The 121,327-nt window shown below is 42.2% G+C and overlaps 2 protein-coding genes across 4 annotated transcripts in view; both read left to right on the forward strand.

Annotated features, from left to right (window-relative positions):
* Adgrg2 (adhesion G protein-coupled receptor G2) overlaps positions 1 to 26,430 on the forward strand; it is a 72,233-nt gene extending 45,803 nt beyond the window's left edge. The window contains 17 exon segments of the mRNA XM_055615724.1: positions 214 to 280; positions 5,104 to 5,495; positions 5,661 to 5,672; positions 7,803 to 7,965; positions 9,226 to 9,382; positions 10,435 to 10,578; positions 11,185 to 11,307; positions 12,078 to 12,123; positions 12,235 to 12,338; positions 13,136 to 13,257; positions 14,789 to 15,057; positions 17,040 to 17,139; positions 18,097 to 18,380; positions 20,855 to 20,956; positions 21,879 to 22,031; positions 26,138 to 26,230; positions 26,233 to 26,430. Coding sequence (XP_055471699.1) covers positions 214 to 280; positions 5,104 to 5,495; positions 5,661 to 5,672; positions 7,803 to 7,965; positions 9,226 to 9,382; positions 10,435 to 10,578; positions 11,185 to 11,307; positions 12,078 to 12,123; positions 12,235 to 12,338; positions 13,136 to 13,257; positions 14,789 to 15,057; positions 17,040 to 17,139; positions 18,097 to 18,380; positions 20,855 to 20,956; positions 21,879 to 22,031; positions 26,138 to 26,230; positions 26,233 to 26,297 — 2,396 coding nt within the window. The 3' untranslated portion in view covers positions 26,298 to 26,430.
* Positions 26,431 to 37,937: 11,507 nt separating this feature from the next.
* Phka2 (phosphorylase kinase regulatory subunit alpha 2) lies at positions 37,938 to 115,503 on the forward strand. 3 transcript variants are annotated; one of them, XM_055615727.1, is made up of 34 exons: positions 37,938 to 37,992; positions 38,414 to 38,625; positions 59,362 to 59,520; positions 62,751 to 62,798; positions 63,864 to 64,032; positions 65,451 to 65,533; positions 67,296 to 67,376; positions 68,698 to 68,796; positions 71,147 to 71,293; positions 73,573 to 73,626; positions 74,230 to 74,352; positions 80,293 to 80,388; positions 84,196 to 84,303; positions 85,828 to 85,906; positions 90,266 to 90,400; positions 91,075 to 91,184; positions 92,387 to 92,531; positions 92,746 to 92,824; positions 93,187 to 93,356; positions 94,561 to 94,734; positions 97,320 to 97,408; positions 99,402 to 99,535; positions 100,269 to 100,425; positions 101,203 to 101,282; positions 101,482 to 101,560; positions 101,667 to 101,796; positions 102,364 to 102,465; positions 105,435 to 105,553; positions 106,483 to 106,512; positions 107,919 to 107,972; positions 110,286 to 110,456; positions 113,795 to 113,848; positions 114,539 to 114,739; positions 115,313 to 115,503. In XM_055615727.1, exons 2-34 carry the CDS (start codon positions 38,548 to 38,550, stop codon positions 115,481 to 115,483), a joined length of 3,708 nt encoding a protein of 1,235 aa, XP_055471702.1. In that variant the 5' UTR covers positions 37,938 to 37,992; positions 38,414 to 38,547; the 3' UTR covers positions 115,484 to 115,503. The 3 variants fall into 3 exon arrangements, with proteins under 3 accessions (XP_055471702.1, XP_055471703.1, XP_055471704.1); XM_055615728.1 differs by lacking the exons at positions 37,938 to 37,992; positions 106,483 to 106,512; positions 107,919 to 107,972 and having other exon boundaries at positions 38,202 to 38,625; XM_055615729.1 differs by lacking the exons at positions 37,938 to 37,992; positions 110,286 to 110,456; positions 113,795 to 113,848; positions 114,539 to 114,739; positions 115,313 to 115,503 and adding an exon at positions 108,543 to 109,070 and having other exon boundaries at positions 38,202 to 38,625.
* Positions 115,504 to 121,327: the final 5,824 nt, after the last annotated feature.

Here is a 121,327-nt window from a genome sequence, read left to right on the forward strand (position 1 = left end):
CTTTCTTTCTTTCTTTCTTTCTTTCTTTCTTTCTTTCTTTCTTTCTTCCTTCCTTCCTTCCTTCCTTCCTTCCTTCCTTTCTTTCTTTTTTCTTTCTTCCTTCCTTCCTTCTTTCCTTCCTTCCTTCTTTTCTTCCTTCCTTTCTTCCCTCCTTTCTTTCTTTCTTTCTTTCTTTCTTTCTTTCTCTTTCTCTTTCTTTTTTGTCTCCTTTAGAACAGTGTTGCTGTTCCTTCAGTACTCCCTGCCTTTCCTCACCAGAAGAGTTAGAAAAACTTCAGTGGTATGTAACAAATTTGCTGAGCTTCTCATCACTCAATCAATCAATCAATAGATAAATAGAAAAACAAACAAATAAATAACAAAAACAAATTAATAAACCCAATCAAAAGTGAAAATAAAATTGTACAAATGTATAACTTTTAATTAATAATGCTAGCCAAGAAGGGTAGTCAGAATTTTCAGACTGAAGAGAGGAGTCCAGTTTTAAAGAAAGTGGTTTTCTATTTTGAGGAGCTTCTATTTGGACCACTGTCTTAAAACAGTGTTACTCAATCTTGGCCACACAATGGAATCACTGGGTAAGCCTTACAGAATTTTTTTTAAGTTGGGTATGGTATATGTTTGTCATGTGCTAAATGTTGATAGGCATGTGAGTCTCATTTTGGATCTCAGAAGTGAACATTGGAAAATGCTGGATAAAAGGCATGTGGAACTCTGTTGTTTTGCCATCTTTCTATAAGCTATAAATTAGCTCAAAGTTTAGTTTTTAGAAATGGTGATTCCCAGTCATCACCCTCAGAGATTCTGGAGCAGAATCACCTGAGATATACCCTAGGTATTTCAGGTTTTAAAGCCCTTCTCTCGAAAGGCTGAGGCAAGAGGCTCGCCTTGAGAGTGAGTCCCTTCTAAGCTACGTAGTAAGTTTGAATTTCAGCCTGGACTGCATAAAGTAAGACTGTCTCAAAAACTCAAAGTAAAGGTGGTAAAGACACTTTGGGTAATTTTAACAACTAAAATTGAGAATCACAGGCTGGGTGGTGGTGGTGCACACTTTTAATCCCAGCACTCAGGAAGCAGAGGCTGGAGGATTCCTGTGAGTTTGAGGCCAGCTTGGTCTATAGAGAGAGTTCCAGTTCAGCTAAAGCTACACAGAAAATTCTGTCTCAAAATCCATCTCCCAAAAATGAGACTATCTTCCATAAACTCCTTTCTTCATGGAGGGAAACTGGGAAGAAGTCTGTGAAAGTCACATAGAAAAAAAAAATGAGTGAACCAGTGAAAATGTTCACACAGCTATCCATGATCAACCTGCTGGGATATTTTGTCATCTCCATTTCCTCCCTCTCCTTTTCCTCTTCTCTGCCTCTGCCTTCTTTTACTTAGCAGAATTTCCTATTTTTTTTCTATAGTCAGTAAACAATAGTCAGGGCATTTTTAAAAAATCCATACAGGTCCTTTGCGTATACATTATGACTTCTGGGTTTGTATTTTTCTGAGATTTGTATATGTGCAAATGTGTGTGTGTCTGCATCTATGTTTCTCATGATTTTTTTTCACTCTTTTTTCTCTGATTGTTTGTTTGTTTGTTTGTTTTGTTCTATTCCAATTTGTTTCTTTTTCTTTAATCTTATTATATTTTATCATTATACCTTAGATGCCTTCAGAAAGAGAGAAGTTGGGGAGAAACTGAGAGGAGCTGAAGGAGGGGAAATTGCAATCAGATTATATTGTATGAAAAATCTATTTTCAATAAAAAGACATACATAATTTAATATGAGAAGCTTCTCATATGGGAACAGAAGGCCAACTGTACTCAGCCCAATAAGGGTCATATTTCTGAGGTTACGTTAAAACACTGGACTCAAGGAACAGTTAAAAGTCTCTGAATATCTGCAACATTTAGAGGCACCTTATTAAGCTTAACATCTTCCATTAAGCTAAAGGTTGAGAACTATTTAGGGAGCAGGATGTCTGGAAGTGTCCGAATTAGAGCAAAAGGCTATCATTCTATTTATCACAATTTAATCACTTTGTATCCCAATTCTAGCAAACTCCCAGGGGAGGCCAGTGCTGCTGGTCCCTGAACCCCACTTTGACATAGATGTTTTGTTTGTTTTGTTTAAGACAAGGTCTCATCATGGAACTCTGACTATTCTAGAACTCGCTCTGTAGACCAGGCTAGCCTCAAACTCACAGAGATCCATCTAGCTGTCTCCCCAGTGTTGGGATTAAAAAGGCATGTACTCCCACGCTCAGATCCTGAATTGCACTTTGAAGACTAAGGAAACAGACAATAGAGCAATGGAATGATTTTCAACCATGGCCTTATGACCAAATCATTGATGGATTAAAAAGAAAAAGAAAAGAAAAAAAAATCCAAACAGTTCCTGCCTCCTACCTTCAGAGATTGGTCTGGTTTAGAACAAGATGAGTTTTACAGACCCCCGAGGCAGATGATTCTAATGTGAAGCCAAATGTGATAAGTACTGAGCAAGAACTGTAAGATCATTGGGTCTTTCAAATATATTGGTTCTTAGGATTGGTAGACACATAGGACACTTTGAAAAAATACTGATATGTCAGAATAGCTTTCAGGGGTTCCAGGATTGCTCTGTGTCTAGACTTGGGTGGTGATGACCCAGGTCTATATATACACGCATAGCATTCATCAGGTGCCAACTGCAAGGCAAATACACTTAGCTGCATGTAGTCTGCACCTCGGCTAGGAACAACAGTCAGAAGAACACTGATGCTCGCACTCGGTCCCAGAAATTTGAGACCACCTGTATGGGAGGGGCATCTAGACACTAACATTGAAGAGTTATGTCATCTTCAACTGTTCTGTTTACTTGGGTGCTTCACTTAGGGGCCGGAGGGCCAAGACTAGCTGAGTCCTCTAATGGGAGCCTGTGGTGAATGTCTGGCTCCTGTAGGCTCCACATAGTCTGAAGATAATCTCCTGTACGTTTTGCATGCCATCCTTGCTACAGCTTAGCCAGATGGGTTGCTATAGTATATGATGTAGCGAATGGCATCTTACAGGTATAGAATAAATTATCCAGAGGGCTTTCTTTGGTGTGTATGTCTTTCTGTCTCTTGGGCTCTGTCTCACTTTCTTGCTCCCTCTGAGACAGGGACTCATGTTTTAAACCCAATAATTTTATAATCACTATGCAGACAATGATCTTGAACTCCAGATCCTCCTGTCTCTACTTCCCAAGTGCCAGGATCACCAGTTTCTGTGATGCTTGGGACCAAACCCGGGGCTTCATACTTGCTAAGCATAAGCAAGCACCCCGCCAGCTGAGCTACATCTCCAATCCACTGACACTTCTCTTTAAAGCTATGCTTCTCTAATGCACCACAATATAATCATCCACCTTTCTTTTGTCTAAGAGAAGCTCTAAGAATATATTCACATTGGTTTTCTGTCTCATCTAAATCTGGGTTTATCAGAGACAGCCCTAGGTTTTTATTTGTACACTTTAGTTGCTCTTCCGTAATATATTCTAAGACAGAGTGATCACATGCAGAGAGCAGGTGAATTCTTTTTTTAAATATATTTTAATTTGAATATTTTTTCAAATGCATTTATTATTATTTTTATTTTTTGTTTTAAGCTTATTTATTTATTTTTCTTTTTTTTTTCTTTTTTTCTTTATTAATTACACTTTATTCACTTTGTATCCCCCCTGTGGTTCCATCCCTCCTCCAGTCCCAATCCCTCCCTTCCTCCACCCTCTGCATGCATGCCCCTCCCCAAGTCCACTGATAGGGGAGGTCTTCTTTTCCTTCCTTCTGATCCTAGTCAATTAGGTCTCATCAAGAGTGGCTGTAAATGCATTTTTTTATTAATTACACTTTATTGATTTTGTATCCCCCCATAAACCCCTCCCTCCTCCCTTCCTAATCCTACCTTTCCTCCCCCTTCTTCACACATGCCCCTCCCCAAGTCCACTGATAAGGGAGGTACCCTCAGCAGGTGAATTTTTAACCTTTGATGTAACCAGAAAAGTCACCCAAGAGTTTAAAAAATGCACATGCTTGAGACCCTTTATACTCCATCCCAAGACCAACTGAATGAGACATGAGTGTAAGCCACAGAAATCTATCTTTCCTCTACCTCTTCCTCTATCTACCTATCTTAGTTTTCTCATTGCTGTCACAAAATCCCTGACAGTGGCAACTTAAAGAGAGAAGTGATATGTTTTTGTTTTGCAGCTTAACAAGGGATACTGTCTGTCATAGCAGGGAAAGCATGGCAGCACGAGTGTGAGGGGGCTGGTCACACTGCACCCACAATCTCAAAACTGAGAGAGATGAATGCTGGCGCTCAGCTTGCTTGCTTTATTTCTTTAGGACCCCCCCCCGGCCCAGGTTTGATGAGATCTACATGCAAAATGGATTTTCCCTCCCAAGTTAAACCTCTCTGGAAACATCCTTACAGACATAGGGTGTCTCCTAGCTGACTTTAAATCCAGTCAAGTTGCAATACAGTTTGTCTGTTTGTCCATGTGGGTATGTTTTTCAAAGTTCTCTAATAGAGCTCATATAGTATAGGCAAGGTTGAGGAGCACTGCACTAAAGTAACACTGAAAAGTAGTTGACTTACATGCCAGACATTATCTCTTTGGCCCCAGCTCGATTCATATGTTATCCAACCAATATTTTTTGATCACTTACCATGGTCTAGTGACCACGACACCTTGCTATAATTATATGAAATTTGTTAAGATAGACTTCTAGTGTAATGAAACCAGCTAAGTTATGGAACAGTTAGTATGTCTTTCCTTCAGGAACACAGAGACTGTTGCAAGACCCTCTCAACTGAGGGACAGTATGGCATAGAGCTCTAGAGCAGTGGTAAATCAGCGAATCAGAACTGGGGTTTGTAAAATAATACTAATATCTCTCCCTCCCCCCGAAGTCTGAAGGAGGCAGGGGCAGAAACCGGTGCCAGAGGCACGTAGAATGTAAAGTGACCAGTCTTTTAGAGCGAAACCCTGTTGAGGTGGTGAAACCCTAGACAGCTGCTGGGGCTGAGGACCTGACCCTCTTTACCTTGTTTGTGTCTCATATGTATCTCTCTGATTTTTCCTTTAGTGATCTGGAGGATCCCATTGTCTGTCTTGCTGATCAACCCCAGGACCCACCATTATCTTCTTCCAGCAAGCACGTGGCAGACATACCTCAGGCTACCATTTTTTCCCACACCGATAGTGACTTCTCTTTTACTGAACCCTTTGATCATACCCTTATAACCCCAAGCACAACCCCTCTGGTACAAAAGATTCGCCTGCCATATCGCAAGCCTGCAGCCTCCTTGGCTTCCAGTCCTGCCATTGACTCGCCTGTTCAAACTGTACAGGCCTCTTCCTTTGTGCCCCAAACTGATCTTTCCCACACCTTGTCACCTGTAGAGTCCTCTGTTCCCCCTCCTACCCCACCAGCCCCACCTGTCCCTGAAGATGTGGTCACCGTCAGCGTACCTCCTGGTGAGACAGGTAAATATGAGAAGCCAAGCTGATCATGGGTGCTGCTGGAATTGGGGCTTTCTAAAAAGCTTGCAAATCAAAACGCACAATAAAACCTCATTAAGCCATTTTTTTTTTCTGAACCATTTTGAAGATACAGGCTTAAGAGCTCACATGCAGCAAAAGCTAAAACCAACAGTTTGGCACTTCCTGACCTGTTCCGTGCGGGGATGGTTAAGTCACACGGGGTGCACTTGGCTAGGAATAGTGCATGTGGAGAAGCCATGAAAACTGCAAAGGGTTCCCAGGAGCCACGTGGGCTTAGGGGTATAGGAATAAAGGGAAGAGGGACAGGAACCAAGAGCATTCCAGACTCTGGAACTTTTAGTTCTGTGAGTAGGAAGTGGCTTTCCTTTAGAAATCAGAGGATGGGAGACAAAGCCAAGCTTGGTGTAGTACTAGCTTGGAGCTCAGGTTATGGTTTCTGCTTCCTCTAGCATCATGCCAGCATCCTTAAGAAGACTTGGAGCTTCTTCCAAGTGATTTACTATTTCTCCTAATAAGCACTGCTCTCAAATCATCTTAAAATAAATAGAGAAATTTTAGGCAAAATTGTGGAATCGGAATTTAAAAGAAGGTTTAATGGCTGGATAATAAAGTAAAGTTAGAATTCATTGCCCTGGATCTACATTGATTATTTTTCCATAGCTATTCCCATTGACTCTTTCAAGCAATCTAACAGGCTACCCCAAAAGCCATCAAGAAGGCCCTCAACCTACTCTTTGGGCAACAGAAGTGAAACAACATAGCCATACAAGATGCACATCAGAGCATAACTTAGTAGCTAAAACGTATATAAACCTTAATGGCTCCATCAGAGTGGTGTGATTGTATAAAGCATGCTGCCTCAACACAATGACTTTTGTGCGAAGAAGTGGGCCATTAGAGTAGCTATACAAAAATGTGGGCACACCTTCACATCTTGATATGAACACATAAAGGCCCGAAAGAGCTAGTTACAAACATTCCATCTTCAAAATCGTCTAGATACATAGATAGACCAGGAAAGGAATATGCAAAATAAGAAATAAGATATTAGTAATAAAATTAAGAGACATTTTAATAGACACACACATCAGTTTTTGCTTTCGTGTGTGTGTGTTTTCATTGTTTTGTTTTGGTTTTTATTGTATGTGTGTGTTTGTTGTTTTGTTTTGTTTTGTTTTGTTTTGTTTTGTTTTGTTTTGTTTTGTTCTGTTTTGAGACAGGGTTTCTCTGTCTAACCTTGGCCCGTCCTGGTCTCACTTTGTAGACCAGGCTGGCTTCAAACTCACAGAGATTCACCTGCCTCTGCTTCCCCAACTGCTGGGATTAAAGGTGTGCGCCCCCTTTAAAATGGGGGTGGTGCGATTCTAGCACTGAGAGGGTCGAGGTGGGATGATCAGGGATCAGAAGTTCAAGAAGAAGGAAGTTAGATACCTAGTACCACAAAAGCGGAGAAAGAGACAGAAATATTTTTTGTTAAAACAAGTTTATATTGTTGATATTCAATGTTTTAATTGAAAACTGTAAAAATCCTTATTGTGGATAGTCTGACTATGGGCTTTATAATTTCATGTTCATAAAATAGCTCCTGGTAATCCATATAAAATTTTGTCCAAATGATATAAATTAAACACTAGTGAATTATTTGTATGTATATCACTCCTCTATTTATAGCACCATATAAATATTCTGATGTTTTATATTTTTATCTTACTGAAAACAATTTACATATAATAAATTTTTTCAGTTATATGGATAAATACAAGTTTTACAGTTGTATGCAATTAGATAAGCACTTGTGGCTATGTAATCATCATCACAATTAAGAAACATAAGTTTCCCACAACGGTTCCTTTGTGTCTCTTTGAAGTCAGCACTTAACCCTAGACCTTGGCCACCACTGTGTTGCCCTGTAGTTTCAACATTTCTAAAATGTCATACGAAGAGACTCGTATAGGATTTTGCCATTTGGATATTATTTTCATTTAACATAATAAATTGGACAGCTGGAGAGCCATCCATGTTGTGGAATATATTGGTAGCTAAATTCTTTTTTTTTTTTTTGGTCACTAAAAAATGTTCATGGACATTTGGATTATTTCTCGTTTAGAACTATTCTGGAAAAAGCTACTATGAAAATCACAACTAAGTCTTCTAAACATATATACCTTCTTCTTTTGGATGAATACCTAGGAATGAATTGACCACATCATGGGGTCTGTTTATCTTTGGAAGTGCTTTTTGCATCATGCATGCATAACATGACTTGTTTTTTTGATACAGTTGTTAACACTACCAGTGTTCCTGATCTGGAAGCCCAAGTATCCCAGATGGAGAAAGCATTGTCGTTGGGCAGCTTAGAGCCTAGCCTTGCAGGCGAAATGGTAAACCAAGTCAGCAAACTCCTTTACTCTCCACCTGCTTTGCTAGCTCCTCTAGCTCAAAGGTATGACTTAGCAAACAGAAAGGATGTACTCTGTGTGGGTCAGAGAATGAGATATGCTAGCTGAGCTTTCTGTTTGAATGACTGAGTTTATTAAGTATATAACAAGCAGAAGTAAGAATAAATATTGAGTAGAAGATGGAGAGAAGCAACAGATAGTAAAACATCATTAAATTGGGGGCTTAAAACTTCCAGCAGAGACAATTGACTAAGTAGTTCAATTAAGAAAGCAAAACAAACAAACAAACAAAAATCCTGAGCCCAGGGGGTCCTGCAGAGACCATACATGGAGAGGACTTAGACCCCCTGCTCAGATGTAGCCCATGGCAGCTCAGTCTCCATGTGGGTTCCCTAGTAAGAGGAGCAGGGGCTGCCTCTATCATGAACTCAGTTGCCTGCTCTTTGATCACTTGCCCTTGGTGATGCATCCTTACCAGGCCACAGAGGAAGAGGATCCAGGCAGTCCTGATAAGACTTGATAAGCTATAGGCAGATGGCAGACAGAGGAGGAGAACTCACCCTTTCAGTGGACTTGGGGGAGAGGATGGGAGGGGAAGAGGGAATGAGGATGCGACTGGGAGGATTTGAGGAGGGGGTTTCAATCAGGTTATATAATGAATAAATTGTAAAAAATAAAAATTTAAAAAAAGAAAGTAAGCAAAAGGTGACATTTTCAAAGTGAGGGCTTTACAAACATCTAGCGGAAACCAACTAAAGCAGCCAAGTAGATTTCTTAGTTGAGAGGGTCAGGGAAGATGGTCCTCTTTGTCCTCTTCATTGATAAGCGTCCAGCTCGCAGTTCTCACTGTAGACATTTTTATGTTGTGAGGCAGGCAATAGTAACCTGGATTGGAAATAATTCCCCTTCTAGCTCTTCTCAAGGACACAATGTGTTCCTTGCTTTTTCCTTTCTCCCAGTTACAGCATTAGAGTGGCAGCCTGCCCCAGGAAAATGTGCTTTAAATAACAGTTTGGAGAACACTTGAAATAAACAAGCTGGAGTCTCAAACAGGAGGGCCCTCTTAGTCCAGGGGTTCTCTTTCAACAGTGTTTAACAACCTGTGGCAATTTACCTATGCAATGTACATTACAGGGTGATAGGAGGATTCCCTCTAATGGTAAAGATACTTGCTTACTTGATAAGTGATGGCCCAGTATTCGCCCTAAGAGCCAGGCTCATAGTGGCATCCAGTTGCTATTTTATATTAGGATGGAGACGGCAGAAACATAGAAGTAAATTTAAACTGCTAACTGTCTTTTCAGGTTGCTAAAAGTGGTAGATGACATTGGCTTACAGCTGAATTTTCCAAATACAACTATCAGTCTAACTTCCCCTTCTTTGGCTCTTGCCGTGATCAGAGTGAATGCCAGTAATTTCAATACAATGACCTTTGCAGCCCAAGACCCTGCAAATCTCCAGGTACAATCTAATTTCTTATAGAAAGAAAACATTTTCTTGTGCATGATTGGAGCCCCTGCTGTGCTTCCTGATGGAGGCAATTACTGTTGATTCTCAGGAGAGATATTCAATATTCAAAAGATTTAATATCTGACCCCTTCAATCTAGCACTCAGGAGGTGATGGCAGGTGGAGCTCTTTGAGTTCAAGGCCGGCCTGGTATACAGCGCAGCCGGTGAAGCACCACAGAGTAAAAATTGACATCGTTTTCAGGAGCAGGGATGTGTGTGTGTGAGAGAGGAAGAGAGAGAGAGAGAGAGAGCATTTCGTATATGGAGAGACAGCAAGGAATAGTGTCTTCATTGAAGGAATACTAGGCAGTTGGGGTCCTAGGCATGAAGATGAATTTCAACATTTTTTAAAAGTTTTACACTATTATACTGTGTATACATTCTGTGTATAGTAGTGCTGAAAATCAATCCCGCTTCTAATGCTTTCTATCCATTCTTTAGCAATGACTCTCAACCTTCCTAATGCTGTGACCTTTTAATGGAGTTACTCATGTTATGGTGACTCCCAACAATAAACTTATTTTGTTACTACATCATAACTGTTCTTTTGCTATTGTTATGAATCATAATGTAAATATCTGATAAGCAGGATATCAGAAATGTGACTCCTAAGGGGTTGAGACCCACAGGTTAAAAACAATGCTTTAGAGGGAGTGGGGGCTAGAACCGTTAAAGTCAAGCCAAGTCTTGCTTTTTACGTAGTCTTCGTTGTATAAGCACAGGGAAGTGACTCTCATGACAACTGCCCTTGTGCTTGCTTAGTTAGTGTGTGATGCTGTGGTCTACTGTACCCCACAAGCATTTCAGTCTTTGACAATTTCTATGTGTCCTTAAAATGTTTCCTTTCCTGCTTGGAGGCCTCATCCAACCAGAGAGACAGGGGCAGAGCCATTTTCTAGATCACAGATCAAGGCCCTTCAGGCCCCTCCATATTGAGTTGTGGTTTTAATCACCTCATTTGTATCAGCTCAGATACTTTTCTCATCTCTTACTTGATCTCCAGGTTTCTCTGGAAACCCAAGCTCCTGAGAATAGTATTGGTGCCATTACTCTGCCTTCATCACTGATGAGTAATCTGCCAGCTAGTGAGGTAAAACTGGCTTCCAGGGTTCAGTTCAGTTTCTTTGAAACATCTGCCCTGTTTCAGGTAAAGATGCTACTTACTAGTTTTGATTTGGGTTGGGTTTGGGGGGTGAGTGATTTAATTTCATTTAATCATTACGTGTTCCTAAGCCTGCCGCAGATCAGATGGAGGGTTGAAACTCTGTAGTTCACTTTTATTCACACCCTACTCCTCCTGAGGATAGTAACTAGCAGTTACCAACACATTCAGAGTGCTCACAAAGAGCAGGCTCTACGGTAAGAACCCACAAGTGCTGGCTCTAAAACTTATCCTGGGAGGAAGGAACCTATTGCCACCCCATTTTACAGATTAGGTAATAGAGGCACAGGGAGATCCAGGAGCTTTCTCAAGGACCCAGGATTTAAATGATTAATGTCGTGCCCCCCTTGAAAAATTCATGAGGTCCTCTTGTGTCCACTGTGCACTTCAACTTAGGATTTAGAGCCCTAAGGTGGGATAAACCCTGCTTCTAATTGTCGTGTCTTGGAGAAGTTACTTTACCCAGTCACAGTTTCTGACCTACATTGTAAGGAATGGGAATTCAAAGTGTCCTTAGTGCCCTGTTAGCCCTAACACAGATTCAACATAGTTCACCTCCATTTTCATCTTGCTGATTCTCTGCTGTGCTAGGACTCCTCCCTGGAGAACCTCTCTATGATTAGCTATGTCATATCATCAAGCGTTGCAAACATGACCATCAAGAACTTGACGAGAAATGTGACAGTCACACTGAAGCACATCAACCCAAGTCAGGTGAGGAGGGGCCTTGTCTGGTTTGTTCCTTGACGAAGGAGACACCTTGTACAGACTGTGCCTCTGGGGCATGGCTGGAGACAGGAGATGTGTGTAAGACCACAATTGCTTACTGCTCAAGGGAATCTCGACTTCCGTAGCCACGTAGTTTCTGAGGCAGACAAATGCAAAAGAGAGTTCTTAGCCACAGCTGAATTTCCCTGTGGGGAGGGCACTGGCTGCAGATCTGACTCCCACTTCCAGAGACCTCATCTCATATGGAGCTTCAACTACAACTTCACTTCTAAGAATATGCTCTTCAGACTTGCAGCATCAGTGTCACCTGAGAGTTGACTAGACTTGCCAAGGCTCAGGTCCCACCCCAGACCCACTGAACCAGAATGTATTCCCTGTCCCCTGGGCTGGGAATTGAACTCATGCCCTCACCCTCTATGCAATGACTCTATCATCAAGTCGAGTGTGTATTTTTAAACAAACCCCTAAGGTGATGTCTATGCAGGAATTGAACTCATGCCCTCACCCTCTATGCAAGGACTCTTATCATCAAGTGGAGTGTGTATTTTTAAACAAACCCCTAAGGTGATGTCTATGCATGATTGATATTTTAAGAAGCACTGACCTATATATGGGGCTCATTTGCCTCCAAGAATCACATAAAATAAGTCTCCAAATCTCAAGCATTAGATTATGAAATTAAAAATATCCCTGATTTTCCCAGTTGCTTTTCAGTTCAATAAACTAATTAGCTATGACTTGTCTTTCCACTACAGGATGACTTAACTGTGAAATGTGTGTTCTGGGACTTGGGCAGAAATGGTAGGTTCCAGTTTCAACCCTTTTAAGGTTGTGAGTGAGTGAGTGAGGAAGTTGGTAAGCCACTGTGCTATGACTGGCTGATGGGACAGATGCTGCTCTTGATGCCAACAGGTGGCAGAGGAGGTTGGTCATCGGATGGCTGCTCCATCAAAGACAAGACGATAAATGAAACCATCTGTACCTGCAGCCACCTCACAAGTTTTGGCATCCTATTGGTAACATATTTATGCTCAATGGCCTTAGATTTTGAGTCTGAGAGCTAGATTGTCATTATATCAGACTATCTACTCCACTTGATGACCTTACAGATAAGCAGAAAGCATAATGTTGTGACATAGCCATACCACAATGAAACCACAGTAACCAATATTTGACTGTAGTGTACAAGTATTTCTTTACATTCTATTTTCACATGCACATTTTTCTCCTTTAAATAGCTAGAGATTCTTATTAGAATGGGCAACACAAGTTATTTACCTTTCAGTGCACTTAAAATGTTTATTAAACACTTTGACCTGGTTATTACTGTTGTTATAATTTTGCACATGCTAAGCAAGTGCTTTACCACTCAGCCACACCCCCATTCTTAAATAATCTCATTTAACCTTCCCAGCATTTCTTTAACAATTAGAATTAAGACTTGTGGTAATTGTTCATAGTCATAGGACTAAGAAATATAAGAACCAGGAGCCAAATGTCAATCTTACGGCTTCTAATCCAGGATTCCCCCAGTGCACTATGATTCCGTGACCAAGTAAGTAAATGAGCTCTGGAATCAGGCAGGCCTGATTTCTGAATTTGAATTCTGACTCCTCCACTTCCTAGCTAGGACTTCAAACAGGTTACTGGAACTCTTTATTTTTACCAGGTGATGGTGATTGTGCCAATCTCATAAATTGGTTAAACAGAGTATGGGACTACTAATGCATACTTAGTATATTCAACAAACATAATAATGATTCTTATGTATTTAAAATGGTTTGATTACTGAAAACAAGATTTTATTCCCCAGGACCTATCTCGGACTTCCTTACCACCAAATCAAATGATGGCTCTGACATTTATCACATATATTGGCTGTGGGTTTTCATCGATTTTTCTGTCAGTTACTCTTGTAACCTACATAGCATTTGAGTGAGTATCTACAACTAGAAATTTGGTTTATAAAAGGGAGATCTCACCTTCATCACTAAAATGTATTATTTAAAAACCCTTTCTTCAATCTGATCTGTCCTTTACACCAACTTGACAGAATGTCCGGTGTGAAATGTTATGAGAATTTCGGGTTTATATGCTTCTGCCTTCCATTATTTTGTGAGGTCATGAGGGGCTGTGTCATGATCATCATTGTATCCCAAATGGGGGCCTGGTATGCCATCAGCAATCAGTGGAGGAAAACAGGGGGAGTGACTGAAATCCAAAAGGTTACAGTTTGAAAAGATCATAGCACCATGTGCAGCAAAAAGATTCATAAATCAAATTTACAAATAACACTGAGGAAATGTAAAAGATTAAGTATATTAACTAATATAGGAACGAAGATGAATGTTTAGTTTTTATGGGGAAATCCTAACAGATAAATTAGCTGCATTTCCCTGTGTCACTACATTTATCAGTGGTTTAAACTCTTCTTTCCGTGGTCTCAGTTTAAGCAATAACTTAAGATGGTATAGTAATCTGGTCATATTTTGAAGCTCTGAATGTAGCAGCCTATCATGTGAGAAGAACTAGCAATACTTCTAGAGGTACTTCAGGAGAAACAAGGTGGCTTCTCAGTAGTATGTATTGAATAAACACTATTTAAAAGTGTGTGTCTACAGTCAGCATGTAAAAGATCCTACAGAAATTGAGACACTTGTTTTCTCTCCCGAAGGATCACCTTATTAGTTGCTCCTCGTGTTGCTGCGATTGAACATGTGACAAAGAAAACTTAAGGAAGGAAAGGTTGATTTGGGCTTACAGCTTGAAGGGTCTGTCCATCATGACAGGGACAGGGGGATGTCACAGCAGCAGGAACTGAGAGGGCGAATGTGGGTGCTCAGACCACTTTATCCTTTTCATTGAGTCTAAGACCCAACTCGTGGAATTGTATCACCCAAACTTAAGGTGCATATTCCTGCCTTAGTCAACCTACTCCCACCCTCCCGGGTGTGCCCGGAAGCTTGTCTCTATGTGATTCTGGGTTTTGTTGTTGTTGTTTTCGTTTTTTGTTTGTTTGTTTGTTTGTTTGTTTGCTGTTTTCTTCTAATGTTGACAATCAATATTAATTCTCACAAATCTTCAGTTAAGTTTTTTTTCCTCTATGTTGGTTTTAATGTCCCCTGTACACACCCACTCCGAGAGGAAATCTATGCATATCAGCATATACCAACAAATAAATCATTTAAACTGCTGAGACAAAGGGCTGGAGAGATGGCTCAGTGGTTAAAAGTACCTACTGCTCTTTCAGAGTTCCCAGCACCCACATCAGTCAGTTCACAGCTGCCTGTAATTCCAGCTCCAGGGGATCCAACACCCACTTCTGGATTTCACTCATCTACACACACCTGAAAATTAAATAAATCTTTAAAAGAAAAAAAAAAAACCCTCTGGCACAGCCTGAGGAATATTCTTATACAAAGTTTGACAAACTCTAATGTGAATTTTTCTCGTCGTTTCATTTTAGAAAGATTCGGAGGGATTACCCTTCCAAAATCCTCATCCAGCTGTGTGCTGCCCTGCTCCTGCTCAACCTGGTCTTCCTCCTAGACTGCTGGATTGCTCTGCATAATACCCGAAGTTTCTGCATCTCCGTGGCTGTGTTTCTTCACTATTTCCTCTTGGTCTCATTCACATGGATGGGCTTAGAAGCCTTCCACATGTACCTGGCACTTGTCAAGGTGTTTAACATTTACTTCCAGAAGTACATCCTTAAAATCTGCATTGTTGGCTGGGGTATGTATAAACTTGCTTGAATGTTACCTGGACCTTTTCCCCCCAGTGTTTTGACTTTTAATCATGTGGAGACTTGAATCCCACTTGGAAAATTTCTAAAAGATATTTGGACTCCTCACAGGCTACATACACTGTTTCCAGAACAATCTTATTGAGTCAGCAACCAGATTATTTCCAAGACACCACATTTGACTTTCCATTAAGTTCATAGTTCTTGGTGGCACTTACCACTGAGCTTAGTTCTGGTCTTTTCAGCTGATTGATACCTCTTCCTCTTAAGAGTCCTATAGATGGGTCTGGAGAGGTGGCTCAGTGGTTAAGAGTCTGCTCTTCCAAATGGCCCTGGGTTCAATTCCCAGCACCCACATGGCAGTTCACAACTGTCTGTAATGCCAATTTCAAGGGATCTGACACCTTCACGCTAAATGCACAGAAAATAAAAAATTAAATGTTATAAAAAAAACAAAAAAGTCATTTAAAAAGTTTAAAAAAAAAAAGAATCCTGTAGATAATCCACAAGCATGTAGTGCCCTCTTTTGATTTTTTGATGTAGTTTCACACTTCACTGAAGACAGGCCAATGAGGTTAGCAGCACGCAAGTGAAGACCCTGGCTCTACGTGATGGTGTAGCATGCCCCCATTTTGCAAGGCTAGAAAACAGCCCAGGCTGGCTTTCTCACCCCTTATGGCTATCCCTTTCAGTGGATTCCAACCATCAACACTCCCAAATTCCCTCTACTTCTTCAGTCTAAACAGTCCCTCCTGCACCACAGAACTGCAAGCCTTTCGTTATTTGTCACCCTACCTGTCATTGCATCTTTGTGAAGAACAACAAAACACACAATCGCCCTCACTCGTTCCAGAAAGAAAGCCATAGCTCCAGGTATTTGCACAGGGATTTGATCTCTTTTAGAGAAAGCTGAAATGCCAGGTACCCTTGTCAAAAAACAAGCTCCTGCACCTCTACTGCTTATATATGTCTTTGACACTGAGGATTTAGTACAGAGCCATGAGCATGCTGGATAAGCACTCCAACAGTGATCTACAGCTTCAGCCTTCAGTTTTCTACTCTTTTTTTTTTTAAGTCTTACTTAAGAAACCATTGTGTCGGTATTGTTAGTAGTTCAAATGAATTAGAACAAAGAATACATTTGACTCTTTCAGGCACCCCAGCCCATCCTTGTTGTTGTAGTCGTTGTCGTTATTGTTGTTTTATTTACCAGAGCGGTGAAACTGACTGACTGGTCTGTGTGTAGTGTGGGGTGGCTAGTGAGTGGTGGCACGGAGGTCTGCAAAAGCCCTTTCCTTAGCTGAAAGCCATTTAAAACTGTCAGGAGCCCTCATGATGTGCCTCCTTTTAGCAGAAGTACTCATGGGCCCCTGAGAAAGCCAACATAGCAACAGTCACTAGGCCTAAGTCAGTGAAAAATTGGTTTTTCCATTCATCATTGGGTTCCAAATAATCAGGTGAGGAATTTTAGTTGTTTAAGGAAAGAGCCACGGGGAGTTGCTTACTCTTAAACTTACAGTCCAGACGTGAGTTCATGGTGGCACTAGCTGCTACAAGAGACCTCACCAGATCATTTCTCACTCCCTTGCATCCCAGCTGAACGGAAGGAAGGCACCTCAATGGTTATTTATGAACCCCAGTTGATGAAGACTCTGCCTCAAGATGGAGATTCTAAGATGGTTCTTGGTTTCAGGGGAAAGAGAGCGGAGGGCCTTGCAGCTAGTTTCTAGGGGTTAGGACCACAGTGGAGCAAATCACCTCTGCTTAAAGCCTATTAGCCAAAATTTAGTGCTGGACGCCAGTGAGGGTAGGAGCATCCATCCAGATGCCAAAATGAATGGAAACTGATCTGGTGAATAGTTGTTAACCAGTCCCTGCCATACCACAGGAAGGAAAAGAAAATGATCTCCAGTTTTTCTTTCTCACCTCCTTCATTATCAGAACTGTGTGACTGATGTTTCCCATGTTACAGGGATACCAGCTGTGATTGTGGCCATTGTCCTGACTATATCCCTAGATAATTATGGGATTGGATCTTATGGGAAATTCCCCAACGGCAAACCAGTTGACTTGTGAGTACAAATTCATCTTAGGAAGTGTCCAGGGATCTAAAAAATTAAATTCTTTAAGAAAGTGGAGGATGTGATTAGTCTGTTGGCCATGTCTATTATCTTAATACAATTTAAAATTATTTTAAAACAAGAACCTTCATCATGATGTGAAATCAGATTAACTAGTTGTAAATGCCAAGCTATTATTTAAGTAACAAATTAGGAGGAATTATTCCGAGAAGTCTACAGATTAGGAAAAGGTATATTAAGACTCTTAACCTCCAATAAAGATGAAATGCTCGTGACATTATATTAATAAAGACATACAGACTAGGGTAACTATAATTTACATAGGTGAACGTCTGAATGTATTTAAAATGGTTTTAAGCAGGGTGGTGGTGGTGACACACAAGTTTAGTCCCAGCACTCAGTCAGTTAGGTGGATCTCTTTGAGTTCTAGGATAGCCAGGATTGTTACACAGAGAAACTGTCTAGAAAAAAAACAAAAAGAACTTTTAAAATATTTTTTAAAGATTTCTTTTTATGTATGTATTTGTATGTGTACACATGTATGTATGTGCCACATGTGTGTGCCTGTGGAGGCCAGAAGAGGGTTTCAGATCCCTTGGAGCTGAATTTTCAGATAATTGTGAGATGCCTGGCATGGGTGCTGGGAAAGGATCTTGGGTGCTCTGAACCACTGAGTCATCTCTCCAGCTTCTAAAATATTCTTATTTACTGAGATAAATGCCTAGATTCTGTTCCCCAGAGGTAAAAATGATTGTGGAGAAAAGCAGTTTGTTTATTTATTTATTTATTTATTTATTTATTTATTTATTTATTTATTTATTTATTTTTACTTGAAGGGGGGAAAAAAGAAACACGTTTGCATCAAAACATTATAGATTCAGTGCATCACTTGGAGCAAGCATATTTTCATAATGATAATGTTTTCCTCCTCTCCTCTCCCCCATCCAGTTGCTGGATCAACAGCAATGCGGTGTTCTATATCACAGTTGTGGGATATTTCTGTGTGATATTTTTAATGAACATCAGCATGTTCATTGTCGTCTTGGTTCAGCTCTGCCGAATTAAGAAGAAGAAGCAACAGGGAGCCCAGCGCAAAACTAGTATTCAAGACCTCAGGAGTGTTGCTGGCCTTACATTTTTACTGGGAATTGTTTGGGGCTTTGCCTTCTTTGCCTGGGGACCAGTTAATGTCACCTTCATGTATATTTTTGCCATCTTTAACACCTTACAAGGTAAGCACAAAGAGCCCAGTGGGAAGATGAAAATATCACTACTAAGAGTGCCTGCAAAGTGTCCTTTTCGGTGGCTGAAGAGGTACTCCTTTCAAATCCAACTTACTGCAAGAACAGGAGCTTTGAGACCCTTAGAAGAAAGGCATTTTTCTAATTTTGAGAATTGCTTGATTATTTTTCTTTTTATCCATTCTCATCTCCTTAGGGAAACTGTATTGAGGGAATCTGCCAGGAAATCTTTCTGAGAGAGACAATTACTCAGCCTTTTCTTGCTTCCTTTCTTTTTATTCTAAACTAATTATTCTAAACTAATTTATGAAAGCAGAACTTACACAAAGAAAAAAATGCAAATACCATGTCACTATGAGAGTTTACTACTTGGACCTAGGGATTAGGTTTTGGGGTTTGGTTTGGAAACACAAAATGATAAATGAGAAAATAATAATAATAATAATAATAATAATAATAATAATACCTAACTGGCAGTAATATTGGCCATGGGCTAACCCTTAGAAATTGCCAACCTGCCCTGAGCAGGCCTGGGATGGGCTTGAAGGGTCCCGTTTGACTTTGGAGTTTCCCATAAGGTAAGAAAGCCCATACACTCTCATTTTGGGACCCTAGCAGTCGTATTTTTTAGAAAAGTGAATGACTAATTCCTTTTGGAACAGTGTTACAAAAATCTTGTCAGCTGTTAATTTTTAATGGAAGTACTTTAGCATTAAAAGCCCAGCAGGCTAATAGGTTTACATTACAGAAACAATAAAGAATTGTCCTCTGGATTCCTCTTATTCCAACTCCTTTTCATTACATTCTGTGCTTATTTTCACATTGCTTTGGCTCCCATACTGCCCTCCTGTGGTCTCATCAGGAAATAGATAATTTTGCTAGTTTTCAATGAAATCCCTCCCAGAAGTGTTGGCCATGGGTTCTTATTTGATTTGAACACACACATGCACACAAACACACACATACACACACACACAGAAAGAGAGAGAGAGATGGCTAGTATTTTTTTTTTAATCTACAACATACAAGTCCCTAAATTGGTACATCCAGGTGTTGAGCTATGTAGTATTAAATATAATACAAAAAGGGGAAATTATTTCAAAGTTTTTTGTTTGTTTTGTTTTGTGGTTGTTTTTTGTTTGTTTGTTTGTTTGTTTTTTGAGGGAGTTGCTTTTCAGGCAGAGTGTAGTCTGTGTAAACATATGTAGCCCTGGCTGAGCTGGAAGTCACCGGCTTAGCCTCAGACACACAGTGATCTGCTATCTCTGCTTCTCCAGTACTGGGATGATATAGGCATGTGCCACAACATTTGGCTTGAGAAAGGTTTTTCTCTCCTAATGATGGGATGTTACAAGTAATAGTTACTTTAAGAGAAAAAATAAATATGCTATGCAAATTCACATCAATCACTAACATGACAGCTATGCACCTCTCTCTTCGTGTGGTTTAAGAAGCTAGCAAACCTGCCTCCTCCATTTTTCCAGAATATCTTATTAGAACACAAATGACTAGAAATAATTTGCTGCTTCTGTAAAAGGGAGCTAAGGCCTAGTTTTACAATACCTTTGGCATTGATTAAAGATGAGCTATGTGTATGCTTTTTTTTTTTTTTTTTTTTTTTTTTTGGCTGGTGCATATCCTCATCCTTCCCTCCCTCACACGTGTTGTTTCTCCCTTCATGCAACCATGCAACCAAGGGAGCCTCCCAGGGTGGCACCGGGCAAAGGTGTACAATGGCCACCACCCCTTGAGGCTCCCATTAGAAATAATCTGGTTTTTTAAATGAATATTTTAAAAGTAGGTAGGTGTTGGTGAGAGAGAGGTGGTTTGGATTTCATCCATGCAGCCCACAAATACTTACCGGCAAAAGCTGTAGGGTCTTGGCAGAGACAGTGCTCAGTAAGGATCCCTGGCCCACAATGCTAGAGACAGAGGTAGGCAGGAAGCAATTCCAAACAACTGTTCAAACCTGTAGCTAGCTTTCTATGCTCAAACATCAGGGGGAAAGTTCCTTGAGCCTTGAAGGGAGGCAGGGAGATTGTAGATAAGTCAATACAAACACTCTGCAGACTTGATGCTCAGAGCAGAAGGCCCAGAAGACCCAAGAAAGGGATCTGGCAGAAGGAAGAGGCACCTGAGACCGAGGAGGAGGTTACATTGGGCAGGACTTGGAACTAGATTGCACATCCAGAGGATTTAAGAAGTGGGATCCCGTGCACATGGCTTTTGCTACCTGGACAGGGAAAGATAAGAGCTGTGAAAATGCAGTTCCTTTTATAAGCACCTTGTCTTAAAAAGATCTTTGTTTATAGTTTTGGATTGTAGAAATTTTATCAATTTATAAAATTTCACTTTTTGTCCACAAATGCAAAAGATTTCTTCTTTTGTACAAAATAAGTTGCCAAGAATCAGGTTCTATTTGGAATTCACTGTATAATGGTTTGGATTTTTTTCTCTCCCTTTAGGGTTTTTCATATTCATCTTCTACTGTGCAGCAAAAGAGAATGTCAGAAAACAGTGGAGGCAGTATCTTTGTTGTGGAAAATTACGGCTGCCTAAAAAGTCTGGTAAAGATTTGCTTTCATTTTTTTTTTCCTCTTAAATCTCAAGAAAATAAATGTGAACATTAAGATGAAAGCAATCATTGTCAAGGCATTGTCAGATCTGGAAAGCGGGGACACAACAGAAAACACTGTTGAACATTCCGGGGCGGGGGGTGGGGGCGGAGATGGAGAAGCATTCTTCCTACCTGGGAATTCTGTGAGCAATCGAGTTAGTGGACTGACTGCTTCTTGAGTGAAGCAACAGTGAAATATTGAGTTTCTTTCCTATTGAGCTCATGTTTTTCAGTTCCCAAAGTAATTTTTAATATTTTCCTTCATAACATTGTAAGGTTTGACTCACCCCTTTCTCCACAGGTCCAGGATGTCAGTGGCTTTATTTATTAGCCAGCCAGACTTTATATATAAGCTTTGGCATGTATTTGGTTACATTGAAGTTCTTTTCCCATAGTCCTGGTTGGCTAACAGAGCAAAGAGCCCATTTCTTTTTCTTTCTTTGTTTGTTTAAAGAACAATAAAGTCCTGTTTGAAAAGCTAGCTTTCCTTCTGCATGAATACTACCTTTCAGTACCTGATAGGTACCGGGGTCAGTACTTAGAAAATGTCTGCGTGTGGATCAGTCATTTGTATGGGTTCAAGACCAATTGCCACAGCAGAGCTGACTTGCGTCCTTGTGAGGGAAGAGAGAGAGAGGCTCTGGGTTCCTTCCTAATTCAGTGGATAACTCCAGGCAATCCAATCAACTCAGCCTTTAGTTCCAGGAGGACATGGGTGAAGGTACCTTGCATGATGCTAGCTTGTAAAATGTGTGAGTTCCCTATAAGGCTTTGTGAGAATTCAATGGCTAGGACTTGTTACCCTGTGACCTGCCTCTTGCGTTTAAGCTTCAACACACCGCCATTTTTCTGCCATGCTTATTCCGCTGTAGACTGGAGGAAAACTGCTACTAATGTTTTAAAGAAGCAGACTGGAAACCAAGGAGTATCCAGCTCTTCAAATTCCTTCCAGTCAAGCTGTAATTTCACTAACTCCACCACACTACTAGTGAATAATGATTGCTCAGTGCACGCAAGCGGGAATGGTATGTATGCATGTCTCAATAGAGTGTCTCTCAAGCCAGAGTTTATTTTTTTGAAGTAGTTCATTTTGAAAAGCAAACTGAAAGATAACACCTATGACTAGTGGCTCAAAACAGAGTTTTCCATATGAACCAGGACATTTATAAATCCAAATTTATTCACTTTAGAGAAAATAACAAAACAACTTTAAAAAAAATCGTTTTCCATAACAGAAACTGACCATAACCTAAAAGTTTTTTTAATGTTCAAAATCTAATTTAAATATTGTCCAAAGGCTTCAATAGTGTACTATTCTGCGAGAGCAGTACCTAAGTGATCAAGCAATATGAATTCTGAAAATCACATCTATTACCCATGCATATCTTTGGCACTTTGAAACCTTCCTGTTTTTGGCTTTTCATGATTGTTAATCCTTTCCCACAGCGTGGCTGCCTTGTGACAGCAGCCAAGTCCCCCTGAATATAGCAAATGCTGGAAGGTGGATTGTGAGCAATATTGGTCACTATCTGTGTCATTCATATGAACAGATTACTGCAGCTTCTTTCACTCACTCAGTCTAAAATCTCCAGCTAAAACTTGATTACGTTTTCTTTTTCTCTCCAAGACTTGGCTGTTCATTATTCATAAAGCTTACCTTACTTATATTTGCCCTCTGCTTCTTAATATATCTTTTGCATTTTATTAAAAACGTATGCTATGCCAGTATATTTCTTCCAATGTACAGTTGGCCTTTATCCATTGTTTTCAGATACTAGTTCTTTCCATTACTAATTCAAATCAGCTTGCGAGAAGATTCATGTCTCTACCAACTAGTCCTTTAGTCTCATAACGATGAGGTCTTCTGAGAGGTTGATTTTAAAATGTACAGTTGGGGGTTGGCTGGGGAAGATGACTCAGCGAGTGCTGCGCAAGGGTGAGGACCAATTCCCCAGAACACACTTAAAAGCCTGATGGGTGTGGTGGTCCTGCTATAATCCTAGCACACAAGGGGCAGATGGAGACAGGGAAACACCCAAGCAAACTGGCTAGCCAGACCAACCGAAATGGTGCGCTCCCAGATTCAGTGAGAAACCCTGCCTCAACGCAGAGTGAAGAGCAGTCCAGGAAGACGCCTTCCATCAACCTCAGGCCTTCACATGCATGCACACAAATCCTGCCTGTGTATTTGTGCACTCACATGAGCGCACATACATGCTAGCATGCACATGTATACCTACCACATATGTTTATTTTATTTTATTTTATTTTTTTTGGTTTTTTGAGACAAGGTTTCTCTGTGCAGCCATGACTGTCCTGGAATTTGCTCTGTAGACCAGGCTGGCCTCAAACTCACAGAGATCCACCTGCCTCTGCCTCCCATGTTCTAGGATTAAAGGCGTGTGTGCCACCACAGCCCAGGAACTTTAACACAAAGAAAAAACAACAGATTCATTGACATTCAAGACCTCTCAATCTTAGGCACAGGTGACATTTGGGGCTAAGAAATGCTTTTTAGAAAATTACAAGATATTGAACTTAGCCTCTCTACTCAGCAGAAACAGCAGTGCCCTCCCCAGGTTGCAGCAAGCAGAAAATGCCCTAAACACTGTCCCCTGAGGGGACAAGTAATGAATTTTTAAGAAATTGCTGCCTGGGGCTGGAAAAAAAGTGGATCAGCAGTCAAGAGCACTGACTCTTCCAGAGGAACTAGGTTCAAATCTTGGCACCCACATGGCAGCTTACAACTGTCTGTAATGCCAAGATTTGGCATCCTCTTATAGACATACATGCAGGCAAAACACCAATACACATAAAATGAAAAAAAAATAATTAACATTTAAAAAAAGAAATTGCTGCCATGTGGCCTTATAGCATCACCGTTAATACCAAGAATATAGTTCTGGATACTCGCCAATTTGCCATCTCAGGAATGATTCATTGTAAGTCCCTGGAGTGAAGACAGGGAGATGAAGGCTGATTAATAAGAGTGAGAGAGCAAGTTGGAAGGAGTGAAATTACAGGATTGAGCTAGATCCCCCAGAAGCCTTAGATTCTCATAGGGGTGGGGGGCTCTTGGTCCATAACTAGAGTTTTCCATTTTAAGAAAGAAGGTTCAGAGATAATGCTTCACCTGCCAAGCGCTACAAAAAAAAAAAAAAAAATGCTGTCATTCTTCAGGAAGTCAGATTTTATAGAAGCAGGTCCATTTTGACACCGGTGTTTGACACAGTGAGTTTTGGTACTTGCAGTAAGGGGAGATCACTTTATAGTCAACAGAATGGCTAAGTGTTTTATAAAACGATGATATGCCTCTCTGATGAACATCTCTAACTTGTCAGCCCTCACACCAGACAAGAGGAGTGGCACTGGGATTTTCAGAAAAAGAAACCAGCGGCTGAGTGCTTTATTACGCTGGGACAAATTGTTCCTGCAACCAAAATGTGCCCAAACCAAAATGCCTAAGTCAGAACAGCTGCCTCAAACAATTCACATGCCCTGTTTGAACTGTGGCACAGATGGAGCTGTGTTAGCCATATCCACCGCATTTTCATGAGTGTGACACATATTTCAGTTCTTAGCTGTCTTACAGCCATATAATTTAGTACACAGGGCTATAAGCTGACACTTTGGAAACAAACTGAAGTATTCCATCCATCACTTTTGAGCCATAGAAGGTCAAGCAGAGCATGTAATTTCTACAACCTTTATCTTATCATCTGAGAAATGGGGATAATAGGTAGCACCAATCCCTTAGCACTAGCTATAAGTGAGGCAATATGTCGGATGCATTCAGTGCTATTCTCATCTGTATTATGACTGTGCCACAAAATAACCAGTGGGCTTATTATTCAGTTTTGCATATGGCCTTTCAATGCTACGATGATCAGAAGGATGATGCTAAGTAGCTACTTAGGCACTGTGTCCTGAGGATCTGAGGCCACCAGTGGTAGGAAGGTCTAGGTCTAATTCCAGGTACCACTGAATAAATTCCCTGGTATTCTCTGGCTAGACTCTTAGGTTAGAATCAGTGGCTTCTTCTCGGGAAATTGTGCTATTAGGATAGTCAGAAGACAGATTTAGAAATGGCTATAGAGAGATAATTTGCTCTTGCCATGACTGTAGATGATTGCTTTCGGCTTGTCTTCTAATACAAAATTTTATGAATTTATGAATCATAGGGAACCAGGAGCAATTGAGAGTGTCTATAATATCTCTGGTAATTTTGAATAGCTCATCTTATACACAGTTTAATTCAATATGTTCAATTGGAGTTAGGAAATTGGAATTTGAAAAATTTTTAAAAAAATACTTGCTTTGCTCCCTGTTTTGACTGTTTCAGGTTTTAAAAAATTCCATAGAAATCATATTTCTGATCAACTTCAATAAAAGTTGTTGCCAATAAAAATGATGTTAGGCTATATAATGCTTAATTCTTATTTCTATAATTATTGTGACAGTATTATTTAACCCACTATCACAATCAAATAAAAAAACACAGACACCTGTTAGATTTTATAATTGCCTTAAAACGCCTTGGGCTGGGCAGATATTTCACCTACACTGTCTCAATAACCTCACCCTCCATCCCCCAGACCCATCCAATGCCATCCTCCTTAACCATCCTTATCTTGGCTACCTTCCAGCCATACTCTTACAAATACTTGCTAGTGTTCTTCATCTGGTCCTTTCCACGCCATTATTGGAGTCCTTCCTCCTAGCCCATGTGGTTTCTTCTCCATGCTAACCTATGGCAGGGTCCTCCTTCCTCCTCTCTTCCTGTCAGTCTTTTTCCAGGGATTCTTTTGAACCCAAAGCCCAGGAACCTTAGCCACACCTATCCCATTCTGCCCTGCCCAGGTTTTAGGCCTTTAATCAACCAATCAGGTATAATGTCTTAGGCAGGTTTACACAACAAGGATGGGTTTATCCAGGCAGTCACCAGATCAGGAGGGCGAGTAATTAGCATGAAAATACAAGCATCAGACCAACCCCCAACAAAAAGTGATCAATACAAAAATTTAGAATGGGTATTTTTAAAAGATTCATTTCCAGGGAAGGCGAAGCTTGGTAGGACTTGAGTGCTCTCTGTGGACACTTCATGACACCGACTTTGATATTCTTTATCTAGGCAATGCATCTACAGAGATGAATGGGGTTTCTTTCAGTGTTCAGAATGGAGATGTGTACCTTCACAATCTCACTGACAAACAGCACATGTTTAGTGACAAGATTCCTGAAATGGTAAAAGCTGGATGGCATTCAGAAGGACTTCAAAGCGGGAAGTTTAAACTTTTTTGAGCAAATGTGATTCTTTTCTTCTAAAATCAAAGCATGATGTTGATATTGTGATGTGTCCAGTTTTCCTTTTACACAATGTAAGATGTATGAAAATCAGCTTGTTTTCTTCTCAGCAACCTCTGAACGAACACAAGCTAAGTGAGGGTAATGGTTACTAATGGAAGAAGAAACCATGACATTATTATGGTCTCTTGACAGTTGCAATTTGGTTTCTCAGCTTTTATTTGAAAGAAGATGGATGTTAAAAACCACAGAATAAGATTTAGGAAAAGAGAAATGAAAGTTCTTTCCAGTTCCATTTTAAAGAGGCTGTTATCCTTGATAACATTTTAGGGGGGAAATGTTTATTTCAGTCTGTTGGTGAGTTTAGTTGTGCATGCCTTTGTTGTATATAAGCTAAATGTTAGTGATCCACACGTCAAAAATCTTATCTTTACCTTTTCATATTTATTTTCTACTGTGTAAATTTATTCTTTTTATAGAATCATGGTTGCTTCCTTTTTTCTAATGTTGATAACTTACCAGTGAATTCTAACCCTCCTTTTAGAAAACATATAGGATATGAAATTCAAAAACTTCGCTGAAATCAAGAAACAATGATAAAGGCAGCCTGAACAATTATAAACAGACAGTGCCACAATTAGTTAGGTCTTTCACTAAGGCACCCTTGCATATATTTTAAGTAAATGTTGTATCCCAGACTAACCATAGTAGTAATATCTGTTTCTGTGTGTGCTCATTTATCTTTGCAAAATTTCTTCTCCAAATTATTTAATTATTTTGTATTTATATGTTACAATTGACAAAAAAAAATGTTAAAATCAATAAATTTGCTGTTACGTCCTGTAAGCTTGGTTTGCATTCTCTTCCCACCCCCCGGCAGCATGGCATATAGTAAAATACACATTCTGAAGACTGGAAGTGTGAAATTGGAAAATGGCTTGTCCTGCTTCATAATAGTGGTTTCCAGGGACTGTTTAATATTTTATCTTACTCTTCAAAAAGCTTCTCTTTAACATGTGTTGTCATTGACCTGTAGGAAATGTATGAAACTCAGTTCAGATCCCATTTAAATATCAGGTTCCTCAGCCTCAAACAGTGGGACTAGTGAAAACAAGATTGAAGAGGCTTGGAGTTGCTAGTTGGTATCTGGTGTCCACAAATGGGGAAAGCTGGCTTCACCTAGACAGGCGCCATCTGAGCAATCTGTCTTTCCAAGCTCCTCAGTGCCCACAAAGAAGCCATGGATTGGGAAGGTTATAAGCCACTCTAGATTTGAGAATGGGGGTAAGGGAGATGAGACCTCAGAAATCAGTCTCCCAAAGTAATCTACATACCAGAGTGCACCTAAAAAGCACAATGTCAAATGTCCTTCAGTTCACACCATCCTTATTTTTTGTATTCTGTTTCATGGCTAGTCCTTAAGCTGAATTATCTTGGGTTTTTGTTTCTTTGCTTGTAAGTTCAGAGAAATAACATGATAAGTGTTAGGACTGTGCATCAAAGTTACACGGCAGGTTCATAAATCATACCATGCGACTGGTTCCACATCAGAGGTTTTTTTTTTTTAAGGGAAGGGGGAGGGGGTCACATAGACTGTCTCTGGGCAAGGTAGGAGGGAAAGAGAGAGGGAGAGGGACAGAGAGGGAGAGACAGGTGGGAGAGAGTGAGAAGGTCGTGCAAGGTGACACAGAGCATGTGCAGGTGGCTTTAGGTGGTCTAGGGGTGGTACGTGGGTGGCCTCACAGATGTCTGATATTCCATTTGTCAGGTCCCTTGGGGCTGGCCTTTGAGATGCCTGCTTAGGGATCCCAACAATAAGTTAAAGACAAAATGTTTCTGGGAAGTATCTTCCTCTGGTTTCAAAATTGGTCCTGAACACTGAGACTGTTTTAAGGGAGACAAAGGAGCTACTATTATTCAGGGAATGTCAAAGCAGTGCCCACCATCAGAAGTGTTTCCTCAGTGCACTGGAGAAATTTCCCCCAGAATATGCTGTAATCATTAATAGTACCTAGAAACTAGGTACTCTACTTGTTCTCATCAGAAGAGCTATTGGCCATAAACTCTTTATTACAACCAATCAGCAGTGAAACAACACATGATAGGTCTCTTAGCTTGCCTCTAGGCATCGAGGGCTGTCTGACCTTCAAGTATCTGAGCGGGCATGGAAGGACAAGTCATTTACAAATATATAGCCAGCAACGGGCCATAGAAATGAAAATACCAAAATCCAGCCAGCACTTAGCTATCTGCCAGTACAGAATTAACACTGAAAAGACAGAGACACATCTTCACAAAATGTGAAGTATAGTCACCCCAACAGAAAAGCAAAATGATTCCAGGTCAACTTAACTAAATTGTTATAGAAATAACTTAATTTGGTTAATTGGTTAGTTTCAGCAAGTTGGTTAAGAATGGACCCTGTCTAGTCAGAGATGGAGTACATTACTTTAGGGTCAAAAGACATGATGTCTTCACTTTGGTGCTGCCCTCCAAGATGGCTTCTTAAGAAGCTTCCAATGAGAACACAAACCATCTTAAAAATAAGCAATGATACCAAGCTTTTATATTCAGAAAAATATAGGAAATCTCCAGTAAAGATACATACAAAGATTACTAAAGGGGTTCAATTATGATAATTTAATGTTTAATCTTATTTACTCCCAAATCCTACATGGAAGTACACCATATGCTGCTTTACAACTCAAGAACCATTATTAAAACAAATTTAAAAAGGTTTGAGAAAAGGGATGGTAGTAGGTGTTAGTACTTATATTAAAATGCCATGCACACAAACAATCTTAAAACCAATGAGGTTTATGTGTTATACCCAGATTACGAGATCCAAAAAGACCACCAGCAGTCCATTGCAAAACATATGAGGATCTTTTTATTAAAAGCTCAAGCCCAAGTTGCAGCGACCTCCCTGGTAAAGAGGAGGAATGTGGCCTGGTGGTCTAGGGGAACAAGATTTTTAAAGGGAAAAACTACAAGCAGGGGGGGTTACATGTCTCAGCATTACATGATTGGGTAAGGGAAATTGACTTTTGAAATGATTGGTTTACTTTAGGCGGCAAGTCCATAACCAGTCCTGGCCTGGCTATATGGGTGGGTTGCCAGGGGATGATATCTCTTTAAGTGGTTCCAGCCATCTGGGCTGGTTTCCTAGCAACTGTATCTCTAGTGTGCAGGATAAGAATGCAGTAAAGCTAGTTCCTCCCTGCAGGTGGCTGGACATGTCTCCATCTGTCTAGCCTTTGCCCAGGCTTATGCTTTAAACTTTAAACCAATACCCCCCCCAAAAAAAACCCTAATATTTATTTCTTTGGTTTCTCAGATGGAGATGGAGAGAGGGAAGGAAAGAGAAAGAGATGACAGGGGAGGGGCACCCCCACAGAGAGAGAAGAGAGAGCAGGAGAAGAGGAGAGATCTAGAGCAAGAGAGTAAGAGAGAGTGAGAAAGTGGCAGGTTGGTCCTTTTATGGAGCAAATGAACCATGCCTGTCAGTGCAACTACCTGGCACCTGGCAGGTGACACATGATGACATCATAGGTTGCCAGGCACCCCAGAAGTAGGCTGCCTAAATACATTCCTCTCTTTTTTAAATACATATATTTTTTTAATTTATTACAGTTTATTCACTTTGTATCCCAGCTGTAGCCCCACCCTCATCCCCTCTTAATCCTACCCTCTTTCCCTCCCTCATCTCCTCCCATGCCCCTTCCCAAGTCCACTGATAGTGGAAGACCTCCTCCCCTTCCATCTGACGCTAGCCTATCAGGTCTCATCAGGACTGTTTGCATTGTCTTCCTCTGTGGCCTGGTCAGGTTGCTCCCCACTCAAGGGGAGGTAATCAAAGAGCCAGCCATTGAGTTCATGTCAGAGACAGTCCCTGTTCCCCTTACTAGGGAACCCGCTTGGAGACTGAGCTGCCACAGGCTACCTCTATGCAGGGGGTCTAGGTTATCTCCATGAATGGTCCTTGCTTGGGGTGTCAGTCTCAGAAAAAAACCCTCTGCTCAAATATTTTGGTTCTGTTGCTCTCCTTATGGAGCTCCTGTCTTCTCCAGATCCCAATATCTCTCCTTCTTTCATAGGATTCCCTGCACACTGCCCAAAGTTTGGCTATGAGTCTCAGCATCCGCTTTAATACCCTGCTGGGTAGAGTCTTTCAGAGGCCCTCTGTGGTAGGCTCCTGTCCTGTTGTCTGTTTTCTCCATCTTCCAATATCTATCCCATTTGCATTTCTGAATAAAGATTGAGTATCTTACCCAAGGTTCTCCTTCTTGCTTAGCTTCTTTAGGTGTACAGATTTTAGTACGATTATCTTATATTATATCTCTAATATTGATTTATAAGTGAGTATATACCATGTGTGTCTTTCTGCTTCTCAGGATAATCTTTTCTAGTTACCACCATTTGCCTGAAAATTTCATGATTTCCTTGTTTTTAATAGCTGAGTAGTATTCAGTTGTGCAAATGTACCACAATTTCTGTAACCATTCCTCAGCTGAGGGACAGCTGGGTTGTTTGCAGATTCTGGCTATTATGTATTCTGTTGTGTAAAAGTACCACAATTTATGTATCCGTTCCTCAGTTGAGGGGCATCTGGGTTGTTTCCAGGTTCTGGCTATTATGAATAAAGCTGCTACAAACATGGTTGAGCAAATGTCCTTGTTCTACACTTGAGCATATTTTGGATATATGCCTTGGAGTGGTATAGCTGGATCTTGAGGAAGCACTATTCCTAATTGTCTGAGAAAGTGCCAGATTGATTTCCCAAGTGGTTGTACAAGTTTACATTCCCACCAGCAGTGGAGGAGGGTTCTCCTTTCTCCACATCCTCTCCAGCATGTGTTGTCACTTGCGTTTTTGATCTTAGCCATTCTGATGGATAATCTAAAATTATTTAGAAGGCATCTCAGAGAGAGCCTGGGTGTATAGTGGATGCAATTTCCATGGGTGAAGAGAGAAAAGTCAGTTCTGCCAGTATTTGGGGCAAATCTCAGGGTCGTTTTGATTTGCATTTCCCTGATGACTAAGGATGTTGAGCATGTCTTTAAGTGTTTATATGCCATTTAATATTTCTCTATTGAGAATTCTCTGTTTAGCTCTGTTCCCCATTGGATTGCTTGATTTGTTGCTGTTTAACCTATTGAATTCTTTATATATTTTGAATATTAGCCCTCTGTCATTCTTCCCTTTTTGTTTAATTAAAACAAAGGAGGAGCTTGGACTGCTTCTCATGTAAGGAAAGTTAACGTATATAAATGTAGGTTAACTGGAAGCAGCTCTTGGTCATCATGCAAGGGAAGAAGAAAGAGAGAGGAAAAAAGTAAGAGCTCCAAAATGTTCACATTACATGGAGAGGAGGAGAGGAAGTCCCGGCCCTGAAAAGTAGAGGGTAGAGTTGCCAGCCATGTGCAGCAGCTGATAGGGACTGAGGAATGCTGGGAGAACCTGGAGCTGCTTGTCCTGGGCCTTTTGTTGATAATAAGTGGATCACTGGCAAAGAAATCAATCATCTTTAGCTACTTCCTGCTGACACTAGGGTAGTGATAGAAAAGTCAAAAGGCTGAAATGTTGGCCAAGCCCAGGAAGAGTAGGCTGTTTTGATGCCGTCCAGGGTCTGTGAGAATATCAGTGGCTGAGGGTGACACTGCAGGTCTGACTTGACACAGTCTGTGAAGTTAAACTGGAGCACCTGTGGTTGCTGTTTTGGCACTGTCATGGATGTAGGAAATACCTGGGTCCAGCAGGATACTGGAATATATATATATATATTCCAGTATATATATTCCAATATATATATATATGCAGAAGACAAAATTAAGTAGGTTACTGAGAAAATTTCTTTAGGTGTACATTACATTTAGGTGTATGTTTGAAACTTTTTGGGAGAAGGAACAGAGAGGGAGGAAGAGTCTTGAACATAGGAACCTCCATTTACCTGGGGGAACCTCTATTTATCCAATCTCTGACAGTAATTTAAAAGATTTTGCTTTGGAATTGTCATCTAAGAAAATGGAGGCCAAGTTTTGTTGCAGAAATGTGTAACCCGAGAGGCCCTTACAGTGGGTAAGGGCCACTGTAAGGAATATTAGATTCCTACATGGAGGAATCTAAAATTATTTAGAAGGCATCTCAGAGGAGAGCCTGGGTGTATGGTGAAAGATGCGATTTCCATGTGTGAAGAGAGAAAAGTCAGTTTGCCAGTATTTGGGGCATCCCCCCAAAGTACAGGAGAACCAGAGGTACGGGGGGCACAAGCTGGCAAAGAAGGTCGTCACAAGCAGGGCCAGGCACCACAGGGAAGACTCTCGGGAGACATGGCTCACTTACTGCTAAGATTTTCCAACAATAGCTCCAGCACATGAGAGGAAAGAAAAAACAAAGAGACCATGTCAGTAAAAAGAAAAAAAAAGATTATCCACCCAAGGGAAGGCGTCTGTGTGAGGGTTGGTGAGAACGGAGTGGGCCTCCATTCCCCAGTGAGATGGAGAGGTACCAGTCAGTCTCTTAGACAAAGGGGAACATTTACTCCAAACATGAAAGAAAACTCATCAATCTGCCGGTGTTGGATGTATGGATATAGTGATTGAGTAGCGAGGAAAGAGGAGTCTCAAAGCCAGGGAAAGTGGGGAAGGAACCCCACCTTTTGAGATAGACAATAGGTACACTACTTATCTGGAGCCCAATTAACCTGAAAAATGGATTTGAGTGGATTTTCTGCAGCTTACAAGAAACCTTTTAAGTTTTACAAAGGAGATAAAACTTTAGACATGTTAGCATCACCATTGTAATATGCTCTGAAATACACATCGTAAAAAAGGCAGGAGACATACACCTTTGTATTACATAAACACTCTCTAAGGTGAGCTCTGGAAAGACAGAAACCTTTCGTGAAGTAGAAGGGACCAAAGCTCACTTGATCTTAACTTTTAGTATGATTTCACAATATGGAAGGGAAGCGTAACAAATTTTTAAGTTTGCATTTACCAACTGTAAAACACTTTCTTAGACCCTCAAACATTTTCCTAGAAACTTTATAACTTAAACTTCTGTTCCTTAGGCCTTTGTATCTAGTTATTTACCATGAGACATAGGTGAGACTGCTGTGAGCATTTATTGTCCTTTAGTTAAAGGGATGGTAAAAGGTTACATCTGAGGCCTGTTTTTTGAGTCTGATAGCAAACTAGACTGTCTAGTCCTAACAATAGCAACTCTCAGAGTGAGGCTTAAGGCCTGTCTCCTGCCTATGAAGAGAATTGAGAAGGCATCTGAAGTCTCCCAACACAGAAATTGGCAATATGACCGTGGGACCTGAGTGTGGGGTTAAAACAGATCTATAATGTTATCTGGACTTGGCAAGGCTGGTGGAGGTCACGGAATCTAGGAGCAATTTGCCCTCTGCCAGGCCAAGGAGCTGGAAGGTTGGAAACATCTGTGGCTCTTGTGCTGGTTGAGCCTCCATGGCTGGGCATAGAGGACAAGCCCGCATGAAAGCATTTTGACTCCAAAAGCCAGTCAGCCAGCAGGCAGCCATGGCTTGTTGAGGCAGCTGCAGGACCAGTGTCCTTTCCTGGCTGCATTTGAAACAGTTACCTGGAAGAGTTGACTTTTGGCTATACCCCAGTGGGATGGGGCATTACAGACCTCTTGGTTTTCTGTGGGGGAATGCCAACAGCCTCAGAGCAGCAGTCAAGGTCTGGAGCATAGTTTTTGCTGAGGCTGAGCCTATTGGGAACGCTCCTCTCTTATTTTTACCAGCTCCTGTAAGGTGACTCAGGAACCATCCTCAACTGTTTAATTCATATAGCAATGAGACCATGCCTGCATCTTGTAGGACTATAAATATACTTTTGGACACGTTAGAGGTCTTGATCATCTATGAAATGACTATTAACTTGTATTCATTAACCATTAAATACTAGGACTTTAGGTTTTGTCCCTGTTAAGTTGGAATCTTAAAAGTCATAAACATAGTTCATTAAAGCAAGAGCATAACAGTCCATAGCTTATAAAAGTCTAAGGCTATATTATAGATTAATAATATTATCATATTCAGAAAATAAAACCAAGCATGTTTTAACTTTTTAATAGTGAAGATATAGCATAATGACCAAGTTTTAACATAAATAAATAAATGCCTTTAAAATTAAATTAGATACTAATTTAGAGTATTGGTAAAAACTTGTATGTAGTAACCCCTGAGTTTTGAGTTTTAAAACCAATAATATAGTGGAACAGTATAAAGCAATTTTAAAATTACATTTGAATTTATTATACCAAAACTTTTAGCCAGAAAGCCTAGTGGTGAATCTGGAACATAGGCAACTCATGGCAGGACAAAGAGCATTTATTTCTTAATTTAGGAATTAATAAAGGCATAGGCAGTTAGACACACATTTCAAGCTTAATTTGAATAGACCTTTATAACCTTGAAATTTCAGCATCATATAAAAATTATGCTGAACCAGGGTTGAATCATATATATTGTAAAATGTAACTTTGAATTTTTATAAAAATCCATACCAATTTAAAATGAGACTTATTGCTGTCTTAGTCTAAAAGGAGATAAAATAAACAGAAAATTATGATTAAAATTGTTCACCTTAAAATGTGGTCACCTTAAGGTTTACAGTTTAATCTTAAGATTTTTTTTTTGATAGAGTGTAAAAAGAAACCAAAGAATATTTTTTATTCAGTGGGATAGCAGGCAGAGAAACAGACAGGACTTTAAGAAAAGAGAACTAGGGAATTCTTTTTATTTCATGGATCATTCTTAGTGTTACCGGATATTACTGGATATTAGACATTTGAGTAGGGCAAATATAGGTGTAGAAGTGAGAGTTTTCCCAAAGGGGAGAGAATATGAAGAAGCCATTCCTGAGAATGAGAAAGGGAAAATGGAAATGAACCATGGGACTAGTGGTTCATCAACCAAATAGCATGGCAGGTCAGGGGCTTAGAAGAACCAGGGCTTTATCAGCAGTAAGTCCAAGTTCTTGTAGAGGGACTCTCATCCTCGGGAAAGGATAGGAGCAGATAGGCAGATTTAGAATGGAGGTAGGAAGGGGCACAGTGCCCTTTTAGGGTCTACAAGAGACTGCAGTTTTGCAGCTCCAAAAACAGTGGGACAGAAACAAAGTAGTAAAAGCAGCTGGCAGTGGGGGAAACCACAGCATTTTTTTTGTTGTTGTTGTTTTTCACAACCAAGATGGCTGCCAATCATGCGACTGCCCTTGATTGCCCTAACTTAAGATGGCAGTGAAACCATGCGCTTACCCTTAGTGGAGATGGCAGGGAAGCAGTGGCTCCACCCTCTTTAACCCAAAATCAACATGTTCTGTGCAGCCACAGGGGCATGGCAGAACCAGGGTTGTAGGACTCCTGGCCTTGCTGATGGCATGGCAGTCCCTGCCTGGACACAGTTCTAAACTATCATGGGTGACATGGGTGAGCAGGTGTCGGCACAACTCAAAAACCCTGCTCCACACATAAGCACACAAGCGAGGAGGAAAATTTAAAATCCGATTTCTTGGAGCCTGAGGCAGTTGCAAAATTTAAAACCATTGAGGGCAGTTTTAAAACCCTCCATGCTGTGCGGGCGGGTCCCAAGGCCTGCCTGGCTTACCTAATAGTGAAGTCCAGCACTATTAGGTAATGTGATGAGGGTGTCAGTGCGAGAAAAAGTTCTGTTGTGGGCCATATCTGAGCAGCCACCAGAAGCAGGACAGACGGGTGTGGCAGCTGCAGTGGCAGTTTAAAGGATCATGAGAGGAGCAGGAGATGAAGGTGTGAGAGAAAGATTTGTTGTGGGAGGGCATATGAAGTGGGCTTCTACTAGAAGAGCCCTCCGGGGTTTCAGCACCAAATGTTAGTATTTATATAAAAATGCCATGCACACAACCAATCTTAAATCCAAAGAGGTTTTTGGATGGAGATGGAGAGAGTCATGTTGGTGGAAGGGTGCCCCGACAGAGAGAGGGGAGAGAGCAGGAGAAGGGGAGAGATCAAGAGAAAAAAAGGTAAGGGAGTGACAGAGTGCCAGGTTGGTCCTTTTCTGGAACAACTGAACCATGCCTGCCAGGTGGGACACATTATGACATCACAGGTTGCTCACACATTATGACCTCATAGGTTGCTAGACACCCCGGAAGCGGGCTGCCTAAACACTCACAGTAGGCATGAGGGGAACAGCCTCCTGTCCACACACGTGCTGAGGCTTGGAAACCATCTTTAAAGGGATGTGAACTGGGTGAGGCAGCACATGGTTACCACTTTGGATGCTGAGGGAAGAAGTATTGCTATGAGTTTGAGGTGAGTCTCGGATACAGAATGTACCTAAGATCAGCCTGGGCTGCATGGCAAAACTACTACAAGACTCTGTTTCAGGGGAAAAAAAAAAAAAAAAATATGTGAACTGACAGGGGGTTGAGCGCTTTTGTTAAGGACCAATGAGAAGGACACTCAAATAAGCAGGGCTAATTTACATTCAATCAACATTGATCCCTAAATACGTGTTTAATCAACACTGTGCCAGGCATAATGGGAGATACCAAGCTATTTTAGTAAGCAATTTTGAATCCTGAGGAAAATATGCCTCATTTAAAAATGTAAATAACACATTATTTTCAAATGGTGATGAAAATACCTATATGTAAGTGCTATTCTGTGAGCCAAGCGTGTGCTAAATGTTCTTGACCTAGTTTACTCTACATGGTACAAGGTTTATCCCAACAAATAAAAACACTAAAAGTCAAACAACTAAAGCAAAAAGACAAATGTCTACATAAACTAGAAGCAGAAAAAAAGTGCAGTTTGAACGGACTCATTGTCCGATCTTTACTAAAGAAATTACTATAGGAATCCAGGCGACAGGAAAAGCTAATAAGGCTGACCTTAAGCAAAGTCCTTTAGGCAAAGACAGGTTTCAGACAATGCAATGAGTCAAAGTGGAGATTAGCGAAGTGTTTTCGAAAGTGGTTACGTTAGGCTAGCTGTCCAGTTGAACTTACATGTGGGCCAGATTTTGGTGGACAATGATGACTAGATCAAAGAATGTGGCCTATATTTAATTAGCGACCTCAACAGCTAAAGGATGTTGTAGGACTCAAATCCTACTACTCTAAGTGAGCTGCAGGACTCTCCCAGGGGCTAAGGCCAGAGGCCACGGGTACCAGGAGTGTATGTGGGCGACACTATTCAGGCTTCCCTTTTTGCTTTCAGTGCTGGGCTTCACTTAGGGGATTCTGTATCCAGGTGAGGCCCAGTACAGGGTGGAGCCATGACGGCGGGTCATCGGAAAGGATGCCCAGGCGGCCATGGCGGACTAGCCTCTCTCATGCCTCTTGTGGGTTTGGCGGCCCGATCTGAGACTTTGTCACTGTCGACCCAGAAACAAGCCAGCTTGTTTTCTGCCCGGGTCCATGTTCTTTATGCTGTCCCAGTTTCCTCCCCATCAAGTTGCTACCTGGAGGTATCCGCTTGGTGGCGGGGGCGGACCAGGGGCGGGGCTGTGAGCAGAGGGTGCCGCCTCCTAATGCTGGCCTTTTGCTGGGGACTCCAAGGGTTCAGCTTTGGGGCAGGAGCTGGCCTGAGGGGTGGCTCCGCATCCAGGTAGCCACGACCTAAGGCCTCTGTTCCCTCAACCACAGCTGGGGTTGGAGGCCGGTTGAGGTAGGAGAAAGCTCAATGAGAGAACTTAATTCCAGTGGAGAGCACAGCTCCCCGCCGCTCCTGCGGGCCTTCCCCTTTATATTCCCACCCCCGCCCAAGGCGGATACTTGGGGAGTTCCAGTCCAAGCGGGGGGGGGGGGGGGCGGAGTCAAGAATAGCTGCGGCAGGCTCGCCGGCAACCTGGAGCCGCCTCCAAAAGCCCCCAAAAACAAAGGATATAGCAAAAGGCTTTTCTTTAGCCGAGAGGGACCCGGGTTTGTCTTGAGTGCCCTTGGGCCTAGAAACCCTCGGGGCACCTGAGGGCTCGGTAGAGGCAGGGCCACGATAGCGCCACCCCCGGTTTCCTCTCCCCGCCCCAGCGGTGTGGAACTCTGGTTGGCTTGCCTTGCACGTCACACTTTGGTTGTATCATTTTGAAAAGTCCTGACCTCCTCCCGCCCGGCCCGATTTGGATAACTCACTGAAGCTGTTTGAGGAGCAAGACAGCTTGGAAGCTGCAGCTTTAGCGGACACCACCAGACTGGTCCGGCGCTGTGGATCCTGTGCTTGGGCGAGATGCGGAGCAGGAGCAATTCTGGGGTCCGCCTGGATGGGTACGCGAGATTGGTGCAGCAAACCATCCTGTGTTACCAGGTAATCAGAGAACGCTCTGAACTCCCTCCGATATGATCCATTTTCCCCCAGACGTCCGTCCACTCTTGAGACTTGAGAACTTGCAGTTAGTTAAAAGGGTTTCTACTTTAATCCAGCCTTTGCTTATTACCCTCCTCCCTCATTGCTATCCTGTTCACTTTACCCACAAGTCAGGCTTTCTGATCTTTGAACAGCTGCCTAGGCTGCTTTTCCAAATGCTAGAATCTTTTGTCTGTTTTTTTTTTGTTGTTTTGTTTGTTTGTTTTTGTTTTTGTTTTCATCAGAACGGGCCCCCATGAAGTCCCTCCTGACTGCTTCTTTTGGACGAAAGACTTAGGTTTGGTTGAACAAAGCACCCTGAATGGGTATAGTGAACCCTACCCTGGGGACAGGAGATGGGAGTGAAAAACTCCCAAGGTTTACATCTGACTGGAGTATGGGCCATTGCTCCTGTCCCTTCCATGAGTTATCTTGTCAGAAGGCTACCCGAGAGGGCCCTTTGACCCACTCTAGTTGCTCCTTTACTGCTAACAAAACTTATGAGCACATAATATTAGCATCAAGGGGTCCTGTGAAGCTGTGCATAGGATCTCAGGTATGAATATGCCTGCTGTACTTTGCACTTGGCAAAAGTTATGTGTGAGTCCCCAATGTAAGACCACTGAGCTATTTTTGTTCCCAGTGAAGACAGGAGCTATAATGCTTGCCTTCCATCAACAGTAGCTATTTTTAGGGCTTTCAGAGTCAAAGAAGGAAGTAGCAGTTGGTGGCTTGAGGCTTGACCTACACATTGGGGACCCATGGTCATTTCCAAACCATCAACCTTTTTTTTTCTTCTTCTTAGCTATTTTCTCAAGGTTGGCCCCTCACCTAGCAAGTATTTATTGTGGATCTTTTCTATGTAAGACACAGTGCAGTGCCCACATAAAATGAATAAATGGTGTTGCTGGTAGTGTGGCTTTGTGGTCGTTTACCTGGCATTCTCAGTGCCCTGGATTGGATTGCCAGAACTACAAAAGGAAAAACAAAAATGTTCATATCACAGTGAATTTTATGAATAAGGTGTAAGTTCAATGTACCTTATTTGAAACACTCTGGGGCCAAATGTGGCTTGCAAGCCAAAAATGTCTGGGTTTTAAAAAGTCATATGCATACATGTACTGTACTAGCCATAGTAATACGGGCAGTATCCTTTATTTATATCCACTATTATTTCTGCATTGCAACATGAATATTCACACTAAGTGCAAAAAGTAAAGACTACAACAGAGTTTCACATTGGGCAAGCTTACCTTTTGTCACCAAAAGAACATTCTGAGAATGTAGGAGGAACATTTCCAGATCTTAGTGGCTTTGAGGATTGCTCATGAAGGACCATAGTGTTTATTTGAAGACCTTTAGAAGAAGACATCCCCCACCCCATCCTCCACCCCCACCCCACCAAGCCATATTTAGCAAGGAAGGAATACTGCAAGAAATGACATTCCAGTTGAGAGTTGAAGAGGGAGTAAGCAGTTAGGGAAGTTCCTTCTTACTTGTATTCTCAGGTTGCAATTACAACTATAAAACATTTTAGAAATGCCAGTTGAGAACTTTCTATGGTTACTGTGGTAGAAAGAGCTGTAAAGAGAACTGATAAAACTTTTTTTGTGTGTCAGACCAGGGTTTAAATAACCGAATGCCTTGAGCAACTTGTGTAACCTTTGTTCATCCTTTTTTTTTTTTCTGGACAGGGTCTCACAATGGAGTGAGTCCTGGCTAGCCTGGAACTCATTATGTAGACCAGGCTGTCCTCAAACTGACAGATATCTACCTGCCTTTGCCTCCTGAGTGCTGTGATTAGAGCCCAGCTCTCTGTTTATCCTTTCTGAGTTAATACCTTCATCTGTAAAATGGGAATATGGTTATTATTTCTTTAAATGAATGTCTAGTGTACTTCCAGGCACATTGTGTGTAATCAGTAGTCAGTGGTAATTTTCATATAAGCCACATGTTGTTATGCAGTCCTCGCATGACCATTCTGGCCTAGGATGCTTCGTTTCCTGGAAGGGTTGATGTTGTTACTGATTGTTTTCTAGTCTTTGGCCATAATTATGTGTTCCACTGATGAAGTCAGATCCTAAGTACAGAGAGCTTGGTGTCTCCTTCCTATTCATGAAGCAATGTTTCAGGCACATTATAGTATCCTTTAATCCTTGTTGGCAAAAAGTATTTCTTGTGGGTTCTGTGCTACCTTAATGGCACAGCTCTTGGTCCAGGCTTGCCTTTTGCTCAGGAGCAAAACAACTATCAAAGCTGTAGGGTTGGACTTTCCTCCCCAACATTTTAATGATTAAAAAGCAGTTGTCTAAGCTTTTAGTTGTATTTATTTTGGGGGTAGTCAGCAAGAGATTTTTATTGTTTCTCTTTTCCTCTGGATAACCAAAATACTCCAGACAATTCTAATGGGAAAGTATATGAATCTGCAAGTAGACAATTGCATGCCTCCTCATCCAGTGCTCCCCTAACCATCCTACTGCATCAGCTATTCACAGCTGTAGAGGCCTAACATATTTAGGGCCTTGTCATCTTTTCTGAGTGATATTAGGTAGGTTGTCTGTGTTCTGTATTTTTTATCACAATAAAAAGAATGAATAAAATGGGTTCTGTAGTTTCTGCTATATTGTGGTCTTCTGTAGGTATGTGCATGTTCCTGGCACATTTTTTTTTAAGTTAGTTCTTATAAGCTCCGAACTCTGTTTTTTTATCTGATCCTTAAATTGAGACCAGTTTATATTGGTTTCACTGTTTAGAAATTATTTCATAAGTAGGTCAAGCTGATCATTATTCTTACTTTTGAATCAGTGGTTTATTCATATCATGTAGCATGTCCACTAATTCTGTTTCTGTATCTGTAAAAGAGAAGAACTTTTTCAATTTGTCATTTAATATAAAATACTTGGCTATTATATGGTATTTGAATCTTTAAGGCAAAAAAGAAGAAAACATATCAATAAAAGAATCATTTAGCAAGTTTCATTTTGAGGAATCTATTCAGTAGTATAGACTTTTAGAAAGAAATTTCTAAATTTATTTTAGCATAGATAAAAATGTTGATTTTTAATATTTCTTCAGTAATGGCTCTATTTGAGGCTCATTAATTATGTGTGAAGTATGAAGCAGTAGTAAAAGAATATGAACCAGAAAATAATAATCAAATCTGTGTTCACTATGGTTAGAAATTACTGAGTTTGATAATTCAGAAAAGAGACTAGGGGGAAAACTACATTGTGTTTAATAACATAAAGAGAACATGGTATACGGAATAAATAACTAGTAACAACTAGCTGTACAAGAGTTTAATATATAATCAAGTCTAGGAAGCAGTATGACAGAAGGCTGAGACTAGTGTTAATGTGTTCTAAGTCCCCTATTGCCTTAGAACGAAGGGTAAAGGAATTGTAATAACTTTTAAGTCAAAAGTTTAAGAATCACCATTTAAATGATATAAATGGAGGGCTGAGAACATAGCTCAGTTGGTAAAGTGCTTGCTGTGGAATCAGGAGGGGCCCAGTTCTGTCACTAGTGCCCCTGTAAAAGCCAGGTGTTACATTTAATCCCAACATTGGGAAGATGGAAATAGGCAGATCACGGGAGCATCTTGGTCAGCTACCCCAGCTGAACCAGAAAGCTTCAGGTCCCAGTGGGAGATCTTGTCTTAAAAAACAAGGGAACAGTTTTTTCCCTTAAAAAACAAGGGAACAGTGGGAAGATGCTCAGAGTTGACCTCTGGCCTCCACCTACATACGCTCTTACACGCGTCAATGCATATACACCTAAACACAAACAATAATAACATGGATGGACAGTAAGCCTGTGTATGTTCGTCTACCCTGTATCTTTTTCCATTTATTTTTTGAGATTATAATGTTTCCCCCTCCAAACCCTCTCATATACCCCTACCAAAGAATAGAAGGAAAAAGGAAATCCATTCACTCAAGAAGAAGAATGCCAGAGTGTTAGGGCGGCTAGGAAATAAGACAAAGCATGATAAATATTATGAAGGGTAATAGAAGCAACAAGAAAGTCTATATGTTAGTAAGTACAATAAATTAATCGCCTAAACCAGTCAGATAATGGCAATTGTCTAAACTGTTTTAAAAGGTTCGTACATGTTTATAAACAAAGTCCGAAACAACACTGAAAGGTTGAGGTTAATGAAGTGAGAGACCATCTAATACAGAACAGATTTAAAAATTGATGTCATTAAGCTAATATCAGACAAAGCAGACTTTACAATTCTTTCAAAGATATATTATTAAGGATAAAGATATAATTACTAAATGACAAAAAATTCGCAGAAGAGCATTGGAAGTTACCACAGGATACTAACAACATAGCTTCACACTGCAGAGTTTGCCTAATTATAGGAGCAGTTGACAGATCAACCAGGGAGGTAGATAACAAAAGATTTGAACACCGGAAAAACAAACTCAGTATGTAGAACTCTACTCCCAACCAATAGAAAAGTATTTTTTTTTTTTTTATGAAAGTGATGACAATTACAATGTAAGGAAGTCACTTAAAAGACTGAAAATCAGCCAGGCACAGTGGCACAGGCCTGTAATCCCAGCATTCTGGGAGGCAGAGGTATGCAGATATCTGTGAGTTCAAGGACAGCCTGGTCTACAAAATAAGTCCAGGACAGCCAAGGCTACACAGAGAAAACCTGTTTTCAAAGGGGGAGGGGGCTTAAAGTCAACTATATGCATAATATACTTTAATCAAAATTAAGAAAATTAGAGAACTGCCTTTCAACTCATAGGAACTCAATAGAACTGCCTGAACAGAACTCAAGAGATATGCACGTCTCTGTCTCCTAGGTGCTGGGATTAAAGGCGTATACCACCACGCCTGGACCTAAGCTTTTTTTTTTTTTTACCTTAAACTTGCTTTATACCAGGCTGGCCTTCAATTTAGAGATCTGCTTGCTAGGATTAAAAGCTGTATTCCAGCTGGATCACACAGGTCTAGAAGGTGTTTGGATGTGGTCTTTTGCCAGAGCAGCCATGTTCTGAATTAAAATTTCTCTACAGCTGAAACCTCTCAGCTCTGCCTCCTGATTGGTTCCCTGCTCCTTCTCTTGGCCTCTTGCTCAGAGCAGTGAGAGATCTTCCACTGGCACTAAACTTCATTGCTTTTTGTTTACTTCCTCCATCTAGCCATCATCATACCTAAGCTGGGTTCTTCCTGTGGCCTACCAAGGCACTGGCTACCCCTCATGCTACTGTCCCCTTGTTCACTATCAGTGGCATCCTAGTAAATGCTTAACAGCAGGCTCCACTGACTTGTATACTTTGCATCTATGTCAAGAGTGGTTAAAGTGCTTGGTGCACGGGTATGAGAACCAGACTTCGAATCCCCAGAACAAATGTAGTGGGCATAGCAGTCTGTTTGTAATGTGTTGTGTTGTGTTTTGTTTTGTTTTAAGACATAGTTTCTTTTTATAGCCCTGGCTGTCCTGGAACTGCTCTGTAGAACAGTCTGGCTCAAACTCAGAAATCTGCCTGCCTCTGCCTCCCAAGTGCTGGGATTAAAGGTGGACGCCACCACTGCCCGTAATTCTTTACATGCAAAAGATGGAGTTGGAACCAGGTGGTGTTGGCACATGCCTTTCATCCCAGCACTCTGAGGGCAAAGGCAGAGGATCTCTGTGAGTTCCAGAGGCCAGCTTGATCTACAGAGAGACTTCTAAGACAGCCAAGGTTCCGCAGAGAAACCCTGTCTTGAAAAAACAAAAACAAAAACAAAAAGATGGAGTTGAGATCCCTGAAGTAAGATGGCTAGTCAGATTAGCCCAAATAGTAAGCTCTGGGTTCAAATGAGACACCCTGCCTCCCAAAATAAAGTGGAAATTGATCAAAGATGACTCTGAACATTTGCCCAGGTCTTCGACACACATACACATAGGCATATTATGCCTACACACATGCCAAGTTTTTCAAAGTTATATCAGGCTAGGGATAGTGGCACTCGCATGCAATCCTAGCACCCAGGAAGCTGAGGGAGGAGGATGATCAGTTCCATGCCAGTCTGGACTATATAGTGAGACTTAACAAAAGAGTGAAGGAAGCGAAAAGGCATCACCACTTTCTCATTCTTTCTAGCAAGCATTTCCCTATAAGTCAGTGTCCCATTACCCATTCGGGCACCCAATTTAACAGTGTAAGAGCCTTTTTGAGATTCTACTTGCTCCTCTCATGACTGCATTCCTTTCACTGTAAAGTTGCTAATTTCACCCCCTAAACATCTCTCAAATCTTCCCACTTTTCATATTATCACCACCCTTTTTCTATGACACGTGTTGTCTTTCTCCAGCTCCTATAGTAGTTTCCCCACCTCTCTCCTCCCCGCATCCTCAGCCCCCTTCCTGAATTTCTCCCCAGTGTGACTAAAGCAAGCTTCTCCCAGGACCGTCATCATCATTCTGGCTTCAGGGTCCTGGAGAGGTAGCTTATTTGGTAATGTGCTTGCTGTGTAAGCATGAGGACCTGGGATTGAGCCCAAGCACTCACAAAAAGCAGAGTGTGACATCACACACCACTTCCTCTCTCTCTCTCTCTCTCTCTCTCTCTCTCTCTCTCTCTTTCTCTCTGTCTGTCTGTCTGTCTTACTTGTAATCCTAGCACTTGGGAAGCTAAGACAGTAGTGTCCCTAGGGCTTGCTGACCAGCTACCCTAAACTAATCAGTGAGATCCAGGTCCCAGTGAAAGGGCCTGTCTGAAAAAATAAGGTGGATGACTCCTAAGGGATGCCATCTGATGCTGACCTCTGACCTCCACATGCATGCACACAGGTGTCTATACACACACACACACGCACACACACACAGGGGTCCGGAGAGCTGGATCACCGTTAAAAGCACCTTTGCTCTTGTAGAGGATCTGAGTTTGTGTCCCAGCTCCCATGTCAGGTGACTCACAACCACCTGTAACATAAGCTCCAAAGGAGCCAATGCCCTCTCGAAGATCCCATAGGCACCTGCACTCAAGTATGCAGACGTATACACATATACACAATAAAATCGTTTTCTAAAAAGACATTAGATTCAATAAAAGGCAGAAAGGATGTGTTAGCCCCTGGTTATGCAGGGACCATGTGAAAGACGGTTGTCTTATCTGTATATTGTCTCAAGAAAGGAGATACTCCACAGAAAACATTTTTTTTTTCCTCCTGGTATAATTCAGGGCCTATAATTCAGGCCTTTTTTTGGGGGGTGCAAAAAAAAAAGGAGGGCTTTTGCTATGCCCTTTTCAGAGTAGCCTCAATTTAGTGCCAGATGAAAAACATTTAAGTAATTCAGTAACAGAAACATCCTTGACTCCTCCACACGTAAATAGAGGGCTGTAATAACCTGAGTGGGGAAGAGATCTGAAGTTTTTTTAAAGCCTTGAGGATCCAATAGCATCTAGTCAGATCTCTCCTCTCACAGTGAAAGAGCCACCGCTGATCCAGTCGGCGCCATCCTTCTTGTGAGCTGACAGCCATGCTAGGCCCTCTTTTCCGAGGGCCAAAGCTGAGGCTGTGCGGATGAATACTTTAAATACACCAGATTGCTGTGGGTGACAAAGGAAAGCTGTGTTCCCTTGGGGTGTTCAAATGAGAACCTCGAATCGGCTGTTTCTTCAAATTATTCACTAAGTTTACTTCTGCCATGTTGCCCTTGTCATTTGTGCCTATATTTTAAAAGGAACTGTAAGACTCAGGGTGTCATTGTGTCACCTAGGCTGCTCTGAAACTAAGCTCACTAAGGCCTTAGCTTTCCCAGTAGCTGGGGTTCTGTGGCTGCGCACCAGTATTCCTAGCTTGTCATTTATGTTTAGATAGGGCTATTAATTAATAGAAATATGACATTACAATTAATGTTCCTAAGAGACATGCAAAATAGAGGGGGGGGAGGGAGGATGGAGGGGAATGAGAGAAGGGCCTAAGACAGAGACTTAAATTGGATAAACAAATTAATTAATAAAAAAGACATGCAAAGAAGTGGATGTAGACCCACTTGAATATTCTGTGAAGGAAAAATATCTGTCCTCTTTTGAGAAAAACTCACAGAAAAAAATTTCAGGAGTCTCATGACCTTTGTGTTTCTATCTTCCCCAACAAAGTCCATTGTGAACTCCTGGAAGATCCTGTGGAGACATCAAATCAATAGTCCACAGATGCTATAGAGGCAGAGGAGGGGGATCATGAGTTCTAGACCAACCTCAGCTACTTATCAACATCCTGTCTGGAAAGAACAGATAAAAACAAATATAAAGTGATGTACAGTGTCTCTGTCCTTTGAACTCAAACCTGAACTTTAAGACATAAAAGTCAGTATTGCAAATGCAAGGATCAAATAATGTCATCTACATTGTTTCTGTTCTGGTGAAAGTTTGCTGGCTTTATATCCAGTAATCCATGGATACCTCGCGAGCTAATATCTCCCTTGAATTTGAATGTGTTCCATAAGTTAACACAACACCAAACTGAATATTGGCATCTTAGTACCCCCCCTTCTTATTACAGTGACTGATGAGAGAGTAGCAAAACATTAAAATCTCCTAGGAGAGTGATTAAAGTCAATTGATGGAAGTTAAGTGACCTGGAACAGTTCCTGAAGGCTTGGAGACATCTAGGATGAGTAATGGGATCTGGAATGAAGCAGCTGCCTGAAGCATGTGGCTCCTGACTCATGTTTGTAAAACTAGGCAGGAGGAGCTAAATAAGCACCAAAGAATAGAGTGGAGATGGCGTGCATGCCTCTTTTAGGTAGATGAAGAGGCAGCTACATGTTACAGTTCTGTCTCTTTTTCTCTCCCTTTCTCTCATACACACACACACACACGCACACACACGCACGCACGCACGCACACACGCACACACGCACAAGCACGAATAAAAACCAACCAGAAAAACCCTAGTTTATTTTTAATGGATATGAGTGTTTTCCTTGCACGTTTGTCAGTGCACCACATTCATGCCTGATACCTGAGGAGGCCAGAAAAGGGTGTCCAATCTGTTGCTCTTGTGTCTTCTAGAAGAATAGCCAGTGAGTGCTCTTAATTGCTGGCTTCTCTTTCCGGCCCCAAGAATTCATATTTTCAGTGATACTCTCTGAACCACTTGAGGTTTACCTATTAAATTTTACAAAAGCTGGTCGTCTTAATTACAGGGGAAATTATTTCAAAGTAAGTGCCGAAGTTGTCACTTTAAAATATATCTAGGGGCTGGCAAGATGGCTCAATGGGTCAAGGTTTCTTGACACCAAGCCTAACAACATGAATTAGATTTCTCCGACCCAAATTGTCCTCTGTCCTCCATGAGCATGCTAGGGTACATGCAAACCCAAGCATGCACATATACACATAATAAATACACTTTCAGTCCAAAACATTGTTCTTCACCACTCCCTTTTAATATTTGGTTTTGGGGTTTTTGGTTATTTTTTGTTTTTTTTTTCCACTTTTTAAAATTTTTTTTATGTTTTTATAAATTGCAGTTTATTTACTTTGTACCCCAGCTATAGCCCCGTACCTCATCCCCTACCAATCCCACCCTCCCTCCCTCATCTCCTCCAATGCTCCTCCCCCAGTCCACTGATAGGGGTGGTCCTCCTCCCCTTCCATCTGACCCTAGCCTATCAGGTCTCATCAGGACTGGCTGCATTGTCTTCCTCTGTGGCCTGGTAAGGCTGTTCCCCCATCAGGGGGAGGTTGTTTTTTTGTTTGTTTGTTTGTTTGTTTGTTTGTTTGTTTGTTTTTGAGATAGGGTTTCTCTCTGTAGCCTTGGCATTTCTGGACTAGCTTTTTAGATCAGGCTGGCCTCAAACTTGCAGTGATCCAACTACCTCTGCCTCCCTGAGTGCTGGGATTACAGGCGTGTGCCACTGCACCCTTTTAATATTTTTAAAGGTGGTCACTGGAATAAATTTCCAGCACAGTGAATGCATTTAATGAGGGCTGAGAATTTTTGTGATTAGGATTTTTCACTTTTATGTGTTTACTTTTACCAGCATGTATAATAGTGATAGATTGTCATGTATTTTCAGCATTTATTCTAGTTCCTTCTTACTATTTCAACTATACTTTCTCAGAACTGTACAAGACAGTCAAACACACATGCTCACAGTGATTCCTAAGCCAAAGGTGGAGGGGACCACCCAAGGTAGTTTTTATTGAAGCCTCCAACCTCTATGGGGAAAGGGAATTGATAATTTTGCAGTCAAGGAAGGCTCCACAGAGAAGAGAGCATAAACATGTGTACAGGCCCAAAAGTGCAAGGAATGCACAGTAGGTGCTTAGGGAGCTAAAGAGTGAATGTCAAGCGCTTAAAAGTGCTAATACCTGAGTTTGAAGTGGCAATGTCAGTGATTTCAGCTGTCTGTAGACACTGGAGAGTTCTTAGCAGGGTAGCAAGTCAAGATTTAGGTCTTTCTGTGACTACATTTTGTGGAGGTTGGATCATATATTTCCTTCTTTCTTCCCTTTTCTTTCTTTCTTTCTTTCTTTCTTTCTTTCTTTCTTTCTTTCTTTCTTTCTTTCTTTCTTTCTTTTTTTTTTTTTTGGTTTTTCAAAACAGGGTTTCTCTGTGTAGCCTTGGTTGCCCTGGACTTACTTTGTAGACCAGGCTGGCCATGGACTCACAGAGATCCATCTGCCTCTGCTCCCCCCCTTCCACCCCCCAGTGCTGGGATTGCCACCAAGCCCAGCTAATTTCTCTATTCTTAAAAACAGCTCAGGATTCCCTGCCTAAGGAATGGTGCCACCGACAGTGGGCTGGATCTTCTCACATCAATTAAGACAGTCCCCTCAAAGATACACCCACAGGCTATACCAATGAAGACAATCCTTTATTGAGAGTCTCTTCCCAGATAATTCTAGATTGTGGCAACTTGATGAGGCTTACCATCACAATTGGGAACTGAGCATGCCAGTATGACTCTTTCTCCTAATTCTGGAAGCTGCTTTGGATGCGGAGGTGAATGGGAGCCATAGGGAATCTAACCCAGGGCCTTAGTATGCCAAGGCGGTATTCTACCACTGTGCTACACATCCTGCCCTTCTAATGTCAATACAACATTAGCTTTGTGGTATTTGTACTCACACAAGTAGTCGGTGGCTGTTAAAAGCTAACAGTGTTTAACAGTTAAGTTTTCTTGCACGTAAGTATGAGAGCAGGCCACGTCTCTGGGTCACAGGGTAGCTGCTAGAGTAGGGAGCAATTTGGAAGAGAAGGGAGGCTTTACGTAAAGATTTGTTGGGATCCCAAGGGTGGGAGTATGGGTGTAAAGGGAGCTGAGTCATTTCAAATGTGGGAGTAATGGCTAATAAAATTAATTCAGCAAGCTTTATTAAACACGGGAGCCCAATAAATAAATCCTTGTTGAATTCCATCTAGTTTGGTTTGGTCTTTTGTCCAAGTTTGTAAGCGTTTTGCACTTCTAACGTTAGCTCAGCATCCATGCTACGGACCTTTCCTATCCCTCCCTTTACTGGCATACCCTTTGAGGAGCGGAGTATGTCACTATTTCAGCATCTCCGCTCTCTCACTCACGTTGTTAAACTCTCTTCCGTCCCCGACTTTTGAGAATCAACCCTGGTAGCGCCGCTAGCCAAGAAGGATTGTGTAAGCATTGTTTACTTGGAAAGCAAAACCGAAATTCCCCACTTGAGTCATTTCCGAAGTTGACGGTACACATTTCCGATTGGCTTCCTCGGAGTTTCTTGGAGACTTAACAGAAGAGCATGCCTACAAATGAAGCGGGCTCTAATAAATGGTAAACTTCTAGTGTTAGCTGGGCATAGGACGGGCATCTGTGCAGAGAGATAGACAGTATCTGTACTTTAGGTCTCTCTGAAAACTACTTCATTCTATGTAAGTCAGTAAAGCCAGTACTTGATCTGGCTGTTCATTATCTACCTAGGCCAGGGCCTCACTAGAGCAGCAAACTTTATCTTTTTAGGATGCTTCTAGTATGGGAATGATGTCTATTGTTGTATCACAAAGCTAATTGGTGCGCATGGTCAGGATATTCACTGTAGTTGAGAAGGCAGACTGATCTGCAGGTATGAGATTTAGATTGAGGTTCTTTTTTTTTTTTTTTTTTTTTTTTTTTGCCTGTGTGTCTAACGCTGTTGTTTATCCCATAGACTATCTTTAGGTGTTTCTCAGGACCCAGTTTGCCATATTCCCGGAGTCCCATTTCTCAGGTCTAATCTGTTCCATGATATACCTGAGTTGACAAAGAAACAAAAGCTTCCATTACATGAGTGAAGAGTGAACACAAGTGCCTGTAATCACAGGGCTTTGGAGACTGAAGTAAGATGATGCTGAGTTCTAGACTGGCCTCAGTTACAAGTGAGACTCTGTCTCAATTGCTTTTCATTAGCATTTCAGTAATGATAGAAGAGAGAAACTCTAGACTTACCTTCTTTTTTTTTTCCTTTTTAAAAATTTATTTATTTATTATAGTTTATTCACTTTGTATCCCAGCTGTAGCCCCCTCCCTCATCCATCCCTCCCAATCCTATCCTCCCACCCTCTTCTCCTCCCATGCCCCTCCCCCAGTCCACTGAGAGGGGAGGTCCTCCTCCCCTTACATCTGACCCTAGCCTATCAGGTCGCATCAGGGCTAGCTGCATTACCAGACCTTCTTTTAAAAATTACAATAATGGCTGCTTGGTACTCACTGTGAATACTTCTGGCAATGTATCTTTATATATAGTTTATAATATGTATATTATAAATATATATTATATAAAAATATATATTGTATATTTATATATTATAAATTATGAGTACATTAAAAAAAGAAATAACATGAATAGAGGCTATTTCATTCTTTAACATTAAACATACAGTTTTGTTCACATATATCAGAAATATTCCAAAGTGCTTAATACATACTAATTCAGTTAATCCTCACAAACTGTCTCATGAGGTGGAGGTACTGGTACAATCCCCACTTTACAGAGAGATAATGAAGTCACTTATTTGAAGTCACATCTGTTTGGGGGTAGAATTTTGAACAGACTGAGTCTGGAGCCTCTTCTCTGACTCAGGCTGTTCAAAACTCTACCTAAAAACAGATGTGACTTCAAACAAGCGCCTTCAGCATCTCTCTGTAAAGTGGAGAGTTATGTTAACAGTGCCCCCTTGAAAAGAAACTGGAAGTTAGCTGACAGGAGAGCAAATCCAGTGGCTCCTTCCCCAAATACAGAGAAATCAAATGAGCTTAACAGTGGCAGTGCGGGGCCACTTTACACCCATTAAACTGACAAAAAGAAATTGAAAATGTTAAAAAGTTATTTATAGGAAGGAAGAATCTTTATTTTAAAAGCACATATACAGAAAATCTGTCAGCCTAGAAATTCTGTGTTGGAAATTCCACTCTATACCAAAAAAGCCCACTGTAAAATAGCTGTTGCTCATGGTGTATATGAAGTACTTGAAGCTGTGAATGCCCTGTGTTCCAGGAATGATAGGCATTGAACTCTCAGAGTTACTTGCAAATATTATTGATACTGAATGTTGAGATACAGAGCTGAAATGGCCGATTTTAAAGATGTTAGTATGCTAGTTGTGAATTGAATTGATGACGAAACAACCATTATTCTGAACATCAAGCAAAAGCCCATGTTATTGATAAGAATTGTGCCCTTCACTCTCTAAATGTTAAATGAAGGCTTAACCCCCAAAGTATCTTTATACGTCAGTATAGAGAGTCTTTAAGAAGGTGATGCAAGTTAAATTATGCCACAGTGGTGGATCCTGATTATCTATTTGATCTGGAAAGTTACCTGCAAATTCATGCATGAAGGCTTTTGGAAGCACTGTTTTGTGGCTAACTTTGGATCCCCGAGAGGTGGCTTTTTGAAGTCCCTTCACTTTTGTTGTTGTTGTTGTTGTTTTTCTCTGGCTGTGAGGTGATCTATAACGCTGAAGCTGTTATCCCCATGGTGAGGGTACTGGGGTGAAAACCTTTGGAATGTCATCAAATTGTGAGAAGGAGGCCCTCTTGAATAAAATTCATTCCTATTTAAAAGAAAAAAAAAACTGTTGAGAACAGCGTATGTTATAAGGCCATTTATTGCTTTACTTTTGTAGTGGTAATACAAGCCCTGAACTGTAAATGGCTACCAGGAAGAGTATCCCTGGGTGCGTTATATTATGCAGCTCCAAGCTCTTAGATTTGAGTTATTGCAGATGCCTTGGGGAATCTCATCAGGTTCTACTGAATGAGAAAGGCCAGGTGAGCAGTGATCCTATGATTCCTGTGTCATGAAAAACTGACATCCTCTAAAACAGTTTTCTGTGTGAGAAAGCATTCATACCAAAGCATATGCATACTTATCGCTTTATTGTAATATTTAATATGAGCTAGCCAGTTTTCTTTTCTTTTCTTTAGGTTTTTCGAGACAGGGTTTCTCTGTGCAGCCTTGACTGTCCTGGGCTACATTTGCAGGCCAGGCTGGTCTCAACCTCACAGAGATCCATCTGCCTCTGCCTGCTTGAGTGTTGGGATTACAGGCCTGTGCCACCGCACCGGTCAACAGCCAGTTTTAATAGCTCAAAGAAAAGAGGAAAAATATATACAAGGCTGTTACATGAACTGGTTTTATCAGATTGCTCATAGGAGCAGGAAGCAGCACACCAAAAAGAGAAGGGGAAAAGCTGAAATAGAATATATGACTCTCTCTCTCTATGTATATATTTTTGATTATACATATGATCCCTATATAATTGTATGTAGCCACATATTTCTACATTGTTATATGAGGGTTTACTTATAATAGTTTTTATTGAAGATATTTTTTCATAAATATATTCTGATTCTGCTTGCTCCTCCCCCAGCTCCCCTCAGGCCCTCCCTACATACCCACACACTCTGCTTTAACTTGAGAGCAACATGTACTTAAAAGTGACCGTATCAGAAATGTAAGCCTGGCCTAGACAAATCCGTGCCCCTCCTCCTTGTGATGTGCATTTGTCTGTCTTGTTTAGCCGGTAGATTGGTATTAGATCCACCCATTTGCATACCAGTGTCGGACAAAGGCCCCAGACCTCTGAAGACTGGACCTGTTTGGGTGGCTCACAGGACCCAGTGGGTGGAAATGCCGGCAATCCGGGGCAGACCATTACCAAGCAGGGGAGAATGCAAAGATAAGACTCCTAGAACATTTTTATTAGAAAGGACAGCAGAACCTGGTGCAACAGAGTATCTGCAAGTCTGTGGACGTCTCTCCGTTTTTATGAGTCACGCTGAATGGAAATTGCCACATCTTCGTGTTGCATAGTGCATCATGTTTTCTAGATTTGAAGAAGTGAGCAGATCACAAAGTATTTTTTTGTTGTTGTTGAGTGCATAGCACCCCAGTTTTCCATGGATTCTTTGTGGTTTTGAGTGTGAGGGTCCCCTGAAAACATCCATCCTGTTTCTCTGTAGTTAAATGAGGGGCACAGACAGTCTAGTCTTAGATGAAGATGAACTAAGGTGAGGATTAACTATGTAGCATAAAAGACATGTTCAGTTAACAGGACAGTGACATTTGATCATCTAAACCACACTTGACACTGCGTAAGCTGCCACTCCTGTGTCACTGGAAAGCTGTTTTAGACTCAAGGTTAGTGGGGCATGCCAGGAAAGGGTTGATTTTTTTTTTTTAACTTAGCATGTCCTGATGTTTTTTCTTTGTTTGTTTGTTTGTTTGTGTTTGTCACAAGCTTACCCAAACAGGCCCCATAAAACTGCCTGTGATGTGCATATAATGTTGGTGAATAGTGATTCTTTTAGACTCAGTAACCCACTATTGCAAAAAGACTTGTACTTTTAGCTCTTTGAGACCGTAGCCATGACTTTAAAACCACTATGTTGGCTGGAGGACTGTTTCAATACACTGAATGTTGTTGTTCCTGCAGGTAGTGTATGCCAAGTTTTAGATAGATTTTGACATAGGGTATACATTAGTTAAATGAGAAAGCCAAATACTTAATTTCTTGGTGGGACCACGTGAAGCACCATCAACATATTTCACCTAATAGCTTTGGCGGTACCCTCTTGAAATGACCCAGTGGAGTTTTTCATAACCCTTCCTACAAATGATACAGTACCCTCTGAATAATGGTTGTTTTGTTTTGTGATTGGAATGAACCCAGGGCTCCATGTACATGCTAGGCAAGTACTGTACTTCTGAGCTGTCCATTTTGTTTAGCTTGCCAGAACTCCTCCATTTGCATACTGTACTGGCTGGATTTGTTTGTCAACTTGACACAAGCTAGAGACATCAGAGAGGAAGGAGCCTCAGTTGAGGAGATGCCTCCATGAGATGCAGCTGTAAGGCATTTTCTCAATTAGTGCTCACTGGGGGAGGGCCCAGCCCATTGTGGGTGATGCCAGGGTTCTATAAGAAAGCAGACAGGCCAAGCCATGGGGAGCAGGGCAGTAAGCAGCATCCTCCATGGCCTCTCCATCAGCTTTTGCTTCCAGGTTCCATCCCTACTTGAGTTCCTGCACTAATTTCCTCCAACAATGGGCTATGATCTGGAAGTATAAGCTGAATAAATCCTTTTCTCCCCAGCTTGCTTTTTGATCATGGTGTTTTTGTCATAGCAGTAGAAACCCTAACAAGACACATAACCAGTGTCAAGCAAAGACCACAGAGCGTTAAAGACAAAGACCCGTTTGGGTGACTCACAAAACCCAGTGTGTGAGAGTACAGGTAATATATTAAGCTGACAAATAAGTTTTTTTTTTTTAACGTGGCAAGGTTCTAATTATAAAAGTATATTTTATAGCATACCTAGTTCTTTGTATAATTTCAGAAGTTAGTTGACTATGTGACTCTTATTTTTTATTTTTATTTTTATTAATTATACTTTATTCACTTTGTATCCCCATAAGCCCTTCCCTCCTCCCCTCCCAATCCCACCCTCCCACCCCCTTCTTCACGCATGCCCCTCCCCAAGTCCACTGATAGGGAAGGTCCTCCTCTCCTTCCCTCTGATCCTAGTCTCTCAGGTCTCACCAGGAGTGGCTGCATTGTCATCTTCTGTGGCCTGGTAAGGCTGCTCCCCCCTCAGGGGGAGGTGATCAAAGGGCAGGCCAATCAGTTCATGTCAGAGACAGTCCTGTTCCCATTACTATGGAACCCACTTGGACACTGAACTGCCATGGGCTACATCTGTGCAGGGGTTCTAGGTTATCTCCATGCATGGTACTTGGTTGGAATGAGTCTCTAGGAAGACCCCTATGTTCAAATTTCTGGTTCTGTTGCTCTCCTTGTGGAGTTCCTGTCCTCTCCCGATCTTACTATTTCCCACTTCTTACATAATATTCCATGCACTCTGCCCAACAGTTGGCCATAAGTCTCAGCATCTCCTTTGATAGAATGCAGGGCAGAGCCTTTCAGAGGCCCTCCGTGGCAGGTTTCTAGTTGTTTCCTGTTTTCTTCTTCTTCTGATGTCCTTCCTCTTTGCCTTTTGGGATGGGGATTGAGCATTTTAGTCAGGGTCCTCTCTCTTGAATAGTTTCTTTAGATGTACAGATTTTAGTAGGTTTATCCTATATTACATTTCTATATGAGTGAGTATATACCATGTATGTCTTTCTGCTTCTAGGACACCTCATTCAAGATGATCCTTTCCAGTTCCCACCATTTACCTGCAAATTTCATTATTTCCTTATTTTTCATTGCTGAGTAATATTCCATTGTGTAGATGGACCACAATTTCTGCATCGATTCTTCAGTTGAGGGGCATCTAGGCTGTTTCCAGCTTCTGGCTGTCACAAATGAAGCTGCTATAAACATGGTTGAGCCGATGTCCTTATTGTGTACTTGAGCCTCTTTTGGATATATGCCCAGGAGTGGTATGGATGGATCTTGAGAAGTGCTATTCCTAGTTGTCTGAGAAAGCGCCAGATTGATTTCCAGAGTGGTTGTACAAGTTTACATTCCCACTAGCAGTGGAGAAGGGTTCCCCTTTCTCCACAGCCTCTCCAGCATGTGTTGTCACTCGAGTTTTTCATCTTGGCCATTCTGATGGGTGTAAGGTGAAATCTCAGGGTTGTTTTGGTTTGCATTTCCCTGATGGCTAATGAGGTTGAGCATTTCTTTAAGTGTTTCTCTGCCATTCGATATTCCTCTGTCGAGAATTCTCTGTTTAGCTCTGTTCCCCATTTTTTAAGTGGATTACTTGGTTTGCTGCTTTTCAGCTTCTTTAGTTCTTTATATATACTGGATATTAGCCCTCTGTCAGAAAAATGGTTGGTGAAGATGCTTTCCCAATCTGTAGGCAGTTGTTTTGTTTTGATGACAGTGTCCTTTGTTTTACAGAAGCTTTTCAGTTTCATGAGGTCCCATTTATTGATTGCTGCTCTTAGAGCCTGTGCTGTTGGTGTTCTGTTCAGGAAGTTGTCTCCTGTACCAATGAGTTCTAGGGTTTTCCCCACTTTTTCTTCTAACCGATTTAATGTGTCTGGTTTTATGTTGAGGTATTTGATCCACTTGGACTTTAGTTTTGTGCAGAGTGATAATATGGATCTATTTTCATTTTTCTACATGTAGACATCATGTTTAAAGTTTTGGAGAGATCAGGGATACAAGGCACATATCTAAACATAGTAAAGGCAATATACAGCATGCCTATAGCCAACATCAAACTAAACGGAGAGAAACTTAAAGAAATCCCACTGAAATCAGGGACAAGGCAAGGCTGCCCACTTTCTCCATATCTCCTCAACATAGTTCTAGAAGTCCTTGCTAGAGCAATAGGACAATTGAAGGAGATCAAGGGAATACAAATTGGAAAGGGAGAAGTCAAATTATCACTATTTGCAGATGATATGATAGTATACTTGAGTGACCACAAAAATTCTACCAGGGAACTCCTACAGCTGATAAACACCTTCAGCAAAGTGGCCAGATACAAAATTAACTCAGAAAAATCAGTAGCCCTCCTGAACGCAAAAGACAAAAGGGCTGAGAAAGAAATTAGGGAAACAACACCCTTCAGAATAGCCACAAATGACATAAAGTACCTTGGTGTAACCCTAACCAAGCAAGTCAAAGACTTGTATGAAAAAAAATTCAAGTCTTTGTAGAAAGAATTAGAAGATATCAGAAGATGGAAAGATCTCCCATGCTCATGGCCTGGCAGGATTTACATAGTAAAAATGGCTATCTTACCAAAAGCAATCTACAAATTCAATGCAATTCCCATCAAATTACCAACACAATTCTTTACAGACCTTGAAAGAAAAATTCTCAACTTCATATGGAATAACAAGAAACCCAGAATTGCTAATACAGTCCTCTACAATAAAAGCTCTTCTGGAGGTATCTCCATCCCTGATCTTAAGCTGTACTATAGAGCAACAGTAATAAAAACTGCATGGTACTGGCATAGAAACAGAATGGTGGATCAATGAAACCGAACAGAACACCCAGAAATAAACCCACACACTTACAGACACCTGATCTTTGACAAAGATGCCAAAACCATACAATGGAAAAAAGATAGCATTTTCAACAAATGGCGACTCTTAACCAGTTTATTTGTGGGATCAGATTTTTTTTGGGGGGGGGGGTTGGCTTTATATAGCTCAGTGGTAGAATGTTTGCCTAACATGTCTGATGCTCCAGATTCAATCCCCAGTACTCCCAATTATACCTAGCTTTATTGACATACTATTTAGTTACTGTTTAATTTGTTTATTTAAAGTGCACAACTGGTTTTTAGTATATTCGTGGAGTTGTACATCTCTCACCACAATTAATTTTGATCCCTTTTATAAAGCAAAGAGAAAACCAGGCTGGAGAGATGGCTTGGTGGTTAAGAACACTTGTTCTTTTGTAGAGGACCCTGGTTCAGTTCTTGCACCTGCATGATTAACAACCATTTATAACGGGTTTTAGGGGATTTAACATTCTCCTCTGACCTGCGTGGGTGCCAGACATGCAAATGCACAGGTGTACATACATACACACAGGCAAAGTACATATACACATAAAATAAATTTTAACAAAGGGAAATGTTTTTCATTCATCAGTTGATAAATACACGCTGTTTCTAGTTTTTACCATTTATGAACAATGCTGCTATGAACATTTATGTATAACTTTCCATTACAACGTCTAAACCTTTTGCTGACCTTACTGCTTTTGTAGAACACACCAATGCTATCACAGCTATTGAAGGCTACCATACGCCTTCCTGCATAGCATCTTCTGTTCAGATGAATGAAGTATCTGTATTGCAGACATGGTAGCTGAGGTCCAGATAGGACTGGTAACTTTTCTGGACACACAGAGTTAGGAGGTGGATCAGGACCCCGAATGCAAGTATGTTGCTCCCAAGTTCAGGGCTCTACCAACTGATATGGAAACATGAAGGCCAAACAGACCAATTTTGTAATCACAGATTGGTAAAGCCTGGTAGACTTTTTCTGTTGGCATTTCTTCTCTTTTATCCATTGCAACAGTGTGGTCTGGTCTGGAGGTTTAAAAACGAACATAAGAATTAAAAAGTTACTTAAAGATTTTCTAGTCTTGTCTCCTAATTATATGAATGAGGCATCTGAGATACAGAGAAAAGGAAGTCAGGTTTCCCTGCTTTGCTCTTGAGCCCTTATCCACCTCCATGGTGAACATTAATTCCATTATGAGAGCTTTACGAAGGATGATACTAAGCATCTTTTTTTCTCTACTCTAATAGAGCCCAGTCACTGGCCTGTTATCAGCGAGCCATGATCAGAAGGATGCCTGGGTACGAGACAACATCTATAGCATATTGGCTGTTTGGGGCCTGGGCATGGCCTACCGCAAAAATGCTGACCGCGATGAGGATAAAGCCAAGGCCTATGAGTTGGAACAGGTAATAGTGACTGATATCAGGGTCTTGTCTGCTCAGTACCTTTTCTTGAACTGGAAATTATTGTGTTTGCAGAACAGTTAGGATGCAGACCTGTCTTTCATTTGTGCTACAGAATATTTTCTGAAAGCATTCAGATGGTTGAAACCACACATTTATCTTTGAGATAAAAAAATAACATCACAAATCCCATTAAATAGGAAACAAAAAACATCCAAATTTCTATCCCTAATATGTTACTATGCCTAACTAGTTATATCTTTCTCATATATGTAAAAAAAAATGTCATTTTGATTTATTTTTTTCTTCTTTTTTTCCTTTTTCTATTTTTGTAAGGATTTACTTGTTTTTTGTTTTTTTTATATACAGTGCTCTGCCTGCATGTACGCCTGCAGGCCACAAGAGGGCACCAGATCTCATTATATGATGGTTGGGAGCCACCATGTGGTTGCTGGGAATTGAACTCAGGACCTTTGGAAGAACAGCCAGCGCTCTTAACCTCTGAGCCATCTCTCCAGCCCTCATTTTGATTTCATATGATTGCTTATGAAAAGTTGATGCATGGTGATCTACCACATTACCATCTGTTCCTGTTGGGCACCAAATGGAAAAAAGAAAGAAAAAGTTGATGCATCAGAGCTAGATATCCCAAAGCACGTGCTATTCAAAATGGTTACGTTGCAAAGAATATTTATCTAAATGCAGTTGCCACTGCTTAACAGAATTTTAAAACGTCCCTTGAAAATGCCTTTCTAGTTTGCATCATTCCAGGACATCAGTCTTATTAACTCATAGTCACCTTTTAGATTTGAGCCAAATTGATATTATTTAAGTTTTGTGCCTGTATTATTTGTCATGTAACTCAATGAAGGCATTTTATTAAGGTTTCCAAAGTCAGAGAATAAATGTCACTTAGCATACTAGAGCCCCAGGCTCAGTCCTCGGTACTGGAAAAAAATATTTTTCAAAATCAGAAATCAAGATACCTAGTAAGACAAAGATTTACTATTGTAAATATTATACCTTGAGCACAGGAGATATTTTTCGAATGTTTTGAGTGCTAGTGTTTGGGTAAGGAACATAGAAATCTAAAAGTATAATCGTCTTGGCATGAGAACATTTGAGCTTAATCCTTATAAAGATGGAATTCAGGGGATAAGAATTGAATGCAGGACCTCACACAAGATCAACACACAGTATACCAGTTGAGCACCCTGGTCCTGGGCTTTATCTTTAATTCATACATTCCTGGATAGCCTTCCTAGCTAGTGGATGATTGGGCCCAGGAAAAGTTCTATTAGCCCAGTTGTTGGTTGTTTATAGTAACCAGAATGAGCATGCGTGATAAGCAGCATGGAGGAAATTTGACAACTGTGGGGAAAGCTAAGAAAGGAAGCTGATCTGTGGGAGCAAAGTTTGGATTTGACCAAGGCTTGCTCGGTGTGAGGTGATGAAATCACTTATGTTTTGAGGAATAGAAAGTTTTTTAAATTGCAAGTAAAAAAAAAAAAATCACTGGTGGCTCCTTTAGAAAGATAAGTGGATAAATGAATCATAATAATTTGATATCAGGTGTCTTGTGGATCTTCTCTCTCTTTCTCTCTCTCTCTCTCATAAACATACACACACACACCCAAAGGCTGATTAAATTTTATTAAATTTATTAAATTTCAGTTTGTTTACTGAAGCCCAAACAGACCACATTTCATATGTAATGTCTTTTATTATCTGATGTGTAGTTAATAAAGTAAAAGATGGAACCAGGCATAGGCTTCTTAATCATACTACTTAGGTGGCAGAGGCAGATCTATCTCTGTGAGTTCAAAGCAAATCTGGTTTACATAGTGAGTTCTAGACCATCCAGGGCTGCATAGTGATTCTCTGTCTCAATAAATAAATACTAATAGCAACATTACCCTTGATTATGGAAAATAATGATGACTGGGCATCTTCAAGTACTATTCAGTTAGAGGTACTTGGGGCTTAATAACACAGTCTTTCATTTTATGAGATTATCTCATGCATTTGAGGACATTTAGGGACTCTGGTCCTGATTATTATGTTCCAATAATTCTTGCCACTGTCATTGTTATGATTAGAGTACTCCTACCCCACATTTCCAGTAGTGGGAAAGCCACTACTGGGGATTGGCCATGTCACCTCAAGTTGGAAAGCACTGTATTTCTTCTCCTTGGAAATAGCTGTTTGTTGTCCAAGGGGAAGTCAGTTGACAAATGTTTATGTAATCTACACTATAAGAATTACAACAGTATATTTGAGGTCACATTTTCTGCCCCAACAGAGTTTATAATAAAAATTGGAATTATATTTTAGAATCCTAGGATTTTAGTGTGGGAAGTGTCTGTCTTCCAGACCATGAACTTTCAGGCCATTTTACTCTGCTGTCCCCTGGAAGGTATGGTGTATGCCCTCATACACCCATGCTTGTAAGTAGAAAGTTTCAGTTCATGACGTCTAATTATCTACATTCTGTTTTTCTCTTCCCCTTGTCATCACAGGAGAGTTAAGAAATGTTATTTCATCTCCCTCAGGCACAGATTCCTAGAGACTGGGGTAAAAATACTACCCACCTTTTAAAGCTGGTGCTGGAATTCAAAATAATAAAAAAATTTTAAAGTGTTTTTCACAGTGTCTGAATGGGGTAGCTAATTAATTAATTAACCATTACTATGATTGATGATGATAATATTCAGTTGCCATGTTATTAATAATCACATTATTAAAAAACCTTGGATACCACTTGTATTTTGTAAGAATTTTGCTCAATGGTCCAATAATGGTGTCACAAGTGGCACTTTTAGCAAAATATCATTACTTTTGGACAGGCATGGTAGGCTTAATTCATCCTTAATATAACAAAAATAAATTACTAAGAAATGTAATGTAGAGTTCTTGACTACTAAGCTTATAAGAATGTTAGTTGAAAAAAAAAAAAAAAGAATGTTAGTAGGGAGTGACTGAATTCCAGATCCCAAAGATACATCTGAGCTAACCCTTTTATTTGAGATAAATCACTTTGTCAAAAATAATTATTTTGGGCGGAGCAGAAAACTCTCAGTAATGTGAACAACCAGAAGACTTCTCTATTGTTGGGGTCTGTCTTTTGCGGAACATTGCCAGACAACACCGGGTTATTGACCAAGTAGGGAGTCACTGGTTTTCTTGAAGCAGGAAACCTAAGCCTTGTTACTACTGCCCTTTTATTTCCACAGAATGTAGTGAAGCTGATGCGAGGTCTCCTCCAGTGCATGATGAGACAGGTAGGTGGAATATGATAGGCTAGTACCTACAGATCATTGGAGAGTCCATCTGGGTCATTTGAATTGATATGGCATGCTTATTACATTTAGAACTTTCTAAAGAAGAAAAACCGGAAATATATTTTTTTTTAATTTCTCTTTTTAAAATTAGCCTCAATAATTTTCTTATGCTATAGAGCCATAGTCTCAGAGGACAGTTTTGAAGACCCTCAAAAATTTTGTTTTTATAAAAGAACATGCCTTTTTTTTTAATTAAGAAAATAAATATCAAAACCACTCAGAGAAAGCCATGAACAACTTCTTGATTATTCTGTGTGTTTTCACTTCGGATCAAGTGCTTGAGTTTTTAGAAATGGTCATTATTGGGGATGAGTCATTGGGTCAAGGTACCCATCACCAAGCCTGAAGACTGGAGTTCAGTGCTTGGACCCACATGCTCGATGGAGAGAAACAGCCCCCACAAGTTGTCCTTTAACCTCCAAGTGTGTCCACGCGTACACTTATGCACAAAAAGATAAATGACTGTAATTGTCCTTTTAGATTGGCATTCTTGGTTACTGATACCTTCAGGGTAGAGGAAACAGTCCATTGCGGTACTATGTAGAGAACCTTATACATGTGCTTCAGTGGCGCAGGGATGGGGGTGATACTACCGCACCCTTAGTCGGAATATCCAAAGACATCATATTCTTTTCTTTGCGTGCTAAGGAAAGAGAGGTTGACATTTAAGCATGTTCTTTTCCTTCCTTCCCTATGTTCTTGAGAACCTACCGTGCTCCCCTTCTGGGAAGTCTGTAGACAAGGACCCCTTTTTGACCTGAGCCTTACCTATGTACAGCTGTCTAAAAATCTGTGGGCGGAGGTATTCCCATTGAATGAATGGAGAAAAAAAATAATCTCCATCATAGCCCATGTGTAGTGCTCATAAGCAGGTACTTGCCATCCTCTTGGCTCCCAGAGATAGCAAATAAGAGGTCTAGTATCTTGAGTGATTATCCCTAGATAAGACTTCTGCCAGCTGTGAACCTGTAGTGCTAGGTGGAGCCAGTTTGCTCTCTTCCTCAGGTGGACAAAGTGGAGAAGTTCAAGCACACCCAGAGTACCAAGGACAGTCTCCATGCCAAGTACAACACTGCCACCTGCAGCGTCGTGGTGGGTGATGACCAGTGGGGCCACCTCCAGATGGATGCCACCTCCCTCTTCATCCTCTTCCTGGCCCAGATGACTGCCTCAGGTGAACCAGGGCCATTCGAGTGACAAATGAGAAAGTGAAAGGGCAATGTCTGTTTGGACTATGATAACAAAATACCCCAAACTTGGAAATTGAAACGGTGTGGAGGTTTATTTTCTCACAATTCTAGAGGCTGAAAAACCTAAGATTAAGATCCTGACAAGTTCAGCTGTCTGCTCAGAGCTGCCTCCTCTGAAGAAGTAGAAAGCTGTGTCTTCACATGGCACATGAATTAAGAACCGGATGTTGTGTGAAGTCCTTTTCACCAGGCTTCTAATCCATCCACGAGGGAGGATGCTAATGGCCTAAACTCGTATAAGCCCCCACAACTTAGTACTGTCACATTATCAATACTGAATTGCAAAGAGACACACTGAGAACATAAGTTAGTACTCCTGGTACTAGAATTGGTAGTAGGTTATGCAGAAGAAAAGCATGCTTCCCTGTGGTGCCATGTGCATCTGTGTCTGTGTTAGGGCAGGAAATGCAGGGGCCCAGTCTGAGACCCGTAGGCAATGAAATTAGCCTCTACCTGAGCATGTGCAGGTTTATGCTTTGGTTCACTCAAGGCTAGGGACAATGCTGCTGAAATTTCTGGCCTAAAATCTTTCCCTGTTAGCATCTTCTCTGCACAAATATAACGTGCTCCAGACAACCCATGCCTTCCTTATCTCTGATTCTTCCCATAGGCACACCTGCAGGGGTGGAGCTAGCCCTCCAACCCATGCTTCCTCTTTCCTTTTACTTCCCTTCTTCTTTCGGAGATTAGACACCGCCATTAGGGCTTTCTTCAAGGTTAACTGTTGGTGCCCAATACATGCAGGGAATCTTATGAAAGAAGGGGGAGATAGAAAGACCTGGAGGGGGACTGGAGCTCCACAAGGAGAGCAACAGAACCAAAAGACTTAGCCCTGGGGCCCCTGAAGAGAATGGTACCCCAACGGAGGACCATGCATGGAGAGGGCCTAAAACCCCGGCTCAGATGTAACCCATAGATAGACTCAGTCTCCAAGTGGGTTCTCTAATAAGGGGAACAGGAACTGTCTCTGACATGAACTCAATGACAGGCTCTCTGATCACCTCCCCCTGGGGGGTAAAGCCTTACCAGGCCACAGAGGAAGACAATGCAATCAGTCCTGATAAGACCTGATAGACTAGGGTCAGATGGAAGGGGAGGTGGACCTCCCCTATCAGTAGACTGGGGGAGGGGCATTAGGGGAGAAGAGGGAGGGTGGGATTGGGAGGAGATGAGGGAGGGGGTCACAGCAGACATACAAATTGAATAAATTGTAGTAAATGATACTAATGAAAACAATAAACATGGGATAAAAAGAACTTGTGTTTTGCAAAATATTTATTGTGTGTAATTGGCACCCCTCTTCACAGTATCACTTCATAACAACATTGCTTTTCTTTGTTAGGCTTACGTATTATTTTCACCCTTGATGAAGTGGCCTTCATACAGAATCTTGTGTTTTACATTGAAGCTGCATATAAAGTTGCTGTAAGTATCCATGCTGAAGACTGATATTTTGGCATCAACCCTCTTCTTTTTGTAATAAGTTTTTTGAGATTATATTATAATTAGATCATTTCCTCCTTCGCTTTCCTCCTTCTAAATCTTCCCAGATACCCCCTTGCTTTCTTTATATTCATGGCCTCTTTCTTTAATTGTACGAACACATACATATATATTCCTAAAAATCTAAATATAGCCTGCTCAGTCTGTTACTTGTATATATGTTTTCAGGGCCGACCATTTGGTATTGGATAAACAATTGGTGTGCTCTTCCCTATGGAAGACTATTTCTTCCACTGTCAATATTCCTTAGTTGTCTGTGGTTGAGGCTCCATGAGCCTTTTCCCTTCCATGTTTGCATGTCTGCTGGTGTCATACTTACTCGGGTCATGTTTAGGCAGCCATACTGGTTCTTGTTAGGACTTGCTCTTTCGGTAGGGTATGTAGCATTTTGAAACATTTCCCCCTGAGAGGGAAGCAGCATTACCAGGCTACAGAGGAAGGCAATGCAGCCACTCCTGATGAGACCTAATTGACTAGGATCAGAAGGAAGGAGAAGAAGACCTCCCTTATCAGAGTACTTGGGGAGGGGCATACATGCAGAGGGTGGAGGATGGGAGGGATTGGGACAGGAAGAGGGAGGGAACCACAGGGGGGATACAAAGTGAATAAAGTGTAATTAATAAAGAATTTTTAAAAAATATATATGTTTTTAAATAAACATTTTTATATTTAAATATTCATATTTAAATATAAAAATATTTATATAGTAATATTTAACTGTATGAATATTTAAATTAGTATATAAATATATGAATATTTTATATTTTATTTAAATATTCATATTTTAAATAAAATATGAATCACCAAAAGTTAGGTATATGAGTATTTGAGTTTTCTGTATGACAGTATTCTGAATTAATTCATATTAATGTCTTTAATACTATGCGTGTTCAGTGAGTCACTTTTGACCTTGGCCTCAATTACTTGCTAAACATTTTTTTTTTTTTTACAGAAAAGGTAATGCTAAAGACAGTTTTAGGAATTATTTTAAATAAATTCAAAGACATTGGTCAAATAGAGGGGCAGGACTTTGATTTTAAAATAAGTAAATAAGTGTTTTCCCTAGTAAAGGGAACAGGGACTGTCTCTGACATGAACTCAGTGGCAGGCTCTCTGATCACCTCCCCCTGGGGGGGTGCAGCCTTGCCAGGCCACAGAGGAAGACAGTGCAGTCAGCCTTGATAAGGCCTGATAGGCTAGGGTCAAATGGAAGAGGAGGAGGACCTCCCCTATCAGTGGACTAGGGGAGGGGCAGAGGGGGAAAAGAGGGAGGGAGGGTGGGACTGGAAGGAGAAGAGAAGAGGGAGCCACAGCCGGTATACAAAGTAAATAAATCATAATAAATATAAATAGATAGATAGATAGATAGATAGATAGATAGATAGATAGATAGATAGATCTGATAGATGATAAGTAAAATGTTTTGTTCACTGCAAATTTAGTTTGTTACAAATTAATGCCTTTTAGAAATAAGTCTTTAGAGTTTTTGTGTATTTGTTCCACTTGAGTATTTTCTTCTGAAATTCTGTACAGAGGCCACCTAAGCTGAAATTGAGCAAGAACAGAATATGAGTATGTAAACCACATCATTGAGAGCCTTTGAGAAGCCACACTCATGTTTCATTATGTAACATAAACAGATTGCTTTTCCTTAGTATTTTTCCACTGCCTTTTCCCCCTCCAGGATTATGGAATGTGGGAACGTGGAGATAAGACTAATCAGGGCATTCCAGAACTAAATGCAAGCTCTGTGGGAATGGCCAAGGTAACAGTCCTGTTTGTTCTCCTTCTCTGTGTGTTTACGCTTTGCCTGCTTCTCTTCGTTAGGAATTTGGATTTATTATGAATAGTACTTCTTTTTCTCAAAAGTCAGCAGCCAGTATATGAAATCCAAGTGGCACCTGTACCCCAAGCCAAGTAAATTATAGGTCAAGAAAATAGGTTTCCAACACTGAAATCTGCATGTGACAGAAAAATAAGTGTTCCGCCCTAGCTATTTGGTGTGTTACCCATAGATCCAAGCTCTTGCAGTTAATCTGTGCTAGTGATAGACAGTCTCCTCTTTAGGTTATAGTGAATGAGAAATGAGAATTTTGTAGGTGAGACACACATCTTCAAGTCTACAAGATCAGAAAAGTAACAATAATCAGTGAAGCTAGCCAGATAGAAAGATAGCAGGAAATGAGGGAGATTCTGGGAACACTGGGAACTTTCTCTGAAAGTATTTCAACTCAAAATCATTTACAAAAATGCTTTTCAAGGCAGCACTGTAATGCGTGTCTCTAATCCCAGCTTCCAGAGTGCTGAGGCAGGATGGTGACTTGAACCCAGGAGTTTGGGGCCAACCTGGGCAGCACAGTGAAGCCCTATTCCAAAAAGGAAAAAAAAAAGAGAGAGAGAGAGAGAGAGGAGATGAGACAAGGCGAGGCAGGGATGAAGACAGGAAGAATGGAAACAGAATTAAAAAAGAAGGGGAGGGAAAGGAAAGGCTGCTTAAAGCCAGAGTGCACCCAAGGGGCCCATCCAGCCTGGAAGCTGTTGGTACGAATCTGTTGCTATGGGCATTTGGTGTACCTCATTCACACCCCTTCACAACACATGGGTGAACTGCTTAGATAGCATGAAGGCCCCAGAGCCACAGTTTGAAAAGCAACAACTAATATCCTCTGTTACAGCAAACTGATAGAATGTGTACTTTTTACAGAAAACCAAATGAACTTTCTCAGTGGACCATGAGATAGGTTAATCGCTAAAGTAGGTAAAAGAAATCCAATCCTAAATTCATTTTTAGTGCCCCACACGTGATGTTGTAAGCTTGTTAATATTCCATCTGTTGACAGAACTGTAATTTCATAACAAGGAAAAGTTTCCGTATGTTTTCTTTCTTCTTCATAGAATGAGTGGTGTCATACTGGAAAGCTCTGAGCTACTAAAAATGAAGACAGATCATGACAGTGAGACTCTAGCTAGATTTTTAAAGACCTTCACTGCCATTAGGAGAAACATATATGTTAGATTGCTTAATGAAGAAGGAGTGCCACACTGTGTTTATTTAAAATGAAAGTAATTCTTACCTGTTTTTGTAGGCAGCACTTGAGGCAATTGATGAACTAGATCTTTTTGGAGCCCACGGGGGACGCAAATCGGTGATCCATGTCCTACCTGATGAAGTGGAACACTGCCAGGTAACAGAGCTCCAGGAAGTAAGGAAGGGAAAGCCTGGCCAGGAGAGCTCCATTTCTGGGTACTGGGTTGACTTCTTTGTGATTTAGCTTCCTCACCCATAAAGTGCCATATATCTAAGTACTTTCCTCCTGTATCATAGAGTAACTGTAAGGATCAGAGTAAAAGGACCTGGGCAACTTGCTCAACTAGTTTGTAGCCAGAAAGTATGATGCAGACATAAGCCAGAAGGATTCTGTGTGTGTAGAGCTAACAGCCAAGCATCTTGGTTTTGCTAGAAGTAAAATCTGCTGTCTGTTTTTTTGTTTGTTTGTTTGTTTGTTTGGTTTGGTTTTGGTTTGTTTGTTTGTTTGTTTGTTTGTTTCTGAGTACATAGTGGTTTTCTCAAGTACTCCCAAGTGGAGTGGCTCACAAGTGGTATTTCACTTGAGGTGAGGAGCCTTGGTGTGCAGAATGAGTGAGAGGAGAGGCAAAATGAGAGGGATGGCAAATTCATAGAATTTCTTTGGAATACAAATCAGAGAGGGGAATAATTGGTACAGTGTAGGGGGCACCATTAAACAGACAGTCCTTGGCTGGTAGCAAATGATCAAACTCAGTGTAGACCTACTGTGTGCTGGAACTAAAGTGAGTCATATACGGAACTTGTAAATAACAAACAAACCATGTGTGATCGAGCCTGGCTGTAACCCCAGGAGGGAGAGAAACTAAACCTAATACACTTATAGTTTCAAGTGAGAGGTTGTGTTTCCAGGCAGAGAAACCCTGAAAAGGAGTGATTATAGCTGCATACTTTATACTTGCATTTTGGTCAATGAGGAATAGCATATACTGCTTGTGTCAGAGCGTATGTTATCTCTCATTGACCAAAATGTATCGTACAGCCTATGTGTGTAGTAGGCTATCAATATTTGTAAGTATACTCTTTGATATTTATACAATGTGAAATCACCTGATATTTTATTTCTCAGATTATACCACTCATTATTAAGTGATTCATGACTATAGTTAAAAGAATTGAGCCAAGAATTGGTTGACTCCAAAAAACGTTTTATTCTGAAGCTGAGGGTTTCACTCAGCTTAACTTCACCTTCCAGCCCATTCCATTTCCCCCATTAAGCATAGTCCTTAATGAAGTTTCTTATTTTCTTAGAGTAAACATTACTAAAGGAATACTGATATGTGTCTTAAAGATATATAGTCTAATGGAAAAGTATAAGTTGAGTTAGAATTCTAGCTTGATCACTTACTGGCTGTATGACCTTGGACATGAATCCTGTGTTGCAGAGTCCTTATGTATTAATCTGACATAATACCTTATCTCTTATCGTCATATGGACTATTTAATGACCTTGTTTGCAGATGTCTAGCCTATGCTTAAACATGCTGGATCTCAACATTAGCTCCTTTCCCCAATGTAGCCCTATAATTCTAACCTCCTAAATTTATAGTTCGTAATCTAGCTATTGTTGAAGCTGTATTGTAGTACCCCCCACAATCTTAAAAAGATTCTGGAACTAAATGAATTCTTACCATTTTGTCTGACCACTCATGGAATCTTTTTAATTTTATTCTTCCTTAAGCAGTTTCTAACTTACCTAATTCATCTGTTACCATTTCTTTCTGCTGGGGCTGTATGAGTATTCTTGTCTAGGTTCTGTTTTTCTAGCCAGAACACCTTGACTGCGGACACAAACAGCCTGTAGTTCCTCCCCATCAGCGGACATGGAAAGAAGGGAGACAATCAGTCTTTAGTGAGACTATATCATGCTCTCTTCAACTCCCCCTCGTCTTTTGTGTGTGTGTGTGTTAAAGGGTATTTTTTTAATTTTTTTAATTATAGTTTATTCACTTTGTATCCCACCTGTGGCTTTTCCCTCTTCCCCTCCCAACCCCTCCTTCACTTCCTCTTCTCCACCCCATGCCCCTCCCCCAGTCCACTGATAGGGGAGATCTTCCTCCCCTTCCATCTGATCCTAGCCTATCAGGTCTCATCAGGACTGGCTGCATTATCTTCCTCTGTGGCCTGGGAAGGCTGCACCCCCCTGAGGGGGAGGTGATCAAAGAGCAGGCCACAGAGTTCATGTCAGAGACAGTTCAGTGTCCAAGTGAATTCCCTAGTAATGGGAACAGGGACTGTCCCCTTCCTCTTCAAAAGAAAGAGAACCCATTGTCTAGGTAGCTGGGTAAGCTAGGGTGAACAGCAGGTGCCATGATGGTAAGACCAAGTCCTTCTCCAAATAGACAAACTCATTTGAATGTTTTCTTGAGGCTAAGGTGATGATCCCTAGATACTGTATCTAAGTAGTCATTCCTCTCTAGCTTAAACCACCTCTTTTGTTTTTTATTCAGTCAATCCTTTTCTCCATGTTGCCAAGAGCATCAACATCGAAAGAAATTGACGCTGGACTTCTTTCTATCATTTCTTTTCCGGCCTTTGCAGTGGAAGATGTGAACCTTGTGAATGTGACCAAAAATGAAATTATTTCCAAGCTTCAGGTAAGCGTTGGCCACATTAGTGCCCTCTGTTCAGCATTAAATGCCACATTCATGTGTTGATGTGGAGCAGCTCATCCTTGCAGCTCATTGTGCGGATTTTCTAGATGGACTGACAGCGTGTCCAAAGTAGAGTCTGTAGGCAAGAAAAAAAAAAGTGTGAGTGATTAAGCAACTTGGTTTTCTTCTAAAATGGCAGGACTTGCAACCAAGCAGCTTCCTTGAACCCCAGGCCTTATCCTTGCTATACTTCTAAGACAGGGCTGCACTTGCATCATTAACCCTTTAGAGGTTATAGGAGACTCTTTGAGAATCTCCAGAAAGCTCTGTAGACCCTGCCAGAACAGTAGCACTCATCCCCGTGCTTGCCATGCAAGGATGAGGACCTGAGTTCAGATTCTCAGCACCCATTTAAAAACCCGGACCCAGCAGGACACATACATAATCTCTGAACTGGAAAGGAGGAAATGGGTGGATCCCTAATGTTTGCTGCCTAGCCTGTCAAGCCAAATCGGTCAGCTCTAGGGTCACTGAGAGACCCTATGTCAAAAAATAAGGTGAAGGGGGATTGAGGAAAACAGCTGACATCAACCTCTAGTCTACATACACACAGGTGCACATGCACATACTTAAACACACATACATAGACACACACAGAAAATAATACTGAAATCCTTATATATGCTCACACACACACAACAGAGTTTTATATTCATCTATAAGAAAAGTATGTCATTTTCAGGGACATGCGTAGAGCTGAAGATAATTGTGTTAGAAAAAAACAAGCCAGAGACCACCAAGTTTTACATGTTTTCACTTATATGTTTATATGTAGAATCTAGAATTAATTATATATATATTACATACATATAATCTAGAATATATATACATATATATATACATGAATGAATGAATGAAAATAGAAAGGGGATGGGTAGCAGAGGAGGGTGACAAAGGGAGAGAAGAATAAGTTAATAGGGAGAAAAAAGATAAATATTGCGTGTGTTTTGATAACATGGAATACATACATCACATAAAAGGAGAAAAATTGACTTAAGGAAAAGAAGCCAATGGACAAAAGAAGTGAGACAAAATAATATGAGGTACATGAGAATAAAATACAGTGAAAATGTCATAAAATATTAAATATTTCTATTATGAAATATCATAATGAAAATCACATTTTTGTATGCTAATAAAAATTTGAATGATGAAAATCCATTACCATATTTAGTCAAATACAGTAACAGATCACTAAGCTGAAACGTTACATTCTCAGCAAACAGAAGTCCATAAAATTGTCCAAGATATAAGTTTCCCAAGTCAAAGCTTACATGTTGATTATCCCACCTATATTCAGTAAGAAATGCCTTTGTCTCTTGGAAACTAAACAATTGAAGAGTCTCCAGTGATAGTCCCAAAAGAAAGCAACTGGGAGAGTCAGGCTTTCATGGCTTAGATGACTACAGTTGAAAGGGCAGTTAATGTGTTACAGGACAAATGGCTTCCACACTGTGCCCCCTGAGATGATTCCCAGAACCACACAGAACTTGGACAAGTCCCCAGGACAAGTTCAAGTTTTAGCCGAGCCTGCCAGGAAAGCAACACCTCCAGAAGAAACTGGGAAATAGGCATCCAAAACTGCCATCCAAAGATTAGGGACATCAACTAAGACAACATTGCACCCAGCCTCCTTTCTTGACACCCGGAAAGCTAGAGAGGAGCCCTGGCCTCGATCGACAGCCATTGAACCGGCTGCCACATAATGAATGCAGGAAGCCCTTCTTCCGCACCTCCACCTCATAAACCCCCTCCTCCTCTAAGCCTTGCCAGGCCTCTGAAACAGACCTTCTTTTACATGCACAGCTCAAGTGCAAGGAGTCTTCAGAGTATCCTTTTAGCCTCCCAGAGATGCACACAGGAGTCAGCCATTCCAAATCTCAGTGGCTTTACCTCGTGAGGATACCTTTGCGTCTATGTGTGTGATACCGTAAACCACACGGAAAGAATGGTCGTTTGCTGAATTCTTGATAATCGTCTTTGTAGCCCCACCCCCGGCTCTGATGGAATGTTCCTTTATACTCATCAAGTCTGAATTTGCTTTGCTTAGCATTTAAAATAAGAACTCTTTATACTAAAGCGAAGAACACTGCTGCATACTTCCTCACTGAAAGACTCACGGGAAAGGGGATGAAAGACCGACTTGAGTTGAAATAAAAAGGCAAAAAAAAAATTTCTTTTGATTTCATCACCTCTACTTTTTTTTTTCTTCACCTTACCAGGGGCGTTACGGATGCTGTCGCTTCCTTCGAGATGGTTATAAAACACCAAGAGAGGTTGTATTTAAATACTGTTTCTTATGTTCCTTAAACTGCTCTATAACTGCTTGCCACAGTGCCGCCTCCTTCTACTGATTATAATTATATGTTGATTATTGGGAAGGGAAGTATTAATTTTAGAGTCAGAAAGCCTGAAATTATATAGAAAAGAATGATCATCAGGTCAGGCAGTAATGTGAAACCAGCTTGTAAATCAAGGATGAGTAAGTCCGTAGCTTAACAAATACTTTTTTTTTTTAAGATCACCTATAGCTTTCTACTTGTTTTTTGTTTGTTTGCTGTTTTTTTTGCCACCGTGGTAACATAATGATATAAACTAAAACAGATTATCTGCCAAGCTTTGTGATAGGCAAATTGCTATTTCTTAGCGAGATAGAGTGCTTAAATTTAATAAACTACTGACGAATCCTGTGTGTATTTCTGATTTAGTTCCTAAAAATTTTGCACAAACTAGCATTTCCCCATTTTATTAGATTCTTGATCATACCAGCCTCTAAACTGTATTGACTGAGAAAGGCAAAGGAAACCCAGTGAGGCCCGGTGGCATTGTATATGAAATCTAACATTCTTTTCTAAAAGTGTTGATGCATTTGTTTCTAGGACCCACACCGATTGCACTATGACCCTGCTGAACTTAAGCTCTTTGAAAACATTGAATGTGAATGGCCTTTGTTCTGGACTTACTTAATCATAGATGGAATCTTCAATGGCGATGCTGTTCAGGTGAGAAAATGCTGGGCATTGTGCTTATAAGCCTTTTTAATCTCACTGATGGGCTGATCACTGTTAGCGTAGAGTCATTCAAGAATTCATTTCATTGTTTCTTCTGTTATTTGTTGCTATTTTTAAAGCTATTCCAAAGCCTCGTGAATTAAAGCAACAGCTGTTTTATTGATTTGTTCATAATCTGCTATTTGGGCAGAGCTGTTAGGGACAGATGGTCTCTGCTTCTCCTCACGTCACCTGGGATAGTTCATAGGACTAGAGGACCTACTCTTAAGATAGCCCGACTCAAGTGGCTGGTGAGTGAACTCTGGTTCCCAGCTAAAGCTGCAAGCTCGGCTGCTCTTCTCCCTCCTCACTTGGGCTTTTCTTTCACAGCAGCAGAATCTCTGAGTTCTTAGACTTCTCTTAGACTTTTCCCCACGAATTTAAAAGCACAAGCTGCCAAGCTTTCTTAAGTCTTATTACAGAACTGGCAAAGGGCCTCCATCACATGGTCAGCTAAATGGCTGTCACATATTCAAGAGTGGGGGTGGGGGAACTAGACAAGGAAATGAGTGCTAGGAGACATAGTTCCTATCTATCTCAGAGGGATGCTTCTTTTATTTCTTTCAAGTCAGTCATTGTGCTGCTGTTAGGTCTAGTTCAGAGGTGCTTTGGTTTAGTGATACTCTCAGATAACATCTTGTTTAGTGGATCAACCTCCTAACTGTCTCCCAAGCTCCCAAGCTCCCTAGCTCCCTGTTCTTTCTCCTGTCTACACCTGAGCCAGAGTGGTTTTATTAGAAGGTTTTGTTAAAAGTCCTGTCGTGTTAGTCACATTTCTATCGCTGTGACAAAATATCTGAGATAAACCAGTTAAAAGGAGAAAAAAAAAATTCTTTTGGGCTCACTGTTTCAGAGGTTTCGGCTCCTGGTTGTTTTTGGCCTCTTTGCTTTTGGTCCTTTAGTGTGGTGGTGCATTGTGGTAGGGAGCCTATACCAGAAGGAAACTGTTTACATTATGTCAGCCAAGAAACAGATGGTGTGCTGGGGAAGAAGCTAGGGTCCCAGTGCACTCTCCCAAGAATATAACCCCAGTGACTTAACTTTCTCCAGAGATGTCCTAGCTGCTGCTTTCCACTACCACTCAGTAGTGTCTTTGTTACCAGGGTTTCAGTCTGGCTTCTCAGAGACCATTCTGATCACAGTTTGGACAGTAGATGGTGTCTCCTGCACTTTGGCTTTAAAAGCCCAGCGCTCAGGAACAGAGACAATAAGTTTAAAATGTTAAAGTCCTTTCTTTCTTCTTAAGGTATACTTAGAGTTTACCATGGGCCTTCCTGTTTTTTATACTTAATAGTGAAAACTCTCTGAATGACTGACTTTGAATTTCAGTACAAACAGATTTAACAGTGATCAAGGGGACAGGAAGTAGTTAAGGAGAGAAGAATGCCTATGCATCATCTTATTTTTTTTCCTTCCCGAGGCAGGGTTTCTCTCTGTAGCCTTGTCTGTCCTGGAACTCTCTCTGTAGACTCACAAACATATGCCTGTCTCTGCCTCCCCAGTGCTGGGATTGAAGGCAGGTATCACCTTGCCTGTTTTTTGTTTTTTTTTTTTTAAGTAAATAAGAGATGATTTATTTTGTAACCATTTTAAGTGCCCATGACCCAAGAACACAGATTTAGGTTACTCCAAGCTCTTAAGTTCTTCCAACATAAAAGCAGTTTCATTAAGATTTTATAGTTTTACAGAAGAATTCCGTCAGAAACCAAGGCAAGTTTAAAATACATTGACAGGATGAGTACACCAGAGAGCCAGGTGCTGAGAGATAGGGGAAGCTTTTCGATAGAGCACAGATTGCTGTTTGAGCTTTTGGGTTGGTAGAAGCTAGTAGTCAAGTTAAAAGATTCCAAAAGGTTTTTATTATTAGTCACAGGGTATTAGCTCTAACAGAGAAGTGAGCAAGGAATGGCTGTTCCGTAGGGCTAGAGCCAGTTTAAGATATGGTCACTAGCCTTTGGATCTGCAACTTTCCTGTCTCTCCACAGTACTGAAATTCAGATCAGCTTAATCGGGATCTGCAGACACAGCTTCTTTTCAAGAGCTTTTCATTCATAGCTCCCCCTGTTAGCCAAGCATTGCATTTTGTGCATTATTGGGCCACATGTTACATATCAAATATTGTAAGGTCCCATATGGCTAGGAATGCTCTTTTTGAGGATCTCATACAGATGAGGCAGAAGGAAATCTTCAGGAGAGAAGAGCAGCTGGTAAAGGACATTAAGAAACTCCTGGATGAGAAAGGCAAATGGGAGGGTCATCAGAAGAGGGAAAAACAGGGAATAGGACAGGAGCCTACCACAGAGGGCCTCTGAAAGACTCTACCCAGCAGGGTATCAAAGCAGATGCTGAGACTCATAGCCAAACTTTGGGCAGAGTGCAGGGAATCTTATGAAAGAAGGGGGAGATAGAAAGACCTGGAGAGGGCAGGAGCCCCACAAGGACAGCAACAGAACCAAAAAATCTGGGCACAGGGGTCTTTTCTGAGACTGATACTTCAACCAAGGATCATGCATGGAGATAATCTAGAACCCCTGCACAGATGTAGCCCATAGCAGCTCAGTATCCAAGTGGGTTCCCTAGTAAGGGGAACAGGGGCAGTCTCTGACATGAACTCAGTGTCTGGCTCTTTGCTCACTTCCCCCTGAGGGGGGAGCAGCTATACCAGACCACAGAGGAAGACAATGCAGCCACTCCTGATGAGACCTGATAGACTAGGATCAGATGGAAGGGGAGGAGGACCTCCCCTATCAGTGGACTGGGGAAGGGGTATGGGAGGAGGGGAGGAAGGGGATAGAGTTGGAAGAGGACTACGGAGAGGGCTACAGCTCAGATACAAAGTGAATAAACTGTAATTAATGAAACAATACATAAATTTTATAAAAAAGAGGTTAAGAATACTCGCTGTTCTTCCAAAGGTCCTGAGTTCAATTCCCAGCAACCACATGATGGCTCATAGCCATCTGTAGTAAGATCTGGTGTGCAGGCAAAATATTGTATAAATAATAAATAAATCTTTTTTTTTAAGTCTAAAGAACACTGGTAGTTCCTAAAACTGAACCTGCTGAAAAGACTTGTCAGTATTGATGAAGAGAACCGATATCATATTGCTTACCAGTTTGATGCCATGGCTTTTATAATTTCAATGTGTCATATTTCTAAAAGCAAATGGCTTTATATTTAGAATGGCTAACATACAGAGCAAGTGAATTTTTCAGTATGTAAAATCTTAGATCAATCTATAACTCTATAAACAAGAACATTTTCTTGAATCATTAGCACCTATAGAATCTTCTAAAAGTAGAAACACGTTCCAGACCTGCTAGTCTTTTGCAGCAAAGAAACAATCAGTAAATCCCCAACCCTACCAGTTTTGTACTATCAATCAGGGAAGACCCCACACCATGTTCACAGCATGAGGACTTCCATGAAGAGACTCCCATTCTTCATTTTTTTTTTTTTCTGATTAAGGAACTATGTTGTTTCTGGAGAGAAGATGTCTGCCTCTGTCTTTTATTTTCAAGACATATTCCATCAGTCCCCAAAGGATATTTGGGTCTGAACCTGGCAGTGGTTTTTGAAGTATCCAATGCCAGCAGGCTACTCTGAACAACCTTTACTCTCTCCCATGGCCATCTCCATTTTTTTTTTCACAGACAAATACAATCAAGAACATGGTGCCTGAGTGAGCTCATACGGCTTTACAGCCTACAGTTATGACTTGACTCCTCTGGCATTTTGTTGTTCTATGTAAAATCTGTGATTCTCTCCTCATCTGTGTTTCTCTTTTTCTTGATCTCTAAATATTCTTTACCCACACTGAAGAAAGCAGATTACACATGGACCTGGAATTTCCTGATGGAATATGCATTTGCTTTACCATGGGCAGACTTTATGTAGAACAGGAAACAACTATGTAATTGGCTATATGCTTCACTTGGGGCTACTCATCGAGATGGAAGCAACCATTTATTTAACTTGGCTGTCATCTTGAATAATGATATCATAAAGACGACATATGCCATGTGACTTCACTATAATCTTGGGACAGTATTATCACATGGAATAATAAAATGGTGGTCACAACTTCATTTCATGGTCCCACTGAGCCCAATGGGATCCCCACACCACCTTCATATTAGACAAGGTGCCTCTAAGGTTCTTACTTGTAATTTTAGTGTTTTATTTTGTTTTGATTATGAGAGCTTTTACATAATAACATTTGATGGCTTTTCAAGAGAACATTTTCCCAGCCCTGTGTCTCCAAATCTGGTGTATTGACAGATATCCATAGCTGTTATATATTCACAGATCCCTTCAGAGATCAAAGGATAAAATCTCAAGCAATAGACAGGCTACTGCCAGCAAAGAACAGCTTTGGTAGGCTCTGCTCTGTCTCACAGTCGGGTACTTCTACCTGATAAGCTAAGCGACATTCAAACAGTACAATTTCATTGTCCTCGAAATGGGCAGCATTATGTCTACCCTGGAAGATAATTCATCTTCCTGTGTATTTTAACACTAGCCCTGTGACATACTGAGGCTTTGTAAAAGCTCTCAATATACTATTGTACTTTGAGACAGATTTTACCAAAAAGGACATAACAGACTATATGTAGAGGAGTCTAAACTTCATAACGCATACATGTGTCATTTTCCATGATGAATGGGTGGCAGTAACAAGAATTAAATGTGGTTATGTCAATATCTATTCTGTGTTACAAATAACCAATGAATTTTCTCAATGTAAAAATTCTCAATTTGAAAACCAATCATCTCTAAGTGTATTTCAGAACAGAAGTAGGAGAACTAGATCCTACATTGGCAAATGCTACTAGACCTTTAAGGGCTAAATAATAAAACAATGGCTATGTTATGCGTCGTCTGACCATTTTATTACACTTTGGGAATCAACACAAAACTTTACAAACTGAATTTTGAGTATTTTTCCTGAAATGATTGGATTTGGCTAGTGGAAATTTGTCTCAATCAACATTCCTTAATTTAATCTGTTTCTTATTCCTGTGTGTGTGTGTGTGTGTGTGTGTGTGTGTGTGTGTGTGTTTATGATTTCTTTTGACACTGACTGCCAGTCTAGAAACATTATGGTAGTATCTACAGCCGTACCACCCTGAACACGCCCGGTCTTGTCTGATAGTGTCATTTTGGGCCATTCCCCATAATAATCAGTAATAGCTTCCTGTAGTTTGCATATCCCATCAGAGATTAAAGTAAGTGGGGAGTTTCTTCATCGGATTCTGTTGAACTTCTCTGGCAATAAGTCTGTCATAAGAGTCTGTTAAAAAAAAAATGAATCCTATGAAAACTGGATCATATGAAAACTATTCACATCATGATGTAGATCTGAATTGTTTTTTACACCCTTTGAATATGACATAAATTATTATACCTAAAACATAAGTAATCAAGAACACAATTTGACCTAATGGAGTGAATATTATAGATGAAACAAACACGTCTAAAATAACCAGAATTGAAGTATTTTTCATGAGATTGAGTATATATATATATATATATATATATATATATATATATAACCAGAATTGAAGTATTTTTCATGAGATTGAGTATATATATATATATATATAGAGAGAGAGAGAGAGAGAGTATATATATATATATATATACACTTCCCCCTGCATTTACAGTTATTTGTTTTTTATTACACTTTATTCACTTTGTATCCCAGCTGTAGCCCCTCCTTCATCCCCTCCTATCCCACCCTCCCTCCCTCTTCTCTTCCCATGCCCCTCCCCCAGTCCACTGATAAGGGAGGTCCTCCTCCCCTTGCTGTTGTTTTCTAAGTTATATTGCCATTGCATCATTTACTGTCAGAACTCTGTCACACTAAAGGTGCTGGGACTTTCTTTCCAGGTCCAAGAATACCGAGAAGCCCTGGAGGGAATATTAATCAGAGGCAAAGATGGAATCCACTTGGTACCGGAACTCTATGCCATCCCACCAGACAAGGTAACCAGGTCTTACTAAGCTCCTCATGCTGCTCATCTAGATTAAGTGATTTAGGGCTTGGCTAGTCTCTATCCACCTTTCAGGACAAATGACCTCTTTTTCTCTAGAGGTGGTTTCTAAAGGCTAGTTGTTTGTTGTTTTTTTGTTTTGTTTTGTTTTTTAATTCATCGTAAGGAATTATAGCTTTGAGAAACATGAAACATGTTTGACCTTGGGTGTCCTCGAGGGGGAGGGGGGCGGGATTCCCTGGTCTGTGTTTGAATCGGGCCCATACACTCAAGACCAAAGGACATGATAGAGCCTGACTACACTGAGGGAACCTCTAAGAACCTGTCCAATCTAAGACATCACTGGATTCCACTCAAGAACCAAACCCCAGGTTCTGGGCCTCCACACAAAGCCACACCACCTCCTAATGGGTAGTACATTTTGGTTAGTAGAAATATCTAAATATTGAATGCCTTCCTTGGACTTTGAAAGTAGTGGTGGAGTAGGTTTTTCTTTTATTCCATGAGGAACATACATTTTGCTGGGCAGTGACACATGTAATTCCACTGTCCAGGTACCTGAAGCAAAAGGATTACTAATTCAAGGCTATTCTTTGTGATCCTGGCTCAAAGGAAACTCAAATTTAAAAAAAAATAACATTTTAAATGAGTCTGAGACTTCATCCTTATACAGCATAAAAGTTGTGAGGATTACTTTGAGCCTTTATCTAGAGCAGTGGTTCTCAACCTTCCTAATGCTGCGACCCTTTAATATAATTCCTCACGTTGTGGTGACCCCCAACCAGAAGATTATTTTCATTGCTACTTCATAACTGTAATTTTCTGATATACAGGGTATCTGATATGCAACCTCTGTGTTTTACGATGATCTTAGGTGACCCCGGTGAGAGAGTCATTTGACCCCAAAGGGAGCACAACCCCTCAGACTAAGGACCACTGATCCAGAAGGACCTTTATGTATTAAATAAGTGACTACTTAGATCAAGAAGAAAGTCAAGTTAAAAAGTGTTGAGATTCTGTGAGAAATAGAATGTTTTACTTCTGAAAGCATTGGATTCTTTTACATTGACAATAGCCCACCTGTTCAACACCTCAGATGGTATTTTAAAAGTCAAGGAGTGAGAAAAATACAATGAAAGCCAGCAACTAGAATAGAATATTCAGTGGTTATATTGGAAAAACATTTGTACAGATTTGTACACATTCTGGGAATGTTTGAGGACGATAATATAACTTAGACACAGAATAGTGCCATCTAAAAAAAGAAAAATGCCTAAATGATGTAGTTAAGCAACTTTGGAAATTAGATGTCAAGTGTGTCATTACTTCATTTTAAAGGGTTAAAGATGCAGCGTAATTTTGCAGCTGGTTTACTGCTGGATCCACTCGGTAGTTCCTTGCAATGGCTTTCTCCACTCAGTCCTACCTAGACCATTGAGTCTGAGCTTCTAGAAACTCCGTGCTCCCATCATAGCACGAATTGTGTCACATCATCCAGCTTTCCTAGGACAAGTTAAGGACAAGACTTTTGTCATGTCTTACCATGCTGATTAAGTTTTAAAGTCTTGCCAGGGGTGGTTTTTGTGTGTCGGAAGTCCTCTGCCGCTGTCTTCATTTTCCATTGGCATCTGTATGCTGTGGATGGAGTGAATACTGAGGAGGAGGAGGAGGGGTGTCTGTGTCACTTTCAATAGATACGTATCCATCCATATCTCCTGTTGGGATCGCTCATTCTGTAGTATGGAGGCATCAATGCATACCTTCAAGGATACCTGTTTCATGAGTGCGACTAGCCATCCTTGTGCTCCCGAAAGGCTCAGGTACTGACCGACCATAGTAAATGCTTGGTGTCAGAGCAGCACTTGGCTTCCTGATGGATAAGGCTGGTTGTACATCCATAAAAATATTACTCTACAACTCTCCTGAATACCCCACTGACTTCTAGGTTGGTACTTGTCATTCAGCATCCTCTTTAGTCTGTGCATTTAGCTTATATGCTAGGCACCAGCATTGGACAGGATTTTACCTCAACTTGATTTTGTTGATTTTGTGTTCAGTTTGCAGGTGAGGGTTGGCAAGGTTCCTCAGTCCCATCAATAACCTATAGAGACCACTGGGAAGGGAGCCTGTGAGACACCACAAACCTATATGGCACCTTTGTGCAAATTTGAAAAAAAGTCTGAGACTACAGTGGTCATGCAGCCTGTATGCCTGGGCAAGGTGCCACCATTTATCAACCCTCCACTGCACAGCGGGTGACCAGTAAAAGTATGTCCAACAAATGCGGAGTGAGCAGCTAGTCCAGGCCTGGCACTTCCAAGGGGCTAGTATACAAGGCGGTTCTGTATCTGTGGGTATGTAAAAACAGAACTAGGCTGGAAAATGGACATAGCCACAGGAGAGATGGAAATAGAGATGTGGTGCAAATTCACCTGGAAGTAACAGTTTCAGAAGAACCAGAGTAGGGAGGAGAAAAGTACCTTCATGAAGAGACAGAGTTGAACTCCAGTGGAAGAGAGGCCAGAACAAGTTCATCTTTTGACCTGGAAAGCTTGTTGGTTTTCTGTTCTTTGCAGTAGAGAGTTCACATTCTAGACCATTGCAGTGTTTCCTAATAGTTTTATTTCAGTGTATTTGCTGTGTATTTAATGTGCTAGCCAATTTTAAAAGTTATCCTATACATTGTAAAATATATGGGGTTCTGTAGAAAGAAAACATTTTTTATCCATAATGCTATGACTCAGTAATAACCACTATTGCGGTTTGGAGAAGCTTCTTCCACACTATTATTCCTTTCTTGATTATTTAACTGCAGTGACAATTCCATTCAGTGTATGCAAAAGGTCAATGTTTGCTACCAAGAAATATGAATCTTTACTAAGTATATTAATGATATCAGTGATTAAGTCACAATACTAAGAATGAAACACCCTCCTACACACACACACACACACACACACACACACACACACACACACACACACTAATTTTTTTTCCCTTAGAGAGGAATAAATGTTTCCCGTTTCTGACTGGTGTTTTCTGGAGGAAAAAATGGACAGGACTATTACCCTAATCCGTGTTTCAATGATTAAAACCTTAAAGGGAAGCATGAGGTTGAAGAGAGTGTCCCATACGTAGCTGGAAGTGTCCTCAGAATGGGTAGGCATAGGAGCTTACATTGCTGACACAAAGAGGGATGGGGGTCACAGAACCTTACATTGATAAGATGAAGCTCCCAGGAAGTTCCACTTTCTAAAGGAGGTAGGCTGGGAGTGGCAGCAACACTATTGGTTTTCCTCATTGCGGAGTGCCACCTTCTGGTAATGTTCTTGCATGGGCACACATCCCTGGGGATTATAAGCCAGAAGAAACCAGGCTTGGCATTTCCGCTGTGCATAGTATGCACTCTGTGTATTCAAGCTGCTGTGTTTTGTTCTTGTTGTTGTTGTTATGAGAACAGCCATCCATGAGCATGAGCTGTGGAGCTTCCTGCTGCCCAGAGCTGGGGATAGAGCAGGCAAGCCAAGCTTCCAGAACCTGTGGTCTCAGGTGTGCTTATTGGAGAAATACTGGCCTAGGACCAGGACAAGATTTGAAATCCCCTTCTGTTGCTAATAGCCATGGTGCACTGAGAAAGAAACTTTCTGCTTTCTGAGTCTACCATCCTGTATTATAAAGAATTGGTGAGGAGGCTGAGGACTGTTTTATAAATCTTCAGCATGTTTCCCAAGTGTAAGATATTGCTGGCCTTTGTATCCCCTGACATTCTGATCTGGAATTTTTTCATTTTCTCTGCCAGGTGGATGAAGAGTATAAGAACCCACACACAGTAGACCGAATTGCACTGGGGAAGGTGCCTCATCTTTGGGGACAGTCCTTGTACATCCTGAGCTCACTGCTGGCAGAGGTAGGCCTTCTTCACTGGAAACCCATTTGATCAGAGGTACAGGAAAGTAAGAAGAGCACGGGGGCTCTCTGTACTGAGTCACTATGAATAGCTTTTGTGCAACTTCGTTGTCTTCAAGGTCACCCGGGCTGAATTGGGCCTCAGGCTTTCCTCTAGCCTTGCATATTGATATATACAGCAAGCCAGTTCATATCAGATCCGTACTATACTCCCTCCCTCTCGCCAGAATCTCTGCTATACACTTAGAATCTTTTTGCATTGTTGCTCAGCACACATGGAAAACTTCCCAGCCAAGATTAGCACATCTGATCCTGGAAGAGACAGGATTTAGACAGGATTATTAGATGGGCTAGAAGCTCTCCCAGCCCTTGACACAGGAAGCACAGGGACTCTTCAGGTCTTTCCAAAGAGACAGAAGGCACAGGTTGTCCTTCAGATACCACAGCCCACACCAACCCACCTCTTGACCCATTCCCTCTTGCCCCTAGGCTTCTGTTGGAAAAGCTTTAACATGACTCCCTCAGTCTTGAGTAAGAAACTTCAGCTGAGAGTTGTGGTATGGGGAAGGAGCCTAGAGAAGAAAGGGACTGCCCACCTGAGGCTGGCCAGCCTTGTGTGCTTCACCGCCTGTTAAACCGGGGACAAGAAGAGTACATTAGAATGTTACTGGGTTACTGCTGTGGTAAAGACCGATGAAAGCTAGCACAGTGGACACATCACCTGGAAACACTGGCTGTTGAGGTGGTTCCCATGTTTGTTTAATCTCCCACAATCCATGGCCATGGCTTCATTTAGAGGAGTGTCTATACATTCTTTTGAAAGCAATCTTGTACTCAACTAGCTCAGGGACTTTTGGCAGGTCCCCTAACCTCTCTGATCCTCAACTGCCTTACTTGTAAAGTGAGAAAAAAAAATGGGCTTCTTTGTCTGTCCAATGCATTTCAGCTCAGATTTCAGTATGCGTGAGGTGGGAAATAAGTAACTCCACTCCTGAAACCTCGTCTCCAATATAAAAAGCCTTCCTTTGGGTCCAGCAGTAGGTCGACTCTGTCTCAGATCACCTTCGTCCCCTTTGGATGCTTGGGTCATTCCTAGGAAGTAAAAGAAGATGCATTTTTAAAGAGCACACTTAACAAGGTGGGAAGAGTTTTGTGGTTCCAAGAGTCAGCCCTAGACCAAAGTCTCACTGTACCTTGTATAAGCATGTTCACCTCAGTTTTCCTGCCTGCAGAATGGTGAGGGACATAGGAGATTCAAGTGTGAAAGTGCACATGCAGGGACTCAGCTAACACTAGTAGTAGAGCTTTCTTTTCACCCATACGGTGTGGGGGTACATTTGAGTAACCCTCAGAGCTAAGTGGTGGCATTCAGGGTAGCAGATGCTGTTATGGAGAGAAACCCAACAAATACCAAGGAAAGGTTTTTGAGTCTTTGAGCCCCCAAATATGTCATTTTCAAGTGTAGGAACAAGATGAACTCTTCGTTAAAACAGGTTTTCAAGTATTAATACTCTTCTCTTCTTAGGGATTCCTTGCCACTGGTGAAATTGATCCCTTAAATAGAAGATTTTCGACTTCAGTCAAACCTGATGTTGTAGTACAAGGTTTGTGACCGTCTTTGCTCTCCATCTCTAATGTATAAAATCAGTATTAATTTTTCATTCACATTGTTCCTAGTTCCTTACTGAAATTTGTTAAAAGGGTGTTAACAGGGTTCTAGCAGCAAACCTGTAATCCTAGCACTTGGGAGCATGAGGTAGGAAGGTCAATAGTTCAAAGCCAGGCTGGGGAGGTAGCTCAGTTGGTAAAAAGCTTAACTAGCAGGCATGAGGCCCAGGGCTCAATTTTCTGCACCATTTTAAACTGGGCATGGTAGCATATAGCTGTCATCCCAGAACTTTGGAAGAACAGTAGGATCACAAATGCAAAGTCACCTTTGGCTTAATAGAGATTCTGAGGCCAGTCTAACCCACATAGTAAGACCTTTACACAGGAAAAAAGGTCCAGAGGGCATGATTCATTGTACAATAAGATGTAGGCATCTGTGTGAAAACTTGTAATAAGTCAGGCAGGCCCCAAAAAGCAATGGGATTTTTCCCACCCACAAATTGACTTCCGACAAAGCAATTGTTTCCTGCAGTCTGAACTTTGATTATCACTGGAGCACACATGAGTCACCGAGCATCATTCTTCATAACGGTCACTCTAAAAAGTGGAGTCTGAAACTGCGGAAAACTCAGAACCCAAGTGAAGTAGTTCATTTTTTTCCTTGGAGGTCTCAGGTCTCAGTACCTGCTTTAACTCTCCCTTCCTTCCTCTTAAGCCAGTGTCTCTTCCAAAAAGGTGAGAAGACCAATGGGGCTGCCTCTCCCAGGGTACCCCCACAGGTCATATCTCAGGTCTGCTAGGACTCTTACTCCTCCCAAAGGATCCTGAAACCAGTGGAGATGGGTCTGGAGGAAGCTCTCAATCTAAGTCTGGCCTATGGTATGCACTTAGAATATTAGTCCCTTCTGTTCCCTTTCCCAAGGTCCCATGGCACCTCTGGCACATTTTTTTAAAGATTTATTTGTTTGTTTGTTTGTTTGTTATTATGTGTGCGCTGTTTTGCCTGCATGTACACCTGGACATCAAAAGAGGGCACCAGATCTCACTATAGATGGTTGTGGGCCACCATGTGGTTGCTGGGAATTGAACTACAGGACCTTTGGAAGAGCAACCAGTGCTCTTAACCTCTTGAGCCATCTCTCCAGCCCCCAGCTCTGACACATTTTAAGTGCTTTGTAGAATAGTCAGATACTTGCCAAATGTCAGCCCATTGTGTATATAACGCATTGCTGCTAAAAAAAAAAAAAAAAAAAAAACACTATACACCATTCATTGTTTGTTTGTTTTATGAATTTTTTTTTTTTGGTCTTTTGAAACAGAGTCTTACTTTGTAAAACTGGCTGACCTTGAACTCACTACAAATCCAGAGCTGGTCTTGCATTCATAGAAATACTCTTGCCTCAGTCTCCCAAGTGATGAGATTATAGGCATCAACCACCATGCCTGGCTTAAGCTGTATACTTCTTTTTTTTTAATTGCTGTATACTTCTTAAGTTTAAGATTGTATTATTTTCTTTACTGATCTACACCTGTGTCATCTCCCCTGGGTGAGGCAGCCTTGCTAGGCCACAGAGGAAGATGATGCCCGCAGTCTTGAAGAGACTTAATAGTCTGGGGTCATTTGGTAAGGGAGAAGGGCTCCCCCTTTCTGAGGACTAGGGGACGGGGTATGGGAGAAGAGGGAGGGAGAGTGGGACCAGGAGGAGATGAGGGAGGGGGTTACAATTGGGATGTAAAATGAATAAATTTAAAAAAAAAAGAAACTATAAAAAAAAAGAAAAGAAAAGAATGATTGAACAAAGCCTTCTTCTTCTTTGTGGCTCCAAACCCATTTTAATAAGCTTGACCATAATGCAATGAGAGGAGCTAAACTAATCAATACTGTATATAGTATACACCTTAACCACGACAACATTCTGTTCTGCGTGAAGCTTACAGGTTAGTTTATTCCCTTAAGGACCTCAGTGGGCAGCTGAGGGCGGGGGCCCATTACTGGTGTCCTAATGGGCGGATGCAGCTACATTCCTGAATCTGCATACTTGACCAGCACACTCTGCTAATTTGTCTCTTAAATCTACAAGAAGTTTTTGTGGTTTTGTTTGTTTGTTTGTTTCCCAGCTGTAGGCCAGGACATATTAATAGATCTCGACTGGACTTTTTTTTTTAATTTATTGATTTTTATTTTTAATTATATATATGTGTGTGCATGTATCTGAGTATGAGTGTGTGCACATGAGCAGTGCCCAAGTTGACTAGAAGGTGTTGCGTTCTCCAGAGCTAGAGTTATAAGCAACTGTGAGCCTCCTGATATTGGTGCTGGAAATGAAACTTGGGTCATCTAGAAGATCAGTGAGTGCTCTTAACTGCTGAGCCAACTCTCCATGCCAGCATCTTTTTTTTAAATATAGTAGAACTGAAATGCATTACCAAAGGATCTGGGAAGGAGCAGGTCAGGGGATGTTTCAGAAACTCATGCAGGTTCAGTGAAATGCCTCAATAGGTAACAGCCCTTTGCCACCTAGTAGCCTGATAGCCTGAGTTCAGTCTCCAAAACCCACAAAGTACAGCAAGAGAACTGACTCCTGAAAGTTGTCCTTTTACCTACACACACATGTACGGTTCCCCCCCCACACACACACACACACACAAACACAGTGGTGGGCCAAACTCATGCTCATGTGGTTGCATCAGAACATAATCCTCTCCAGTTTCAGTTATAGCCACTCCCTGAAAGAGGTAGTCATACTGAAAGTGGAAGCTGTATCTTTGATAAATGTGGAGTTCTGCTTGTTAGTGAAATTTTCAGAAGGGATAAATGTTGAGGGAACCCCACAAATAATCCTGCATAGCCCAGCAATGTAATTTGTTGGTGGCCTGGGGAAGGTAGAGTGAGGATTAGGTTCCAGTCCTGGCTCAACTATTGTGGACTAATTAAGTATTCTCATGGCTTCTATTCACTGTAAAATGAGATGATTTTTCGGAGCCCACTGACAGTCAAACGGTTCTTGAGTTGGGAGTGAGGATTGAAAGAAAATTAATAAACCAACACACTACACATGGGATCTTTTCAAGAGGGCTTCGAGTAGAAAACTAGTCACCAGTTTATTCCAATAATCCCTTTTCAAGTCAGAGTAAAAGCACCTCAGTACAATGAATGAATCCACAGGGAAGTCAAAACTTCTTTACCTCGACCACCTGTCTGTGTGATCCTCACATAAACAAAAGGTGTGAACTTGACAAGGCATCCCACCTGCTGTCTCAAACAAAAGGAGGTAGACTTGGCAAAACATTTGCTTATCACTGACCCCAGGTGAAGGCCAGGGCCAAAACCTGTCTTTCCGCTGAGATCTAAATAACAAAGCAGCCTGACAGACCAGCGGCTCCGCACCATCATTGGTATTAAAACACTTTAAGAAGCACCAGGTGGCATTTAGATGTATCACATGTTCAGCATTTCCCAGCACATGGATCCAATGGGAGGATTTGGGGAAGATGTCCTCACAGTACCTTAGCCTTTGTTCTCTGGCCTAAGCATGCCCTGGGCCCGTTTCCAAAAGTCTCTGCTGCAGCTGGGCAAGTTACCAGCTGTTCCCTGTGACTGGCCTCCTCTTCTGCAAGCCCCTGTCCAGACTCCATCCCATTGACAATATACTGCTTTCTCGTAAAGGCAGGCAGTACTGACTGGTGTGTTAGATAGCACCAAGCTATCACTGATGTGTTTCTAAGCTAAGACTAATTTCTGCATAGGCTACTAGGACCCACATACTTGGGAGTCCCTGCTAGCCAGAGGGCCCAGGGCCCAATCCATCTGGAATGGGTGCTTTCTCATCTGCAGGGGTTTGTGCTGTGCTTCTAAGTGGGCTAGAGAGTCCCACTTCTACAACTATCTCCACCAGCAGGTCCACTTTCTTTTCCTGACATATTTATTGCTCACTCCCCCTGCCCTTTGGGAGCAGGGACAGACTTCTCAAATCCCCTGAGGGAGCTGTTTCCACTCCTAACCCTGTGTGAAAAGGACACTGGCATATTTAGATGAAAGCAGACCCAGAGGGAGGCAAGACATGATTTCAGGTAGGAGAAGTTGGTGCAGAGCCTATTGAAGACCATTTCTAAAAGCTCTCATACTGTCCTGTGCAGTGAGGGCACTTGACAGGTGTGCATTGGTGTGTGTTGAGGTGCAGTAAGGACAGAGAAAAAGCAGGAAGGGTAGCAGGACAAATGCCACCATTTCCAAAGCCAACTGTGGAGAATGTGTTATATGCCTAGGACTGGACAGAAGAGAGATCAGTTCCATGTGTCAGTGTGCATAGACACCAGACACAGATCTGAGACTGATTCTTTGTTCTTATTTGCAGTTGCTGTCTTGGCAGAGAACAGTCACATTAAGGGGCTGTTGCAACACCATGGGGTAAATGTCCAGAGCATTGCTGATGTGCATCCAATTCGAGTTCAGCCAGGCCGGATTCTTAGTCATATATATGCCAAACTTGGTAGGTCATGGAAGTATTGGAGTATATTGGGAAAAGGGCCTTTCCAGGTGCTAGGTTCGGGTGTGAGGGAAACTTTGTTCTAAGTTCTGAAGAAGACCTGGGGGAGCACTAAGTAGGCCAGCCACTTGTCTCAGTCCATTGTGAAGAAGAATGAACAGACAAGCAGATTTCCCTCAACCCATATAGCCATAGGAGGGCCTTTGTTTGGTAGTTCCCTTGGAGAATAAGCACCCCCATTAAAAGGTCACAGTTGAAAGAGCTACTGGTATCTTGATATGGTTTCTAATTGTGACCTGTGGTACCCCAAAGTGCTCACTTTACCCACTAAAGTGGGAAGCACTTCTCTTTTCTTAAAATCTGAATAATTTTTTTAAAATAAATAACTAAATTCAATCTATCAATAAATAAATTCAAAGTCAATCTTAATAAAGCCCTTTTAATAATTCTACTCCATATAGTTGAAACTGCTGTTCATACCCATGCATGAAGAGAGGAGACAGGATATATTTCTCTGTTCAGTTTTGTCCCACTTTTTAAAAGGCCATGGTATTAGGAAGACAAACCCCATAGTCTATTGTCTGACATAAAAATAAGCCCAGCCTTAGCCTAGGTCACCAGGAATAGCTTGTACTTTACTTTCTCTAACTCCAGTTTCTCCTTTATATCTCAAATAGGACGAAATAAGAATATGAAATTGAGTGGTCGACCATATCGGCACATTGGTGTTCTTGGTACCTCCAAACTCTATGTAATTAGGAACCAGATCTTCACTTTTACACCCCAGGTAAAAAGAGTGGTCATGGCAGTGCATACCCTGGATTTCAGCACTGGGAAGGCAAAAGCAGGTGGAACACCATGAGTTCAAGGCCAGCCTGGTCCACATGAGTTCTAGACCAGCCAGAGCTATACAGTGAGAAACTGACTCAACACACACTTAAGAAAAAAAGTGGGGGCAAGTAGAAAACCAACCGGCATCCTCTTGTTAGGTCCTCTTTTCTGTCTGGTAAGCATTTCTACATCAAGCATGGAAGAATTTTACATGCATGGGATCAGATGGAGATAGAGAAAGTGCTCAGTTCATGTTACTTGAATCAAATTGAGTATGCGTCACTCCCAGACATGAATTCACATTGCTTTCCCGTATGACATGGCACTTGGCTCATATCGCCCAAATTTAATAGTCCCTTACCCTTGTGAAAGATGTCACTGGACCCCCAGTATGACAAACAACCAGACTGATTTTCAGGTCCCCAAGGTCCCTCCCGAGATTCAGAATGCATTGACCGTCTTCAGAACTTATCTTCAGAATTTTTGTTCCTAGAGAAAACTAACCTAAAGGAAGTACATACTAATTGTTATCCATTTGAACACCTAGAGATGAACAGTGTGGTCATTTTGCCAGTGTGGGCCATAACATGGACGGACCCCTGCCTACATGCACATGCGGTTAGTTGTGAGGCCTTGCCTCAGTAGCTGCCACTTTTGAATTTTGCAAACTCTTTTTCTTAGGAGCAAATTCCAGAAGCAGAGCCGAGCAAACACTAGCACAGAGGTCTGGAGAACAATTGGACTTTCATTGTTATGCAGCAGTACCTTTAACTGGCGTTAAGCAGGCATCAGTTAGATGAGCAGTTCCCAGTTCCCCCTCACCTGGGAAGTGTTTGCTAACCCAGGTCCCAGAAGGAGTAGCAAATACAGCCTCTTGATTTGTTTTGTGTGGTCAACAAGGTGCCTATATCCCCCATGGGAGGAAGACAGGTCTGTTGACAAACCTTTCCTTTCATACCAGTGTAGCTACAACTCCCAGGCAGGTGACAGATTGTTATAGTCTCATCCCGGGAAAATTGACCTTCTGGACAGAAGACTGAGGCAATACTGAAACCCTTCCCCGACATCAGGTTCAGGATTAGTGCTTGCCTTGAGTGGTAGGTGCTGTGTGGGAGAAAGTAAAGGGTGACCCCTGACTTGGCTCGTTCTAACTTTCAGTTCACTGACCAGCATCATTTCTACCTGGCCTTGGACAACGAGATGATTGTGGAGATGCTGAGGATCGAGCTGGCTTATCTGTGCACCTGCTGGCGGATGACTGGCCGCCCCACACTCACCTTCCCTGTCACACACACCATGCTCAGTAATTCCATGAATTTCATCTTCTGGGTCATGGGCTCTTATCTAAGTGTTTAGGACAGTTTCTGTGGACTGTGCCAAATGCTAAAAGGGATCCTTAGCAGTTTGACTTCTTTGTGTAGGGAATATTTCATACCATAAGGGTTTTGATTGGGTTGGTGCTAGTGAGACTATTTCAGATGAAGAAAACTCATTCGTCATTTTTTTTTTTTCCGTAGCAAGTGATGGAACTGACATTCATCCTGCAGTTCTTTCTACAATTAGAAAACTGGAAGATGGATATTTTGGAGGTGCTAGGTACATTGGGATTTCTTTTCACTTACTAAGAATAACATTGACATTTCTGAAAGTCTTTAGCTGTCCTTTTCCCACCTTTTGCATCAATTTCTAGACCCAAACACACATGGTTTTAGAGTAAAAAGGAAATCAAAATTAATCTACTTTTACCTCCCCAACCTTCTGGTACTCCTGCTCCTACTTCCCAAGTGCTTGGATTATAGACGTTGCTCCCATGCCCAACTTTGCGATTGAATTTCTTGGCTTGTATAGGGCCAATATACATTTTTGACTCCTGAAGAAGTGCTACCTCTCTGTTGAAGAGTTTCATAGTAGTCTGTCTGCACTCCACCTGTATCTCTAACGTAGTCCCTTCATGACAGAGTAAAACTGGGGAACCTGGCAGAGTTCCTCACCACTTCATTCTACACATACCTGACCTTCCTGGATCCGGACTGCGATGAGAAGTTGTTTGATGACACCAGTGATAGGAACTTTAGTCCTGACAGCGAGTCAGACCTGGGAGGATACTTGGAAGATAGCAGTCACCAAGGTACATTGTGGCAAACAAGTGTCTGTGAATTGGTGGTTGAATTTGTTTAAACCTTGGTACTATGATAAACTTCCCTAAGACCCAAATGCAAAACAATCGACAGGTAAGCTTAAAAGCAAAAGAACAGAAACAAGGCTTCTAAAGATTCTGTTCACTAAAATGAATAAGGGGCTGGTTTGAGAACCTAAATTACACTGGTGCCTTTGAAAACAGGGCTTCATAAGTCCAGTAGGAAAAGTCTCAAGCATAGGACTATTCATAAGTTGCTTTTTAAAATATTATCCATTTATTTATCCTCTCTCTCTCTCTCTCTCTCTCTCTCTCTGTGTGTGTGTGTGTGTGTGTGTGTGTGTGTGTGTGTGTGTGTGTGTGTGTGTGTGTTACACCATGGCATATATAACATATATGTAGAGGTCAGAGGAGAGCTTTTAGGAGCTGTTTCTCTCCTTCCACCATGTGGATTCTGAGTATTGAACTGTTGTTGGTAAGTTTGGCCGTAGGCACCATTGCCCGCTGAGCCATCTCACCAGTCCTCTTTTTGTTTTACTTCTTTTTAAGATGGTCCACTTGCCCCTCAGACCTCTGTGAGTTCATTTGCACCAGCTGCTCCTGGTGCTTCTTTACAGGGGTTTTCGTAGCTATTTAAAAGTCAATCCTGACCTGAAAGTTAACCCAATGCTTCATGCATGTTATACTGCTGAGCTGAACCCCCAAGCCCTGACAAAATACATTGTTAAAGGAGAAACACATTGTTTGACTTTTGAAAGGAATGGTGAAATGGCCTAGTTTTGATTAGATGTGAGTGGTGAAACCCCATGTGTATATAACATGTGTTAATCTGAACATGGTTTTGGGTCAAAGTGACCTGTTTTTACTTTTAGATAATATTTGTAATTGGTGCAGAAAGCTCCATGAAGCTTAGCTCATGAATTAAAAGACAGGGTGTCGGGTACTGTTCTTTCTGTTGTTTTCATATTCTGCAGCTCATCTCGGGATGATGTGACTTAAACACGATCTCATTCTGGATTTCCTTGGCCTAGCATGAAGATTTTTTTCAAACAGTAAATTTGTACACGCATATGACATACGTGTCACTAACTTGATTCTCTTGGTGTGTGAGTAAAGATGCAAATAGATAGTGCTAAATGTTGTCTACTCCATGGTGCGTTTTCATTGATTCTTTTCCTTGGCTCTCTAACTGTAGAAAGCCAAGATGAACTTGACCAGTATATCGACCACCTTCTTCAGAGCACATCCTTGAAGTGCTACCTGCCTCCTCTTTGTAAGAAGTCGGAAGACAGCCACGTATTCAGTGCTATCCACTCCACTCGGGACATCCTTTCTGTGATGGCCAAAGCGAAGGGTTTGGGAACTCCATGTATGTTATTAAGCTCTTCTGTCTGTTAAGATATATTCTTTGATGAGAGTAATGTGTGAGTATAATTGAAGTCAATCCCAAAAGACAAGATAGGCTCAACTTAGATATACCCCCATTCAGCTCTTCTACATGTTTCTTCTCCAGATTTCTTTTTTTGTTTCCCTTCAAAACAGGGTTTCTCTGTGTAGCCTTGGCTGTTCTGGACTCCCTGTGTAGATCAGGCTGGCCTCAAACTCACAGAGATCCACCTGCCTCTGCCTCCCTGACTGCTGGGATTACACCACACCCAGCTCCTCCATATTTCTAAAATAGTATGTGTTTACTTCTATCCTTTGAGACAGAGGTGCAGGCAGAAGCCCATGCCTGTTCTGCTTGCAGCCAAGGCAAAGGCCAGGTGAGGCCCAGGCCCAGGGGGCTGGAGGACAGGCCTTCAGATGTGTTAACCAATCTGTGCCTAGACATCCTCCTTCTTTGACTCTTTTCAGAGAGTCCTCTAGTTTCCTGCCCTCCTGAAGGAGGCAGGCACCATGCTGTGTGCAGAAGAGGAGAGCTTCTAGGGAGCTCACTGCATCTCACACACTGTCTCTTCAGTCTTCTTTAGTTTTGTCCCCTTGAGCCCCTCACCAGTTCCAGAAGTACCCAGGACAGCAAATTCCTGAGACTTCTGAGGATTCTTTTTCTCTGCCTTTTAGGTTTTTTTTTTTTTTTATTTTTGTTTATTCACTTTATATCTCAGACATAAACCCTTCCCTCTTTTCCTCCCAGTCCTACCCTCCCTCCTTGTTCCCCCTATCCCTACTCCTCTACTCTTCTGAAAAAGGGAGCACCCTACACTCTCACTCACCCCAGCATGTAGAATTGCATCAGGACTGAGCTTATCCTCTTCCCTTGTGGCCTGGAAAGGCAGCCCCACAAGGGGAAGTGATCAAAGAGCAGGTATCATAGTCCATGTCAGAACAGGCTCTCACTCCCCTTACTAGGTGACCCATATGAGGACCAAGCTGCCCATTAGTTACATCTGTGAAGAGGGGCCTTAGGCCCAGCCCATGCATAGTCCTTGGTGATTCAGTCTCCACAAGTCCCTCTGGGCCCTGGTTGTTTGGCTCTGTTGGTCTTCTTGTAGTACACATGTCCTCTCTGGGTCCTCCTCCTCGCAACTCTTCTACAAGGCTCCCTGCACTCCACACAATGTTTCACTATGGATCTCTGCATCTGTTTCCATCAGGTACTGGGTGGAGCCACACAGGACAGCTATACTAGGCTCCCATTTGCGAGCATAGCAGAGTATCATTAGTGTCAAGGATTGCCTCTCCCATTGGGTGGGTCTCAGGTTGGGCCAGGCATTAGTTGGACATTCTCTCAATCCTTGCTTTATTTTTGTCCCTGTACATCTTGTAGGTAAGATAAATTTTGGGTCGAAGTTTTTGTGGGTGGGTTGATATTCTCCTCCCTTCACTAGGAGTCCTGTCTAGTTAGGTGACCTCTTCAGTCTCCATGACCCCTGTTACTGGGAGTCTCAACTAGAGGCACCTGAGCATTCTCTTAAGGCAAGCCTGACTGGTTAATTGATTCTCCCATTTTATTATTGGAGTTTTCTGGCCCTGTCTCTTCTAAATCACTCATCTTTCAACCTTTATCTTTCGTATTTCTGAAAATGTTGCTATTATCTTCTTTCCTTTTTTTACCTGGTTTTGAGGATTTGTGTTTTTGTTTGGGTTTAGTTAGGTGCTTTTGTGGTTTTGGCTTTGGTTTTTGGTGACATTATTTTGTTCTGTGGTTCAGGCTAGCCATGAACTCAGTTATATAGTCTAAGCTGACTTTGAACTTCTAGTCCTCCTGTAGAGTCCTGACATTCCAGATGTGAACCACTTTAACTTACTTTATAAATCCCTTTTAAATATGAATTAGTGAGGAAGATAGAGAGATGGCTCAGTGGATAAAGGGTTTGCTGAACAAGCATGAGAATCTGAGTTTATATTGCCTTGCACCCATGTAAAATCCAGACATAACAATGTACAACCATAATTCCAGCACTGCAGCTGTGCAGCAGGAGTTGGGGGTGGGGCAGGAGGCAACTTCCTGGAGCTAAATGGGTGAACTCCAGGTTCACTGAAGAGATCCTGTTCAAAAAATAAAGTAGAAAGTAATAGAGGAAGACACTCAGCGCTAGACCCTGTCTTATACACACATGTATGCACACATAAAATGTACACGAGCTACTTCTGGGTTTTCTAAAATGTGATATGTCCTGGAAGACAGAAGCATCATACTGAATGACTACAGATAATAATAGCATCCAAAGATGGTGAAAAGTAAAATCCGTAACAACCAACAATGCTAGAGTGAAACTGGGCAGGAAACCCAGACACCTTGATCATGAAATCCTGTGCCCTTGGACAAATGTTCTAGCTTCTCTAGATCTCAGTTTCCCTACCTGGAAAACAAAAGAGAGGAGTAGGAGTGGAGTCAGGCATCATCTATTTTTAAAATCTGTTTGCCATTCTAAAATGCCCATACCTACCAAAAGAAGGGCTTTATTATTTTTTCTTCCTCACAATAGCTTTCTTAATTCTTTTCTTTTCCAGTTTTCCCCATGACTTTGCCAACTAAAGTTCTAAGTGGACACCGTAAATCACTGAATCTTGTTGACTCCCCTCAGCCACTCCTAAAAAAGGTAAAGTATTTGGGGTAGTTTGTTGTTGTCGTTTTAAATGTAACACTTGATAATAGTTAGTCCCAAGAACTATCTCAAATGGTAGGGCTTAAAGAGCATATATATATACATACATATATATATATATATGTATATATATATGTATATATATATATATCCCAGAGTTTCAAGTGTAGACGCTCTAGATGTTGATGTGAATCTAGCACTTAGTTATCTGGAATTCAGTTTGCACCATTGCATAATTTGAGTCTGGTATATACCTTCAGGTTTTGCCTGGAGCAAACTGTCTCTTATTGCCTATCTACCTGGTCATCAGAACACAGCAGTGATAGAAGGAATATACTTAATACACACCTGAGCCAGCCAGAGCTCAAAACAGAGCATAGAACTTATTACTCATACTCTTTGGTGTGGTTTTTAAGACAGGGTCTGTTTTTGGCCCAGTCTGACCTTGAAGTCACAGTCCTCCTGCATGGGCCTGCCAAGTGTTTATTATAAACATGTACACCACAGAGGGCCTCTGAAAGACTCTACCCTGCAGGGGATCAAAGCGGATGCTGAGACTCATAGCCAAACTTTGGGCAGAGTGCAGGGAATCTTATGGAAAAAGGGGAAGATAGTAAGACCTGGAGAGGACAGGAACTCCACAAGGAGAGCAACAGAACAAAAAAAAATCTGGACCCAGGGGTCTTTTCTGAGACTGATACTCCAACCAAGGACCATTCATGGAGATAAACTAGAACCCCTGCACAGATGTAGCCCATGGCAGTTCAGTGTCCAAGTGGGTTCCCTAGTAATGGAAACAGGGACTGTCTCTGACATGAACTCAGTGGCTGGCTCTTTGACCACCTCCCCCTGAGGGGCGAGTCAGCTTTACCAGGCCACAGAGGAAGGCAATGCAGCCACTCCTGATGAGACCTGATAGGCTAGGGTCAGAGAGAAGGGAAGGAGAACCTCTCCTATCAGTGGACTTGGAGAAGGATATGGGAGGAGATGAGAGAGGGAGGGTGGCATGGGGAGGAGACAAGGGAGGTGGATATAGCTGGGATACAAAATGAATAAGAAAATTAAAAAAAAAATAAAGACCTTTTGAGGTAAAAACATAAAATATACATGTACCACTATTCCTGGCTTCTCCATACTCTTAATATAATGAGATTCCTCAAGACGTAAAATCTTAGGTGTTCATCTTATTTTTACTATTTTATTTAGACATCTCTGATTTATCCCATATGAATCAAAATATCCAAATGTTAATTGGAGAACATTTTAATCTAATTATATTTTTAGGTAATTTTAAATGTGCACTTTTATGTTGTTTTGCATTTTAAAAGGTGTGTCACTGAAAGCTGGGTGTGATAGCACAAGATTGTAATTCCAAAACCATGGAGGAAGAGGAGGAAAGATTACAAATTTTCTGTCAACTTGAGTTACATAGCAAGTTCTAGGGAAACCTGGGCTGCATGATAAGACCTTTTCCAAGAAAATGAACAAATATTTTATTAAAGTATAACATATAGACAGGCTTATGAGTTCAATTACTTATCACTGAGTCAATATCCATTTGTCTTTGGTCACGTTCTGTGCCTCCTACTAGTGAGCCACACCTCATAGTCCAAAGATAACTGCTAGGGCCTGGGAGTGTGGCTCATTAGGAGACTTCTTGCAAGGCCCTAGATTCCATTCCCAGTATATGGTGAGGAGGGACACTGCTGCCATGACTTGTCGCAGCAGAAGTTGGCTTTGTCTATTTCTGAACTTTGAATAAATAAAACTTAGGTATGTTTTAACCTGTTCTCTCTAGTTCCTTGCGAATGGTGGCCGACATAGGTCACTATCAAATATGGTACAAGTGCATAACTGATATAGTGCAAAAGACTTCCTGAAACCATGAAGCCTAGCATAGTGCTAACATTCAGAAAGAAAGCTGGTGTTTCACTTTATGCTCGCATTTTCAACCCCTTCCCTTGCTTTTTGATTTTTATGTGGCCAGACTCCTGAATATGACTACCAGTGGCCCAGAGATGACTGTGGTGAAATGGACTGTGAGAAACTAGTTGGGCAACTGAAAGACTGCTCAAACCTACAGGACCAAGCAGACATTCTGTACATCCTTTATGTAATAAAGTAAGTACCTTAATCTCTTTGGGCTGTTATAACAACACATCATCAGCTGGCCTAAAGAACTGAAGTGTGTCTTTCAGTTTTAGAAGCTGGTAATCCAAGATAACAGTGTCTGGTGATGGCCTACTTCCTCATGGATGGTACCGATAGGATGAACCTATCGGGCATTTTGTAAAAGGGAGGTAAAAGCTCTCTGGAGCCTCTCATGTAACGGTACTATCTGATGTATTCTGAGAGTTCTTACTTCATGGCCTGGGAGCTTTCCAAAGCTCCATCTCCCAATACATCACTCTGGGGTTAGGATTTTAGTGCAGGGATTTGAAGGGACACAAGTGTTCAAGCCATAGCAGTGAGGTTATGGTCTTCGCCATGTTGAACATAGTTCTCTATAATTGTTTCTCCTGGTCTCCTGGCATTCCAGCAGTGCCGGGCCATGTTCATATTCACTCAAATTACCCAGGATCACTACACATGAGAGTTCTATCCCTTTCTTGGCCTCTTGATGCTGGTCTTCCATGAAAAGTCTGGGCAAGGCCAGAATACCATAGTGATGTGTGAACACTAGGCTTTTGTTTCAGAAGACATGGTGTAGTCATGTTCGGTTGGACTGGATCCACTTGGAGAGGCCCAGAGTGACTAGGAATGTCCAAACACCTGGCAAAATGCACATCCATCCATGCCTCAGCTAGCCTTGACATTCTAACCTTTATCTTTGTATTTTTCTGCCTCTTGCCAGGGGTCCCAGCTGGGATACCAATCTGTTTGGACAGCATGGAGTCACTGTTCACTGTCTTCTCAGCGAACTCTATGGAAAAGCTGGCCTAAACCAAGAATGGAGTTTGATTCGCTACATTTCAGGCCTGCTCAGGAAGAAAGTAGAGGTCCTGGCTGAGGTCAGAATAAGCATGCCTGCCCGTTTGCTCTCTCTAGTACCATGCTTTCTTCTTCCAATCTTCTAGTTATGGCAGCTCAAGGCAAGGGCCTCTTACCGATAAAGGGACTTGGGGAACTTAACCTAGAATTTAGCAGGTCCTCTCCTGACTCTTTGTGGTTCAGGACAGAGAGGAGAAATGAAGAAATTCTCAAAACAATTTAATTCTTTTAATTCTTTCTTAACTACAGAAAGTTTTATGAAGTAATCACATGCAACAAAGCACTTATTTCCATGTCACCATACAGAGATTATTAACACATATGTATGTATGTATGTATGTATGTATGTATGTATGTATGTATGTATGTATCCCTGAGGCCCTACAAAACCCAGAAGCACTTCCTGTGCCTTTAAGCAAATGTTCTGGTAATGTGCTAGTCATTGCTACATGTGAGTGCTGAGGAGTCCATAAGCTGGGAACACAGTGTGCCTAGTAATTCGAACATTTCCTATCTGAGGCCTCATCCTGCCTTTTCTGAATACAGTAGGGAGTCCAGGGAGTTTACGCTATAGTGGATGGGTAGGTCAGGCCAGGGGCCATACCTGGGAGATAGAAAGATCACAGGGATCCAGTGCTATATGGGTTGCTCAGCCTACGTTCTAGGTTCGAATTTCTCAGAAGGGTAATGTGGATGGATTATGAAGTTCATAAAGGAAAATTTCTGGTGCTCTTGGCACTTAACCTTCTCAGTTAGCTTTGCTTCATTTATTTTCTTTTGTATGCCTCCCCCCACAGGCCTGTGCAGATCTGCTGTCCCACCAGAAGCAGCTTACAGTAGGCCTGCCCCCTGAGCCACGGGAGAAGACTATCTCCACGTAAGTCCCTGCTGGATACCCTCTAGTCTGTAGAGGAGCACTGAGAGAGCATTGCACCATTGGGGAAGGGTGGCAGTAGCTTTGGGAAGACACTCTGTCATGTGGGTGCTTGTAGTGTGGAAAGCAGGGAACTTTCACTGAGAGCAAGGAGGCCCTGTTCTGAGGTACTCATTGGTGTTACCTGACTGCTCTTTCCTAGGCCTCTTCCCCCAGAAGAGCTCACAAAACTCATCTATGAAGCCAGTGGACAGGACATCAGCATTGCTGTCCTCACACAGGTTAGGTGCTGATACGGGAGGGGCAAGCTAGGCCACGGCCTTCCTCAGAGTGCAGGTAGGCTCCTCAGATTTCCTGAAGCCCTGTTCCCATGTGTATCTGCACCAGGAGATCGTGGTTTACCTGGCTATGTATGTCCGGGCCCAGCCTAGCCTCTTTGTAGAGATGCTCAGACTCCGGATTGGATTGATCATCCAGGTAATGGCCACAGAGCTGGCTCGGAGCCTGAACTGCTCAGGTAAGAGGCCATGGCTTGCCACGTCCGCCATATCAGCCCTACCACAAGGCCTCTGTGTTCAGGGAGGCACACTCAAGCACTTCCGAATAGGCTTCTACTCTGGGTGAGCTTAGGCTCTCCCAGGTTCCTTTGTGAGAAGTAAAGTTCCTTTCTGTCAGGCCACATAGGACAGTGTTCCTCAGTGGGGCAGGCAAAGCAGCAGCCATGTTTTCATGAGAAACTTTGCTGTACCTGACAGCAAAGCTCCAGTGATATCCTCACCCTAAGATGTCTCCTTCCACTTAATAATACCATCACTGAGAGAAATGCAAACATCATGCAAAGCACATTCCAACAGCAGGGAACAGTACGATGTGAAAAATTCTATGTCTAGGAATTAAATTTGCCTGGACTGACCTCAACAGAGGTATTTGCATTCCGCAAGGGCCATTGTCTTTTAGACCTGAAGCACCAGTGAAGGAATCCCGAGCAAGGACACCTGCTATTGCCTTTTACATTGTCCTCTCCCAACCCTAGCCACCCGCCACCAGCCCGTGTCTGGATCTCTTATAAGATCTTTGTTTGCAGGAGAAGAAGCTTCCGAGAGTTTGATGAACCTCAGCCCCTTTGACATGAAGAACCTCCTGCATCACATCCTGAGTGGGAAGGAGTTTGGTGTGGAGAGAAGCGGTGAGTCAGTGCAGTGAGTGCTTCCTGGGGGAGCCAGATGCAGGTCAGCACCAGTGTCAGCAGTTCCCCTCTAAGGAAGGGATCACAGGTTTTCCTCTTTCGTTGGGGTGAACCTGAGGCACGGGCTCAAGGTTCTTGCTTTGAGGGACAAGGAGCATCCTCACGGGGTTGCATTTCTTTGCAGGTTACAGGGGTATGACCTGTGTGGGCCAGTTCCCTCACTTCATCCCAGCGTTACTCAACTTAGTTTTTATCTGTCTTAGAAATCTGCTCATGGTGCTAAGAAATCTCATCACCCAAGTCCTGGTGTGATTCTTGTTCCCAAATGTTCCCTAATTATAATTGAAGCAATTATCATTTCTCCTCCTCATAAAAAAAGCTAAATGATTCTCAGACACATTGGTGAATTTATTTCATCAAGCCAACGAAACACACTGTGGGCTATCATTCCTTTTATTTAATAAGAAGGACATTGGGTACTTTGTATTTTTCCTGAGTGTGTGCCAGGCGCAGACAAAGCCACATGGGGCAATCAGCTGTCTATTTGTGGTTTTCTGCTTTCTGAGGAGCAGTGCTCACAATCCCTACCGAAAAGTAAATTAGAGTTATTTCATGTACACAGTCCTTGAAATGCAAATAGAAAAGATAAATATTTAAGGTGTTCTGCTCATCATAATAGTGTACATGGTTTGACAGATAGTTGTCAACAAATGTAAAGCTATATAGATGCTTACAAAACCAAGAACTGAGGAATGTCATTTGAACAGCGTTACATGTCTAATCATGAGCAAGGACAGAAGATGTATTATCTTTTTCAAACAGCATTTCTTCATTGTCTTGTAATTGTTCTGTTTTTATAAGCTTGGAAGCTAGTTAGTAGGCTTAAAATTCTGACTAAATCCCAGAACTGCTATTTCCAACAAACACTTTCCCCCTAAGACAGTGTCATGGGGCTTTCCATACCCTGTTTGGCTTATTTTCCATCCCTTCAGTGCCACTTCTCCCTTGCCCCTTCATTGGATCTCCTTGGTGGCTTTTCCCCATTCAACTGCCCCTCCTGCCAACCTTCCTGGCTTCAGCAATGTTCTATAGAAACATTACCTACCAGGGGTCTTTTCTGAGGCTGATACTTCAACCAAGGACCATTCATGGACATAACCTAGAAATGGCAGCTCAGTCTCCAAGTGGGTTCCTTAGTAAGGGGAACAGGGACTGTCTCTGACATGAACTCAGTGGCTGCCTCTTTGATCACCTCCCCTTAGGGGGCACCAGCATTGCCAGGCCACAGAGGAGGACAATGCAGCCAGTTCTGATGAGACCTGATAAGCTAGGGTCAGATAGAAGGGGAGGAGGTCCTCCCCATCAGTGGACTTGGAGAGGGGCTTGGGAGGAGATGAGGGAGGGAGGGTGGGATTGGAAGGGGATGAGGGAGGGAGCTACAGCTGTGATATAAAGTGAATAAAGTAGTTAATATAAAAAATAATAATTAAAAAAAGAAACATTGCCTACCAAAGGAACAGTGAAATAGGAGGATAATGTGTACATACACCCATATCGAGCACCCATTAGGAGGGCTTCCTATGTCAACAGAAAGATTGTTTAGGTTTTATCCAGCAGACAGATTTAGACCAAGAAGAATTCCAAGTTAGCAGTGATAGGATCACATTTGCCCTTTAGGATAATCCCTTCTGACCATTATCTTAGAGCCCATACACATAGGGAGCAGGGGCAGGGACAGGTGGTAAGTCCTGAGGTTGATGGTATATGATGGGAGGAGATATGGTGTGGAGCAGTTGGAAGAGCCTTCTTGCCCCTGTTCCATAGCAGCACTATGTGCCTGGCTGTGGCAACAGTTTCCATAGCACCCCTGAGCTCTCGAGCCAGCTCCAACCCTGCTTCCTCCCAAAGGCCTGGGTGGGGATCTTCTCCCTGCCCTGGATGCTACTGTACATGTGCCCCCACACCCATATTCAGACAAGGCCCTGATGAGGATGCCTCAGCAGTTGGCTCATAGCCACGGCTACCTAAGTTCTAAGCCCTTCGCTAGAGTGTGCAGCATTTTTGTCATTCCCCTGGGAACAGTGGGCATTAGAGAGCTTGGCAAGGTCAGCGTGGATCCTACTCCTTAGTCAAGATGAACCCTGTAGAAAAATCACAGACAGAATTGGATGTTCCTCGTTCTGAGCTCAAATGGCATGCAGTGAGTAAACATGTGAGACAATATGGAAAGCCGTGGGAAAAAAAAAAAAAAAACATTCACGGAATGTTCAGAAGCAGCTAAACATATTTACATATCATGTATAGGCATGTCATGTGTGTAATATAGAGTTCATCTTTGGACATATATGTGATGTTGTTGTATAAGGTAAAAATATAATCTATTCTTAGGGGAAAACTGGCAGGATGATGTCGACAGATGTTACTTCTGGCTTCCTTAGGTGGTCTCAGTTTTCCACAGAGAAAATGTGTTTTATATAACTAAATGTGTGTGTGTGTGTGTGTGTGTGTGTGTGTGTGTGTGTGTGTGTAGTTTTCAAAACCAATTCTGTCAGCCAACATTTTTCTACCACTCTCGCCTGTACCTGCTGCTTCAGTTATACCCACACACTTGAAGAGGGGCATGGGAGGAGATGAGGGAGGAAGGGTGGGATGGGGAGGGAATGAGGGAGGGGGCTACAGCTAGGATACAGAGTGAATAAACTGTAATTAATATATAAAAATAAAAATGTATTAAAAATATAGTAGTACCCACACTTTCACACAGACCTTCAGGCCTCATGTGGTGAGCCTATGCTACCTTCAGCACTGCAAGCCCAAGCCTGGCTGGGACAAGAAAGGTCTTTCTCTCATCAAGTTTATAATCAAGTAGAGAAGAGATGCAAACCTCAGAAATATGTTACCCGTGTTGCCTCTCTCCAGGCAGGTGCAATAGATTCCCTAAAACCCACATGTGTGTGTTTTTCTTTAAGTGCGCCCAATTCACTCTTCCACATCCAGCCCTGCCATCTCCATCCATGAGATGGGTCATACCGGAGTCACCAAGACTGAGAGGAGCGGCATTACCAGACTGAGGAGTGAGATGAAACAGGTAAGGAGACCTAAGCACGGCGGCCACAATGGAGGGTTATCAATGGTTCTGCTGCCAGGGCTCACCTCAGAAAGACAAGGGCATGAAGCTTAGGCCTGCTCTCTGTAGAAATTGTTGGATCTGCACACGGCCCTGTATCCCAGGTAGGTACCCCAAAGCCATTAGCAGGCACCCAAACTCACCAATGTCTAGCCTTAGTGTGATGTTCCATGTACATCCTGGAATATTTCCTTGTCTGTATCTGTTTCTGTATCATCTAAAAAAGTAGAGTCGTGGAGCTAGACATCTGGATCAGAGTTAAAAGCCCCGGCTGCTTTTGGAGAGGACTGGGTTCAGTTCCCAGCACCAACATGACAGCTTTTAACTAGCTCTCTATGACTCTAGTTCCAGGGGATCTGACACCCCCCTCTGGCCTCTGCAGGCACCAGGCACGCAAGGGATACCCATAGTACACATGACCAAAAATGTTCGTACTGTAAAATAAAAAGTAATTTTTTTTTAAAAGCAGAATAATGTCAAAAGAGACACCCATTTCTTTATCAGACGTGTTCTCCATCTGAAATAGGGGGTGTGGAAGCAGGCGGGAGTGATTATGCTACCTGTATTTCCTAGCATCCACAGTTGTGTCTTTTCGTTGCTCACCTTAATTTCACTCACAGTAGATCCTTGTGAGCTCACCCTCCCAGGTCGGCAGCTCGACACCCTTTCGGTCCTGATGTGCCTGAGACTGTGCTAGGACAGGACCAGGCCCTAACCATGAGAAAACCTGGTCCCACACCAGTCATGCTGCCTCGCTTGCTTAGGTGTGTCAGGGAGGAGTGGCAAGCCCCTGAGGTAGGACCAGCATGCTCAGGCTTCCCGGAGTTTGACGGAAGCAGCTCAAGTGCATGTTTACTCTCTGATGTTTTTGTTTTTGTTTTTACTTTCAGATGACTAGGCGAGCTAGTGCTGATGAGCAGGTGAAATGTCTCGCTTTGTTTGTCTTTCTCTACATTAGCTGCACGCTCTTTCTGGCTTGAACACGGAAAGTGAGGCTGCAGATAAAGAATGTGGGTGTGGGTATGTGGTAGAATGGCACAGTAATTCAGGCAGCACAGCCCCAGAGACAGAGATCCAAATGAGAAGGCAGGAGAGATGACCTTGCCCTGGGCCTTTAGAGTATCCTTTCAGGGTGGCCAGTTAGTTCATTTTGTTAGAGCTTGGAAGTGAGCAAAAGAATTCCCTGTGTTCAACTCAGCCTTTGTTAGGATTCTTTGTGAGATGGTCCAGGCTCTGCCTCCATCAGCATTTCTGTTTAAAAAGAGGAAGGAAGCTAAAAGAGAGCAATATGGTCAGTGATGTCATCAATAAAAAGAATAAGGCAGTGCTACCAGATCCTGCCCTCAGCCAACCTGGGGGGATTTAACCCTGAAAAGAAAAAAAAAAAAATGTCAGTACATCATCCCCTGATATACTCCTTCCCTTTGGCTTCGGAGTCATATTTGCAATGATTTGATGTCTCTGTGACCAGGAGAGAGTAAACGGGTGAAGGCACGTAATGCACAGTGCGTGTTTGTTAGAGTGCAGACTATATGGAGTTTCATTTATGCTTCTCCTTCTAAGGAAGTGATTTTCCAAACACTTTCCTTTGTCAGCCACTTGGTGGCAGCGTCCCTCTGGTTACCCATAGCTCAAAGGCCTGCTCCAGGATGAACATGGATGGCTTCTTCCATTCAGTGTTGCCCTTGCCCTTGCCCTTGCCCTTCCTTTCCTTTTATGTTGTGTTTATATTTTAGTCATCCAGCACCAGTGTTGTGCCTGGCTGCTCATGTCAAGAAAACACTTTCTGGTCAAAAATGAACAGGTGTCATGGTGTTATAAGCTGCTGCTCATTTTTCCAAGCATACCACAGACACAGACCGAGAAGCAAACCAAGGGTACCATCTAGATTCTCAGATGAGGAAAGATGTATATGGTTAAAGGTCATCTGCCTGGTTCCCATGTACATTTAACAATAATCAGTGGGATGCCTGTTAGATGCTAGGTGTTCATGGCTAAAGGTAGACATATTCTGATCTCTGGATGTTTATGGCTCAACATTAACCGTTCACATGGCTTGGCTGTGACTTCAGAACGTGCTTCCCAGTTTGATTAAAGCCTGCTCCACAATGCAAAAGAACCTGGCACCACTTGCCTTCTAACGCCAGGCTGGGCTGCAGAGGAGCTCGGGGGCTGGCATCTGCTGCTGCTGCTCAATGAGAACCTCTCTAGGCCTGGCCTCTGCCTCCAGCATCTGTGCTTTTCGTGCTGCTCTGTGTTCCTCCACAAGCCCTGGCGTCCCTCGGTGACACCACACATGACTGAGTCGATTCTTTTTGTTTTGTAGTTCTTTCCTGTGGGCCAGGCTGTGTCCAACAGTTTGCATTCCTTCAAGTCTGCGGTAAATCTGCATTGTCGTCTCACCCCTCCCTGTGTCCTCCGCCCTGTCTGTACTGGTCGAGTTTGCTTGTGGCCTTACCTGTGTTCCCACTTCTGTTTAGGGTGGTGGTGGTGTGTGTAGCAGTCTTGGACATGAAACCAAGGGCCTCACACCTTTTAAGCAAACATTCCAGCCCTGAGCTTCACCATAGCCCTCATGCCTGACTTCTGATGGTTTCAGTAAGGTTAAAGCAGTGGTTCTCAACTTGTGTGTCGTGATCCCTTTACGGGTCAACTGCCCCTTTCATGGGAGTTGCCTACAACCATCCACATGTATCAGATATTTGCATTATGATTCATAATAGTATCAAAATTACATTCACGAAGTAACAAGGAAAAGAACTTTATAGTTGGGGTCACCACAACATGAGGAACTATATTAAAGGGTTGCAGCATTAGGAAGATTGAGAACCACTGGGTTAAGGGTTTTCAGTTGATGCTGGAGGTATTTTCCAACTATAAGTTTGAGAAAAATTCTAAAAAAGTTTAGATAATCTTGAACTTAACTTTATTTTCCATCTTATGCTCTCAGATCTTGGCTTGTCAGACTCCTCAATACTGTGTGGATGAGGCGTGTTCACCTTACCAACTCCCAGGAATTTCTAGAGTCTTCAAAACGCTGGTTCTATGCCTGTTTTGTTGTGGTGGTTGTTGTTTGTTTGTTTGTTTGTTTGTTTTACAGTGCTGAGGGAGGGTCTCAGATCTGACTAGATAGGCACTCCACCACTAAGCACCCCCCACACACTCCGCCTCCCAGCCCAGGTGCCTTTTTATTGAGTGTTGAGCTACTGCCCCCGCAACCCCCAGGCTGGCCACCACTTTCTACTTTCCTGCCCCAACGGAGGATGTGCCCCTAGCTCAAGTGGAGGCCCAGGGAATGTTCTGATTGCAGAGACAAGTCTGAATCTGCCTCCCAAAACCAGGAGGAGAAAACCAGCTGAGTCACTGATGAGTGTGGCTGTAATTACTTTTATTTGCAGGTAATTGTTGCCTTCTTTAAATGGCAGTAATGAGCCCAGCAGAATAACACAGCCTAACTGCCTTTTCAAAATAAGATCTGTTGAAGTCAAAATGAGTTCTGAGAGAAGAATCCCACCTCCTGCCCTTCTGGTGTGCTTAATATTTGGATTTTATTTTTAAACCTTTCCATTTGATGTTGCCTGTTGTGAAATGCAAGTGCCGAATAGTCCAAACAAAGATGTACATAAAGATGTGTGTTAGCCTTGTCCCAGCCTGAGGAATCCATCCAAGGCAATTGGGGCTTCCACACCTGATCTCTGCCTGTTGGAAGTCCCTCCATACTACCCCCTGAGTGGTCAGCAGCCCTGCTGCACTTGTCTTGTAGAGTCTAGAGAGGTCTAGCCTCCCACAGGGAAACACAAAGAAGATATCACCCTCTAACCCTGGTCAGCAGGTCTAAGGTGAAGGCCACCATAGCCTACCTTAGATGAAAACTCAAGATGAAGAGCAGGACAGCAGAAATCAGGTTTGAGAAGCATAGGGAGAGGGCTGAAAGCCAGCTACCTGATTGCTAAGCAAGGAATTCTAGCTGACTTTCTTTCTTGACTTCCTGATACTTTCTCCCTTTATATGTATGGCATTCTCTGTGGTATTTGTCCTCTGGGTAGCTGATGGGCACTTCTCCGTGATGATGCTCAAGTAAAGCAGACCCTCAGGCATTTGCCCTGACCCCAGATTCTCCTTCCTTCTTGTCCATCTCACCTTCTCTGACAGCTCCTCCAAACACTCTTGTAGCTTTGCATGCCTGGCCAGTGGCCTCTTAGAGAGTGGCCTTCAGGGTGACAGCTGCCCCCCTGTGCATTCATTACAGGGGGGCAGGGACTCTCAGAGGGTTCTGTGTCTTCACAGAGTGAGTGGCTGCAAACAGCTCCCCCAAGACCGTTATGTCTGCATCACGTAGGATCAGCTGGGGCAACAGGGCACAGGTAGCCCTCAACCCCTGATGCTGTTGTAGCTGCTCTTGAGCTTGACTGTGACAGCCTAATGGCAGAGCTCACACCTGTACCTGTGAGCTCAGGGTCTCCTGGTGTTATACTACCTCTTAGGGCCTGGGAAGAATTAAGCTACCAAAAAAGAACATGAAAAACTCAATCCAACTCCAGTACCTGACAAAGTGGAGTCACGGAGTCTTGTGCCCTTGGCTGGGTGACATGTGGAGAGAGATTCTGACTAATTTGCTGAGCTGGCCTTTAAGATGGCTAGCTTTTCTTTGGTGGTACCTGCTTCTGAAGATCATATGGTATCTGTCTTACAGAGGTCGAGTAACCCATCCTCCCCGACGGGCACATCATCTACAGACTCCGGAGGACAGCACATGGCCTGGGGAGAGCAGCAGGGCCAATGGCTACGCAGGAGAAGGCTGGATGGGGCAATCAACAGGGTACCCATGGGATTCTACCAGAGAGTGTGGAAGATCCTTCAGAAGGTAAGGGGATGTACTAGGAGACCTAGACTCCAAAGAAAATGAGGCAGCCCCCAACTTTGACACAGTTTAGGATCATAAAATACTAAAGATAGTTTGGACAAAATTGCCAGACAGGACCTGCAGCCCTAACTCTGGATCTACATTGGCCAGCTCCTAGCTTGAGGCTGACAGACATGGTATCCATATCATTTAGCAACATGATGAGGTCCCTAATACCGGCTAGGTCTTCAGAGGTGCAAAGAACAAAGGATTCTAGCCTGGCCCTAGAAGCCATGTGCCCTGAAGGCATACTCTTACTCCTGTCCTGGGACACACTTGTTTCCATGGTTAGAAGGTAGAGATCCTAGAGGCCCCACCCCTTAGCCAGCTGCTCGCTGCTCCTGGTGGCAGTAAAATAGGTCTGTGCTTCCCATCAGCTGAGGGTCTGTTCAAATTTCATTGGACTTTATGGTTTAAAGTGGATCAAAGACCTCAACATAGAACCAGATACACTAAATCTGTTAGAAGAAAAAGTGGGAAAGAGCCTGGAACTCACTGGCACAGGAGACAACTTCCTGAACCAGTAGTACAGGCTCTAATATCAACAATCAATAAATGAGACCTCATGAAACTGAAAAGCTTCTGTAAAGCAAAGGACTCTGTCATCAGAACAAAACTACAGCCTACAGAATGGGAAAGCATCTTCACCAACCCTATATCTGACAGAGGGCTAATATCTAGTATATATAAAGAACTTAAAAAGTTCAACAGCAACAAATCAAGTAACCCAATGGAAAAAAATTGGTTACAGAGAACCCAAGCTAAACAGAGAATTCTCAATAGAAGAATATTGAATGGCAGAGAAACACTTAAAGAAATGCTCTGTGTCCTTAGTCATCAGGTAAATGCAAATCAAAATGACCCTTATACCCATCAGAATGGCTAAGATCAAAAACTCAAGTAATACATGCTGGAGAGGATGTGGAGAAAGGGGAACCCTCCTCCACTGCTGGTGGGAATGTAAACTTGTACAACCACTTTGGAAATCAATCTGGTGCTTTCTCAGACAATTAGGAATAATGCTACCTTAAGATCCAGCTATACCACTCCTAGGCATATATCCAAAATATGCTCAAGTATACAGCAATGACATTTGCTCAACCATGTTCATAGCAGCTTTATTTGTAATAGCCAGAAGCTGGAAACAACCCAGATGTCCCTCAACTGAGGAGTGGATACAGAAATTGTGGTACATTTACACAATTAAATACTACTCAGCAATTAAAAATAAGGAAATCATATGAAATTTGCAGGCAAATGGTGGGATCTAGAAAAGCTCACCCTGAGTGAGGTATCCCAGAAGCAGAAAGACACACATGGTATATACTCATTTATAAGTGGATATTAGACATATAATATAGGATAAACATACTAAAATCTGTATACATAAGGAAGCTAAGCACGAAGGAGGACCCTGGGTAAGATGATCAGTCCTCATTCAGAAAGGCAAATAGGATGGACATCAGAAGAGGGAGAAAACAGGGAACAGGACAAGAGCCTACCACAGAGAGCCTCTGAAAGACTCTACCCAGCAGGGTATCAAAGCAGATGCTAAGACTCATAGCCAAACTTTGAACAGAGTGCAGGGAATCTTATGAAAGAAGGGGGAGATAGTAAGACCTGGAGAGGACAGGAGCTCCACAAGAACAGCAAAAAAGGGGAGGAGGGTACCCAGGGGGTCTTTTCTGAGACTGATAGTCCAACTGAGGACCATGCATGGAGATAACCTAGAACCCCTGCACAGATGTAGCCTATGTCAGATCAGTGTCCAAGTGGGTTCCCTAGTAAGGGGAACAGGGACTGTCTCTGGACTGAACTCAGTGGCAGGCTCTGTGACCACCTCCCTCTGAGGGGGGTACAGCCTTACCAGGCCACAGAGGAAGACAATGCAGCCAGTCCTGATGAGACCTGATAGGCTAGGGTCAGATGGAAGGGGAAGAGGACCTCCCCTATCAGTGGACTTGGAAAGGGGAATAGGTGGAGAAGAGGGAGGGAGGGTAGGATTGAGAGGGGATGAGAAGGGGGCTACAGTTGGGATACCAAGTAAATAAACTGTAATAAATAAAAAATAAATCAATTTAAAAAAAATGGACATGACACATCTACAGGCTTCAGTGCACCACACACACCTGAATGCAGGAGAGCCTGTCTGAAACACCTGCTTCTAAAGTGGGGCCAGCATTGAGAAGCAGAACTTCTTTGTTCTCTACATCCCACAAACCATCTTCTCCCACATTCATACTCCAGAGCATTCACACCGAGGCCCCATCAGAGCGCCTCCTGCCTCCTCCCCCCCATAGGATTGTATGCCTCATTTAAAAGCTTTGCAAAGCAAGACAAATTTCCTTTTTCTCTGAACCATTCCCTTTTAGCTTGTTTCACAGTAGGAGAGGAGAGCACTGCAGTAATCCTGAAAAAGACCATACTCCAGCTCCTTGGTGATGTCAGAGCCCACTGCCTCCTTTCTGCAGCGGGTTCCCAGGGCCAGTCACAGAGCTTCAGTGGCTGTGCTCTATGGACCAAGGCCTTGTTCAAGACAGCTGCCAAGCTGGGTAGGAGGGCCGAACTGGTATGCCCTCTGAGCCTGCAGAGAGGCCCCAGGTCCACCCTTTGACTCGTTTGTGGGGAGCCCGTGGGCCAGCCAGCATGAAGGCAGGGCAGCTGCTGCCAACTGGAGGGTAAAAGGTGGCCGGTTAGACTAGGCCCAGGTAGTCCTCAAAAGTCTCCTCAGTCTCCCTCTCCCTGGGTCACTATATACTCTGGCCAGGCTTCCTCTGGCCTAACACCAAGGTGCTTATATTATGAAAAAGCGGTATTTTGTATATATTTATATATTGCCCTGCACTGGTATTTATATACATGGGTTTGCATGTGCTCTGTCTCTTTGTGGTGGTTGCTTATTATAGAAATCTCAAAAATAGACAGAGGCACAGGAGCATCACTTCACCAATGGGAAAAAAAATCTCCATTATGGCACCAAAAAGGGCCTTGGCAGGCCCCCGGGGCCCTGTTGCCAAGTGCAGTGCAGAGCCTCCTATGAGGAGGACACAGCAGCTCCCTAGGTCACTGCGCCGATCTGAAAGATGCCTGCTGGTTTCCCCAGAATTGTTCCATCGAAAACACAGCCTGTGGGCAGTGAGAACAACGCTCTAAAAATAGCTCTCAACAGTCTGGCGTGTTCCAACCCCTCGTGCAGATTTCCAGGGCAAGGAAAGTTGTGTGTTGTGTGTGTGTGTTGAGAGTGGGAGCAGGCACATACTTGTCGTCTGTAGTCTGAAATGTCTGTGTTCCGCTTCTAGTGCCATGGTCTATCCATTGACGGTTACGTCCTACCATCCTCAACAACCCAAGAGGTAAAGTGAGAAGACTCAAAATATCATCCATGGGCTCACCTCATGGCTGAGTTCCCCCCCCACCATGCTTCTTGGGCTTATTCTGTGGAAGCAGGCCATTTTCAGGCCTTACCCTCAAATCGTGCAAATTTCCTTGCTTGTCACCCCTTCTCTCTCATTCTCCTCTGCAATAGCATTTTTAAATTCTCAAGCCCCTTAAAACCCATCTGAAGTCTGTCCCATACATGCTAGACCCACGCAGGGCTGCTTTAGCTACAAGCAGTCTTTCGGTCTATTTGCCCTCCATGCATTCTTGGGCTATCTTTGGCCTTCCTAAGCATGAGGTGCCACACTTGGCACTTCCAGACATCCTCTTCAAAGCAGATTTTGTTTTCCTTTTATTTCACCCCGGCCAAGGTATCATGCTTTATGCCACAGGGAATTTCTCTTAAGAAATAAGAAATGGTCCCTGCTCCCTGGAAGTCACAGTCCAGTGGGTAGACAAAAGGAACTAGAACAAGGTCAGCTTGCCCTCGGGGGGGGGGGGAACGGGGACAGTCAGCCTCTCCTTCAGAGGGCTTCTGCTGCAGAATCAAGACAGTGAGGAAGGCGGCCTTCCAGCTGAGCTCCACCAGTGCTAGGGACAGCATTCATTACAGGGCTCTGTCTGTCCCGCCTCTCACACTGGCAACCTGCTGGTCTCTTTGGTAGATGACCCCCTGTGAGATCAAGTTTGCCGTCCATGTGGAGTCAGTGCTCAACCGTGTGTCCCAGCCAGAGTATCGGCAGCTGCTGGTAGAAGCCATCATGGTGCTGACCCTGCTCTCAGACACAGAAATGGGCAGTATTGGGGGCATCATCCATGTGGACCAGATTGTGCAGCTGGCCAATCAGCTGTTCCTGCAGGACCAGGTGAGTGTGACTGGTCCACCCACTCACCCCACTGCAGAAGGCGGGGGAGTCACTTTGATTGCCATTTCTCCCTCTTCGTGTTGAAGATTGTGCCTAATTGGGAGGCATCTACTCAAACCAGGGAAATGTCATCAAAGATGGTGAAAGATGTTGATCATTTGGTTAGGAAATGGCAAAGTGGCCACTTGGGGAATCTAACCACCTTTGGGGAATCTGGGTTTTGTTTGGGTGGGTTTTATTCCGACACTACCATTTGCTACCTACCTGGCTCTTGGGAAACTGCTTACCCTGTATACAAAATTGAATGAGGCAAAGGAACTGTCCTCTCAAAGAATCAGGACTAGCAGCAAAAGGAGGTCTGTGAAGACACAATGTTCAGAGCAGATGCATTACCGTGCATGTGTCTCACTGCCATCATCTCATGGCCCTGGCTTCCTGCAGTGAGGCTTGGTCTCCAGCTCCCAGCCCTGCCCGTAGCCCACAGACCACCTCCAACATGCAGGGTGCTTTGTGAAGGAAAAAAAAAAGTAGGTTCCACTCATTTTTTTTCCTATTTTTTTTTCCTGCCTACAGGTGTCATTTGGGGCCACAGACATCTTGGAAAAAGACCAAACCACAGGAATTTGCCACTTGTTTTATGACAGTGCCCCTAGTGGGGCTTACGGTACAATGACCTACCTAACGAAAGCAGTGGCATCTCATTTGCAGGAACTGCTGCCCAATTCAGGCTGCCAGATGCAATAGAGCCGTACCCAAAAACATGATCACCCTCTGGGTCTGTCATTTGTCCTGTAGCCCTATTGGGAATTTTCTTCTGTCTTCCCCCTACATCCTCTGTTCTGTCACAAAAGCTTGTGCCATCAGAAAGCTTCACAGGAAGAGATGACAGCACTCGAGCTGAAACTGATGTTTAAGGCACAGATAAAGCTGATGAATCCCCCCTCCCCTGAGAAGCACCCTGGGATCGTTTTCTAGGTTCATTTCACTGGAACATTTGTCACAGCATCTGGTCTCATGGTCTCCAAAAAGGAACTGGAAATTAGTCTCTTCTGAGTGCAGAGCGAACTGAGAAGCCAGCTTAAATTGGCTCTCACCAAGAGCTACAGAAATAGGTTAGATGAGCTAGTGACACATCTTAAAGGTGGAAAGATCCTTCCAGCAACAGTAGCTAGGCAAGCAGACTGTGACAGGGGCACATCTTATCAGAAGTCAGTCTGTCTGAACTAAGCTGTTTACCAACCAGTAATTCTGCCTTTCTGGAAATTTTTCTTAACCTCTCACTCTATTCAGGTCATGTAATTCTTCATTGCCACAATGGCCTAAATTGGCCCTACTTAATTTTGCCTCATAGTCTTCAGGGGATTTTGTCCTGGCTGTCCACAAATTAAGGGATCCTCCTTTTGCCTTAGGGAAATCCCTTATCTTCCAGAACCCAGAAGACAACAAAAACGGTCTGACTTTTTTGATACCCAGACAAACCCTTGTTAAAGATTGGAACAGGTAGGGAGTCCCATGGAAAAGCCAGTGTGGTGTCCCTGCTCCCCCAGAGAGTAGCATCATCCATGCTTGGAGCATGAGTCAGCATTTTCCATGGAAATTAGTGGTGTGTTTCTGCAGAAACAATGCTTCCTTCTTAAAATAGCCTCTCAGACCTGTTTTTAAAAAGCTTCAAGTCTCCGAAGAAAGAAATCGAAGAAGACATCAGAAGATGGAAAGATCTCCCATGCTCATGGATCAGTAGGATTAACATAGTGAAAATAGCCCTCCTGCCAAAAGCAAACTACAGATTCAGTGCAATTCCCATCAAAATATCAACACACTTCTTTACAGACCTTGAAAAAACAATTCTCAATTTCAGATGGAAAAACAAAAAACCCAGAATTGCTAAAACAATGCTGTACAACAACAGATCATCTGGAGGTATCTCCGTCCGTGATCTCAAGCTGTACTCAGAGCAATAGTAATAAAAACTGCATGGTACTGGCATAGAAACAGAATGGTGGATCATTGGAATTGAATAGAAGACCCAGAAATAAACCCACACTCTTAGGGACACCTGATTTTTGACAAAGATGCCAAAACCATACAAAGGAAAAAAGAGCATCTTCAACAAACGGTGCTGGTCTAACTGTATGTCTACATGTAGAAAAATTCTAATAGATCCTTACTTATCACCCTGCACAAAACTAAAGTCCAAGTGGATCAAGGACCTCAATATAAAACCAAATACTCTAAATCAGTTAGAAGAAAAATAGGGAAGGGCCTTGAACTCATTGGCACAGGAGACAACTTCCTGAACAAAACAACAGCAGCACAGGCTCTAAGATCAACAACCAATAAATGGGACCTCATGAAACTGAAAAGCTTCTGTAAAGCAAAGGACACTGTCATCAGAACAAAACTACAGCCTACAGAATGGGCAAGGATCTTCACTAACCCTATATCTGACAGAGGGCTAATATCCAGAATATATAAAGAACTTAAAAAGTTCAACAGCAACAAATCAAGTAACCCAATGGAAAAACGGGTTACAGAGCTAAACAGAGAATTCTCAATAGAGGAATATTGAATGGCAGAGAAACACTTAAAGAAATGCTCAGTGTCCTTAGTCATCAGGTAAATGCAAATCAATAGGATCCTGAGATTTCACCTTATACCCATCAGAATGGCTAAGATCAAAAACTCAAGTAATACATGCTGGAGAGGATGTGGAGAAAGGGACACATTCCTCCATTGCTGGTGGGAGTGTAAACTTGTACAACCACTTTGGAAATTAATCTGTCAGTTTCTCAGACAATTAGGAATAGTGCTACCTCAAGATCCAGCTATACTACTCCTAGACATATATCCAAAATATGCTCAAGTACACAACAAGGACATTTGCTCAACCATGTTCATAGCAGCTTTATTTATAATAGCCAGAATCTGGAAACAACCCAGATATCCCTCAACTGAAGAATGGATACAGAAATTGTGGTACATTTACACAATTGAATACTACTCAGCAATTAAAAACAAGGAAATTATGAAATTTGCAGGCAAATGATGGGAACTAGAAAAGATCATCCTGAGTGAGGTATCCCAGAAGCGGAAAGACACGCATGGTATATACTCACTTACAAGTGGATATTAGACATACAATATACAGGATAATCATACTAAAATCTGTATGCCTAAAGAAGCTAATCAAGAAGGAGGAACCTATGTAAGATGATCAGTCCTCATTCAGAAAGGCAAATGGGATGGACATCAGAAGAGGGAGAAAACGGGGAACAGGACAGGAGCCTACCACAGAGGGCCTCTGAAAGACTCTACCCTACTAGGTATCAAAGCAGAGGCTGAGATTCATAGTCAAACTTTGGGCAGAGTGCAGGGAATCTTATGATAGAAGGGGAAATAGACCTGGAGGGGACTGGAGGTCCACAAGGAGAGCAACAGAACCAAAAAACTCTGGGTCCAGAGATATTTTCTGAGACTGATACTCCAAACAAGGCCCATTCATGGAGATAACCCTAGAACCCTTGCACAGATGTAGCCCATGGCAGCTCAGTATCCAAGTGGGTTCCTTAGTAATGGGAACAGGGACTGTCTCTAACATGAACTCAGTGGCCTGCTCTTTGATCACCTTCCCCTGAGGGGGTGCAGCCTTACCAGGCCACACAGGCCATCACAGTAATGATGAGACCTGATAGCTTAGGTTGAGAGGGAAGGGGAGGAGGACCTCCCCTATCAGTGGAGTTGGGGAGGGGCATGGGAAATGAAGGAAGGAGAATGGGATTGGGAGGGGACAAGGGAGAGGGCTACAGTTGGGGTACAAAGTGAATAAACTGAAGTAAATATTTTTTTAAAAGCCTCTCAGATGAGAAGGTCTACTGACTCACCATTGTCCTGAATATAGAGGTTTTTTTTTTGTTTTGTTTTTTGTTTTAAGGCGGCTTTCCCATGTTGGGACAGAGATAAACACCTGAAAGGGTAGTTTCTGTGAATCATCATCCCTGAGAGATAAAGTCACCAGTGGCCAAGAGCTGTATTTCCATCAGGCTGTGATATGTGACCATTCACAATGACTTTTCACCTCTGAGAGGGAAACAAGGCTGTTGTCCCAGCCTCTCAAAATTTCTGTGGAGATGAAAGGAAGATGGTGCTTGGAGGTGGTGCCCAACTACCCCCAGAGTGCAGATGCAGGACTGATGTCACTTTCTTCAGAGCAGAAGGTGACAGAGTGCCCTGGTGTTCCTCATCACTTCTTGACATGTTCTTAAATGTGTTTATCTGCTTCCCTTGTGTTCTTGTGCATGTGCACGGCCTATGTGGGTTCCCCGAAGACACCAGAAGAGCATCAGATCCCTCCCCAGGAGGTGGAGCTGTTGGCAATTGTAAGCCACCCTGACATGGGTTCTGGGAGGCCAACTCTGGTCCTCTGGAAGAGCAGCAAGCTGAGCCATCTTCCCTGCCTTCTCGTATCTTTAAGGCGTTTTCTACATAATCCAGGGTCAGAGTCCTGTAATTGACTAACAGTCTCCCCCAGTAGACAATTTTGAACATTTAGTGAGAAAGGTACAAGGCGTGAATGTGCCCAGCCCTGTATGGGGGAAGTTCTAGAAGAAGTAGAGCCCTTTTGTGCTTATTCTGAGCACGCTTAGCCTGCCAGTGATGTGGCTGTGACGTGAGAAGTGGCAGCTGCTGCTTTGAGCTCAAGATGAGGCTCTGGCCAAGGAGATGAGCCACAAAAAGCAATTCGCTGCAGCTTCCCAGCCACTCTTTGAAATCTCTTTCAAATGAAGTCCTGAAATAGGACTGCATTTCCACAGGCAGCAGTCCGCTGGCTTCAAAAGGAGAGCAGGCTTCTGAGGTGATTCCTTTAGCGAGTAGCTGAGGCCATGCCCAAGACAGGCAGATGTTTTGAGAGAATAGTGACATCCCATCCTTGCCTGGAGGTGCTGGTGGGGAGAAGGCCTCATAGGTGCTGTGGCCTTGGTCTTGGCTGACTGTTCCCCAACACCCAGAGACATGGTAGGGAAGCTTTTTCCTATCTTCCCTTCCGTAGCTGAAAAAAACACTTTTTGACCTTAGCACGGGACTAGAATGTGGTCTCAGAGGGCGCATGGGTGAATTCAGGACTTAAATTCTTTTAACATATTCAGGTGAAAGGCAGCAGGCTGCTCTATGGTCTGCCTACCCTGGTTTTACCGTTAAGCTCACCATCCTGGCACTGACACCAGTAATTAATCTTGGCTGAGGGAGTTGAATACTGTTTGCCTTAGTTAACCCATCTGCAAAAAAAAAAAAGAGTAAGAGGCTACAGAACCTTCCTTTGGCAGTTAGGTCATCAGATACAGCTTAGGACAGCACAGGCCACCTGAAGTGTCACGTCCAGTGGCTCAGGAGGTGAAAATCTGCCAGGTTAGTCTTCCAGTCTTCATGGGTATGGGAAAGGGTGGTCGTCATGCCTCAGCTTCCCAGATAGAAAGAATGCAAATGTTTCTGGTAGAACAAAAAAGGAGAGCCCAGCAATCAGGAGGCAAGAGAAATGCTCTGCCAGCTGATTGATGCCATTTATTTCTGGACAAGATGACAGGAGGGTTGGCCTCCCTTTCTATAAATGATTGAGGAGTCATCTCTGTTCTGTTAGCTTGCGCACAAGTCTGGCAAGTCACCTTTGTCTTTCCTGCTTCCTTGCTGTCAAAGGGGACAATGGTCTCCCATCTCTCCCTGTGTGCCTTGCTCTTTCAAGGTGACTTTGGCTGCTGGAGTGTCTGCCGTCTGCCATGTGCAGCTCTGTATTTTGCAGGGTGGGAGAACATCATGTTCCCAGAATGCTTTCTGTTCTCTCAGACATGGCCATTGATAGTTCTGCTTGCAAAGAAGAAAAAAAAAAAGTATGTAACCCTCTTAGGACCCAGCCCCCCCTTCATCTCTCTCTCTATCAGAAAGCCACTTAGGAAAAGCCATAACCTTGAGTCCCTGAGTGAATTCTCAGAGGAATGAGAAGACCAGATACTAAGACTGGTCTCCAATTTTATGCTGTGTGCTTGACTGATGGTAGGGAAAATTCCATCAGAAAACTATCTTTTTTTAAGAGAATACATGTGCATTTTAAGGGACTCTACTGCCTTTTTAGAGGAAGTGGAATCAACAGAAGCAATGAACTCTGAACTTGTGTGACTTTCCCCTTGACTTACTGCAGTACATGGCTGTTCTGAAAAATGAAGAAATGAATCCAAAGGCCTTCACAGCATGCCTTCTATGGCCAGGCAATACTAACTAAGCACATAGGAACTTGGGCAGCAGATAACAAGCAGCCTGCTCACTTCTGCAGCCCTCAGAGAAAGGGTCATTGATCAGACTGCTGTTCCAAGAGTTCTTCATGCTGATCTGTTGACAGTCAACATCTCAGTTCTAAATCTGGTGGCTGCCCGAGCCTTCCACCTCTAGCTAGTGCAGCGAGGTGCCAAGCTTTGCAAAGGACTGGGATTCGGATTGATCAAGCTGCATCTTCGTTGGGCACATGGATAACTTTTTCCACAGCTCCTTTTAAAAGGTGTGTGTGTGTGTGTGTGTGTGTGTGTGTGTGTGTGTGTGTGTGTG

Source organism: Psammomys obesus, unplaced genomic scaffold, assembly GCF_907164565.1.
Source record: "Psammomys obesus unplaced genomic scaffold, mPsaObe1.curated_primary_1811, whole genome shotgun sequence".
NCBI classification, from domain to species: domain Eukaryota; kingdom Metazoa; phylum Chordata; class Mammalia; order Rodentia; family Muridae; genus Psammomys; species Psammomys obesus.

Coding starts and splice junctions, on each gene's coding strand:
- Phka2 (XM_055615727.1), top strand. CDS start 38,548: ATGCGGAGCAGGAGCAATTCTGGGGTCCGCCTGGATGGGTACGCGAGA. Junction 73,627..74,229: donor GTTATAAAACACCAAGAGAG/GTTGTATTTAAA, acceptor ATTTGTTTCTAG/GACCCACACCGATTGCACTA. Junction 114,740..115,312: donor AGCTGTTCCTGCAGGACCAG/GTGAGTGTGACT, acceptor TCCTGCCTACAG/GTGTCATTTGGGGCCACAGA.